The sequence below is a fragment of the Schistocerca cancellata genome, chromosome 1, assembly GCF_023864275.1.
Source record: "Schistocerca cancellata isolate TAMUIC-IGC-003103 chromosome 1, iqSchCanc2.1, whole genome shotgun sequence".
Classification (NCBI taxonomy): Eukaryota; Metazoa; Arthropoda; class Insecta; order Orthoptera; family Acrididae; genus Schistocerca; species Schistocerca cancellata.
This window is the reverse complement of record NC_064626.1, coordinates 459697174-459841352: the sequence shown is the minus strand read 5'-3', so window position 1 is coordinate 459841352 and position 144179 is coordinate 459697174. Positions and strand designations below refer to the sequence as shown.

General features: G+C 39.9%; 1 protein-coding gene and 1 pseudogene across 2 annotated transcripts; both read left to right on the top strand.

Moving 5' to 3' along the window:
• The first annotated feature begins 30915 nt into the window (after positions 1–30915).
• LOC126100285 (5S ribosomal RNA) lies at positions 30916–31034 on the top strand (annotated as a pseudogene).
• A 7261-nt stretch (positions 31035–38295) lies between these two features.
• Positions 38296–97995, top strand: LOC126176998 (uncharacterized). Of its 2 annotated transcripts, XM_049924214.1 has the most exons (5): positions 38296–38425; positions 61248–61329; positions 63541–63804; positions 83466–83509; positions 97809–97995. In XM_049924214.1, exons 1-5 carry the CDS (start codon positions 38323–38325, stop codon positions 97835–97837), a joined length of 522 nt encoding a protein of 173 aa, XP_049780171.1. In that variant the 5' UTR covers positions 38296–38322; the 3' UTR covers positions 97838–97995. The 2 variants fall into 2 exon arrangements, with proteins under 2 accessions (XP_049780171.1, XP_049780178.1); XM_049924221.1 differs by lacking the exon at positions 83466–83509 and having other exon boundaries at positions 38315–38425.
• The last annotated feature ends 46184 nt before the right edge of the window (positions 97996–144179 follow it).

Sequence of the window (144179 nt, the reverse complement as noted above, 5' to 3'; positions counted from 1 at the left end):
CGCTAACCCATGACTTTTGTCATCTCAGTGTAAATAATGTCCGCAGCCCGTGGTCTTGCGGTAGCGTTCTCGCTTCCTGCGCACGGGGTCCCGGGTTCGATTCCCGGCGGGGTCAGGGATTTTCTCTGCCTCGTGATGACTGGGTGTTGTGTGTTCATCATCATTTCATCTTCATTGACTAGCAAGTGGCCGAAGTGGCGTCAACTAAAAAGGACTTGCAATACGGCGGCCGAACTTCCCCGCATGGGGCCTCCCGGCCAACAATTTAGTGTAAATAATATGGTAACAACAAATGACTAGCAGCTTGCAATAACAGCAAGAAATAACATAACTTTGTGTCTCTAATGTGGATTAGTTGACGTAATAATCCATCGTTTCACTGGCAAAGGTTATGCAGGGTGAGTAAAAAAGGACCTTACAACGTTGGAATAGTGTAGAAATTTACTGAGATAACTTACAGAATCGATAGATGTGTCGTTTTTTCGCAAACACCCCAAGTTTCACATAAAAATATGAAGTGTCATTTTGGTTTGATGTAACTAACATTTGTGATACGGCAAACGTCCCACCGGTAATCAATTTCTTCCCACACTTCTTGCTGACTATCTGGTGTAACTTGTGCAACGATAATGTAGAATCGATTTTTCACGTTGGCTAAATTGTTTAGTAGTGGAGAAACAATGGGCGACCTGCTGTTTTGTCATGTCATAGTGGACAACCCGTATTAAAGGGGGATGTTATGAATTTCGGTCCAAAGAAATCTATTTTTCAAAAATATTATTTTCCTGATTTACATAGTTTAATCTATGTTGTGTGTGAATTTTATCGTGATAGCAGCTTTAGAAATGCCTTTGAATTGTTAAACTGATTAACTCTGCACTGGTGGTCACTCCCACCTTATCTGACATTTGGGGAATTACTTGCTTCAGCGGAATTTTTGTCTGTGTGAAGGCTATTTTCATTCGATATCTTTGGCTGACATCTATATCTCTGGCTGATATCTATATCTCTGCCAGAAAACTTTCTTGCATGTGGTTTATTTATGTTTTGACAATAGTAACACGTATTAGTAGGTGGAAGGTTGAATTTGAAAACCTTTACATGGAAGTCAAGATTAATGCATAATGGGTGGTGGAAAAACTGTGTTTCGGAAACGGAGGTTTCATGGAAATCGGTTTACCAACAAAAGAAAGGAAGCAGCTCGAAATGAAGAATATAAGCTCTCAGCATCAGCATCGAAACTTGGGACATGAGAATTGTACAGGTGCGTGAATGATGTTGATATGGATTCCACTGGATTCAGACTTATTGATTTAGAGCTTCTCTGCCAGGCTATGAGGTTTTCATGTTCATGTGTTAGCTGTAAAAATACGGAATGCATGATTATTGTTGAAGAAAGAAGAGTGGGAATAGCTTAAATTAGTTTGTAATTCGTGTGAAATAATTTATTGCATGGTCATATGAACTCCACCTTGTGCAAGATCTGAAAAAGTAAATAAAGGAATGTCTGGTGCTCTATGCGATACTGCCAAAATTTCTATGAAGAAAGCAGTGGAGGAACTGGTGGAAATAAACCAAAAAGAAATAGGTCCTGGGGTAGATATTCATGACAGTGGATCTCTTACAAATGCATCTGTTATTGGTATCGACTCGGGTAAAGTTTTAGATGCCGAAATTGTCTAAATACTGCCACCAGTGTGCAACAAGGAAAAAGTCAAACAATGAAGATAGTGAGAAGCAATGGTAGGAAAAGACGCAGTAGCATGCTCTAAAAGCTATAGTGGCTCAAGTGTTCGTATGGAGGCTGCTGCGGTTGTGAAGATGTTCTCCAGATCTGAGGACCAGTATGGTGTTAGATATACTAAATACCTTCTTGATGGGGACTCCTCTTCGTTAAAAGCTGTAATACATAAAATCCATACAATACAACAATAGGAAAGTTGGAATCTATTGGCCACATCCAAAAGAGTCTTGGTGGTAGGCTTCGACGCTTGCTGAAAGAGAAGAAAGGTGAAGTACTTGAGGATGGAAAACCTCTAGGAGGAAAAGGAAGGTGTACTCTGAAAGAAACTGATTCCCCTCAGTTATTTTATGGGAGAGCTATCAGGAAAACACACATAACTGAGAGGCAATGAGGCGTGCTGTGTGGGTAATTTTTTTCCACACACAATCCACTGGCCAAACACCAAGGCACGATCTGTGTCCGAAAGACGAATGGTGTAAGTTCAACAACAGAAATGAGACATATTCACATAAACACTCGTTTATTGAGGAAGTGTCTTCACGGAAAGACTTGAAGTACTTCAAATAGGTGTCTATGATGCAGTTTTATGTTACAATAATGGAAATAATGGCAGAATTGGAGTGCCGAAGACAGTTGGGATGGATCCTGGTGTGTTTAGAACAAAAGCATTTTACACCATCGACGAGAGCAGGGCCAAGAAAGCTAACAGATCAGTGTCTTACGTGCAAATACTGGCCAGGCAGATTCGAAGAGGAGAGAGAGAAACCTGGAGGATAAGGAGTATCAGTATGGAATTTTGGATGCACAAAATTAAAAACTATGTTAATGATACAGTTTGTACCATGAATTAATAACAATAGTTCAGTGTTCTTATAATCTTCTCAATACACTACAATAAAATTTTCAGATTCATTGCATGATTAGAATTTGAGTTAAGGCCTTTTATAAAAAAGACAATAAAAAATTGAAAATTCAAATTTGTGACAAAATATTAATCCAACATTTTTATTATATTTTTCCGTTAAAACACAGCTCGTTTGCTTTTCACATGCAAAATTTGAGATTTTTGGATTAATAAATATGGCTGTAATGATTTTTTAAATAAATGTTACATTTTCCGTTACACCTCCCCTTAACAAAGTTCTTGAGCCAAGAGTAAATTGTAAAGCTGCATGGAGATTGTTTAGCGTATTCGGTGCGAAATTTACTCTCAACAGTTACAGCAGAGTTCGTATCATGAAACCAAAACACACAGCGAGCGCGCTCCGTACCATGAAAAAAGCCATTTTAACTGTGCACTGTGCTGGCGCTCATGGTGGCGCAATGGGGTAATGACCCACTGCGTGAATCAAACTTGAGGTTTTTTGCTACAAAATGACACACCTACAGATTCTGTAAGCTGTCTCAATAAATTTATGTATCATTCCAAAGTTGTGAAGTCCTTTTGATTCGCCCTGTATAAAGTTATATAAACATGAATAAACGTTAAAATAGCCTTTCTCAGAAGAAACGATGCGAGAAACGTAACTGGAATGGAACTTCTTCTTTTAGAAGTGATTTGTTTTTCTGAATAAAATACTAGAGCTACTGTGTCACTTTATGGTAATTCTGTAAACTATGTTAATCTATGCGTGACTATGGTGATCTAGCACTAGTGCTGGACTCTGACTCAGGAGGTCCTGGGTTCCTAGGCGGTAGAGAAAGACTATACTGGCAGTCATGTGAAGATTCCAGTCACGGACTTGCGCCATAGACTTTCTTTTACTTTTGTGTTATCTATAAAAGAGGACTGGCTGGCATCAATACAGAGTTCTTCGGGAGCTCTCTTGTATTGCGTGCAGCACCGTGTTTGAATAATAAGCAACAAGGTATCTCAGTTCTAAATTTTCATATGCATACTCCTCTCATACATTAAGTATTACAGATTTTTAAAAAAATGATTTTGTGATGCCTTCGCAGACATTATCTTTGTTTGATGTACGCTTATATGATTTTCGGCCTTAGGACATCTGGAAGTATCTAAAATGGAAGCATTATACACTAAAGGAAAAAAATCACAATACCAAAGAATAATTAGTGCAGAGTAATGAATTTTCGGGAGTACATTTGTCTAGGTAACTACTTAAGTAACATTTCAAATAGTTCAAATGGCTCTAAGCACTATGGGAGTTGTCATCTGAGGTCATCAGTCCCCTAGAGTTAGAACTACTTAAACATAACTAACCTAAGGACATCACACGCATCCATGCCCGAGGCAGGATTCGAACCTGCGACCGTAGCAGCAGCGCGGTTCCGGACTGAAGCGCCTTGAACCGCTCGACCACAGCGGCCGGCTAACCTTGCAAGATCACAGGTTAATGTAAGCGCGAGATAAGCCACTGCCAATGTGAAATGCTTGTACATTAATAGCTGGCGTAACCACCAGAATGTTGAATTCAAGCATGCAAACAAATTTGGATTGTGTCCTACAGGTGGGATGGAGTTCCATAACTGTTGCACTTGGTCGGTCAATACAGAGACGGGTAATGCTGTTTGCGGCTGATGCTGGTGTTGTCTGATGATGTCGCAAGCATAGTCGATTGCAGACAGACCTGGTGGTCGAGCAGGCAAAGGCAACACATCGACAATCTGTAGAGCATGTTGGGATACAGCAATGGTGTGAGGGCGGGAGTTATCCAGTTGAAAATACGTCCTGGAAGCTGTTTGTGAATGGCGGCACAACAGATCGAATCATCAGATTAAAGTAAAAATTTGCAGTCAGGGTGCGTGGGATAACTGCAAGAATGCTCCTGCTATCACACGGCATCGTACTCGATAGCATAACGTCAGGTGTGCGGCCAGAGTGCCTCGCATGCAGACAGTTTGGTTGCAGGCCCTCAACTGGCCTCCTAACCAACACACGGCTATCACTGGCAGCCAGGCAGAATCAGCTTTCATCAGAAAACACAACGGACCGCTACCCTGTCTCCTAGTGAGATCTCGCTGAAACCAACGAAATCGCTAATCGTGGCGGTTTGGGGTCAGTGAAATGCAGGCTACAGGGCGTGTAGCTCGGAGCTGTCCTTGAAGCAACGATTTGTAACACTTAGTTGTGTCACTGTGGTGCCACCAGCTGCTCAAATCGCTGCTGCGGATGCCTTATCATGCCCCGGAGCGATACGCCGATGGGCTTCCCTCCCGGAATGACCACGTGGCCGTACGGAGCCTGGCCTTCTTCCGACTGTACATTCTCGTGACCATCACTGCCACCAATCGTGTCCAGTGGCTACATTCCTGCCAAGTCTTTCTGCCGCATGGCAGAAGGAACATCCAGTTTCTTGTAGCCCTGTTACACGACCACGCTCAAACTCAGTGAGGTGCTGATAACGGCGCCTTTGTCGCCTTAAAGGCGTTATTGACTAACTTCAACTTACCACGTACTGTCTCAAAAGTTACTAACGCTCACAGCCGTCACAGTGTGTACTCGTATTTAAAGCAAACCTGATTTGCATGCTCATAGTGGCACTACAAGCGCCACTCTTATGCGACACCAACCACAAAATGGCTAATATTGTACACTCGTACATCAAATAATGAGAATGTGAGCTGAAAGCATCACGAAGTCATTTAAAAATCATCACAGCTGCACATCCTATCGGAATGAAGATAATTACAGATGTACATTAAGTTTCTTTAACATGTTAATTCTGGAAAATCATCAAAATCATTCCCAATATTAAGGTCTTCATATATTTCGTAGCAGTCTGTATTGTAATTTAAATTTGAATATGTTAATTTACTATTCCTGGTTATTTTTATTCTTCATTTTCTTCATTATTTTGCTCTACTGACACTGCATCATTACGTAATTTAATTGGATTACGTTTCTATTTACTTATGCACGGAAGCTAAAAACCACCCTGTCGTGTGATATGAGGGCGTTGCTGCAGCGTGTACGCTATGAAGCGCTACTCCGATGCGGGTATATAAGCACCGACACGTAGGCAAGGGATTAGTGCTGCATATGTGTTTCCGACGTGTGTGCCGCAGATACGAAAACGTGACCTATGGCGACGTTATTAACAAATGCGTGCAAACAGGACCAACGTGCTTTTAATTCTTTTCTTTGCTGCTGAAGGATAAACACACCGGTAGACATCCGCGCTAGTCGCGATTCGTCACAAGACACCAGTCGATGTGAGAGGCGAGCTTCATTCACGGCTGTTTGACTGACGCACCCGAAGCGTTTCAGTGCTGAGGGCACCACGTTCCTTGAGCGCGTTGTTGCAGGCGGCGAAAGCTGGGGCGACAGGTAGCGCTGCTGCTTCATCATAATGTACGTCCCCATATCGCGAATGTAGTGACGTGGAAGTTAACGCCGGCTCAAGTGGGAGACACTCGAGCTTCCTCTCCATAGTCCTCAGCTCACCCCATGCGATTATCACGCCTTCCGTCCCTTAAAAAAGACCTTGAAGGATCGACGATTCCTACCGGACGAGGATGTGCAGCAGGCAGCTTCGAAATTCTTCACGCGGCACGACACAATAGGTATCTTTATCTTATTGCGTCGGTAGGATGATTACCTCAATGCCTACGGCGATTTTGCCTGATTGGAATACTGATTCTGCTCTGTACGGACTTCCAGCGCAAACTTTTTGATCGCCCCTAAACACAACTCAAAAATCAACTACTATAGACGGAGCCTCGCAACTATATACTGAATGTTTCTTCTTTCACTACATACTTGTGCTCAGCTGGTTCTCCAGTACTAGGCAAGATGAATTGTATTATTTTAAATTACTCCCTTAGTTCCTCATTGCCGCATTTCTTCTTTTCTTCCTTTATTTTTAAGCCTTTCGACGGGAACTTGGGATCTGTCCTTGGCAGGGCGGTATCAGAATAGGGAATTCGTGTTTAATATGGATAAATATAAAATTCTGTTCATCAACCACTATTAGCCACGATGTCTTATCGTGTATCAGTTACGTCTCTTTAAGTGTTTTAAGTTTCTGTTCCTACAATACGATAGTTTATTTATGTTGACCTACATTTCAAAAAGAAAAGGAAATACGACTTCCTAACGGAGTAGCTATCTACTGGGTCATTTAAGAGCAATAAGGAAAGAATCTTGTGTTCTTTCTTAATGGATATTACCCAACATAGTAACTGAAGTAGGTGTAATTACAGGTTTTCTTAGGGAAAAAACAAAACATTTTAGGTGAAATTGTCACTTGCTGCAATTCTGAGCCCTCTAGCGGCAGAGGATTGCAACTTGCGTCAGCGAAGCGGTAAAGTACCGACTAATACGCATCACATGTAATGCCTCAACCGATATTGAGAACAGATGGAAAAATTCGGGAGCGCTACTTTTCAGCATGCCCTCGCACATTTAAAAACTTTGAGTGTTTATTTCACACAACAAAATAAGAAAATAAAGTTCAGGTGTAATTACTATGACGGAAATGAAAAATGTTACACTATGAAAAAGCAGTCCTTTTTTGTAGAGACGTTCATCACATCGCATCACATTAAAAGAACAGACTTTTATTCCATTCGGAACTGATCCCCGTCATCATCTTTAGTACGACGTGTAGCTCCCATGGACACGAATACACTCTTGCATTCGTTGTGGCCTCCGAATGTCAGTTTGAGGAATTTACTGCTGTGCCTGAAACACATGCGGAGTCAGTTCATGAAGACAGCTGGCTGCAGATTGGTATGAAAGCATACGTCTTCACAGACATACTCTACATGCGTGAAATCAACGCACCAGGAAGGCCAGTGAAAGATCCGCACATTACGCAAGGCGATTGTGATGTGTACTGGAATGTCACCATATACAATAGCTCCCCACACCAGCAGCTGGAGAGGTACGGGTTTCGAGAATCCCTGCTTGCTGTGAGCTTCCACCAGCTCGTCTACGAACACATTCACGTCGATCTGACTGTTACAGACAGAAGCGAGACTCATCTCTGAACACCAATGATTGCCACTCAATGTTCTAGTCGACTCTCGCTCTGCACCATGCACGTCTACTGTCTGTGGTAACGTGCTAGCGGTAAACGACATATAGCAAGTCGAGGTCTCCACCCAGGTTCAAGATATCTTTTCGCGTCGGCGCTTGGTGACACTGGCTGTAATCTGTGCACAGGTATCATCCGTCTAGCCAGCGGAACAATCCTACAATCTTCTCTTGTTGTACTCCTTCCGGAAGGATTCGCAGCTGATCTTCTTGCCACACTGATGTCTTGTGTCCATCTCCTCACCAATCATTCTTCAGCGAGTGGACTTCAGTGAACCGTCTATGCGATCTGTCTCTATGATGTTCCCGTGTTGGTTCAAGAAATGATTCAAATGGCTCTGAGCACTATGGGACTTAACTGCTCAGGTCATCAGTCCCCTAGAACTTAGAACTAATTAAACCTAACTAAACTAAGGACATCACACACATCCATGCCCGAGGCAGGATTCGAACCTGCGACCGTAGTGGTCGCGTGGTTCCAGACTGTAGCGCCTAGAACCGCTCGGCCACCTCGGCCGGCGATGTTCCCGTGTTCCTCACACAAGTGATGCGGCCTTTCTCAACGTCCGAAGTACAACGATAAGGTGCACGTGCAAGTCATCTGTGATGCGATCTAAGCCAGAAAATTTCCAGTAATGTTAGACACACCCAATAGCCAGTATGTACTCACACCATTCATTATCTGTAGAGATTGTTTTTCTCTGTACTGAAAATAACCTCGCTTTAGGGTGACATTTTAATCAAAATATCCCATAGGCACGGAAATAATGAATTTTCAGTTTTTTGCGTTCGGTAACTTTTCCCATTTTCGTCAGTCTATCTCACACAAATTCAGTTAAATTATGCGAAGTAACCATAAAAACCAGTTTCTTATGATTGGATTAAAAATATTACGTTCACTGAAAATACAATAAAAGAACCAGTTATATTGAAGATCGTTTGGATTTTGTTGTTGTTACAGTCATTAGCCCGGAGACGCGTTGGATGCAGTTCTCCACATCACACTATTTTGTCTAAGGCTTATTAGATCAGCTCCTCATTAGTTATTCAATCTAACCACCTAATCTATAGCAATCTTCCGTTGCAACAGGTATCAGAAGATCCTGTTCTGATGGCCTGTACTGTTTATTGCCCACCTTTCATTTCCGTATGAGGTCAAGAAATACTTTCAGAAGATAATATCTAACACTTAAATTGATATTCACTCTTAAAAGATTCCTCTTTTTCGAGGAAGGTTTTCTTCCTATTGCCAGGCTACATGTTACATCCTCCCCTGCCGTCTTGAGCTATGGACTTCACAGGAAGTGGTATCCCACATCCGCAGTGCCGATTTAGGAAATTCCTTCCTGGACATCTTGATGACTGCATGCGTTACGTGACGTTTAAGAAAACGCTAATAAAAGATCAACGGTTTTCTATAAGGTTAAATGCTAAAACTGCTTATCTCAGTGCAAGTGAGTTCCGTGAAGCGACACAGTTCACCGCTAATGAAATACATTTACTGTGTCATTATTTAGTGTAGCGGTAAAAGTTTGTGCTTCGAATAATTTTCTATTCCTGTCTACTGGATTAAGTGCGAAGGGCAGGTTAATCAGGCAGAGCAGTAGGTTAGTTTTGGCAAGAGTCGATAAGCCATAACTTTCAGCCTTACTCAATAAAGACGTTTTTAAGATGGGTCTCCATAATGGTTCACTCTGTTACGCCAGCTTTACATCTTGCAAATCAACTATCTTTTGAGAAAACTTCTCTGAGTGAATCATTAATATGAACAAAGTATTTTTTGTTACGTCGCTTCAAGTTGCGCAACACTCGGTAACATAAGTGAGGTGTCAGGTTGGCAAGCGTTATAGTTTTGTTTAGACGGGTATGTGATGTAATCATTATGAGTGAGTGTAAGCCTAACGGAAAACTGAAACAACGCGTTGTCACGAAATTTGCAGTTTTTAATGGGTTATCATCATCAGAAATTTATCTTAAGTCGGTGAATATTTATAACGAGTAAGTGCTTTGTTTTCAAGAATCAAGAAATCTGTAGCTGGATTCATCGATTCTCTAGGGCTACTGTAGGCTACCAAACCTACTTTTGAAATTCGCTGTTTGCTGTCCATGCGTATGTCAAACAAGTGCGCAGACTTACTAACCAAGTTCGTCAACTTATGAAGCAGCTATCACGCTCTGCGTATCGTGTCGCGAAGTATGTTGACACTAGTGGCCAACGCACTAGGTGAAATGCACGGTACAAACTTCGATATCTACTCCAGTTGGTTAACGTCTCAACGTTATAGGTAATAGTCCGGCAAGCAACTGGCTGTTGTTTGACAAACTAATTCAATTCGTAAACGGTCAAACTTTCAGTGTCAAATCGAGAACTTTTACCTTGCACTGCAGTATAACTATGTTCTATAGAAATTAAACTATTTTTTTCTTTCTTCCTTTCTTCCTTTCTCTGTCGGTGGGACGTCTGTGGCAACAGTTTAAATGTCTATTGGCCGCGAAATTTTTATCCAGTCTTCTAAAGCATAGGCAGTTTACAGTCTACAGATGGCTTAAACGTATTTAAATAACTATTCTCACTTAATGTAGGGTCGCTAGATTGGTGAAATACAATTTATTTACGCCGCTAAGTGCTGTCCAGTCTGGGAGTAGTTATCTACAGTCAGGTTTAAAGTACAGTGGAACTTCGTTTATTTGACTTAGGTCATATGAATTGACGAGAATTCGGATAACAGACTGGTATGAGTTAAATGCTACAAACACACGCTTATATGTTCATTTACAGGTAAACATACGACTTATACACTATTTTCACGTAAATTTCGAACAGGTATTGAAAAACACAGTGAGATTTAGACACTCAACGTGTCTTTTGTACCAGATTATTACGTTGCTTATGTGCAGCACGATATTCAGGCTTTCAACAGCATTACTTAGGCCAAAGTTTGTCTGTCAGGCGTTCCTATAAATCATTGTTTTATCCAGCTCTGTAAACATAATACTGTCGAGACAGCCAAACTTCGTCAGCTAATCTGGCATCAATATCTTCATTGTATGTAGACCAACAGACGGCGATAATTTCGTCATCAGAAATCCTACTGTAGTCAGAGTCATTGTAATTTCGCAACCAGTCACTTATGTCATTCGCACCTATGTCTGACCATTCTGGAACAAACTACGATAGTTTCGACATTTGCCACCAGGGTCTTTATTGGGTGTGCAAACTGCGTCATAGACCATTCCGGACCAACAAATTAGGCAGCGTTTTCCAACTATTCTCCTTTATTCTTCGTATGAAGTGTATCTTTTTGTCCACGGCGTTCACCTTCTTATCCGATGACGCTTTACACGGCCCACAACAAACGGGTGCAACACAGCAGAACAGTACCAAAGAGACTCTACGTCCCTAGTTCGCAGCTCGTGGTCTTGCGGTAGCGTTCTCACTTCCCGCACACGGGGTCCCGTGTACGATACCCGGCGGGGTCAGGGATTTACTCTCCCTCTGCCTGTCTTTCACCATCATTGACTCGCAATTCGCCGAAGTGGCGTCAGCTAAAAAGGACTTTCAATTTCGGCGGCCGAACCCCCCGCATGGGATTTCCCGGCCAACAATGCCGTACGATCATTTCATTTTTTTCTACACCCCTGGCACAGTTGCCGAAGCTATCACCCCTCCCCACAAAATAAGTTTTCTACAAATTTAACAAATTTTATGATCTTAATAATTATTTCTTAATTTTATAACCTTAATAAAAATTAAACATAACCGATAATAAAACGCTTTTTATTTGTTTTTTATGGCGGTCCCAAACGTTGCCAAGGTTGTTTCGAGGACGCTGCAGAAGTTTCACTGGGAAGCCTTTACACATCCCCATACAGTTCCGATCTCTCCTGTGCGGTTTCCATACTTTTGGATCCCTGCACAAAGGGATTCGTGACCGTCGTTTTGCATGCCTGGGTACAGTCATAGTTCCGCAACCAACTGCAGACATTTTTCCATCATGTCACTGATCACGTTGTCTCACAGTGGTATAAATGTTAACAGTTATGGCGATTACGTTTGATATAATAAACATTTTATTTACGTATTTTTTGCCATCTGCCTCATTTTAATTTGAACTGCTTGCTAGAGCTGTTTCTCGCAACCCAGCCTCTTCCCACTTTTCAGCCAGAAAATTCCTCTCTCAAATAGCCCTTCCAACTGATTCTTCTCTGGTTGTTTATGGTTGTCCACTTCTCTTTCTTCTGTTAGTTGAAATCCATTCCATTATCTTCTTAGGCTACCTATCCAAACGGCATACATGGACATACCATCTCATACGTTTTGCTTCGATTGTATCCATTACAGTGGTGCCGAAGTTCATTCTCTTACGTGTCTTCATTTTTAATTCCACCCCGTAGTGTCAACCCACAGCAACCTCCAAAATTCAACGTCGCTGACGATAAGTTCCTCTTAATTCTTTTCATTTTTTCCACGTTTCTGGTCCAAACGTTGCTATATTTTCTGCAGTAGTATTGAATATTCTAATCTTCATTTCTGATTTAATATGTGTGCTCCATAAGACTACATTTAATTGTTTGGCCGGGTTTTCTGCCTTGGACATTGCTGTTCTTATTTTCGCTTTTCCTGGGTAATCTTTGTTAATAATAACTCCCAGGTATTTTTAAAAGTACACAGACTTCACTATCTCAAAATTTTACGTTACGTCTTAATCCACTCCTCCACACCATGTTCTCTAAATTAATGGTTAAGTCCCGTTTCTGATATTCTCTGCGCAACGTTCTAATTATATAGTTCATGTCATCCTCATCCTTTGCGAAATTGACTTGGTCATCAGAAAATACAAAGTGAATAGCGTGTTATCATTTATAGACACACTCATACTGCGACAGGAACGTTTCTATATATCATAATTCAAATGTATTTTAAAATTGTAGTTGCTATCTCTTATTGTAGTTTCTGTCCTTGTCATAGCCTTTTTATCACTGGAATATCTCCAGATATTTTCATACCTATTTGAATTCTGTAAGTTTTGTCACTATATGAAGCTCTAACAGCTTGAACATAGTAAACGACTCACACTGTTCTCCAACATCGTAGTCCACAAGTTACAGAGGGGAATGCTATCATAGGCTTTTTTAAGATCAATCAGAGCCATATGGGTCTTTAAATTCCTGGCCAGTCCTTTTTCACGAGCTGTTTCAGGCAAGATATATTGTCTGTGCATGATATTCCGGCACAGAACTCATTCTGTTCTTCTTCGCCGATAATATGTGCTTCGATTCATGGTTCTACGATTTGCCCATAAAATCCAAAGACTGAATTTGTTACACTTACTCTTCTACAGTTTGAGTATTTTTCCTGTCATCCTTTTTATGTGTGTTGGCTATGTGTGATATTTTACAATCCTCTGGTAAACGTTCCCTCCTTAAGAAGTAATTGAAAACATAGGCTATTGATTCCCGGACTTATAATGATAAAGAAATATTGCTCACAGAAAGTGACATGTCCCGTTTTAGGCGCTTCAATCAGGAACCGGGCTGCAGCTTCGCTTGCAGGTTCGAATCCTGCGTCGGGCATGGATGTGTGTATTGTCCTTAGGTTAGTTAGATTTAAGTAGTCCTAAGTCTAGGGGACTGATGACCTCGGATATTAAGTCCCATAGTGCTTAGAGCCATTTGAACCATTTTTGTCTCGTTTTAGTAAATAAATTACCATTTGTATAAACTTTCTCAGAATGAAAATAAAACAAAATTAGTATCTTAATGTTTATGTGAGCTACTGTACATTGGTTTTAGTTGAGTTTGAATACATATCATGTTTGACTTACTCCTCATAGATTATTAATTAGAAATAAAAGAGAAAGGGCTGCAATTGCTTTTTGCTGCAATACCTTCTCATTTACCTTTGAGATCCTACAGTCCGCGGAATTTTTTTCCAAAGCGGCCAAGATTCAAAACTTACCAGTTCTTTGATGTAACTGACGATGTGAGTTTGAAACGTGTCATGCACAAAAAACTAAAACTGACGATAACTTATCGAAGCTCAAAACATTGGTAGTTGTCTACTTCGTATTTTTAAGTTTCATTACTTTGGTAGGTACCTAAATGGTGAGCATATTTCAGAAGTATAGGCAAGGTACATTATTTTGTTTTATTAATTTGTATATGGATGCCACCTTTTTGATTCAGCGATCTGAAATTACATGTATCAGTAAATCTAGGACATCTAAAGAATCTATATCCATATAAAAGGCCTGTGTGTTTACGTACTGATAGAATTTTCTTCATGACCATCCACTGTCACCCACATGTGAAAATGTGTATATTGTTTCATTCGTTGGAGATAATACGATGCTTTCGTGGTTTCGTCATTCTCGCTTTAATAACGACATGTAATATCAAACAGATCAGTTTTTAACCTCTCAGCGCGTTTTCGCCAATCACACTACATTGACGATCAACAGAGATACAAAGAAAAAAATCCAGATAGACTCAAAGATATAAACGCTTGCAACTAACAAATGAATAATCGAACGATACACTACAATGATTTCGGAGAAATATTTCGATCATTCTTCGTGAATATAATTCTTTTCATAATTTAGCGTGTTTTCGTCAATCATTTAGCTTATTCATCTTTTGCATCTTTCTTCGTGAGTATAATCCTCATCATACACCTATTAGTTACTGTGAATGATTTAATGTTACTCATTACGTGGTTTCGTTTCCAGACAAGGTGCTGAAGGGTAGAACTGAGTTCACACTCTCTTATGTGAATTCGCGACGAAGGAAAACAGCGCGAGAGAACGAAACAGAACAAGAAAGAAAAGCGACCCTTACGAAAATGCGTGCATCAGTGCCAACCACAATTACCCGCTTCCACCCACCACAGTACGGATGAAACACGTTCAGGATTCTGTCACCACTCCATTACATCGTGAATGAAACAATAAAAACATTTTCACATATATGGTAAAGTTCGTAAGTCATGTATTACCTATCGTTACCTAAGAGTATTTCTTGCTCCATATTTCGCAGATTTTTGCCTCCACACTCACCCACTGCCACGCATCGCGACCAAACTACTCTACTAACAGGATAATAGCATTAATAATATCCTTAATGAGAACTACGGCTGTATGCGTCTCATACCTATAATGGTGCTCATGCCTTCTCCCACGCCGTATATTCTGACCCGAGCAACGCTGGGTTTCTCAGTTAATATGAAACAAAGTAAGGGGTTATTCACAAAAAGGTCATACTCCCATAAGATTAGGTTGAAACAAAAAACTGAACATCTGAAATAGGAAAAGAAGTCTGAATGACTGAGATAAACCTGTTGGACGTCAACAAACAGGGCACATTAATGCCCCTCGAAATGGAGAAACAGGGAGTAAACTTTCAAGTGGCTTATATAACACAAATATCATCTATAACACTTGCAACCGCCCCACTATAATTGTTTCTACATGAAATTTAGCCCAAATTTACCTCTCACTCTACAAAAATCTTCGTATTACCTAAACTATGTCCCCACAAACTATTATCCAACTTAAAACTCGTATGCTAACCTTTGACTAAACAGAATCTAATTTGAACTGAACTATAATTGATCTGAATGCACCTTGTCTTTATATTAAATGCTCAATTAAAGTAAAAAAATCATCTGGCCCTAATCAAAATTTCGCCTCTTGACGACATTGTTGCAGACTTCTCGAAAGCACAACAGTAAACAGCAAGCAGGCAGCGGCTAAGCTAGATTTCTGTTTCTAAATAAACATTCAAACTGTTGCATATACGAGTAGTAAGCGTAATGACAGGCAGTGGGATGGAGAGAGTAACTATTCCTAAGAAATTACTTCGGCACGTCTCTGTAACGGTTCTTATTCATCTTGACTACAGGCCAGTCCCTGAACTGCAGCCACACCAAGGAATCGGCGTGATTTCCCATCCGTGAACAAAATGACAAGTAAGAAAATCCAAAATATGTAGTAAAGTTCCAGTATTTCTCGTCGTGGTAGACAATGTTAAATCTGCAGTTTGATGGAGTCTCAGACAATAATTATTAGAAATTGGAGATAATTCTGTACAGAATTAAAATAATTAAAATGTTGTGCCCAGATCCCACGAGGGGGCAATTTCTCCCTCTTGCTGCCCCTCCCCCTCCTCCCTTCGCGCCTTGCGGAAGCGTAGCAAACGAAATGCGACACGCGTTCAACGCCAAGACAGGTATCTTGGTAGTCAACTGAAGTGATTTCAGTGAGTCCATTTTCAGGGTATGACGTGATAAGTTGAAGTTGTTGCCCGGACGGATAAAATTGCACCTCTTTAAAGAAACATTGACATATGCTAGCCATAATTTAACTTAAGAATACGTTTTAACATACTTAGAGACGCCATAGAGATCCATAGCGTAAGTGGCTTCCAGATTTTTTACGTGCTTTTTGTAGGAGATAGTGATTACAAGTCGTTCTTCTATGGCTGCCCAGAGTGGAGCGCCGGGACGGCTAAGTCCCGACATTATTTTTCGCAAAAACGACGCAACTTCGGACCTTAAGCTAATTTAAACCAAACTTTATACAGGTGAAAGCTATGTTTGAGTTTTAAATACTGACTCCTCAATGGAAGTAGCGCACATAGCAAGACTTACTTTATCTTGGCGAGCTCAGTGCCCAATCTGGTTGCGGAGCTGCTCAAGTGTAAAACTTTCAAACCGCGGAAAAAAAGTGAAAACTGACACGACTGCAAGGATACGATGGTACTCGTAGAAGTAAACACCTCCCAGTACATAAACGGCTTAAAAGGAGCCAATTGCGAGACGTTCAGGAATGTTGCCTTGAGTCCATTTTAGCCGAGCGGTCTAAGGCGCTGCACTCATGGACTGTGCAGCTGGTCCCGGAGGAGGTTCGAGTCCTCCCTCGGGCATGGGTGTGTGTGTTTGTCCTTAGGATACTTTAGGTTAAGTAGTGTGTAAGCTTAGGGACTGATGACCTTGGCAGTTAAGTCCCATAAGATCACACACATTTGAACATTTTTTGAGTCCATTTCGTCACAAAACATGCTTCAGCGACTGCACTACAGGCAGCTGCCTAAGCGATCTGTTGCTATGATGTTCCCATCTTTTCGTGCCAACGATTCGATCTTTCTCAACGTACAAAATATGGTGGTAAGCTGCACGTCCGAGGCACCAGCGCTGCAACCTCCAACCGAAACATTCCAGTAAATTTAGACATACCCAACAGCCATCATGTAGTCACACCAATCTTCATCTGTAATAACGGTTTTTCTTTCACGTTAGGCAAGGAAATACTGAAGTATCAGTTTTTTAGCATTTACTCAATGTGTTCACGACGTAACCCTTTTCAGCTTCGTCAGTATTCAGAGAAATTATGCTCATCAATCCTAACAAACAATTTCGTAGGTTTGGATCAAAAGTATTACGTTCAATGAAAATATCATAAGAGTACTAGTTTGTATGGGAAGTTGTCTGGAATTTGCTGTACTAGACATTAGCCTGAAGACTGGTTTGATGCAGCTCTCCACACCAGATTATTTCGTGTAAGTCTTTTCATATCTGCGTAACCACTGCAGTCTATAGCCCTTTGAGTCGGCTTACTGCATTCAAGCCTTGATCTCCTTCTCCTGTTTTATCACTCCCCTTCCCCCGCTCCTTTTACGCATTTTTCTCTATTGTTTGTTACCCTGTGATGTGTCCTATCAACGACTCCGATACTTTAGTCAAATTAGCGCTTCTTTAGTTACCCGATCTATGCACCTAATCTTCAGCAATTTCCTGTAGCACAGATGCGATAAGATTCTGTTCTAATAGTCTGTGGTGTTTGGCGTCCAAGTTTCATTTCCATAAAAGGATACATAAAAGGATACAAATAATTTCATAAAATATTTTCTGACACTTGAATTTATACCCAGGTGACAAAATTTATGGGAGAGCGATATGCACATGTAGAGATAATCGTTTCGTGTACAGAAGGTATAAACGGACAGCGCAATAGAGGAGCTATCATTTGTACTTAGGTGATTCATGTGGAAAGGTTTCCGACCTGATTATGTCCGCTTAGCGGGATGATAGTTGGATCTGAACGCATGGGACATTCTATTCCTGAATCATTAGGGAATTCAATATTGCGCAATCAACAGTGTCAAGAGCGTACCGAGAATACCCCATTTCATGCATCTCCTCTCACCATGGACAATACAGTGGCCGATGGCCTTCACTTAACGACCGAGAGCAACTGCTTTTGCGCAGAGTTTTGCTGGAACACAAGCAACACTGCCTAATATAACCGCCGAAATCAATGTGAGACGTACGACGAACGTATCCGCTTGGACAGTGCGACGAAATCTCCCGTTAATGGGCTATGGCAGCAGACGACCGACGCGAATGCTTTTGCTTAGCAGCACGACATTGCTGCGCATCCCCTGGGCTTCTCACCAAATCGGTTGGATCCTAGACGATTGGAAAACCGCAGTCTTGTCAGATGAATCTCGATTTGAGTTGGTAAGACTTGATGGCAGCGTTCGGGTAGGGCGCAAACCCCACGAAGCCATAGACCCAAGTTGTCAACAAGGCACTATGAAAACTGGTGGTGGTTCCATAATGGTGTGGACAGTGTTGACTTGGAATGTGCTGTGTCCGCCGGTCCAGCTGAACCGTTCATTTACTTGGAGACCATTGTCAGCCATTCATGGACTTCATGTTCCCAAACAACGATGGAATTTTTATAGATGACAAAGCGCCATGTTATGGAGCCACGATTGTTTGCTATTGTTTTGACGAACATTCTGGACATTTCGAGTGAATTATTTGGCCACCCAGATCGCCCGACATGAATCCCATCAAACATTTATGGGACACAATCGAGAGGTCAGTTCGTGCACAAAGCCCTGTGCCGTTAACACTTTCGTAATTATGGACGTCTACAAAGGCAATATGTGTCAACATTTAGTCAGTGGACTTCCAATGACTTGTTTAGTCCATGGCGCTACTCCGGACAAAACGTAGTGATACACGATGTTAAGAGATACCGCATGGTTTTTGTTATTCATGGTGTATTGAATGTTAAAAAATTCCTCTTTTCCAAGAACATCTTTCTTGCTATTACCGGCATACGTTTTATATCCTCTTCTGACCTCATGAGTTACGGAATTTACTGAGAATAAAGGAAAGGAAGTGGAAACCCACATCCGCAGAGGGAATGTGGGTGGTTGCTTTCTGGAGACCTTGATGGCTGCACGCGTTACGTGGCATTTAAGAATACGCTAAAAAATATACGTTTTTCTTTGAGGTTACATGCCCTACACTGCATACATCAGTGCAAATGAATTTCTTGAAGCGACACACTTCACTGTAATTGAAATACATCTACTGTGTGATTACGAGGACGTACTGAAAAGTAATGGCTCCAAAATTTTTTATTGTTTTCTCATTATCGGTTGAAGTATTGTATGTGATGAGTATCTGTCGGTCGCCTTTTCCGCTTTGCTGACGCAGGTTGCAACCCTCTACCCCTAGAGGGTTCCGAATTGTAGCGTCTAACATGACTGTGTGTAAAGCATACCGTTATCGAGTTTCTAATTGCAGAAGAGGTGCCTCCAACTGAAATCCGTAGTAGAATGAAAGCGGCGCACTGTGATCATTGTATCGACATCAGTAATGGTGCCACGTTGGGTTGTTCATAAAGGAAACGGTGTTGCTAACCTCAACGCGTCTGACAGAGGCTCACCGACGCCGACCAAGTTCAAGACCGTGCCATCAGCAGGCAGTCATGCTTAGTGTTGTGATATGTTCAAGGTGTGATCGATTTGGGATTCGCATCTAAAGACTCCGCCATAAGCTCTGCAAGGTAGTGTCAGTCACTAAGATAACTGAAAACACGAATTCGAGAATTTGTCTACACTTGGAGCACCCCCTCTTTGAGCACATCAATGCCAAATCTGCAACAATCCGACGGCCTGGATTCACCGTCATTGATCATCCTCCGTATAGTCACTGCTTGTCCTCATCCGATTTTCATCTGTTTCCAAAACTTAAAGCACAACTTCGAGGACTTCACTTTGGTTGTGATGAAGCGATGCAAGCAGAGGTGATGTTATGGCTCTGTCAGCGATGTCAAACATGCTACAGTGACGATATCAACAAGCTGGTCTCTCGTTGGGAGAATTGCTTTCGTGGCCAGGGTAACTATGTCTAGAAATCAAGACATTGTCTTGGTGAATAAAGATCGAGAATGTTAATAAAGTCTGTTTCGCTTAAAAAGCTTGAAGAGTTTTCACACAAAAATTCTGAATCCTTACTTTTCAGTGCTCCCTCGTATTTAGTCCAGTACAACGGCTTGTACCTCGAACAATTTTCTTTCCTTCTGTATTGGATTCAGAGGTAAGAGCAGATATTAGTCTGAGTAGTAGATTAGTTTTGATAAGAATACATAAGCCGTTAGTTCCCTCCCTCCTCAATACATACATTTTTTCTTTTGCGGAAAGTTCTCTGAGTGAGTCACTCATATCAATAAAATATTAGTTTGTATTGTCGGTGCAAGTCGCGCAATACCTGGTACGGTGAGGTGTCAGGGTGGTATGCTGAGTAGTTTTGTTTAGACGGATGTTTAAAGTAATTGTTCTGAACGTGTATAATCATGATGGAAAAACTTAGAATACCTTACTGTCTTGAAAATCCTGTTTTGAACAGGTTATCGCCAACATAAATTCGTCTAAATTTTGTGAGTATTTATAACGAATGGTTTCTTTTGTTTTCAACGATCAGGAAATCTGTAGCTGAATTCGACGATTCTATACAGCTGAACTACCTACCTTATTTGTGAAATTCGCTATTTGCTATCCACGGGCTCGTCAAACAAGCACGCAAACGTATCAACCATGTGTGTCAAATTTTACCTCAGTTTTGAAGCAGTTGTCACGCTGCGCGTATCGCGTTGCGGAGTATTGTGGGCAATCTACGAGGACTAATGCAGGATACAAAATTCGAAATCTGCTCCAGTTGCCAAATATCTCAGAGCTGTAAGTAACAGTCCGGTAAACAACTGGCAATTGTTTGACAATCGCTTCCCTAAACGGTCAAACTTAGTGTAAAATCAGATCTTTTCACCTTGCAGTGCAGCATAAATTACAGTATTTGATTCTTTCTTTCTCCCTTTAGCGCTCTTAGCACGGACGTCTTTTACAATTGTTTAAATGCTTATTGGCCACGCAGTTTCCTCCAATCTTCTCAAACATAGGGATTTTATAGTCTATAAACGGTTTAAACATACTGAAATTACGATTCTCGTTGAAAGTAGGGTACTACATTTGTGAAATGCTGTTCTGTTTACGTCATCAAGTTCTAGCCAGTGTGGCAGCAGTTTTTTGTCGCACTTGTTTATAGTCAGAATCAAAGTACAATAGACCCTATTTTATTCGGAATAGGTGGGGGTGTAGATGATTTCAACTACCGAAAATTCGGAAATTCAGATAACGCTTAGTGTGGTGTCACCACCAGACACCACACTTGCTAGGTGGTAGCTTTAAATCGGCCGCGGTCCATTAGTACATGTCGGACCCGCGTGTCGCCACTGTCAGTAATTGCAGACCGAGCGCCACCTCACGGCAGGTCTAGAGAGACGTACTAGCACTCGTCCCCAGTTGTACGACGACTTTGCTAGCGACTACACTGACGAAGCCTTTCTCTCATTTGCCGAGAGACAGTTAGAATAGCCTTCAGCTAAGTCCAAGGCTACGACCTAGCAAGGCGCCATTAGCCTTACAGTGCTTGTATTTAAAGACTCTCAATTGTATCGTCAAGAGCGATGTACCACAATGATGGAATAAAGTTAAGTATTCGAGGAGTTACGTACTTTTCTTTGTAGCATTCATTAAGTATCCTGTTTCAGACCTCACGCCAGCCGGCGTGTGTGTACGCGTGCCTTTCGGTTACCCGTCACTGTGGACTGGCTGTCTTGTCAGTCCACAATACTTAGACTGCCATGTGTTAAATGCTGCCGGCCGGTGTGGCCGTGCGGTTAAAGGCGCTTCAGTCTGGAACCGCGTGACCGCTACGGTCGCAGGTTCGAATCCTGCCTCGGGCATAAGTTCTAGGCGACTGATGACCTCAGAAGTTAAGTCGCATAGTGCTCAGAGCCATTTTGTTAAATGCTATAAACACACACACTATATATATATTTACGGGTAAAAACATTACTTCCAAGTAAATTACAGGTATGTGCAAATACTGAAAAGCACAGTGGGTTTAGTACACTGAAATAATCATGTTTCTTTTGAGCCAGATCATTTCGTATCTTATGAGCAGCATAATTATTGAGATGTTTCACAAGCATTAGTTCCTACGCCAGGCGTTCAGATAAACTATTTTTTCCTACCTCTGTATGTAGCATGAAGTCCAGATTGACTGCTAAACTCGACAGCTAATCAGGCATCCTCGTTGCCTGCAGACGAATAAGCGACGATAATTTCGTCATCAGAGATCGTACTGCAGCCAGAGTCGTTTCATCTCGCAACCAGTCATTTACGTCATTTACACCTATGTCTGAGCATTCTGGAATGTTTGCAACGAACTACGATGATTTGAAATTGCCATCAGTTTCTTTATTCAACGTGGAAATCGCGCCATAGATTATTCTTCTAACCTGTTGAAATTCCAGTACCAAGGTCAGCAGCGTTTTTCATCAGTTCTCTCTCCACACACCCAAAGGGCTGCATCTTGTTGTCCATGGACTCGAGTTCTTCATTTTTGGCGCTTTTTTATACCCTCAACAAATACAATACGTGCAGGCAATACATGCCCCTGACAGGACCGCCGAAGCTGCGCCACCCTCCTATCCCCCCTTCCCATCCCCCTGTCCATGAAAAAACAAGTTTAATGAAAATGAAGCATTACTGATGTATACTGATGTTTATAACTGCGATTTAATGCAATATTATAGATGCTTCTCGCATTCTAGCGTCCAAAGTCTCTTTCCAATTTTCCGCCTGCAAATTCCTCTCTAGCATAGCTCTTCTGACTTCTTCTTCCCATGGTGTTTTCAGGTGCTCTCTTCTTCTTATATAAGTTAGAATCCGTCATATCATCTCCTTAGGCCATCTATCCTCACCCAAACGGCATATATGCCAATACCATATAATATGTTTTACTTCGACTGTATGCATTATAGTGATGCCCAGGTTCGTTCTTTTACGTATGTCTTCATTTTTAATTCCACCCTGCGGTTCAACCTGTAGCAACACCTCCAAACTCTCACGCCGCTGACGATAGATTCTTCTTAATTCATTTAAATGTTTCCCCTGTTTCTGCTCCAAACGTTGCTACACTTGCTGTAATAGTACTCAATATCCCAATCTTCATTTCTGATCTAATATGCTGTTCCAAAAGGTACATATAATTTTTTGTCCGGTTGTCTACCTTGGCCTGTGTGGTCTCCAATTAAAATGCATAGACCCTAAATTAAATTACCCAAGCCAAGTAGAACACAGGGACAAATACCAGCAGAATGATGATAAAAACAAAGTAGAAGTAAATAAGCAAATTTAGGAGAAGTGTAAAGAAAAAAGACATACTGAATGCTTCAGTGGAATGCAGCACTTTCAAAATACTCCATAAAAACTTAAATGCTGCTTGCAGAGCAAGAACAGTGGCACAATCATCATCATGTACATATACAGGATGTCCCAGTCAAATCTCCCTGATTTCAAAGACCCAGGAAAAAAAACCACAGTAGATACAACAATGAAAAATGAACCACATTGTAGAGCATCTCAAAGAATTTATTTATTTATCATCAATACACCTCTACATGTGAGCCATTTGTAGCACGAAGAATATCGAGTCCATATTCAATTTCTTGCCAAGTTCTTTGTAACATTTCCTCTGTTATTGTTGCAATCGCATTAGTGATACAATTTCACAACGTAGGAATGTCGTCCATTTTGGTCGCATACTCGCGGTCCTTCATGAATCCACATATGAAGAAATCAAGCGGCGTAATGTCGGGGGGAACGTGGTGACCAGGCAATGGGTCCTCCGCGTCCGATCCAAAGATTGGGAAATTTCCTATCCAAGAACTTGCGAACAGCCGTTGGCCAATGCAGTGGAGCTCCATCTTGTTGAAAAATGATGTTGGGTTGCAAGTCTTGTATCTGAGGATACAAAAACTGCTCCAACATGTACAGATACGCTGACCCATTCACTGTTTGTTCTGCAAAGAAGAATGGTCAAACAGTCCTGTCGTGTATTAACCTGTACCAGACGTTTAGTTTAGGGCTGTCACGAACGTGTTCAATGACAACGTGCGGATTTTGCGAACTCCAAATCGGAACATTATGCCTGTTAACCCTTCCTGATAGATGAAAAGTTGCCTCATCTGAGAATAAACATCTTTCCAGGAAGCTGGCATCCATATCAAATACACTGCAGCATATCCGCAGCATGTTGTTGCCGGCGCGATTTGTCGTTCGGCGTCAGATGTTGCAGAATTTACACTTTGTAAGGACACATACATAGATGCTGGTGAACTACACGATGCAATGTTGATCGAGGTACATCAAGTTGCCTAGATGCTTGACGAATTGACTTACGTGGGTTTCTGAGAAATGTTTGTCTGATGTCCTCTACTGTCTCTTCTGAAACTCCATAACGTGCACCACCAGAATGTTTCAGAATACTTCCTGTTGCCAGGAACTTCCTGTATCATTCCTTGTTTTCACATCAGATGGATCACATTCAAACACACGATGATAATTTCTTTGCACAGTAATTGGTGATTTTATTTCTGCAAACCGTACTACTGCTCGGGCACACTGCTGTAGAGTCGCCATTTTCACTTCATGCGACCATGCCGCACTCCGGTGACGACAGTTGGCACTTCTGACGCTGGAAAATAAATTCTTTGAGATGCTCTACAATGTGGTGCATTTTTCACTGTCGTATCTACTGTGGATTTTCTCTCCTGGGTCCTTGAAATCAGGGAGGTTTGAGTGGGACACCCTGTATATTTCCCAACGGTGTTTTTTTGTCGGTACGCCATCTCTGCCTTTTTACTTAATTAAAGTTAATGACTGAGACATCATTTTAAAGATTTCGTTCAGCGCAAATGACTAAAAATACACAAATAGTTTAAAGTTATTGTTTTCATTAAGAAACATTGTTTTGAAAACATTTTTATAAAAAAAGTACAGACGTTGTCATGTATTGAGACTCTGGTTAGCTAACATACACGGCAGCCGTTGCAGCTGCCCAGATTCTTTATCCAAGAGTAATTTTCACGCGATTTCAGTTATAGATGTCGATGTAAAGAATTTAGAAGACGGCATCTACGGACAAAAATTCCGGGAGATCGGTGTGCTGACCATGCCCCTCCATATCTGCAACCAATGACACCTGTGGGCTGAGGATGACACGGCGGCCGGTCAGTGCCGTTGGCCCTTCATGGCCTGTTCGGGAGGAGTTTGGTTTAGATCTACTGATAATATACTCGTAACAAATCTCCTTCTTCTTCTTCTTCTAATATTTCGGCTGTGTAACGTTCAGCCATTTTCAGAGTGAGCCGCAAGACTGCCGCTCCAGTGCCCGCTTTGTCCCTTTATACTCTTGTACCGCGCGACTGCGCATGCAGCCACAGATGCAAATGCGCCAGAGACGTTGGGCGGCAGAGACGTGCATAATGCGCGAGTTGTATCTATGACTCCGCAGTTGATCTGTGTTGGCATATACATGTAACATTGTGAGCTGCACTGTGACGAGGTCTTTGCGAGTTTATTACAGCAAGTGCCGGATTCCAGGATTTATCAAGATTGAAACCACTATCTCTATTAATTAAATTCGTCGTCAAGCGAATTTCAGTTGCCTCCTTCACTATCGAGTCCCAAAGGGATGATGTAGTTGCCAAAATTTCGACGTTGTCATACACCATACTGTGACCATTATCAACACAGTGCTCTGCCACTGCCGACTTGTTAGGTTGTAAAACTCGTGTGTACCTCCGGTGTTCTGTACATCTTTCTTGGACAGTACGAGTTGTTTGTCCGATGTAAGAAAGGCCACATTCACATGGAATTTTGTAAACTCCAGATTTTCGGAGCAGCAAATCATGTTTGACGGAGCCCATGAGTGCAGCTATCTTGCGTGGAGGACGAAAAATCACTTTTACTTTGTATCTGCCGAGAATGCGTCCTATTTTTGATGAGAGGCTACCCACATATGGCAGGAACGCCATCGATTTAAAGGTTTCTTCATCTTCTTCTGCTTTCTTTGTGGCCTCTTTCGGTTTCATTTTCAGTGCCCTCTGTATTTGTTGTGGAGAGTACCCATTGTCTTCAAACACTCTTTTTAAGTGGGAAAGTTCATCTTGCAGACTGCTTTCGTCAGAAATAATATGCGCTCTGTGAGTCAAAGCTCGGAGAACACTCATTGTCTGGGCAGGATGGTGGCAGCAAATAGCTGCAGCTGCACTCATGGGCTCCGTCAAAGATGATTTGCTGCTCCGAAAATCTGGAGTTTACAAAATTCCATGTGAATGTGGCCTTTCTTACATCGGACAAACAACTCGTATTGTCCAAGAAAGAGGTACAGAACACCGGAGGTACACACGACTTTTACAACCTAACAAGTCGGTAGTGGGAGAGCACTGTATTGATAATGGTCACAGTATGTTGTATGACAACGTCGAAATTTTGGCAACTAAATCATCCCTTTGGGACTCGATAGTGAAGGAGGCAATTGAAATTCGCTTGACGACGAATTTAATTAATAGAGATAGTGGTTTCAATCTTGATAAATCCTGGAATCCGGCACATGCTGTAATAAACTCGCAAAGACCTCGTCACAGTGCAGCTCACAATGTTACATGTATATGCCAACACAGATCAACTGTGGAGTCATAGATACAACTCGCGCATTATGCACGTCTCTGCCGCCCAACGTCTCTGGCGCATTTGCATCTGTGGCCGCATGCGCAGTCGCGCAGTACAAGAGTATAAAGGGACGAAGCGAGCACTGGAGCGGGCACCTTCGTGAAGCTCCTGTCTCTTTCCTCTCCACCCTGGACAGGCTCTACAATGTAGTCCTGTCCACCGGTTACTACCCCGACCTGTGGAAAACCTCCCGTATCCTGATGTTCCTTAAACCTGGCAAACCGCCGTCCGCCGTCTCCTCCTACCGTCCCATCAGCCTTACCTCAGTCTTCAGCAAGGTCCTGGAATCTATCCTCACCCACCGCATCCACCAGTATCTCCGCCAGCACCGCCTCCTTCCCGTTACCCAGTGTGGCTTTCGGCCATTCTTCTCTTCCGACGACCTTCTCCTTCACCTCACTCATCTCCTTTCCGACCAGCTTAATTCCCATCGCCCCGCAATCTTCCTCTCCCTGGACCTCGAACGTGCTTATGACTGTGTATGGCATTCCGGTCTCCTCTTCAAGCTCCAAACCTTCGCCCTTCCCATTAACTACGTCCGTCTGATCGGCTCCTTTCTCTCCCACCGTCCCTCCTACGTCACCGTCCATAACAAAGATTCCTACACCTTTTTCCCCTCCGCCGGTGTGCCCCAAGGCCCCGTCCTCTCCCCCCTTCTGTACCTTTTGTATACGGCGGACATGCCGCCGCCGTCACCCCCCGTCCACCATCTCCAGTTTGCCGATGACACCGCCTTCCTTGCCCTTGCCCCTACCCTGCAGCGCTCCCAACACCTTCTCCAATCCCATCTTGACCGGTTCACCGCTTGGTGCAACCAGTGATTGCTCGAGGTCAATCCCTCCAAAACCCAGGCGATCATTGTAGGCGAAACCACCCCTTCCTTCCGCCTCCTTGATTTCTGTCTCACCATCTATGGTCGTCCTATCGCCCTCACTCCCACCCTTAAGTACCTTGGCGTCACCCTCGAGCGTCGCCTCTCCTGGACTCCCCATCTCCGGACAATCCAAGCCAAGGCACGCTCCCGACTCCGTCTCCTCAAGCTCCTTTCCGGCCGTACGTGGGGTCTGGACACCTCCACCATCCTCCACACCTATAAATCCCTCATTCGCCCTATCCTTTGTTACGCCCATCCGGCCTGGATCTCCGTCCCCCCTACCTTTTATAAATCCCTCCAAATCCTTGAACGCCATGCTCTCCGCCTTGCCTATCGCATCCGTCTCCCCTCCCCCACGCGGATCCTGTACCATCTCATCCTCTTCCCCCACCTCCTCCTTTTCCTTGAAAGGATACAGATCCTGTACACACCCGAAACTCAATGGAACAGTCTTTGCGGCGCCAAAACCTGAAGATTCACAATATACTCGTAATTTTACTATTATGATAAACAGCGTTTCATCCCAAAAGTCAGCAAAACCTTCCCTGCAGATGGCTGCGTCATCCAGAACGTCTTGTGTTTTGGTAGTGAGGAATGGAGCCATCCCTTGCCTGCTCTCTTTGTTTCAGTTTGGTGCTAGTGTATCCGGGTTTCGTCTCCTGTAACGATTCTCCCGAAGAAGCCATCATCTTCTGCTCCAAAGCGAAGACATTAATGCATCGCTCTTTCAGTTCAGGAGTGAGCTGCTGTGACACCCATTTATTAGACACTTTGCGAAACTTCAGCACTTCATGAATGGTGCCATGTATGGACTGATGACTAACCTTCAGATTCGTGCAGAGTCGCGGCTATTCCATCCACCGTCACACGACGATTTTCCATCACAGTGGCTTCAACTACTGCAGTTGACTCGGGTGTCACAGTGCGGTGTACCTGTAGGAGGGCGATGATCGACTGTCACAGCGGTAGCGCCATATCCGCATTTCTTACCCCACTCACACATTTCGTGCAGTGATAGACGTGCATGTCCTTTTTTTCTTTTTGGTCATCAGTCTTCTGATTGGTTTGATACGGCCCGCCACGAATTCCTCTCCTGTGCCAACCTCTTCATCTCAGAGTAGCATTTGCAACCTACGTCCTTAATTATTTGTTGTATGTATTCTAATCTCTGTCTTCCTCTACAGTTTTTGCCCTCTACAGTACCCTCTAGCACCATGAAAGTCATTCCATCTTGCCTTAACAGATGTCCTATCATTCTGTCCCTTATCCTTAGCCGGCCGCGGTGGCTGAGCGGTTCTAGGCGCTCCAGTCTGGAACCGCGCAACCGCTACGGTCGCAGGCTCGAATCCTGCCTCGGGCATGGATGTGTGTGATGTCCCTAGGTTAGTTAGGTTTAAGTAGTTCTAAGTTCTAGGGAACTGATGACCTCAGAAGTTGAGTCCCATAGTGCTCAGAGCCATTTGAACCTTATCCTTATCAGTGTTTTTCACATATTCCTATCCCTCCAATTCTGTGCAGAACTTCCTCATTCCTTACCTTATCAGCCCACCTAATTTTCAACATTCGTCTGTAGCACCATATCTCAAATTCTTCGACTGTCTTCTCATCCGGTTTTCCCGCAGTGCATGTTTCAGTACCATACAATACTGTACTCCAAGACGTACGTTCTCAGAAATTTCTTCCTCAAATTAAGGCCGATATTAGTAGACTTCTCTTGGCCAGGAATGCCCTTTTTACCACTGCTAGACTGCTTTTGATGTCCTCCTTGCTCCATTCTTCACTCGTTATTTTACTGCCTAGGTAACTTAACTTAATCTACTTCGTGACCTTCGATCCTGATATTAAGTTTCTCGCTGTTCTCATTTCTACTGCTACTTATTGCCTTCGACAATCCATACTCTGTACTCATTAGACTGTTCATTCCATTCAGCAGACCATGGATATTTCTGCACTTTCACTCAGATAGGAAACAATAAAATACAAATAGAGAAGTCTGAAGACAAGTGGGGGGAGATTGTGGGGCACAGAGAATTTGCGAGACTAAGCTGCGGGTTTGAGTATGGGATAGAATGCTTTTAGGATAGAATGTGGGCCATTAGCTGTCTTTTGAAGCTTGGGAGGGATTTGGTTTCCCTGATATTTTGTGAAAGATTTTCCAGAGTCGGGTTCCTGATACGCAGAATGATTTAGAGAATATGGCTGCTACTCAGAGGATTTTACTGTGTTGAGAGCAGGAATTTCTGCTGTAATGTTCAGATAGTAGTGTAAAAGTTGACGATAAATAAGAAGGAGCGCAGTGATTGAGAAGACGATAGAGCAAGCATAGGGTCTGATTGTCTCTGTGCTTATTGGCATGTAGGTAGGAGTGATCTGGTCCTAAAAGCGAATGCCACAAATGTATCGTGCACAATCATTCATCGCCAGTTCCAACCTGCATGAGCTTTCGTACGAAAGTCCTTGGAAAATAACATCACCGTAGTCCATAGTTATGTACATGGAGTACAAGTGACTCTAAGAGCTTCTTTTTAAGCTTGAAAGGAAACACTTCTTTATATTTCTGTAGTGAGAGAAGTGACGCTGGCACTTCTTACAGACTGCAGTTGAGTTTTAAGTCCAGTCTAGGTGATGGTCCAGAATTATTTCCAAGTTCTTTCCAGAAGAAGAAAAGGTGTAGGATTCTCTGAATTTATTGTAATGAGTCATTTATGAACATGTAAGACTGCTTCTGTTTTAGATGGGTTAAGTTTCAAACCTAATTCTTGCACCCAGTCTGACAAAGCAAGTAAATCAGCATTTACATGCTAGATGTCTGCCGGCCGAAGTGGGGCCATGCGGTTAAAGGCGCTGCAGCCTGGAACCGCAAGACCACTACGGTCGCAGGTTCGAATCCTGCCTCGGGCATGGATGTTTGTGATGTCCTTAGGTTAGTTAGGTTTAACTTGTTCTAAGTTCTAGGGGACTAATGTCCTCAGCAGTTGAGTCCCATAGTGCTCAGAGCCTTTTTTTGCTAGATGTCTGTTCACAAATTTGATGGGTTTGCACATAGATATAGCTGGCGATCATCCGTGTGTAAGTGATATTTATAGTGGAAGAGAACAGTTGAGATGTCATTAACTTATAATGAGAATAGTAGCAGGCCCAATACTGATCCTTGAGGGACTACTGATACTACATTCCTCCTATTATTAAACGCTTCTGGCCCGACGTAATGTATGAGTGGGACCATTCTACAGCACTTGAAGAAAAGTTAAGGCTTTTGAGCTTAGCAAGTAAAGTGTCAAAGCCCACAGTGTCGAAGGCTTTGCTGAAATTTAAAAAGCACATAATAGTCACCTGCTGTTTGTTCATGGCTTGTTTTAAGTCGCCAACGGCCTTGCCGCAGTGGTAACACCAGGTCCCCGTCAGATCACCCAAGTTAAGCACTGTCGGGCTGGGCTAGCACTAGGGTGGGTGACCATCCGGTCTACCGAGCGCTGTTGGTAAGTGGGGTACACTCAGCCCTTGTGAGGCAAACTGAGGAGCTATTTGACTGAGAAGTAGCGGCTCCGGTCTCGTAAACGGCCGGCAGACCGGTGTGCTGACCAAATGTCCCTCCATATCTGTATCTAATGACGCGTGTGGCCTGAGGATGACACGGCGGCCGGTCGGTGCCGTTGGGCCCTCAGGACCTGTTCGGACGAAGTTTGGTTTTAGTTAAGTTTTGTTTTAAATCATCAGTCACTTTTACGAGAGCAGTCATCGTGCTGCAAGTTTGCCAGAAACCAGACTGGTATTCATACAAAATGTTAAAACTTGGATAGTGCTGGTAGATTGCAAATGGGTCTGTAGTCGGAAGGTTCTTTAGCAGAGTCCTTCTTTGGTAATGGTTTTATGAATCCCTTCTTCCAGCCTGATAGGACGCAAGAGGTAAAAGAATTGTTAATAATATCAGTTATTATGGGTAGCAGTGGATCGACGAGAAAATCGATCGTTTGCACGGTAATATTATCGTGTCCTGCAGCTGCAGAACGAATTGAATTCCTGACCATGTTATGGCGTATATTCTATAGAGAAAATTTCTCGCGTCAACCACTCATGCATTAATGGAATCGATAGTTTGTGCCCTTTTGTGTTGGTCAAGTATAGATGTCGGCTTTGCGAAATACTCGTTTAGGGACAGTAGAGGAAGTAGAGGTTCGGCAGCAGATTTGGGTTTGCCTATTCCTAGACTTCGTGGATTTTTCCACGTTATGCCAGGTCTGGAAAGCCCTCAATTAGCGAGTGGGCGTACCCGAGTTTTGCATTCCTGACGGATTGACTTACTCGGTTGCGTAGCTGTTTGTATGTGGTGTAATTATCAGATGTCGGATGCCACTTATATTTCCTGTGTACTGCGTCTCTGACACTCATGAGGTGTTTGAGATGATCTGTGAACCATGGCGCAGGTTTCCTCCTTACTCTTAGTATTTATAGGGAAGCACGTTCATCGTATAGGTTATAGTGTCTCTCAACTAAATTAGAGAATTTGTTATTTATGTCGACGCTATTTCCTGTTGTTGTCGACTGGCATAACCGAAATTGAACAAAATTTGTTTTGAAAGCTACTCGTTTGGGTCGGCTGGGTCAAGTGAAGCGCAGAGGCAATATACGACTAGACGAATATGGAACTCCTTTCAAAACCATCCTCAAACTGGACGGTAGAATCAAAATTAGTCTAATCTCTCCAGTTCGCCGTATTATTCTGTAGTATACCAACTGGATATCAGAATTCGTAGTTTTTTATTGCCTGTGGCACTGTGTTGAACCCGTAGACTTTGAGAAGGTTCCAGTCATAGAAAGTAAATTTTTTCCACCTTGAAATTTCAAAATTTGTCCTGTGTTCAAGCACAGATAATGGCAGCTTCCTCAGCTAATGCTTTTACGATTGAGAATAGGCGTGCACACGTACAATATGGCACAGCTGTGTTCTTCCAAGTGTACTAGAATAGCTCCCTCGTGCAACGCTGAATACAGAATCAGGAATGCCGTCGTGGGTTTTTCTTTTCCTACAGTTTTGTGATTGAGTTGTGCATGGTCGTAGAACGAGTTCTTTCTGCAGCTCGGTAAGGTCTGATCAAGGAAGCGACAGAAAAGGGACTGTAAGCATTATTTCGGCACGGTTCTTACCTATCTTGACGGCAGATCAGTGCCTAAACTGCACCCGTACAAAGATTAATTTCCCATCTATGAACAGAACGGTAACTAATAAAATCTAAAATACACTGACGGAAAAAAAATCACATCATCAAAAAATAATTGATGTAGAATAACGAAATTTCGAGAATACGTTTTGCAGGGTAACATATGTGAGTGATTAGCATTGCAAGATCGCAGGTTAATGTAAGTGCAAGATAAGACATTGCAAATGTTGAATGATGGTACCTTAGTAACCGTTGTAACCGCCACGATCTTGAATGCAAGCATGTAAATGTGCATGTATTGTGTTGTATGGTGATGGATGTCAGTTTGTGGAATGGACTTCTATGCCTAGAAGACAAACCAGACCAGACTGATACTCGTGGGAGGTTAATATGCCTTTTTTCGGTTACGTAAGACTTCTCACTGGCCCAGTAAACGGTAATATGGCGGTTACTTGTTCCTTCAGGTTTGAAGATCGCTTCGTGCGACCAGAGAATTAGATCTTGGAAATGTCGCTCTTCTTCACATTTGTTAATGAACCACTCACAAAATTCACTTCGCCTATCGGGATCATCCTCGTTAAGAGCATGGAAAAATCTTGGAATGTAAGGCTTCGATTTCTGAGCTCACAAAATTCTATGAACTCTGCTTTTGCAGATCCCAGTCTCACGAGAGCATTGCCTCACAGATTTCTTCGGGGACTGTGTGTACGTCTGGATCACTGTATCACCACTTTAATTGTCTGTTGAATGTCTCTTTCTTCCGCAGAGTCCCTTCTTCATATACTGCACCGTTACTTCGACGTCAAACTTGTCGGATCCTTGTTATTGAATCTGGTATTCCAGATTCAATCCTCCAGCGTCGTCGTACCTCAGTCACAGTCTCTGTTTTCCAGTAACACTTTTGCACCCATTTCTGCTGGTCCAACGATAAAGCCGTTGTTTACAATTCTGAAACAAAAGAAAAGTTTGTTATGTTTTTCACCACCTTCTGCATTCAAAATGTTCAAATGTGTATGAAATCTTATGGGACTTAACTACTAAGGTCATCAGTCCCTAAGCTTACACACAACTTAACCTAAATTATCCCAAGGACAAACACACACACCCATGCCCGAGGGAGGACTCGAACCTCCGCTGGGACCAGCCGCACAGTCCATGACTGCAGCGCCCCAGACCGCTGGGTTACCCCCGCGCGGCCCTTCGCATTATTACCTGCAAAAACTGTGTTTCTATCTCCTTTACTTAAAGAGATAGTCAGTGTCAAAGAGTGTATGCATTATTTTGGGACGTCCGCCCCTGGTAGCTGAGTGGTTAGCGCGATGGAATGTCATACCTAACGCCCCGGTTCGATTCCCGGCTGGGTCGGAGATTTTCTCCGCTCAGGGACTGGGTGTTGTGTTGTCCGTATCATCATCATTTCATCCCCATCGACACGCATGTCGCCGAAGTGACGTCAACTCGAAAGACTTGCACCAGGCGAACGGTCTACCCGACGGGAGGCCCTGGCCACACGGCATTTATTTATTTATTTTGCGACACCCTGCTTTTGAAATGCAAACTTTTCGGTGAAGTTCCCTCTGATCGGTCTCAAATTTCACCCACGATATACAAAAGTACTTAAGATTGTTACATGTTACAACGCACCTGTTCAAGAACGCATTCCATGTGCGGTGCTCTCAAGTGGAAAAAATGCTACACTTGTCTCTGCAGTGACTTGTGATCTCTCTCAGACACCTTCCCAACCTCTCCCCCTCCCAGATCATCTTGCAAAGGGGGAGGAGGCTGTAAAATTCGCAGCTTCAGTTCGTTAACCGCGCCTACCGGAGTTATGTGTAAGTCACATTTTAGATAATCCCAGACAGAAAAATCCACAGGATTGAAGTCACTTCACCTTGGAGGCCAAGGTGCAGGCTGAGCTGGGCCCATTCGTTTTCGACCATATTGGCGTGTTAGATGTCGTCCCATATTAGCAGCAAAAGGTGCCTGTGCTCCATCATTCACGTACAACATTCCCCTGCGTTGCGCAAGCTAAGACAGGCCTCGGATGAAATTTCAGCAGAATTAAATGAGGATTTAACCGAAAAGTTAACATTTCAAATTTATCTCTACTAACCAGGACAATATTTCAGGGACGTCTCGTAACCAAACATCCGCAACAGTATCGCAAACAGCTCGTTTGCAAGCCCAAGTTTTCTGGGACATTTTTGTTCCTGTTATGGTATACTTTTACAGTGCCAGTTTTCACTGCTAATTATGATAGGGTAAGTCCGGGAGAATTGATCCACTTCTTCTTCGACATAAAATTTGTGTGTTTTTCAATTTTTTTTAACTTCTGGCAGCATGCTCGTATCGGATATCATACACACTTAAGTACAATATATTACTGAGGCACTAACACTTAAAGTACAAGAGATATGATAAAATGAAAATATACACAAGTGGTCCATCTCACCCATAGGTCTGTGTGTGTGATGGACCAGTGTACTGGGGGAGATGGGCCATGTAAAATGGCTGTACATGTAGAAAACAGTCAGTTAAATGCCATATTTTTGTACGGAAAATGTTGAAATGAATATACAATTATACCATTAAATATTTTAGGCCAGAACAATTTTATTAGTTTATTACACGATGAACAGTGTGAGCTATTTGTAGTATTTTTCTTTATTAGTTTCTTCAGTCTGTTTTTCTGTTTACTAGTGTTGCCCTTGGGTGATCTTTTTATACATTTTTTCTCTTTCCCTTCTTTTCTTATTCCTCTTTTTCTTTATGTTTTCAGAATTTTCAGCAGAGTTTAGCTATTTGGGTACAGTTGCTGCTTTCCTCTTAAAATTTGTGGTTTTATCAATGGAAGGAACAGGTGACATTTCTCCAGCAGTTTTGACTGTCTTGGCTTAGGAGTAGTCAGTTTCGAGATGGCAATGTTGGAAGCTTTAGGTGTAGTAGGAGTGGAGGTCGAAGCTGTGTCACTGAAGGAATTTGACTTGCGCAGATAAATTTGCTCTTCTTATTGCTTGTGTCTTCCGACAAATAAGCATAGTCTGAGACAGCATCCATCTTCAGTGGTATTATTCCACATGCCTTGAAGTTAAATTTAATTGCGCTCCTTCTTTCTCACATTAAAATAAGTGGTCGATCTCTCCCAAATAACTCTGGTCCATCTCTCCCGATTGTCTTGCAAAGATAGACCGCACCGAGGTCTGTCTGTGGGTAGCGAAATCGATGGTCATTTTAGGTAAGTTTCCTGCCTAGGCGTTTGTCAAGCTCGCAGTTAAAAACTTTATCAATATTGTGCAAAACAAGCGTTGATAATAAAGTTATGTAACTACACTACAAAACTTTTCAGCTTACTAGGACAGAGAATTTGATTTTTCTCCAGAACTAATTATAAAATGACAGCACCACTTATGTCCCACCTTCGCTCACAAAAGAGCGTCCTCGCAAGTAGCGGGAGCTGTTCTCCAGCGGCGCATTTGTGAAATACGTCACTGCCCCGTCTCATCCAGTGATCCAACTCTCCCGGACTTTCTGTAACAAAAACCTTTCGCTGAAAAGTTCGAGAAACTACGTTAGGCGAAATGGAATTTTTTCTTCTCTTAATGTTTAGCATCGGAATAAAATTTAAAAATTCATTTATGTTACAAAGGAATGTTTACGTCGTACTTACCTTAAAGGAAAAGACAACGAACTTTAAAGATCACTAGATTTAAAATATTTTCAAAGATATTTTCAGAAGACCAAGAATAGGCAACTTCTGTCTGAGGGCGGGGACTAGGGAAGGGGGCGACATATACTACTGACCATTAAAATTGTTACACCACGAAGATGACGTGCTGCAGACGCGAAATTTAACCGGCAGAAAGAAGATGCTGTGATATGTAAATGATTAGCTTTTCAGAGCATTAACACAAGGTTGGTGCCGGTGGCGACACCTACAACGTGCTGACATGAGGAAAGTTTCCAACCGATTTCACATACACAAACAGCAGTTGACCGGCGTTGCCTGGTGAAACGTTGTTGCGATGCCTCGTGTAAGGAGGAGAAAATGCGTACCATCACGTTTCCAACTTTGATAAAGGTCGCCTATCGCGATTGCGGTTTATCGTATCGCGACATTGCTGCTCGCGTTGGTCGAGATCCAATAACTTTAGCAGAATATGGAATCGGTGGTTCAGGAGGGTAATACGGAACGCCGTGCTGGATCCCAACGGTCTCGTATCACCAGCAGTCGAGATGACAGGCATCTTATCGGCATGGCTGTAACGGATCGTGCAGCCACGTCTCGATTCATGGGTCAACACATGGGGACGTTTGCAAGACAACAACCATCTGCACGAACAGTTCGATGACGTTTGCAGCAGCATGGACTATCTGCTCGGAGACCGTGGCTGCGGTTACCCTTGACGCTGCATCACAGACAGGAGTGCCTGCGATGGTGTACTCAACGACGAACCTGGGTGCACGAATGGCAAAACGTCATTTTTTCGGATGAATCCAGGTTCTGTTTACAGCATCATGATGGTCGCATCCGTGTTTGGCGTCATCACGGGGAACGCACATTGGAAACGTGTATTCGTCATCGCCATACTAGCGTATCACCGGGCGTGATGGTATGGGGTGCCATTGGTTACACGTCTCGGTCACCTTTTGTTCGCACTGACGGCACTTTGAACAGTGGACGTTACATTTCATATGTGTTACGACCCGTGGCTCTACCCTTCATTGCCGGCCGAAGTGGCCGTGCGGTTAAAGGCGCTGCAGCCTGGAACCGCGAGACCACTACGGTCGCAGGTTCGAATCCTGCCTCGGGCATGGATGTTTGTGATGTCCTTAGGTTAGTTAGGTTTAACTAGTTCTAAGTTCTAGGGGACTAATGACCTTAGCAGTTGAGTCCCATAGTGCTCAGAGCCATTTTTTTTCAACCCTTCATTCGATCCCTGCGAAACCCTACATTTCAGCAGGATAATGCACGACCGCATGTTGCAGATCCTGTGCGGGCCTTTCTGGATACAGAAAGTGTTCGACTGTTGCCATGGCCAGCACATTCTCCAGATCTCTCACCAACTGAAAACGTCTGGTCAATGGTGGCCGAGCAACTGGCTCATCACAATACGCCAGTCACTACTCCTGATGAACTGTGGTATCGTGTTGAAGCTGCATGGGGAGCTGTGCCTGTACAGGCCATCCAAGCTCTGTTTGACAAAGCCCAGGCGTATCAAGGCCGTTATTGCGGCCAGAGGTGGTTGTTCTGGGTCTCATTTCCTAGGATCTATGCACCCAAAGTGCGTGAAAATGTAATCACATGTCGGTTCTAGTATAATATATTTGTTCAATGAATACCCGTTTACCATCTGCATTTCTTCTTGGTGTAGCAATTTTAATGGCCAGTAGTGTATATTGCTTATGGGCTATAATGCACTCGAAGTGGCAGCGTATTTGACTTTCCTTAACAGAAGAAGCTCAACGCCACTGGATACACGCGTTTGCGGAATACCCCCGCCACTCTCTCTTCCCTTCCTCACCGCAGTTTGCGCAAGCCGGCCGGATGAGTAGGGGGTACATAAGCGTCGCACAGGCGATGATTCCTACGCTGGTGTGGCCGACCGTCACAATGGCAGCAAGGACGACATCGGTCCCGCGACTGGCGCTGCTGTTGCTGTTGTTCGTGGCCCTTGCAGCAGAGGCGTCCGCCGAACGCTTGCTGCGGGGATCAGGTTGAGTATAGCCGCGTTATATTATCTGTGGTTAACACGTTAAAAAACACTGTTTCTTATCATATGGCACACGCCCTTGTCCCGCGAGGTAGCATATTACGCTGTAAACTATTCGAGCATTTCCCGACTCCCTAAAAGCATTTAACTCGGTACCGTACCACAGCAACGTTTATTAAATAAAGTACGATCGCATGCGATGACAGAAAACGTGAGACCAGACTGAGGGTTTATTGGTAGGGAGGAAGCAGCATGTTCTCTCGGTTGGAGAGTCATATTCACATACTTCAGGAGTGCCCCAAGGGAATGTACTGGGGCCCATCTTTTTCATGTTGAGTAGTCTAAATGGCCTGGTAGACAGTATTAACAGCAACTTCAAACATTTTACACATGATGCACTGGTCTATAATTAAATTTAGCAAGGTTCCATATATCTGGGTTAATGCGGACCCGAGACTGCACAGATAACCCAAAACACAGATATCCAAAGCAACATTATTTTTAACGGAAACGGCTATTAACAGTATTTTGAAAAAGTACTGGTTGTCACGTTTGAAAGCTTACGCTTTACTCGCTGCAAAGTGACAACTTATATACAAAACTACAATAAATCTCGCTGCATTTCGTATCACTGTCTTCTAGTTATTTTATGTTTTCGTTTTTCATTTAATTTTTTTTCTGGCGACGGTTTTTATTTTCCCGATAGTAAAACCTCAGCACAGTGAAACGAATTTTGTCCTACATACCCGAACAACAGATCAAAGCATTAAGTGAATCAGTGTGAGTGATAATGGGTTCTGTGATCACACCATCTTCAGTCTCTTCCTACGCCGAACACGCTACGTTGACTACATCTCGTTCACCTGCTCGAATCCAGTTCACAGTCAGATCGATATTTAATTACTCGCGGATGTTTTCGTCATCTACGTTTTCACGACCAAAAACTTTTATTTTAACCGTAAATTTAATGTAAATATTCGTTCTAATTAGAACAGAATACGTCAGGTTATGTTTTTCATTTTTTTATGAATCGACGGACTACGCATGGATAATCCACAAGTCGGATAATCAGCAGCTTGCTGTCTTATGTGAAAAAAAACAAGCTGCACAAATATTTTGTCAGATACTGACAAGATTTCAAAGTGGTGCAAAGATTGGCAACTCGATTTACACGTTATGTAATGTAAAATTGTTCACTTCACAAAACCCAAAAATTTAATATCAGTGAATCATAACTGAAATCAGTCAACTCATATCAATTCCTGGGTGTAAAAATTTGCGAGCACATGACATGGAACGGTCACATAGACTCAACCGCACATAAATCTGATGGAGTCATTGGTTCATTGGTAGGTTACGGGGAAAATGAAGACAAAAACGTTCAACTTCTGTCTGAAGATCGTTTCTCTGTATGTACTGAAGAGAAGTAGTCTGTAGATTGAAACTGGACAGTTTCGTATACCCTAATGATCATGGGCACTCCCTAATGACGAATATATCTGCATTTGATAAACTGCGGATAGTCTACAAAGGAGATAGCTTACGAAAATCTCGTGGGATGCATCACAGAAAATTGGTCAAGTGCGTGGAACCCGTACTAAACTTTAACACTGAAATGGAATATTGAACATATAAAAGAAGGGCACAGCACGAATGGTCACAGGTTTGTCTGATTTACCGGAGAGTGCCATGGAAACGCTGAAGAAGCCGTGCTGCTTGAAGAGAGACGTCAGCTGCCCCGTGAAAGGCTGCTTACAAATTTTCTACAATCAGTGTCGAGTTAATAATTTGGGAATGTAGAGTACTACAGTCCTCCTACGTATCGCTCCGGTAGGGACCACGACAAGATTAAGCCGTATAACTGACAGTGTGCACAGGGGCATTGAGGCAATCATTCTTCCCGCATTTCATACGCTAATAGCGCCCCCAAGACATGCACTTCACATAGTTATGTCGCTTACGCATGTGGGTGTAGAGCAAGTGCATCATCACAGTCCAGAGAAGAAGCAACAATCAGAACACAGGCGAGACTGCATTGGAGAGAGCGAATACCGTCTTGTAAGCCGGAAAAGTTATGGCCACTTATTTACTTGTTCTGTGTCCGGCAGCAATATGACTGGAGACTGTATTTAGATAAGATGTGCTGGAAACATATAGATAATTAAACAATCTGTGAAGTTATTCGGCTATTCTTTGGTACCGTCTGTTTAGTTGTGCAGGTCCACAACGTCATCTTTTCTTAAAACAAGTTTCTACACGCATCAGAACTTGTCCACCGTCTTGCACCTCCTCACATTACGGTTTTGATCGTCGGTAAGTGCCTTCTTCACCATTTGCATCTTCCCACATAATATCTAATTAATTCTGTTGGTCCAAAGCTTTCAGGGTATTTGAAAGAAAGTACCGGTACTAGCTTAAAGGGGCCCTCACATGTTGAATAATATTGTCAAACTGTCAATATATTGACCATCTGAGGCCGCGTATTGATATACTGTCAGTATTACAAATATTAACGAGCAATATTGATGGCCCTCAAAATATTCTCATTGTTGCCAATACATTCCGAACGTGTGAGGTGAAGCATTGACGGTTTGACAATATTCTCCAGAGCTTCATGAACTAGCCACGTCGCCTGAGTGTGCTTTGTTTATATTTTCAGTTCGGCTTTGTACATATCATATCTCAGATTCAATTTTTCAAGTAGGCTTTATAACACAAAACAGTCTTAATAGGCTTATGCAAGGGTAATTGCTGTGTGTACCTCTTAAGGATGGTCAACGGAGGGTTCTCTAAAACACTACTTACTTTATTAATTTAAAAATATGATATAGGTTGGTGAATAACATAGCAGTTAGGAGAAACGCACTTCGAAAAATACGTCACGCATCTGCAATGACTGGTAAGAGGTCTGCGAAATGCATGTCATTGTCATAAAATTATCGCAAAACATGAGAAAAATGTCGTACATTAACTGCCTGGACCTAATCTTGCCAGGCAGATATAATTGCTTCCCAGGTTTCCATACAATTTTACTAATTTTGCTTGCTGATATTACTACAGAACTAAGCTTCAAGCACTTGAAAGAACTGCTTGCAGGAATGCTTGAAATTTGTTTCTGTAATATCACCAGACACAAGAGTTCCTCGAATGCAGAACCGATTTTTATCAATTCTGAGGGGACTGGAAGCTGCTTTGAACGCCGACAGGGACATGTTATTGTGTTGTGTAGCTGATGTTTCCGTATTTCTCTCCAACCTCTAAAAAGCTTCTTGTGGCTAACCTCTCCTCAATCATGAGACAAGTGCAAAACTTTTGCACTTGTCTCGCAATTGAGAGTGTTGATATAGTGCAATGTATCTAATGAATAGTTTTACGTAACTTACATAACATTTCCTTTGAAAATGACGGGAAGTCAAAACGCGTAAGGTTGTTGGAAGACAAGGCATAAGAAAAGTTATTAAAAGTGCATCCAAATGGCAGCGTCGTCTCACAGCATTTTCACGCAAACTGCTGTTGACACTTCAAAAAGTTCATTGCATTCTGGGCTCCTGCCTTCAGTCATTGATAACCAAGACAGTCTGGAGTCAAAACTGAGGTCCAAAAACCGCACAGTGTTTAAAATGGAGAATGGTGTTGCACATATGCTATTCAGGTAAATTAAAAATACGGCGGTAAAGATTAAAATGATCACTGTAATGATGGTCATCAATGACTTCCTGCTCAACAGTGTGCAATGGCTGGAGAGCAGAAAGAGAGGTCGTCAACTGAGGATGACCCGGTAGCAGCACTGAAAGGAGTGGAAGTGCCCATGTTGAGGGTGCACAGCCTATGATATGTCATGAGGTTCTCCAAAACCCAACCCTGAGTCCAAGTAGAGGTCGAACCCCACAATACCTGATGGGCATTGAGGTCTCCCAGTAGGAGAAATGGTCAGGGGAGTTGTTGTGTAAGATCTGTGAGAGCTTCAGTGTCTATCACGTCTTATTGAGGTAAGTACTCAGTAGCCAGAGGGAGAGCAGAGGAGTGGTGTGCGTTATTGACAAACACAGTGATCTCTCCCTGGGCCCTTTCCCTAGGCACGTCAACCTTGTGATGGAATGTGTAATCCCATAATACAGGGGTGTCAGACGCTTTAAAATGCCTTTCCTGCAAACAAGCACAGGTGGTGCTCATGTGCAAGGAGTTTCAGTTCCTTCACATGTGTCCTGAACCCATTAATGTTTCACTGTAATATGGGAGTCATTTATCATGGTGGTAGCACTTTCGCATTGTCTTTCCACTGGAGAGTCAAGGAGAGAGAGAGAGAGAGAGAGAGAGAGAGAGAGAGAGAGAGACATCGAACCCAAGAGACAGCTTGCTTCCTGCCTCCGTCAGCCGTTTATTCTCTACCTTTGTCTTGGTTTTTTATTTTTGATTGTGGAGGCTTTGGAGCCACTACGCTGCTAGTGGAAGTGCTGTGTGGTGCACCAGACTGAACCTCTGGAGAGACATTGAGCACCGCAATGTCGGCAACCACAGCCTTTTCTTATGTTCTGGGAGAAGGTATGGGTTTTGAAGTAACTGCAGCAGCATGAGTGCACCGACAAACGCTGGTGCTAGTGCTGATACTAACAAACTCAATTTGTGTAGTAGCATCTGTCTTCTGAACTGGCTGTTTAAGAACAGAAGCAAAAGAGGTAGCGAATATTGAGGGTAGAATGGCCTTATACATCTCTTCGGCCCTACCTTACGAAATGCACTTTGTAGTTTTACATTCTTGTATCTACGGCTCTTCAAGATATACACTGCAGTCCCTACTCATGACAGGGTAATCCCCAGAACAATTCATACACTTCAGAGGAGATGAATAAGTGACTCTTTTGTGGGCAGTCATAACACATTTGCCACTAATGGCTTCTGCCTTAAACCCCACAGAAGTATGCCCAAAAACACTGGGGTTTGAAACAATGCATTTGGTTGGGGTCTGCACCACACAGCATGCTTAGGTGAATGAAACCTGCCTTGATATTCTGTGGAAGTTTCGTGCTGTTAAAAGCATGTACAAACGAGTTTGACTTAACCAGATCGCTTTTCACCCTTGTCATTATATTTTGGACTTCAACAATGCCTTATTGGGCCCATTCACCTTTAGTTTCGTCTTTGAGAATGTCCACCAGATTCCTCCACGCCACATCTTTGTAGTAGTTCAAAGTGGTATGGAGCTCAGTCTCACTGGTACATTCCCCAGGGCTTTTGGCTTTCTGAAGGTTTTTCGCTCATTGGGAACTTGAGGTTTCGACCAACAGTGCCCATTTTGCAAATGCTTAACGGATTTTAATGTATCTGCAATCCCCTCTAATCCCTTTAGAATGTAAGAAGATGAGACTTTTTCAAAGCTGCCCTGTTTCCTTTTAACTAGTAAAAACACATTCTGACTAGCAGCATGTTACTACTTACACTAGAACTCCGAAACATTCCTGAGTATGGAGGACTGGCTACACGATCCCTCTTGTTAGACTTGGTATTACGCTGGGAGGAAGAGGAGGAACAGCAAATTTTGAGGGTTCCATCTCGGTCCCTTTAGCAACTAGGGATATAAGCTTGCGCTCAGAGCGAGCTCTACTTGCTTGAGTAAGCCTTATACAACTGAGGTGCAGCAGTTTCCCCAGAGGTTGCCCAATAACAACTATTCTACCCCAATAACAACTATTCTACCTCAATAGCCATGCACCTCATTGGCACGCAGAACAGCTTGAGATTAAGGTTTTTTAGCAGAGGTTTTTACCATCCTTGCGATCCTGGTGATCAAGCAAAGATCTCCAATCACTGTAACGTACAACATTCGACCATTGTGTCACATGATGGTTGCTGAAGCATGCCCAAAGCTTACAGTGACAGAAGACTGGCAGTGTTTGCCAGTCCCCAGCTCAGAAATCGTGGAGTCACCAAGCAAGAAAAAGTTTCATAAATACTAGCGTGTTCCATTTGTGTGTGTTTCCATTATTAATGTGATTATAAAGAGAAGCAGAAAATGAGCTGTAACATGAAAATAAAGTGTTTCTCGACCTATGTCCATATAATACATTTTATTCCTCTATAAGTGAATAACCTTTCCTGAAAGTTTGTCCAGACCCTTTTGTTACAACTTTTATTTATTGCCAATCTATCACCCAGTTTTTTTTTCTCCAGTGACTGGGAGAAAACCTCAGGTGACTCTTGTATACAAGAAGGGTAAAAGAACAGACCCACAAAATTTCAGGCCAAAATCATTAACATTGGTTTGCTGCAGATTTCTGGAACATTTTCCATGTTCAAACACAATAAATTTCCTTCAGACAGAAAAGCTTCTGTCCACAAATCAGCACTTATTTAGAAAGCATCACTGATGTGAAACTCAGCTTGCCTTTTCTTAGATGAAGTCCTGTAAACAAATGGATGAAGGGCAACATATTCTTCAATTTCCAGAAAGTACTTGACGAGACCTAATGCAGACTGTTAACGAAGGTCTGAGCATACAGCATAGGAATATTTGAGGGGTTTGAAGACTTCTTAAGTAATAGAATTTAGTACATTGTCCTGAATGTCAAATGTTCATCAGAGGCAAAGACGTCACACGGAATGCCCCAGGAAAGTGTGACATGATTACTCTTATTCTCTGTATAGAACAATGATCTGATGAAAAGGGGGAGCAACACACTGCAACTGTTTGCTGCTGACACCGCAGCGCATGGGAAAGTGCCCTCATTGAATGACTGTAGGAGGATACAGGATGACTTATACAGAATTACTGTCTGGTGTAATGAATGACAGCGTCTTCTAAATGTGGAAAAGTGTAAGTTAAAGCAGATGAGCAGGGGAAAATATCCTGTAACATTCAAGTACAGTATTAGTGGTGTGCTTCTTGATGCAGTCATGTCAATTAAATAACTAACTGTAACATTGCAAAGTGGTATGAAATGAATGTAGGAGATGTGAATAGTTGACTTTGGTTTACTGCAAGGATTCTAGGAAACTGTAACTCGTCTATAAAGGAGACTGTGTATGGAACACTTGTGCAATCAATTCTTGAATACTGCTTGGGAGTTGAACTGATGGAAGACATCGAAGCAATTCAGAGACATGCTACTAGGTCAGTTATTAGTGTGTTTGTTCAACACTCAAGTATTACAGAAATGCTCTGTGAATTCAAATGGGAACTCCTGCAGGGAAGACCATAGTTTTTTTGTGAAACACTATTGAGAAAATTTAGAGAAGCACTCTTTGTGGCTGACCGCAGAATGATTCTTCTGTTGCCAAAGTACAAATGTACACTACATTTAAGGACTGTGAAGACAAGATAAGAGAAATTAGGGCTCACACAGAGGCATATAGACCATCACGTATCCTTTGCCCCATTTGAGAGAGTAACAGGAACGAGAATGACTGCTACTAGTACATAGCACCCTCTGCTATGCTCCATGTTGTAGTTTGCAGAGTATGTTACAAGTTTATGATGCACTATTTGGGGCTCACCTTTGTACCTACATATTGGTATGAACTGTTGTAGAGTCAACAGTGAGCCATTGCAGTCTATCTGCCATTGAAATGTAAGTGATATAAACTGTGTTGTGCTGTGGTTGGACATAAGTGAATATACAAATGCACCCTGCATGTTTTATCTCATTATGTGCTATGTACAGGCATAGCAAATGCAGCAAAATATCATAATAAAAAGTACATATATACAAGATAGAATACAAGGAGAAGTCACACTGTATGTATTACTATTAGTATTATTAATATTATCATTGTTATTATTGTTGTTAGTTTTTGTTAATCACACAATGTAAGAAAAAATTACATAGTCCATATCCTTAAGGATCTCCTCAACATGGATCTTTGGAATGAAAAGTTCATGTGATATAATGTAATCATTAGAAAATTTCATACTTGAAATGTAGCAGTTTGCTGATTGTTAAATCAACATTGTGGGCAGCTGTGTTATGCTGATGAATGAGCTGTTTCTCTTTTACAATGGAATTTTTCATCCAGCTGCCCTGAAAGTCTGAACAGTATTTGCCAGTCATTGTGTTACAATAAGAAGTATGTTTGGTATCCAGGAAAAATATCTTTCCAAAATACAAAACTGACCTAACCATTTTTGGTGCGGCCTGGCTGGAAACCATTTCATTGGCTATTGGTTCATTTCTCGTGTCAGTTGGCCCCCCACATCTAATCAACAAAAGTCAATTAGACAAATAATTCCTTGTTGTATTTGTTAGTTCTGTTCAGCTTGGTTGGGTTATCCCAAACACTTGAGCAGTACTCACGAATGGATGATGCAGATGTTTCATACAAAGTCTCCTTTATAGATGAGCTACACTTCCCTAAAATTCTCCCAATGCACAAAAGTCAAGTATTCATCATCCCTGCTACCTACCTCTTGTGCTCATTACATTTCATACTGTCCATTGTTCCTTACTGTGTTGATAATGCAGTGTCAACAATGAAGAGAAATCAGTTCACTGCATTGAAGAACTGCAGTAGCTGCCTTGTGCAATGCTTTCTTTTATCAACTAATCTGTCTAATACTATACTGAGCAAAGTACTTAAGTCCATGGTAGAGGACACTTCCTACTGCTATTTTGGAACATTATTCATGCGTATCATTTATGAGCAAACTATGAGATTTGTTCTTGTTAAACATATTGCAAGAACTATTTGCTAGATGTTCTGATCTATTGCAGTGGACTTCCCTTGCAGCTTTGGTACAGAATTTGTGACTGAGTGCTCAATCGGGAAACTGTAAAATCTAATTCATGCTATTATCAAGAACTCAGTGATCACAAGATCTGGTTCACAATAATGATTTATGTCTGAAACAATCTTATTACTGGTTTGTGGAGCAGCTGAAGGAGGATTTCTTGAATGATGAGGCTTGGTGCATGATGTGTAGCCCATATGATGCCACAAACTAGATAGTGATTCACATCGAATAGCTAGAGATTGGTGAGAGTAAATCTGGTGGATGTCTAGTGAAACTGTTTACTATAAAGTGTTGTTGGCTAGTCAGATTGAATGGAGAAGATGGGAATGTTTGATTTTGTCTTTCCATTGTTTTTTTAATGGCAACATCAATACTGATAGTTATGAAGTACAATAAAGGATGACAGCCAAAAACAGTTGCAGGATAAAATTTATTAAAATTCTTGACCAAGGTTTCGGTACATATAAATATACCTTCATCAGAAGTAAAACTACCTGAACAGAGAGACACATTCATTAGAAAAGCCATATCAACGAAAGTGAGAAACAGAAGCTTAAGTAACAGTGAAATTACTACAGTAATGTAGGCACAAAATCATTAGTACTTACTAAAATTACATCATGTAATGGAGAATAATAAAAACAATTATTCCAAAGGCGTCGTCAGTAATTAAAACATCATCTCCATTTGTACAACATGTGTAATGAGCACAGGGTCAAAGCGAACAGTATTAGCAGCATTACTTCACTTATGAACTATTGAGACATGAGCGTGACAGCACTAGGGCAGATGGTTTCGCCGAGAGATGGCACTTGCATGTGCCAGACTCGCGCATATTAAAATTAATAAATACATACATAAGCGCATCAAAAAATTATTAAAGGGTGTGTTAATTCAAACTCTGTCTTAATAAGTAAAACATATCAGGCCAATTAAAGACATTTATGTAAAATAGAAATATAGAACCAATTTATCTGTATCCTAGTGTCAAACGGATAAAACTTGCGCTTGGAACATCTGACGAGAGAGGGCACTAGTGTAATGCGCGAGAGTCTCACGTAACGTAGGCAGCGAAATACATACTAGCGAAACAACCAAAAAAATGTTATAATAAAACGAAAACATCTGTCATTATGAATAAAACATAGTAGTCATTTAACCATACATACACATTGAAATTCATAACAAACAAACATCACAATACGTAGAATCCCAACAAGACAGGAAAAGTGCATTTCACCGGCATTAACAAGCAAGAAAATAACCACTAGTCAGCCAGACTATGTTACATTAAGGCAATGAGGGGTTTGAAACTGTCTAAAAATTTTTGTTTCGAAGCTGCACCTGTTCATTAAGAACAAAACCGTCTTTTAGAGACAGATGCTTGAAAATCTCTAATTCTTCGAGCAAGTCTAGTTTGTAACCTTTATTAGCTTCATGAAGCAGCTCTACGTCGTCCAGTTCACTTGGCGTGTGCCGTAAGAGCCATAGATGTTCAGCAAAGGTGGAATTATATACGTTTTCCCCGTTTTTACCTAACAAGTGTTCTTTATACCTAACTTTAATGGGTCTACCTGTCTGCACTATGTAATAGTTTGGGCAATCGTTACACGTAATTTTGTATACCCCGGACTTAGTGCTGAGTTCTTCTCGTGTTCCAATATTATGAATTACTCTACGTTTCAGGCTGTTATTTACGGAAAAAGCAACTCTATAACCGTACTGTTTCTGTAAAAGTCTTCTTATCTTATATGAAACGTTCCCTAAAAATGGAATAGAAATAAAGTTATTACTCTCACACTTTTTTTCCCTGTTATCTCCTAAAGTAGAAAATTTTACAGCTGTTTTTTTCTTAGCAATTTGGTCAATTAATTTAGGGTCGTATCCATTGTTAGTAGCTATTGATTTTAATAAAGATATTTCATTTTCAAAACAATTCTGTGCTAAAGGTGTGTTCACAGCGCGATGAACTGCGGAATGAAAAAAGGCGATCTTGTGAGTTTGAGGATGACAGGAATCTGCTGGAATAATATTATCAGAAAAACTTTCTTTACGAAAAAGGTCGAAGCTAATAGTGTTACCCGATAACTTGAGTTTCAAATCAAGAAAATGGAGTTCTCTCTCGTTATTTTGCATCTCTTTTGTGAATTTCATTTTCTCATGGAAACTGTTGAAAACATGAAACAGTTGTTGTAGATCTTGGTCACACCCTTGAAACAGTATGAGTATATCATCAACATAACGAGCATAAAAAGAAATCTTATTGCCTAACGTAGGATTGTTTTTGAAGAAATTTTCTTCTAGTGCATTCACAAAGATGTCAGCTAAGATGCCAGCTAACGGGCAACCCATGGCTAAGCCGAATGGTTGTTCATACATTTTACCATTAAACTGGAAGTAATTGTAATCTAGTACAACATGCAGTAGTGACATAAGTTCCGACAACTGTAGCTCACTTAGAGTTTTATGTTGTCGAATGTTATCTTCAATAATCTTAAGAGTGATATCCACTGGAACATTAGTGTATAAACTTACGACGTCAAAAGAAACCAAACGAGAGGAAGAAGTGATCTCTATCGATTTTATCTTGTTTATTACCTCAGCACTATTTTTAACAGAGTAGTTGTTTCCAAAAACAAAGGCTTCTTTAATTTTAGTGTGTAAAAATCTCGCTAGTTTATGATGTGGGCTCTTTATTCCGTTAACGATGGGACGAACTGGGTGTTGACTTTTGTGTACCTTAAACTGACTTCTAAGCATAGGTGCTCTAGGGTTCATATTAATTAAGGTTTTCTTTTGAAACTCTTTCATAAGATGTTTACTTCTTCTTAACGTATCCCTAATTTGCTTTTGTAACATGGGGGTATGATCCTGCTCAATTTCAAATATACCATTTTCTTCGAAAAAAGCCAAAGTTTTAGCAATATATTCACTTTTATAGGCAACAACAAGCGAATTACCTTTATCTGATTTAGTGATGAGAGCCTCATTATTTTTTAGTTTACGGTTAATACTAGTAGTAATGTTACCCCCTCGCTGTTTTAAATCACTGTTTTTTACCGACTTGACCTCTCTTTCTATAATTGCGCTACATTCATGAGCAATCCTATTTTGTTGGGATTTTTCAGTTTTTACGGAATCAAGACCAACTTTAAGGTCAACAATAAAATTATCTACCACTTTAGGATCGTTAATATTAGGCATGAAATTATATTTAAAACCTCTCGCTAGCATGGCGCTTTCTTGAGGGGTAAAGCTTATAGAAGTTTTGTTTATTACTCTGTCGAAAAATTGGTGTTCGCAATTGACAATTCTTTTTGCATGAACAACATTAGATTTTGGGGTAACATTTTCCAGTTTATGAAGTTTAAAATCATGCCTACACTGAATTTCAACCTTACGATTGTGTAACCACTCATTAACACTTTGCCAAATACTGTCTACATGAAAGTTAAAATAATCTTTAAAAGTTCTAGTAATATAGAGATACAAAGAGTAAGCTTCTTCATTTAGTTTATCTTTCTTCTTATAAAGGTCACTGATTCTGTCACTCATAATTTGTTTCACCAGTTTAGCTTTAGTAGATGGAAACTTCTTACACTGTTTCACATTGATAAAGGCCTTCACGTAATTCGGTGTCAAATGGCGTCTCTCACACTGTTTAGTGAAGTCAATAGCCATACCTGTTTTCAGGATTTTAAATGAGATGTCCATGTATTTAGAAACAGCCTTTGAAACCTGGGCAGGTACATATTTCATGATTTTAAACATGGCTGTGGCAGCAACTGTTAAAATTCTTCACAATAAAGGATGACAGCCAAAAACAGTTGCAGGATAAAATTTATTAAAATTCTTGACCAAGGTTTCGGTACATATAAATATACCTTCATCAGAAGTAAAACTACCTGAACAGAGAGACACATTCATTAGAAAAGCCATATCAACGAAAGTGAGAAACAGAAGCTTAAGTAACAGTGAAATTACTACAGTAATGTAGGCACAAAATCATTAGTACTTACTAAAATTACATCATGTAATGGAGAATAATAAAAACAATTATTCCAAAGGCGTCGTCAGTAATTAAAACATCATCTCCATTTGTACAACATGTGTAATGAGCACAGGGTCAAAGCGAACAGTATTAGCAGCATTACTTCACTTATGAACTCTTGAGACATGAGCGTGACAGCACTAGGGCAGATGGTTTCGCCGAGAGATGGCACTTGCATGTGCCAGACTCGCGCATATTAAAATTAATAAATACATACATAAGCGCATCAAAAAATTATTAAAGGGTGTGTTAATTCAAACTCTGTCTTAATAAGTAAAACATATCAGGCCAATTAAAGACATTTATGTAAAATAGAAATATAGAACCAATTTATCTGTATCCTAGTGTCAAACGGATAAAACTTGCGCTTGGAACATCTGACGAGAGAGAAGAATTTTAACAGTTGCTGCCACAGCCATGTTTAAAATCATGAGTTATGAAGTAATTTAGCTAGTAACATGCATCTCAAACTGAAACAACTGTTTGGAATCAGAATAGAAATGCTACCATCCATGAAGTGATCTCCATTTTATGAAAGCATGAAGAAAATAAATAGATTAGTAGAATTGCCTGTTCTCAGTCTTGATGAAACACACATCTGGTATGAACTAGAGCATAATTACAACCTGTATTGATTTACCCAAATAGTGTAAATTGCCATTCATTACATTTCTGGCAGTATTAACATAAATAACAATTTCAGTGAATCAGAAACCCACTGAAGCCATTCCTTAAGTATTAAATTAATTAAGTATTCCTTAAGTATTAAATTAATTTAATTAATTAAGTGGATGGCATCTTTGGAGCCAACAATAGTAGACATCAAGATATTTTTTGTCATATAACGCACTTTATGCAAAAATTAAGCTTCCATATAACAAAAATATATGTTAAAAAACCGTGAAATATTCTCCATGGTGTACACCACAAAGAAGAACTTCAGGATTTGGGTCAACACAATATGTACACAGTGAGCTTGAGTAGGGTAACAAGTTCAATATTTAATGTAATCTGATTGTTGCTTTTTCTGCAATATATGTTTTGAGATGTAACAATGTGGAATGGCTCTATTTCTACTTGTTGCAGTTCCAGTCTGCAAATGTTGTTCTTAATTTTTGTTTCCTATCCTACATGTAATGCATGTAATTTGAATGCATAAAACTGAATACTACAAAAAACTGTGTACTGATAAATTTTATTATTCAAAACTATATTTTACAGCCAGCTGGGAACAACAAAACAAATAGTTCATGTAGAAACAATTTATTTAAAGAACAATTCTGAATGTATAATTCACAAAAACTGTGTGCTCTCCAAATTTGAATCCCACTGATAACTGTTTGTTTCAAGAGTGGCATAACATATTTGAATGTACTTCTATTATGTCAAATAACTTATTACTGTTTACAAACACTATATAGCTTAAAAAGTATCATATCCAAGAATATTTGAATCCTACAATATAATTCTTTTAAAATTTCAATGTCAGAATTTTATAGTCCCACTTTATCTGTTTCCAAAATTGTATAGCTATACTAAAATAACGTTTTAGCTCCATGGAATATTCAGATCATAAAATTCTTTTTTAGCTTTTGTTGATCCAGGTATCTACACACAAACATCTCCTCTTACAAAATGGAAACATTATTCATATTAATTTAAGAACACTCAGACACCCACTAACCACAATAAAATCTGTGACTAATGTGAACCTATATTCTATACCTCTTATGATATTTATATTGTTATTAATAATGCAATGGCATTAAATTTTAAAATTTGGTAGTTTCCATAATATTATTTATATATAGGGTTCACATACAAGGCCATAATCAGTTGGGGGCAAGTATTCAATCAGCTAAAACAGTTTGCTTGTGTTTGTCAATAAAGTAATTGTGTTATTAGTCTGTCTCTGATGAGAATTAGGTCATTGAGAAACTATGTCATTCAGTGGCGTCTGAACAGCCAAGATGTTTGTTTGATACTTGAGAATTTTGTGAAACAACTCATTGTTTGTGCAGCTTACCAATCTGTGTCTGAAATCTATATTAATACTTTACTAGAAGCAGATCATCATAACATAGAAACAATAAATGTGTGGGTTTTTTTGGCTATAGTGATGGACCACGCACCGAAAACTCCAACTTATTATGGTAAGACACTTTTATTAAGGTTCGTATAATTACAGAAACACAAGAAAAACAATGCAGAATTTCATGACACGTGTATCCTCAGTCAAGTTGCAGACGGGACTCCCAAAGAATCTGGAGTCTCCAAAAACCGTTTACTCTGCGCTTCGCTGGTGAAGTTACTGGCGGTCGACTGTCGCCACAGAGCCCCCCCTCCCCCCAGGAGTGCGGAGCACTGGGGGAAGGACGTGGGTGTCTTGCTGTGTAGTGGCATTGTGGGATGCTTGCTGGTAGCAGCATGTGCTAAGAGTCCATACTGTCTGTGCAGGGTGGACTAGCGCTCATATAGTCCGCCATCCAGTGTGGGGGGGGGGGGGGGACTGGTCGACCTGCGCACGTGAACTGAACTGGCAGAGAGGGGGATGCGAATCTTGAGCATCCCGTCGGTGATGAATGTTGCAGCTATGGCAGCTGTATCCACCCCATTTCGGATAGGGACTGTGCACAGGATGGTGATGTGTGACGTGAGTGTGGGCCCACGTGAAGTGTCCCCTATGCGGAGGACGAACGTGGATCCCTTGTGGAGCTGCAAGGAGAGCTCGTTGCATGGGCACTCAGAGGTGTTGATTTCGATGCAAATTTCGTCGACAGTGGATGTAGGGGGCACTAGGGGGGGATCTGGGTGAAAAGTAACGTAGTTCAGGAGAAACACTGGAACACTCTGTGGAGGTATTGGGTGACAACACTTAGGACGGTGTAATGTCACACGCAACATGTGGTTGAGCCTGAGGTTGTGGATTGTCACACGCAGTGACTGTTTCAAACGAGGGTAGAGTATCATCGTACGCAACCACTGAGTTGCCCACAGGTGTAGGCTCAGTGCACATATGATCCTGGTGGGGCGCAGGGGAGTGGGTGGTCTGTGTGAGATCGGGGTCTTCACCTGATGGAAGAACACTTGACTCGGGGGTGTGTGTTACAGATTCCTCGATCGTCCAGGCTCGTTTCACACATTGGAGGGAAACTGTCTGACTGACGAGAATGTCCATAGTATTGTCGGTGCGAGCCACAACTCGATGCGGGCCAAAGTAAGGTGGCTGTAATGCCAGTTTGACTGTGTCATCCCGTAACATAATGAACTCACAAGAGTCCAGTGCCGAATGCAGGAACACCCAAGGACGGGTATGTGGTCGTGGAGGAGGCATGCGGATTGTGGCTATGTGTGTCCGGACACGCTCAACTAGCATGGGGAGGCCAGATAGGTCAGCGATTGCCTCGTCGTTGACGAACTCTGTAGGGAGAACTAGGGTCTCGCCATACAGGAGCTCTGCGAGTGAAGCCTGGAGGTCTGTCTTGTAAGCCGTGCGTATTCCTAGCATAACCCAGGGAAGGGCGTCGCACCACTTACCACCATGCCACATGAGTGCAGCTTTCAGAGTTCTGTGCCACCGCTCGACCAGTCCATTGCTCTGAGGGTGGTAAGCCATAGTGTGGAATCTATCCACCCCACAGAGGACACAGAGTTTGTTAAACAGCAGGGATTCAAACTGTCTTCCCTGGTCGGTGGTGATGGGTGTAGGACAGCCAAATTGAGTTATCCAGGAGGATACAAATGCGCGTGCTACGGAATCTGCTGTGATGTCCTGTGGGGGTAACGTGTAACGAGGTCAATGACGGACAGGATATACCTGAAACCATCAGACACGGGTAATGGTCCTATGACCTTTTGGGATGTTGAATTTACCTTGACTGGTTTGTGTGTGCCTGCCAACTTTGCTGCGCTGGCACTGTAAACAAGCACAAGCCCAAGTATGACAATCCCTCTTCACACTTGGCCATACAAAGCATTCTGCAACTAGGTACGTAGTAGCCTTAGCACCAGGATGTGCCAGGTTATGTAAAGTAGTAAACACTTGGCGACGCAGCGCAGGGGGAACAATAGGCCGAGTGGTGCCCATGGATGTATCACACCACAGTGGCTTGGCTGAGCCCAGTAGGTTGCACAAAATGATCTGAAGGGAAGTATCTGGGTCCTGTCGGAGGTTGTGCAATTCGGTGTCACTGTCCTGTAAGTGGGCCAATTCATCGAAATTAGTGGGGGATGAAATTGCAGTGATACGTGATAGGTAGTCAGCCACCACATTTTCTGAACCTTGAATGTAACGGATGTCTGTTGTTTATTGGCAAATTAAGTCAATTTTCCAGAACCTACGTGGGAGACGGTCAGTAGTGGGGTTACGGATAGCCTCCGCGAGGGGGTGATGGTCCGTGAAAATTGTTATACTCCTTTCTTCAATATCTGTGCAGAAATATTTTACAGCTTCATAAACTGCAAGCAATTCTCTGTCAAATGCTGACCATTTATGTTGAGCTGTAGATAATTTTTTGGAAAAAAACCGGAGTGGTTGAGTCGTGTCATTGACATGCTGTTGGAGGACTGCACCAATTGCGAAATCACTTGCATCTGCTGTAAGCGAGTCACACTATGTGCTAATGCTGATTTAAGGTCTTCAAAAGCTGTCACCATGTTGTCAGACCACAGTACTTGGCGACTGCCCAAGGTTTGTTTCCCGGCCAATGCATCAGTCAAAGGGGCTTGAATTGCTGCCGCCATCGGCAGGTTATGACGGTAGAAATTGACAGTTCCTGAAAACCGGCGTAATTTGTGAAACTACACTGGGAGGGGCAGATCATGAATGCAGTCAACCAACTCCTGCGGGGAGGCATATACCATCCGAGGAGACGGTGTACCCCAGAAAAGTGACAGCAGTGCAGCAGAGTTGTGACTTGTCATTATTGATCTCGACTCCGTTACGTGTCAATAAGTCCTGTATCGTGGCCAGGTGGAGTTCATGTTGCCTGTCTGAGGGGGAGAAAATTAGTATGTCATCGAGGTATGCGTAGCAATATGTGCAGTTAAAAAGAAGTGAGTCTATAAAATGCTGCCAAGTTTGGGCCGCAATTTTGAGACCATAAAGGCATGTAACAAAATTTGTACAGGCCAAAAGGTGTGATCACTGCTGTCTTTGGTATGTCACTCTGTTCCATTGGTATCTGTAAATATACCTGGTGGCAGTCCAAGACACTGAAGATGCGTGCTCCGCTAAGTACTTGCGCAAAGTCTTGTAAATGAGGTATCGGGTAATTGTCTAATACCGTCCACGCGTTGAGATGATGATAGTCGCCGCAGAGGCACACAGTGCTGTCCTTTTTGGGGACTAAACGTATGGGCAAGGACCAGTTACTGTCCAATGGGCGAACAATACCTGCCCGTAGAAGTTCCTCCACTGCGGCTTTAGCAAGGCGTAGTTTATGTGGTGGCAGTCGGCGCGCTTTATGACGCACTGGTGGCCCACCTGTCATGACAATTTTGTGTGTCGTGCCATTCGTGATAGTGTTCAGCTCGGCTGGCGAACTCACTCGGGGGAGGTCGTGAACGGGAATCGGTAGCACACAAGAGTCACTAACTTGATGTGCCGGGGAAGCTGTCTGCGTTGGTGGCGACAAAGTTCCACGAGGTGCATCTTCGGCGTCAGATGGTGGCGGCATTGACAGGCAATGTATGAGGCATCATGCCTCAGTGAGGGCTTGTGTAGCCGATGATATGGCATGGTTCAGTTCAGCATTGTAAGCACGGAGATTGTCAACTGCAGGGCGTTCGGGGCGGAGCTGGGCAATGGAAGTTGTGAGGCTGTCCGCCAATGATGGGAGCTGTGTCGAAGTCATTGGGCAGCTCAGGGGTAGGGGAGGGGGGGGGGCAAAGAGGCAACTGAACATGCAATATGAGTGGACGAAGTGTGGTGCAATAATGCGACTGACTGAAGATCTGGAGACAGTCCAAAGTGGAAGAGGAAGTCAATGCCTAATACTGGATCTTCAACATCAGCCACGTAGAAGGACCAAGTGAACTGTTTGCCAGGTATGAGTTCAGTAGGTAACTTGGCCAAACCCTCGACACAAAGTGTCGACCTATTTGCTGCACGAAGGGACAGGTTGGTTGGTGTCGTGTCCTTTACAGAAAATGTGGGAGGTATGACACTAACGTCTGCTCTGGTATTGGCGAGAAAATACCGGCGCGAATCTACATCCAAGGCGTACAGACTTCCTCGTGAGGTGGTGGATCTGACAAAATGCAACGTCTGTGGGCGCCCCTGCATGTATCCACGGGCCGTGACGCCTACTGCGGCCCGCGTGCGGCATTTGGGAACATGCAGGGTGGACGGCAGTTGCAAGCGGCATCCCTGAAATTGATGTGAAACCAGCATATGCGTGAGTCAGCTGTACTCGTCTGTGCCAGCTGAAGTGTCAGGCGAGGGGAAGGCGGGGCAGGCAGGCGCAAGGCCGGTTGGGGTGGGGAGAGGCTGTTGCCGACCTGCTGGCAGTTCCAAGTCTTGGCCGTTAGATGGTTGCTGTTCCATGTGCTGTCCGCGATACGCACACGCCCGACCTCTACCACCTGACTGTGGAAGTATACCCACAGGATTACCAACCTCAGCGGTATTAAGCACTGTGCTGCGTGGAGGGATGTGGCTGTGTCGAATAATGGCGTATGCCTGGTTCGCCATCCGTAGTTTAGCCTCAAGTGACACTGCGGTATGTGGAAGCAAATGTAACTGTAGTTCTTCCAGCAGCTTCACCAATCACAATGCCCAGAGAGCTAAGTTCAGCAAGATCTCGGTACAGACCTATGCACGCAAGCGTTGCCACAGCTGTGAGGATGTTCTGTTGCCTAAAGTCTCGTCGTAAATTACGTTGTGAATCTTATTGGCCGGCAGATGAGAGAGGCGTTCGATGAGTAATGCACGAGCAGAGGCATATTTGTTGCTCTTAGGTGGGTTCAGCAATAAGTCACTGATGAGATCAGGGTGGCTGTGCAGGTGGTTCACTAAACACACAAAATGAGTGCTGTCTTCCGCAATACTGTGTATGTCCAACATGTTGTCCACAAAGGTAAACCACGTCACTGGGTTGTCCGGTTGTAACGGCGGCAGCTTCAGAAAACGGCCGGGTGCCAGTGCTTATGGGGCGGGCTGTAGGAAAGGCACGAAATGTATGGGGATTCTGCACAGTGTTCACTAGTGCGAACTGTGCCTCAGTGGTGGGCGATGTGTTGTGTTGAACGTCCGTTAGCTGTGTAGGCGAGACGTGGTATCCAGTCCTTGTAGGCACGGAATCTGTAGGGCCACATGACAAGCACGGCGCGGCAGGTGCAGGTGGATCAACTGCCGATGCAGTCGAAATCTCGAGCAGAGGCGCAAGACCGCGATTGAGCGCCGAGTGATGGGGCAGAACCATGGCAGGTGCTTCACCCGAGGTGTGCGTGGGGCGGCAGGACAGATAGGTGTATAAATGGCTCGGCGGGGTTGGCGCGAGTGTCCCTTTGACTGGCGCGGAGGGGGACATGTTAAACGGCGGCCGTGCATGTGGACCCAGAAACTGGACAACTGCATGGTCCATGTTGTGCGGTAGAAACTCAGGGTTTCCGGGGTCCTGTGCTGGAGGAGCATTCTGTCGAGCGTAGAATGCCATAGAAGGTGTCCGCGATAATGTGTACAGCGCCCGGTGTGGTATGCCGGCAGAGGTTAGAGTCGTCTGGCCAGGCGAGGCAAACACGGGAGATATGGACATTCCCGGTGTATTAGTAGCACACAGCGTAAAGCGTTGCTCTTCACAGTCGAATGTCCATTCTGCGGTCGTGGCGACGTGCACTGCCAAAAAACTGGAGGCTGCGACATTGTCTATTGGCGCGAAACCGGTGATACACAGCGAGCGACTGCAACGTATTTTCGTGACTTGGGGTTACCAATATACGTTGTTTTTTTTACTATAGTGATGGACCACGCACCGAAAACTCCAACTTATTACAATAAGACATTTTTATTAAGGTTTGTATAATTACAGAAACACAAGAAAAACAATGCAGAATTTCACGACACATGTATCCTCAGTCAAGTCGCTGATGGGTCTCCCAAAGAATCTCGAGTCTCCAAAGACTGTTTACTCTGCGCTACGCCAGTGAAGTTACTGGCAGTCAACTGTCGCCACAAATGTAAATAAACTAAAATTGATATCGGCAGTATTTTATAGTGTTATTATAATTGATTGTTTAAATCACCTGATAATAAGAGGATGAAGGTTGGTGAAGAGTGAAGTCTTTGAGACTCAAGATGCATACAAAACAAGGTGACAACATTACAATTTCAGCTGTCAGCTCTCAGATGAATGCCATATTTAAATGTGTAAATCTAAGATAAGTTACAATAAGTGAAAGGTAAGATACTTTGTTCAGTCATTGTTGGGCATACATGTGTGATCTGGAAAGGGAATACATGGTCATAGCCAAAAGGCAGTATGACCTTATTTTATTCAGTGACTGGTTTTGATAGCAAAATCATTATCTGGTCAGTGCAACTGAGTCATGCTAGCTATATATGATGAGCCATTGTCAACTTGTGTCTTAGATAACAAAATATTGTAAGCAATTTTGTACACACTGTACTTTTATAGGTGGCATATATTATAAAGTGTTTACATTTTACAATGAAAAGTTTCGTTTTTGAACAAAAATTAAAATACGTTTATGTAAGCTGCAATGAATGTGTAATACATCATATGCTACGGTGTCACACAATAAACAGCTGTATTGTGTGTGATTTTGAACCATGCTGAAGTTTCTTGTGTGACACCAAACAATATATTCCTTACATATAAACAACACTGACTTTGTGTTATTTGTTTTTGTAAAATAACTTGCCACCTTACTTGTATTTGATTTTTAAATACTTATTTATTTTTAAAAAAATCATTTTACTATCAAAAAATCACTAAAGAACAAATGTTATTTCGTGTAAGCATTAAAACATTCTTTCACATAATTATTCAGACATTGACAAGGGAAACTCCCCATCGCACCACCCCCCTGCCCCCTCGGATTTAGTGTTAAAATGGCACAGTGGATAGCCTATCAAAAACTGAGAACACAGCTCAAGCATGAAAACAGGAAACATGAAAAAAGAGCAAAATAGGAACAATGAACACTCCAAGCATAAGATGTGCAACACTGAGTAAACTGCAAGAGTCATGTTGTTGTGGTTGTGTGGTCAGGGTGATAGAGTGCAAAGTGGGCAATCTGTGATGTGTATTCAAATCTCACTTGCATTCTACTATTATTTTTTTTCTCAAAATTATTAAGCTTCCATCTGGTCATTGATGTGTCTTTTCTCCTTGCGTAGTCTTGGTAGTTATGATACTATATGCTGGTTATAGAATATGAGCTGTGCAGTAAGAATATCTTACTGTCACAAATAAATGTGATGAACAGTGAGAGCAGGCCATACTAATAGAAAGTTCATACATGTGGATGTCCTTTCCTTACACCTTGTTGTTGCAAACAGATGTTAAACCATGACACAACACAAATCTGAATTCAGCGAGCAGACACACCTGTCACTGGACAACATATCATAATTTTATGAAAAAAAAATTAAATGGATATGAGGGAGTTATGAATAAGGATCTGTCCCTTTGCAGTCCAACACCATGATCACATAACCATGACATCATACATGTTTACTTCTTGAGTTTGGATTTTGCTTCTTTTATCACAGTTCAGTACACTTTATCTACTGTGCTAACCTGTGGGGGGCTGCAAAGGGGAGTTACCCTTGTGAGATCCCTGAAGTCTCTACTATTCAGTTATTAGTTTTTGAAAATATACTTTCTAAATCTTCCAGGGCATTGAGTGGTAGTACTTCAAGCTGAAAGCTTAGCATAGTTTACAGCTTTGATCATTATTGTGTAGGCATAAACACCAGCTAAATGTTACAAATAGCTAAAATTCTTTCTGTATATTCCTTTGTCTTATTACAGTATCATAGCTTATGAGTCAGTTTAGAGCATTTTTATTTTATGAATTTACAGATGAAAACACTGGCCCTGTTTTTCAACGAGCAAAAAGATTTGTTAAACTTGGAGCTGGTCTGAGTCATCAGTTTAACTTAGGGTAAGTTAATCTAACCTGATTTAACTGAAAATCTATTTTTGAATGTTGCAAATTTCAAAGATAACTCACAAATTAATTGGTTTCTTCTATAGTAGCTCATTTGACACATTTATATTATCAGTGAAATCAAAAGTAGACATGGGAAAAATTGTTCAGGAAGGCAAACAGACAAGATACAGTACCATATTTCCTTTACTGATATTATGGCAACTTGTCTAAAGATTACTATGATATATAACAATATAATTTATAGATTGTAAACTCCCAACAATTTTAAAACAAGGAAGACACTTCTCCTTCATAAAATTTGATGTGGATATGACCAAATAATGGTTCAAATGGCTCTGAACACTATGGGACTTAACGTCTGAGGTCATCAGTCCCCTAGAACTTAGAACTACTTAAATCTAACTAACCTAAGGACATCACCCACATCCATGCCCGAGGCAGGATTCGAACCTGCGACTGTAGCAGTCGCTCGGTTCCGGACTGAAGCCCATAGAACTGCTTGGCCACCATGGCCAGCAGATATCAGATATGACCCTGTACCTAAACCAGGTGTAGTAGACAGCTGAACTAGATAAACTGCAAGGATAGAGAAAAATAATAACCCATTGATCACAGCTAAAATGTAGCAGAAAATATGTAACTTTGACGTGGGAGATACAAGGGATAAAATTAGATAGTAGCAGGGGACAATGAGAATAGAACATGGAAGGAAAGTAGTAGGAGGAGGATATTAGTGTTTAACGTCCCGTCGACAACGAGGTCATTAGAGACGGAGCGCAAGCTCGGGTGAGGGAAGGATGGGGAAGGAAATCGGCCGTGCCCTTTCAAAGGAACCATCCCGGCATTTGCCTGAAGCGATTTAGGGAAATCACGGAAAACCTAAATCAGGATGGCCGGAGACGGGATTGAACCGTCGTCCTCCCGAATGTGAGTCCAGGGTGCTAACCACTGCGCCACCTCGCTCGGTAGGAAAGTAGTAAAATTTAGAAATAGTTAATACATATGTGACTTTACCATTTTATTTTTTTTGCCTTCTGGCTTGTTCATTCCATAATTACCACATTCCTTCCATAGTCATACCCTCCATACTCTTTTCTCTGGTTGAATCATATTGTCTACCCATTACTCCAACTTCTTCTTTATATGATCTACTCTCACATCACCTCACTTTTCCATTACTGGCATCCACAATTGATCGTTAACCTCCATGTGCTTTCTACTAATCACAGTGCACCTTGCCTTATGTTCCCTGCCATGATTTCAAGTTTTCTTTTTCCTCTCACTATCTTCATTGTTTCCAACACTTGTCCATTGCAGTAACTCAATTATTTGTCATTTATGATATACACAACACAGCTGTTGATAGATGTGTCATATGAAGGGCTTCTTTCAATAGTGGTACAAGTCGATTTTTGTTCATATTGAGATACAGAGCGCTAAGGTTAAATGATCGCTGAAAAATCTGCAGTTGAGATACCAGAAATATTCAAGCATATTGCTTCTTGCTAGAGATGAACCTTCCTTTCTGTTTGTTTGGCTCACTAATTTCAGAAGCATTATAGACAGAAAAGTGGAGGTAATGGACTTGTACCACTATTGAAATAAGCACTTCATATATTACTTAGCCTCATAATATTTTATGGACTAATTCCTATTATTGAATTTTATTTGGATTTAGTCTTCCCAAAGCTTTCAGTATAATTGATTTCAAATTCTGATGTTTATTTTTAATTTTATCCATGTTTCGCAGTTTAAAATGTGACTGTACTCAATACACTGGAAGTATGAATTTAAAAACCCATTCAGTCATAAATTTTTGTATTTTATTTTTATTAAGTACACAATGAATTTCAGACCCTGTGGGTCCATCATCAGGTGTAATTTGTCTTAATACATGCTTTATTTTATTAAAAAAGAAAGAAAAGAAACACCCACATGTATTAAGACAAATTACACCTGATGATGGACCCACAGGGCCCAAAATGCATTGTGTACTTAATAAAATGCAAAAAGTTATGACTGAAGGTGTTTTTTAATTCATTCTTCCAATTTAATGTTTATATTTCTTTGAATGCAACACTCCCTGTTTAACTATATTATTATTATTATTAGATATATTTTCTTTGGAGTTGGCTATTGTTTGTTCTTCTGAGTTGTGTGAACACTGACTGGAGGTATACCAGAGGTCTTGTTTCGTTCCAGTACTGGGCTTGAGATTGGCCGTCACCCAGGACATGGAAATGGAAATGGGTATGGGTATGGTTATCCACCACCTCCGCCACCTCGTCAATATTATGGCCACATCCCTCTACCTTATAGCTACAACAATCAACCATATGGCTACAACTATAATTATCCGATTTATCCAGCACCTTCACCTGTTAATACACACAGTCAGTCATATAGTGAGGCATCCAGTTCAGGCTTCGGAAAAAGTTATTCTGGTGCCCAGCCAGTAGCTCATGGGTAAGTAATTATTCATAACAGAAGGAATCTATTTAAATACATTAAGGTTAGACTATTCATTTATAACACCTTTGTGATTTAAGTTACACAGATTCTCTGTGATGACAAGAAACATCTAAATCTACGTCAAAATTATGCAAAACCACTGGAAGTGCTAGGTAGAGGGCAATTCACATCATACCATAGATTGGGTTTTCTTCTCTTCTTCCTGTCTGTGGACTGTGAGAAGAATTATGCCTCTGTCCACTCTGTAATTTGTCTAACCTTTCTTTGTGGTGTACAGGGAGAGAGGCAGTAGCATATGTGTAGATTTTCACTTGGCACTTGTCTTTGAAACTTTGTAAGTAAGTTATCATGCAGTAGCTAACATCTGTTTTCAAGCATCTGTCAGCTCACATTTCTCAGCACTTCTGTGATACTTGTCACAAAACATGTGATAATTTGTGCTGGCATTTTGTATACTTTCAACATCACCAGTTGCCTTATAGGAACTATCTTGTGTAGACCTCCTACACATTCCACCTCATAACAGAATAGCGAGAGTTGGGTTCCCATAACCAATGTTTCTGGAATGCTTGACGTGGAGGAGGTCATTCTATTCCAGATACCTTGTTACATTTGAGCTCAAGCTTTGTCCTAAGATTCTGCAGCAGACAATGTCAATGAGGCAGCTGTTTTATGGAGTTCCTGTACTACCCTTCTTGCAAAAGAGTATGACCTGTGCTTTCTCCAAACACTGGGCACAGATTTTTGTTCAAAGATGTATAGTGTTTTGTGGTTTAGAGAGGAGCTGAATGAGCTGCAAATTCTGTAAAGCATCTCACAGATTCCACATGGCACTGGGGAATGTTCTATTTTAGCAATTTCATCTGCTTCTCAATATCCCTGGTACTAATATCTGTACCACTCTCAATTATAGTGCAGTAAGAGCTAAAGTGGGACTGTAGTCCTGAATCACCTGTAAAGAAACATTTGAGAACAAAGTTTGACATTTATGAATTTACTTTACTATTTTCATTTTTGGTTTCTTCATTGCCCATGAGTTTCTGGACACAAACTTGGGTGCCAGTGACAACATTTAAATAGCACCAAAATATCTTCAGGTTTTTTGAGAAGCCTTTTTATAAAATTCAACTGTGGTAGTTGCTGAAGGCTTGTGTTGCCCTTTTGAACAGTCAAATGCATATCATTCAGCAGGTATTGATCAGTAGTTTATGCCTTTCTTTACATCTGTCATGCAGCAATTTAGTAATTATTTATATTTACATTTATTTATTTATTTATTCATGGTCCATAGATCCAGTATACAAGAGAATTGTATGGAATGGAATGAGTCATAATTATACATGAGAACATAGCCTACTTAAATATGCTAATAGCCACAAATTGCAATATGTGTAAAGGAACAAAATATGTTAACAATTACAAGCTTAGGCACTTCCTACAGTAAAAGACAGAAAACAATATGATAATAAAATACAATTATTCCATATTAAGTTATAACTCTTCTAGAAGTTAGGTACATTGTTATTCTGACATAGGTCATCATGTTCAGCTACAATGTGGCAACAGCAAATATTACAAGTCAATGTGCCATATCTGACTTACAGTATACAAGTGTTAATGCCAAAGGACTCATCAAGAGAGTAAAAAGAATGTTCCAGAAGATGTTCTTTTAATTCACTTTTAAATTGTGGTATTACACTATGATTTTTTATGTCTATAGGAATGGCATTAAATTCATTTTTGGCTGAGTTGTGTACACATTTTTGTACTAGGCTCAAGTTTTTCCATCCACATGCAAGTTGTGTTTTGATTTGTGTCGTAGTAATGATAGTCACTGTCAGTTTTGTGCATGGGTAGGTTCGTAATTAAGAGGACACAAGGGATAGGATATATTGTGAAGTCACTGTCAATATTTTGTGTGCTTTAATGAATGATTTCTAGTCACTCTCATTAGAATTCAGATAGCTCTTTTCTGAGTGACGAATACATTATTCCATATGACAACAATGAATGAAAATAGCCAAAATAACCACACTTAACAACATCATTATTTGCACTCACTGGTGTAATATGTAGAGCATAAGTTGCTGAACTAAGTTTTTTTTTCAAGTCCAGTATATGACACAACCAATTTAATTTATTATTGGTGTGGAGACGTAAAAATTTAGAAATTTAGAAGAATATACTTGATGTACATCTTGATCATTACAACTTATATCCTCCTGCATGTTTCTGAGACCCATGGAAATGAATGTACTGTTCCTTTCTTTCTTGTTCCTTTCTTTCTTTTTCTTTTTCTTTTTCTTTTTCTTTTTCAAAGTCAAGCCATTGCAAGTGAACTGTTTATAGAGACCATTGGACACAAGGTTGGCAGGTGTTGCAATGTCACTGTCACACGATTTTTCAACTAAAAGAGATGTATCATCTGAAAAAAGAGTAAATTTGGTAGTAGCTTTTGTACACTGTGGAAGGTCATCAATAAAAATAAGAAAGAGCAAGGAGCCCAGCACAGAACCTTGCAGCACTCCTGTACTTACTGTTCCTCAACCAGATGAGGCTGCTGTACCATCTCCATGATTAAGGATACTATGACTTTATTAAATTCTATGTCGTTCCTGATTACATTGATATATGCATTATAGGGTTTCAAATGTAAAATGGCCTATATATACCAAATTTTAAAGTTATGGTCATGTTTGCTTCCATGCCCCCTTTATTTCTGTTACAGAAACCAGTATTATTTCGAAAAGAACTGTGAACCTTCTGTTTCCAGCTATTATATGTATGATACATTGTATATGTTGGTAAGAGTGCAGGTTTCTAGTGTCTGTAAATGATAATCTATGCTAGTATTTACTATTGTTTTGCTGAAGCAATTTGTTCACATGTTACTGAATGATTGTTGCCCAGGAGCTACATATATTTGTGGAAGTACATATCCTTTAGTATGCAATAAATATGTACTACATTACACATCAGGAAATTCAATAAAAGCAAATTCAGTGCTAACCAGTTCACAAACAAAGTGAGCCACATTGTTGAAAGTAACCTATGTATCAGTTTTTCAGAGAAGAAACTCCCACATGGCATGCCTCCTGATAATTCAGATTTTTGTGTTAACAATAATGCTGTTTGTAGTGGATTTGCTGTTGTTGATGTGGGCATCTTATCTTCTTTGATAAAGGAAGTGGCGAGATGTAAACAATGTGATGGTGTAGGCTGTAACTGAACAACAAAGTAGCAGGAAGGCTCTGAGCACTATGGGACTTAACTTCTAACGTCATCAGTCCCCTAGAACTTAGAACTACGTAAACTTAACTAACCTAAGGACATCACACACATCCATGCCTGAGGCAGGATTCGAACCTGCGACCATAGCGGTCGCACGGTTCCAGACTGCAGCGCCTAGAACCGCTCAGCCAATCCGGCTGGCTCTCATGAAGGGTTTATCGTTAAAATTTGTTGTTATGTTTAGATCCTGCAATAAACCTACCTCAAAAATGACTTTGAACATTGTGCATAATTCATATGATGTGAATTTGAAGTGTGCACAATGCATGCAATAGGAAACGGAAGAAAGGCTGCTCAAATGTTTTGTAGTTTGATGGACCTTCCTCCTCCTCCTCCCAGTAGGTTCAGCAAGTACATGAAAATACTTTTAGGGGTCTTGATAGTTGTGTCTAAAGCATCCATGAAATGTGCAGTAGAAGAAACTGTAAATATTAGTGGAACCAGGGACATTGCTGTTACACTTGATGGGACATCGTTCCTTGAATGGTGTTGTAAGTGCTACTTCTCTAGAGAATGGAAAAGTTGTTGATGTTGAGTGCTTATTTAAGTACTGCCACACCTGCCCTGGTAACAACGAAGGACATATTGAACATCAGTGTGCTAAGAATTATGATGGTTACGGTGGAGGTATGGAACTGGATGGACCGCTAAAACTATTTCAGAGGTTGATGCCCTTAAATAACATTAGATATACAAAGTACCTAGGCGACAGGGACTCTAAAGCTTTTAATAAAATTAATGAGTTCAATGTTTATGGTGATACCTTGATAACAAAACTGGAGCATTGTGTACGTGTGCAAAAGAGGATGGGTGCTAGCTTGAAGAAGCTACGAAGAGAAATGAAAGGAAAGTTGCTATTTGGTGGAAAAATTCTGTCTGGCTGAGGCAGATTGACAGAAACTGAAACAGACCTTCTTCAGAGTTATTATGGACTAGCCATTAGACAAATGGCACTTCTGAATGACGTTACAGCAATGAGACAAGCTGTATGGGCCACCTACTTTCATAAGTTGTCCACAGATGATCACCCTGTTCATGGATTTTGCCCTAAAAGAGCAGATTCTTGGTGTGGTTAGCAAAAAGCAAAAGCAAGTAGTCAAATATACCATCATAAGCACTCTCTTCCTGAGCTTGTTATGAATAAAATAAAACCAATTTTTAGAGACCTAAGTGTCCCTGTTTTGCTTAGTAAATGTCTTCATGGGGACACTCAGAATACAAATGAAAGTTTCAACCATTGCATTTGGGAAAGGTTACCCAAGAATGTTTTTGTAGGACTAAATACATTAAAAGTTGGTGCACTAGATGCAGTGATATGTTTCAGTGATTGAGTGATAGGAAGGTTGGAAGTCCTAAGAAATTTAGGCATAAAATGTGGCTCTAATATGGAAGATCAATTGCTTGTGTGTGACAGACAACAGGTGTGTGAAGCTGAAAGATTTGCTCTTCAAGTTACCAAAGAAGCAAGAAGTGCTAAAAGTAATGCTAAGAAGAAGCATGAAGATGAAGAAATGCTGCAGGATGAAGACTATGCTCCAGGAATGTCCTGAGGCACAGTTTAATTGGACTCATATCTTCATTTGCAATTTCCCACAAGTTGTATTTTTCAGAATTAAGGTACAAATATTTTCTAAAGTTTATAAATCATTGCTCTAATTTTTTTCTGTAACTTAAAATAGTCCATACTTACATAATAGACCTAAGCTTTATTGCACAATCAACTAAATTATAGAAAAATAACATTTTTATTAAGAAATAATTTATAAAAATTAAAATGTAAGATGTGTTTTTTTATCCATGTAATATACATAATAGGTGGAAATAAATAGGTCTAGTACCTCAGCCACCGTGTCATGCATATCTGGTAAAAATTTTATCTTCTCCATATGTACAACATTGGATTAAATGGTACCTCAATTTAAGGAAGCAATTTGGAAAAAATTAATCAATTTCTTTGTAATTTTTTAATAACCCTCAACAGGTTCAAAAATATTCAAAATATTTTTAATTTGTTTAGAAAGTGTGCTGCATTACCTGATATTTACAAAAAATCTGTAAAACATACACATTATAAACAGTGCCTGAAAAAATAGGTGTTGATTTTTACATAATATTGAGCCAGAAAAGTAGCCTGTACCCTTAAGCAATACCCCCTGCTTTCTATCAGTTAGGTATGATCAAAGCCACATTCCCACTGTGTCACTTAAAACATAATATACAGTTTTGAAAGGAGGATTTCATGGTTCACACAACACAACTGAATACCTCAGTATAAATCACAGAATATACTAACTGAAGCTACTCTATTGTTCGGTGCTTCTAAAACATTATTGGTATCAGTTGACAGGCCTGCTTGGAATCTGAACTAACAATGGCTAAGAGCCTTGTAGATATTTGGGTGCTCCATAATTCTCTTATGTATAGATCAGTTTCATCACCTTTCTTGAATAGTTGTTTCACATCTGTATACTTTATTCTGTCTGAGATGATATCTTGTTGAAGGGCTTCATTAAATATATGGCAAAGTATTACACAAATGGCATTATGAGAATGTTTGAGTACCTCAAAGGAAATGTTATCAAAGCCAGATGAATTTTTGTTTGCATTTTAATAGTGATCCTTTTCATCTCACTCAGGGGATATATACATTTGACTTATTTTGCACAATCCATACTCATTGACAGAGAGAGACATTACAACCAGTTTTCTCAGAATCTGTTAGAAACTGCTTATTAACCCCTTCAGGCCTGAATTATTTTAAAAATAGAAAAAAAAAATTTTTGCACTTTATTGTGTCTATATGGACCTATTTATTGTATATTCGAGCAAAATTTCAATATGTCATACTTGGTTTAAAAAATGAAATGTTGTCCAATAAATTGGGCATTGGATCTCAGAGATGTTGGTTATGTGAAATAAGAAGTCAGTAGTTACAAATTATACAGCAATATTTATTGTGCAAAATCTTTTCAACAGTGGAATTTTTTTTACTAAATACAGGAATCTATACATTATATTAATAATTTTAACTATTGGTGTTATGATTTACAGAACAGTTAATAAGTTGAACACTTACAGAAGACAGTTTGCTTGATATTAATTTTGTTTGAAAGGCCACAAAGCAATTTGCATCTTTTTTTAGGCAAAGGTGAACATTACAGTTTGAACAGATTATTTTTGATTTCCTTGACATGGTGTGTTTTTGCATCTACCTCCATCTTTGCGTTGATCTACTACTGGGAGATGGTTAATACCATCGTATTGTACATTTGTTTGAGGTCGTCTCTCTGCTCTGAATCTTTTCTGCTGAGTCTCTTTTCCAGCTCCTTCACAGCTTGGCCTACCTCTTCTTCTCTTTGTGTTTGTCCCTGCTCTCACAAGACTTTCAGCTACACTCATTCAAAATGCAGTAAGTCGAGTACTTTGTTGTCTTGAATTTTTTTCACTGAACAGTGTTTTCGATATTCTTGACCAAAGCAAAATCAACAGCATGCATCAGCATTCTTAGAGTCCATTTTCTGGCTCTAATAAAGATTCTGTACAGTCCAATCAGCTGATCAAACAAGTCTACTTCACCCATCGATTCGTTGTACAATTTAACAACTTCAGGGCGCCTGATTTTTACGTATGATCTTGAGGTTTTGTCCCTTCATTCAACAGTGTCTTCTTTACCTATTCCAACAAAATTTGAACCCAATGCCACAGTTCTGTTAACAAGCCACTTTGGCAGGACTACATTATTGTCTCTACTAACAACCTGGTCAGAAAATCCTCTCTCCTTCTTTCTGATATCTTTGTCATTTATCAACATGAACTGTTCCTGCAGCAAAAATTTTTCTGTGTTTTAGTACTTGAAGAAGATGATAAGAAGAGAAGTAATTGTCAAAATATAGCTTGTGTCTTTCACTTTTTGTTCTGTCACACAAATGGAGAACTACAGATGCACCTAAACCAAATAGTTTCTTGTTCTGTTCATCAAGCTCAGTTGCACTACCCTGATCTATTAGGAAGTCATAAGCAACACCAGATCTTCCAGCCAAAACAAATATTTTAATTCCCCAAGGACACTGCTTGCCTTTCACATACTGCTTGATTGAAAGCTGACCTTTGAATGGAACCATCTGTTCATCAATACATAAAGATTCTTCAAGCGAGAATTCTAAACATCTTCTTCTGATGACATTGTACAAAGGTCGAACTTTATACAATTTGTCACTTAAGTTTGCAGTGCGTTCCAAATTGTTGACAATATGCAGAGCATTTCGCAACTGGTAAAAACCTATCTCTAGTCATAGAATCTAAGAATAAAGCTATTCCAACAAACTTGTCCCAGTAAAGTCTCACTCGAGGAAATTTCAAGTTTCCTATCGCTAGGCCTATATGCAGCTCAATGAGTGCTTTTATTTCATCTGGGTTAGTTGGTTTGAAATTTCTATAACAAGACTGTAATGCATATATATTTGTGTTTCTCAAAAACATTTCACAATGGGTCTGCCATCTTGATTGTTTTTCGATGTAGTACACAGTTCCAGCAACAGAGGGCAGAAGGATGCATGGAACTTAATGCGAGAGATGTTCAGTAAACAGGCAACTGGGTATCAATGGTGAATGAAATCGTTTACTGTTATAAAATGTGTATAAAAGTCAGTGTCCAATATATTGGACACCAGGTCTGAAAGGGTTAAGGACATTTGCAGTTTTATTAATCATACTACCAAAATAACGTATTTCTATGTTAGAAACACTATCATTTTTTCCCCAGCTCCCTTTTGATAGTGCTTCAGATGGTTTTCATTTTATTGTTTGAGTCATGCATTTCAGATTTAATGCATAATGTTTTAGAGCGCTTTCTAACTCTTTTCAGTATTTTACAATATGATCTATAATGTTCTTTTACAGTAGGATCATCAGAACGTCTTTGTGATGTATATAACTCTCTTTTTGTCTTACATGAATTTTTTTTAAAATATTGCTTCAAAAAGGGACACGAATTCATCTGTGAATAGGATGAATTTGATATTAACATTTCTCTTTTTATATACTGGGCTCCAGTCAATCTGCTGCAAGAGGTTATTGAAATTTTCTAATGTCTCCACATTCATTGTTCTGAAAGACCTAAAAACTGGTTTACATTTAATGCTCAAATGTATGTTATTAAAAGTAAGCAACTGCCCATCCTGGTCAATCAGACTGTAGCGATCGCCTTCTTTGTTTCTTCCTTACATATCCTCACAATAATAGGTACTGAAACTACAAATAGTTCAAAGCTAACCTTACAGAACTTACAATTAAAATTTAACTCATTAAATTAACTGAATACATTGAAAAAATCGTTCCTTTTAACAATTTCTTCTACTACAAGAGTTTGGTCAAATTATTTGTTTAAATCATGAAATTAACAAACAATACTTTGGACAAAACTGTTAATTACTTTGGAGTTAATGAAGAGCTGTCTTTGGTAACATGTTTTAGAATAGAGCCAAATAGATCCTTTAAGAATACTATTAGTTTTTCCTTCAAGTGTTTATAACTAGTACATAATTTATGTTTGTTTATACGTCTACAGTAGAATTTAAGTTATGAAACAATTACTGATTTTGCTGTATAATGAAAGATACTAACTAGTAATAGTCAAAATAAATTATAAAATCAATTACACACATAAAACTAAGCACAAAATTAGATCTGGTGTTACAATCTTTAAAACTGAGAGCTAACCTTTCACTTTTGTGAAAATGCAGATTATACTCACATATGTTAATGGTAATTAGTCAAAACTGACAAAACTAATTTTAAGGAAGAAGATGGCAAAACAAGAGGGGAAGTAAAAATATCCCACCTTGTTTCATCACAAAACCATTGAGAATTTGACTTACAGTACTTTGGCTACTACTAACCTTATGAATAAAGAAGTTGTAAATTACTGGAGTTAGATTAAAGGTTTGTAACAAATGTTCTAGTTCTCTTCTATTGGTGTTGTCTGTAGGGGAGTTTACATTAAAGTCACCCAGAATGACTAATGGCTTAGCCTTTGAATATATTTCTTACAAAACTGATTCAAGCTGTTTTAAGAAAACAAAAATTTTCTCTGTAGGACCCCTATATATTGTCACCTCTATAAATGACCTATTATCAGCAAAAATTTTGAGATCCACAGGCTTCAAAATGAAAATCTTCACAATACAGACTCAAGTTAAGTGATCTGTGAGGTATATCCATTTTGACATATAGTGCAGCACCACCTTTCCCTCTATTTGCTCTAGAGTAACTATCACCTAGGACATAAGCCTCCAATTGAGGTATCAGCATGTGAAATACAATAAATGGTCTTGGGCTATGGAGTAATTTTCATTTATGTTGAGAGCCAAAAGCTCCATTTCATCTCTAAGGCTCCTGGTAGTTTGCTGGTGTGTATATAATTTATCATTCATAACAGATTTCAAGTTACAGTGTTTGGAGGTTAAATTTATTTAGAAGTTTCTTTACAAGGACTGTAGACCAATCTTGGGTTCCTCCTACCATGACCTCAACTAATAGGTAAATATCTGTTCAGTGATAAGTCAAACATTCTTCTGAATGTATTATTCCTCTAAATGCTCCTGTCCTGAGCTAAATGTTTGAGTTATACTTAGAGTCATGACACTACTGCCTCTTTGTGCAGTAGTAGCAGTAGTAGTAGTGGTAGTAGTAGTAGTAATGGAAGTAGTTTTATTAGTCCATGGACATATTTTACAAGGATACTGGACATATCTTGGTACTAAAATTTAAGAAAAACAAAAGTAAAATCATTCGAATGTACCAACACTCAGGTACATGCAGGGCTGGTGTGACAAGGATGGGACAGGTAGTCAGTTGTGGCCTTATAGTAGGAACCATCCTGGCATTTGCCTTAAGTAATTTAGTGAAACAATGAGAAACCTAAATTGGGATGGCTGGATGAAGATTAGTACCTCCACCTTCTCGAATACAAGGCCAGTCTGTCTAAAATAGTTGTGGCTCATTTGGTTTATCGCTATTGTTATTTGATAACATAAAGCCTGATGCTATACTGTTAATTCATTTCTCATTCTCAGTCATTGCATACACTCTGTTTGATAACACTACACACACTGTTTGTGTATTGCAAATTCCCATTTGCTACCCTGAAAAACTGAGCCAGTAACTCTCTATAATGTATGAGATGTTGAACTCAGAAAAAGGATGAGGTTTTAATATTATCCATTGCACAGTTATTGAAGTATTTTTTCCAGAAAAGAAAAAAAGAAGGAAAAGACAGTGTGATAGTGTAAAGTGGAATGATGTATTATTATTTATTTGTGTTACATTTTTACCAAACTCCTACTCTGTGTTATCTAAGTAATCCTTCAGTGTATAGCATATATTCTTAACAGGTAATTTTTATTGCATTTTTAAATAAATTTGTTTCAGTAATTTCTTTAATCTCTTTCAGCAATTTATTGTACAGTTTTATTCCTTGGAAGAAAATGTCATATTTAGTTCTATGTTTACTTTCTTGTTAAATATAAGTTCAGTCTAGATATTGTACAAAGATCATTAACAGAGCTGTTTGCACAGTACTTATCAATGTTATTTTTGATGTATGCAATTGATCAGTAAATATACTCACATGACACAATTAAAATCCCTAGTGTTTTGTACAGCTCTTTACAGTGCACTCAATTATTATTTTTCATTATTATTCTTATGGCACTTTCCTGCTGTGTAAAAACTGCAGTAATATGTTGACCATTTGTTCCCAAAAAAGAATATCATTACTAATGGCTGAGTGTATATATGAATAGGATGTAACTGGAAGACACTCACAGTTACGAACTGGATACACTATCTAAGGGCATAATATGCTTGTGACAGTATGAGGCACACCCTCCACTAACATATAACAACATAGTTCAGGAAATGGTCAGTGATATATTTTACGTCGTATTTGGGGAGTGAATGCACCCTCATGTAGATAGCAGATGTGACATCTGGCAAGGGGTACAGGTAGAGGCTCCGAGACCAACGCACTGGTCACTTGATTTGGCAGCCATGGGCAATTTTTGTTGTATAAGACCATACTGATGAGTTCAATAGACATGTTCAGTATACATTGTACTTTAATTTCTACCAGTCACAATAATTCTAGAAGCATTTAATAGTTACACATTTTGAAAAATGTGTGAGAACATCGTAAGGTAATGACATTTTATTTGCAAGTATCCTTGCGTGTTCATACCACTTCAACTGAGAATCAATATTCATGTCTATAAATTTTACATTTCTTACACAGTCAGTAGAAGTACCACCTATATTTAATTTAACAATGTCATTTCCCCTCTTTGAATTGAAATGATTGGCATCAGTTTTCTTTACGTTAAATGCTCATTGCGTATTGAACAATTGTAAACTTCTCTTATAGTTTCATTTGTTTTCTCTGCAAGGAGTTCTCTTGTTTTTGCAGTGACTACAATATTGCTCTCTCCAGCAAGGAGAATTTTTTCCCTGTAACTAACACTGCTTGTAAAGTCATTGATGTATATCAGAAACAGTATAGGTCCTAATATGACACCCTGAGGAACTTCTATATCAATGTTTTGGTTGTGATAAATGCTTTACTACAAATTTAGGCATGTTTGATGTATGTGTTATCTCCAGTGCTTTTTTTCTAAAAAAAGTTTGAGGGAACTCCGACATTGGATACAATGCAGCGAAAATTACTTATAACTGAAGCATGGGATACCACCCATCTGATTTTAGCCATGACGCCATCAACATGTAAACTTTTTTTTTTCCCCGATACCGAGAAACACCAAAACATACAAGAGAATGTGGTATTGAACACTTCATTTACATTACCCCAAATGAATTATGCGATTTCCATCAATCACTGAACAATGAAAGAAAATGGTATCGTACACTTCAATTGACAGGAAACACTGTAAAACAACAAGAATGGAACAGCAAACACAAACGAATAAAGAACAACAAAACAAAGATGGCAATGAATCGTGAAGGACCATGGTAGTGGGACTGTAGAGACATTTATTGGTAGCTCAGCATTTCTACATCTACATCCATACTCCGCAAGCCACTTGACGGTGTGTGGCGGAGGGTACCTTAAGTACCTCTATTGGTTCTCCCTTCTATTCCAGTCTCGTATTGTTCGTGGAAAGAAGGATTATTGGTATGCATCTGTGTGGGCTCTGATCTCTCTGATTTTACCCTCATGGTCTCTTTGCAAGATATACATAGGAGGGAGCAATATACTACTTGACTCCTCGGTGAAGGTATGTTCTCGAAACTTTAACAAAAGCCCATACCGAGCTACTGAGCGTCACTCTTGCAGTCTTCCACTGGAGTTTATCAATCACCTCCATAACACTTTCGCGAATACTAAATGATCCTGTAACGAAGCGTGCTGCTCTCCGTTGGATTTTCTCTATCTCTTCTATCAACCATATCTGTTATGGATCCCACACTGGTGAGCAGTATTCAAGCAGTGGGCAAACAAGTGTACTGTAAAAAATGGTTCAAATGGCTCTGAGCACTATGGGACTTAACATCTGAGGTCATTAGTCCCCTAGAACTTAGAACTACTTAAACCTAACTAACCTAAGGACATCACAAACATCCATGCTCGAGGCAGGATTCAAACCTGCAACCGTAGTGGTCGCGCGGTTCCAGACTGAAGTGCCTAGAACCGCTTTGCCGCACCAGCCAGCAAGTGTACTGTAACCTACTTCCTTTGTTTATAGACTGCATTTCCTTAGATTCTTCCAATGAATCTCAGTCTGGCATCTGCTTTACTGATGATTAATTTTGTATGATCATTCCATTTTAAATCACTCCTAATGCTTACTCCCAGATAATTTATGGAATTAACTGCTTCCAGTTGCTGACCTGCTATATTGTAGCTAAATGATAAAGGATCTTTCTTTCAATGTATTTGCAGCACGTTACACTTGTCTGCATTGAGATTCAATTGCCTTTCCCTGCACCATGCGTCAATTCGTTGCAGATCCTCCTGCATTTCAATACAATTTTCCATTGTTACAACTTCTCGATATACTACAGCATCATCCACAAAAAGTCTCAGTGAACTTCTGATGTTATCCAAAAAGTCATTTATATATATTGTGAATATGAACGGTCCAACGACACTCCCCTGCGCACCCCTGAAATCACTCTTACTTCGGAAGACTTCCCTCCATTGAGGATAACATGTTGCGTTCTGTTGTCCAGGAACTCTTCAATCAAATCACACAATTGGTCTGATAGTCCATATTCTCTTACTTTATTCATTAAACGACTGTGGGGAACTGTGTCAAATGCCTTGCGGAAGTCAAGAAACACGGCATCTACCTGGGAACCCGTGTCTATGGCCCTCTGAGTCTCGTGGACGAATAGTGCGAGCTGGGTTTCACACAATTGTCTTTTTGAAAACCATGCTGATTCCTACAGAGCAGATTTCTAGTCTCCAGAAAAGTCATTATACTCGAACATAATACGTGTTCCAAAATTCTACAACTGATCGACGTTAGAGATATAGGTCTATAGTTCTGCACATCTGTTCGACGTCCCTTCTTGAAAACGAGGGTGACATGTGCCCTTTTCCAATCTTTTGGAATGCTAAGCTGTTCTAGACACCTACGGTACACCACTGCAAGAAAGGGGGGGGGGGGGGGGGCAAATTCCTTCACGTACTCCATGTAAAATCAAACTGGTATCCCATCAGGTCCAGCAGCCTTTCCTCTTTTGAGTGATTTTAATTGTTTTTTTATCCCTCTGTCATCTATTTCGATATCTACCATTTTGTCATCTGTGCAACAATCTAGAGAAGGAACTACAGTGCAGTCTTCCTCTGTGAAACAGCTTTGGAAAAAGACATTTATTTTTTTGGCCTATAGTCTGTCATCCTCTGTTTCAGTACCATTTCGGTCACAGAGTGTTTGGACATTTTGTTTTGATCCACCTACCGTTTTGACATAAGACCAAAATTTCTTAGGATTTTCTGCCAAGTCAGTACATAGAACTTTACTTTCAAATTCGTTCAACGCCTCTCACATAGCCCTCCTCACACTGCATTTCGCTTCGTGTAATTTTTGTTTTGTCTGGAAGCCTTTGACTACCTTTATGTTTGCTGTGAAGTTCCCTTTGCTTCTGTAGCAGTTTTCTAACTCAGTTGTTGCACCACGGCGGCTCTTTTCCATCTCTCACAATCTTTCTTGGCACATACTCATCTAATGCATATTGTATGATGGTTTTGAACTTTGTTCACTGATCCTCAACACTATCTGTACTTGAAATAATACTTTTGTGCTGAGCCGTCAAGTACTCTGAAATCTGATTTTCGTCACTTTTGCTAAACAGAAAAATCTTTCTATCTTTTTTAATATATTTACGGCTGAAATCACCAATGCTGTAACCGCTTAATGATCATTGATTCCCTGTTCTGCGTTAACTGTTTCAAATAGCTCGGGTCTGTTTGTCACCAGAAGGTCTAATACACATATCTGTTTAACACTACCATCGCCCACTATTAGCGGGCGAAGGCATTACATGCTTGGTGAACTGGCTGCCAGTGGTTCAGTTGTTGAGAATGGTTGCTGCAGCTTCGAAATGCTTGAAACAGTCAATGACATCGCTTTTCCCACCAAAAAATGCACTGTTATCGATTGTATTGATATTATCAACACAAAAAAATGAAATAAAAAAATTTGTGTCCGTGAAGTAAATCTTTGGCACTCTTCCAAGTTCTTAACATCGTAAAAAAAATTACTTTGTCAACGAAAAAGTTAAGGGGTACACATCCCCCAGCATTCCCCCAGAAAAACAGCACTGGTTATCTCTACTCTTTGTACCCTATCTGCTAGGTGTGATCAGAACCAGTCATCAGCTACCCCTCTTATTGCGTACATTTCTAGTTACTTAGTAAAATCTTATGGTCAGCAACATCAGAAGCCTTAGAAACATCTAAAAATTTTTGTTTCAGTACAAATGTTGGTAGTTCATCTAAGTCAACTGGCTTTTTGTTTTTTAGTATTTGTACAGTTTTACTGACTTCATGCTAACTGGTTGGTAGTAACAAAAAAAATGGTTCAAATGGCTCTGAGCACTATGGGACTCAACTGCTGTGGTCATAAGTCCCCTAGAACTTAGAACTACTTAAACCTAACTAACCTAAGGACATCACACACATCCATGCCCGAGGCAGGATTCGAACCAGTGACCGTAGTGGTCGTGCGGTTCCAGACTGTTGCGCCTTTAACCGCTTGGCCACTCCAGCCGGCCTGGTAGTAACATCATTGTACTTAGTTAGTAATTATTTAATGATGTTAAATTTGTTTTGGGAAACTTTTGTTGTAACTTCTCTGCAATACTTGAAAAGTTAGGGGTCACATGGAGGCATACTGATAATCATTTTTCCCTCACTCTGTTTGTGAGAGGAACAGTAAAGGAAAGGACAAGTTGTGGTACAAAGTAACCTCTGCCTCACAACATACGATGACTTGCAGTGTAGTATATATGTAGATGTAGATATAGATGTTATTAAAACTTTTTCTGTTGCTCCCTCTTTATTTTTTTATGACCTAGCAGACTACTTTGCTTTTAGTCTCTGTATTGTATTTTTTGCAGCAATCAGCACCTTCCTGTAAATCTTTTTGTACTATGATAGTAATTTAAGAACTTTGTCTCATTACGACTCTTTTTCATGAAACTGAGTTGTTTAAGGGTTTGGGAGGACTTCTTAATTCTTTCTGTTACCCAATGGCTTTTGCGAGACATTAACACTAATGTGGTACCTTCAGAAATGTCTTTCCAAAGTTCGGTATAAATGATGTTGAGAATTTAATGAAAGTGACATTTACATTGGTTTTTCTATAAAATTCGCCCCATCTTTTGTTTATTAATTCTGTAGAGAAATTTTATGTTTTGATTTGTGATAAATGTCTTTTGTAGGCTTGCAGTTTAGAGACTTTTTTCATAACTGATTTTACTGTTGTTATTTTGTAGAAAAGGTCTCATAGTCCAAGGTCTTTTACAGATGCATCACACTTCTCCCTGTCCATATCTGTGGTCACGTGGTTAATTACTGGTGTAGTTATTGTAGAAATTCTTGTTGCAATATTGACCAATAGGGGCATGCCAAAGCTCTGAACAATGTTTATGACAGTGCTACTAGTTTCATTTATGATATCTGTTTTTATTTTAATGATATCACACAAAATTATGTTGACATTTGCACTTGAGACTTTATTTGGGATGTATGTCAATTTATTGAAAAAGTGTCCACACAACCACTGATAGAATGATACATAATAAAAATTATTAATTTCATGATAATATCAAGCCCTGTTAATTCAGAAGCAGATATTTCGAGTTATTGTCTTCACTTACTGTACTAACGCCATGTTGTGATTTGAACTGTGTTCCTTTTATGATCTAAAGGCATGATCCTCCACCCTTTGAAGTATTCCTACAGTAAGAGCCTGTCTTTTCATACAATGAGAATATTACTTGCTGGATTTTTGTGTCTAAAAATGGTGCTCAGTGACACAAACTACCATGCACTCCATAGACTGGAGCTCAACTTCAAACTATTACATTTTAATTTTCATTGATTGCATGTTTTGATGAGGGACTGTTAAGTTTGTGAAATGTCCCACATTACTTTTACCAATGGTCATTTCATGTGTGAGAATCTATCTTGTGAATGATTGTTTCAGAGTTTTTTAAACTGCTGGACATATGCTTTAGTTAGAAGAACCTGTTGCTTGGATTTATACTAAAGAAGACCAACTTATCCTACCAGTGACAATAGGTATTTGACTATGCATGGCTTGAGATTTATCCCCTATACTTTCATGAATAAGCTGTACCAATATGTCGTTATCTGTAAGCCATGCCTAGTTGAACTCCATCTATTGATAGTTCCAATAGGCACCAGAGCAGCATGTGCAAAGTCAGTTGTTATCAGTGCCATCTCTAAAACCACATTAATCTGCCTCAAAGTTCCATTAAGATGTGGTTGATCATGACCCCACAACAACTCAACAAAGTGTGTGTCAGTGTCATGTCAAGGAAACTATCTTGTTTAGGGCGTCACCTATCTCATAAGCGACATTTCTGCCCCAGTCACTCTTACTACCTGATCCTCTTATGAAAAATCTTTCCGTAAAGACCCTAATTCCTCTACCAATTGACTTAGCCCTGCATTTGGTTTGAATATGTTGGTGACTGGAACACTGCCTCCAAGCTTTCCTGTAACTGAGGGCCTGCACCTCACCCATGGCTACTACCTGAAGCAGTACTTCTTCCTAACACTTTGCCTGTGGTTTATTGAACATGTATATATTTATATACTTGCTTTAACTGTCCTTTGTTCTTTGGTAATCACTGCTGCTACAGCTGCATCATTCTCACTTTGATGGTTCTTAGCTAAAGGCAGTTTTCTGAAAGGAGAAATTTTCCTGCTCTCACCTCCTAATCATATCTCAATAACAATTGTGATAATAATAATAATAATAATAATAATAATAAAGCAGTCTGTGCCATACCACTCACTTGGACAACTGATAGGTGACCCCAAAGGTTTTCAAGTTCGAACAAAGGATGTGCAAAGGATAATTACTTTCAGGAATACATCACTCTTCTCCACACACTCCATTTTCTCTTTTATTCTAAGAGAAATTGGTGTGGACATATTAAGGCCACTCCAAAACTTGTTTAAAAACACTATGAATCAAATTTCCCAAACATATTTTCAAAAATCCCTGAAAATGTGAAAAATTAGGATTTTGTTAATAAATCTTCTATACAATGAAAATATGTTGTGAATGAACAGACATTAAACATTAATTTATTGTAGAGCAGGAGTTGGTAGGAGTTGGGTAATTTTTATGCTTAGCAGCAACAATCTGTAAAGCAAACTGTTTTTCAGATTTGTCTTGTGTGAGAATGTTGCTGCAATCTTGAACAGATTTGGTACATCTTTCCTCAGTCATTCACTACAATTGATGGAAATTTTCACTTCCACTTCTGTAACAAGTATCATCATTCAACAGTGAAAGGTCTTACTTCCGGAAGTCAATGGCAGTAGAAAATCTCCTGAGGAACTGTTTCATATTAGAAGTTAGATAAAAGGAGAAATCATTCTTTGTAAAGGAAGAAAAATTACTTTGTTACCAGTACCTAATGTAACTCTTTAGCTGATTTTTTTTTCTTGTTACTCTTCTTCACATTTGTTTGTTTGCACCATACCCTGAAACATATTTGCTCAAACATGATCATCAGATAAGCATGAAGTTAATTTCAAGAGCTTAGAACCAGGGATGTCTTTCTGCTTATTTCATGTCCAGTCTACTGATTTTCAGGTTTCTTTGATGAAGTGTTTGAATCACAGTTGTCATTGTAATGTTAAAATGAGAAAACAGCTGCAAATCCTCAAACATGAAACATGTAAAACAACATTCTGATATGTATTACTTGACATATGAATAGGAAATCATGAGAATATCCCTGAATTGCTTCTGATAACAAAAACCAGCTTGTTACATACAGTCAGTGGGATAACTAGGTTATGGTGGGGGGGGGGGGGGGGGGGGGGGGAGGAAGAGGAGGAGGAGGAGGAGGAGGAGGAAGAAAGAAAAAGGAAAGAGAGAGTGCAAAGAAGGTGAAGTAGAAAAAGAAAAACATGAATTGGAGAGCACTAAAATTTCAGTGTGGTGGTAATGTATGAAAGGAAATTATTAGCAAATTAGGACTCAACTATGTTGAGTAAGAGTCTATAACAACTTCCACTCCCAGCACGGAATTGCTTGCTTCTTGTTGTCAGCTACTAGATAGAATCATTATTGTTATACTAAATGAACCATAAAAACAAAAATGTGAAGGATTTATTTTGATCTTAGTATTTTGTTTTTTGTAGCTTTCCATTAATCAGCAATGAAAAAATGAAAATGGAACTGCAATATTGTTGCAAGTATTGTTGTTCTGGGCTATTTGTTGATACAAGTTTTGAATTGTATCATACAAAAAATAATTATTAAAAAATTGAACCTTTTACTTAATTGTAAACCAATGTTCACCTCAATAAATGAATAAACAATTAAAGCATCAACATTGGGTGATGCCAGCAGGGGCGAGAGTTCGGAAGTGGTGGGGAAGGAGGGTGTGGGGGTCAAAGAGGGAGGACAGGTTTGAAGTCTGCCCTGGGCACTAGTTGCCATAGATGTGCCACTGTGTACATCCAAACAAGAAAAAAAATTATTTTTAAATTGTACTCTTTATGAGGCAACAGGAACTGATCTTTAAAGTTTAGACTGCCTTTGTCACCTAACTGACTGCTGTTTCTGTATGGACAGGTGGTGGTCAAGAAATCATCAGGTACTTTATTACCACCAGTTATGTAAGTCTCTTATAAAGTTTTATCTCAGTATCTCTATATCTTTTGCATAATGCAATTTCTGGACAAAAAGATGGAGCCATCAGTGTGCTAAAATAGCTTTTCAAAACTAACCCAAAAACATTATTATGGCAAAGGAGGTAAAACAAATCATAACTGAACATTTTTAACTGTGCTATGTTTTTTCTATCATACTACAGCAAAGTGCCTGAATTTAGTCAGTTATAACCCACTTCCCAACTGTTAGAGAAATTATTCTGAAGTTTTTGAGAATTTAGAGACTCCCAGAAACTGCTACACTATGTGATCAAAAGTATCTGGACACCCCTAAAAACATACGTTTTTCATATTAGGTGCATTCTGCTGCCACCTACTGCCCGGTGCTTCATCTCAGTAGTCATTAGACATCATCAGAGAGCAGAATGGGGCACTCTGTGGAACTCACAGACTTCAAATGTGGTCAGGTGGTTGGGTGTCACTTGTGTCTACATATGTACATGAGATTTCCACACTCCTAAATATCCCCATGTCCATTGTTTCCAATGTGACAGTGAAGTGGAAACATGAAGGGACATGTACAGCACAAAAGCATACAGGCCGACCTCATATGTTGACTGACAGAGACCGGCCAGCAGTTGAAGAGGGTCGTAATGTGTAATAGGCATACATCTATCCAGACAGTCGGACAGGAATTCCAAATGGAATCAGGATCCACTGCAAGTACTATGACAGTTAGGCACGAGGTGGAAAAACTTGGATTTCATTGTCAAGCGGCTGCTCATAAGCCACATATCATGCTGGTAAATCCCAAATGACACCTCACTTGGTGTAAGGAGCATAAATTGGATGATTAAACAGTGGAAAAGCATTGTGCGGAGTGACAAATCACGGTACACAATGTGGCGATCCGATGGCAGGGTGTGGGTATGGCGAATGCCTGGTAAAAGTCATCTGCCAACGTATGTAATGCCAACAGTAAAATTCGGAGGTGGTGGTGTTATGTTGGGGTCGTGGTTTTCATGGAGGGGTCTTGCACCGCTTGTTGTTTTGCATGGAACTATCACAGCACAGGCCTACACTGATGTTTTAAGCACCTTCTTGCTTCCCACTGTTGAACAGCAATTAGGGGATGGTGATTGCATCTTTCATGATCAAGCACCTGTTCATAATACACAGTCTGTGGTGGAGTGGTTACACAACAATAACATCCCTGTAATGGACTAGTCTGCACAGAGTCCTGACTTGAATCCTATAGAACACCTTTGGGATGTTTTGGAATGCCGACGATGTGCCAGGCCTCACCAACCAACATTGATACCTCTCCTCAGTGCAGTACTCCATGAAGAATGGGCTGCCATTCCCCAAGTATCCTTCCAGCACCTCATTGAACATATACCTGTGAGCGTGGAAGCTGATGGAGGGTGCCATGAACTTGTAAGTCATTTTCAGACAGGTGTCCGGATACTTTTGATCACATAGTGTACTTGCCCTGACAAATTACTGTTATTGCTAGTCTATCAACTCTTACAGCATATGTGAGTCCTGGGAACAGCTTTCCATCCCAGTGTAATATTAATACTTGTCAGTAATTAATGTTGAAATTGTGCCTTATTTCTGTGTGTCTCACTTCACAAACTTGTTTCCTGACATAGTGAAAATAAAAACAGTTCATTACTAGGTTTTCAGTACCATGGCCAAAAACTTCTACAACAGTAATTAATATGTCAATACTATTTCAATAACTGGTTTTGCTCTTATCAAAAACATAAGAGAGATAGAGACTAAAGAAAAGCACAGTCTTTGAACTTCTGTTGCTGGTTCTGTTATTGCTGCTGCTAACAGACAATTTTTTAATGTCATTGTGAATGTTACTGTTTTTGCTGACTGATGTTGAAAGGTGTGTTTTTGATGCAGCAAGCTTATAGTGGCAAAACAATGTTTCCTTTCATCATAGATCCTTTCCTTCCCAGAAGTTTTCATTGTAGTGCAGTTTTCTGCTGCTCATTTCCTTTATTCTTTTTAATTTTTGTTTCTCCCAAAGCATCTTCCACAAGGACATAACCCACTCGAAAGGGACATCGTTATGCCATACCAAATTCCATCCCCTTGACGTGAGTCAGATCTCTGTGGAAGACCCAAGTGCAAGACCCAACCAGTTCACCCACCCACCACATACTACTTTAGTTCCATCACAGGCTTATCCTATGTCATCAGAGGCAGGGCCACATATGAAAGTAGGCATGCCATGTACAAATTGTTCAGCAACTTTTATACATCTTGAGGGCTTGACCACCAACCAGATGTCCACCCTATTAATGTTCACTACTAAACTATGGTCAAGAGTGTAGTAACACTGTTCACGTTACGTCGCACTTCACTTAGCGTAGACCGGGACTGTGTCCTAGGCATGCCCGATGTTGACTGACTGCGCTCAGCCTGTCCTGCCGGAGTTGTTGTTGTTGTTGTTGTTCTTGTTGTTACGCTGGCAGAGGGCGCGTCCGAATTCTTGCGTGCCCTCTGGTGGACGGGACTCTACTTGCGGCAACTACCGTCCATGACGCGCCGTGCCAATGTGCGCCTTCCGCGATCTTTCTGGTGGCTACTACAAAGAGCACCTGGGATGACTTTCCTGCAAAATCTTCTTCAGCTCTGAGTTTCACTGGATAAATTTTTAAAGGAACACCCTGCCATGTGAGTTTTATTGTTTATTGAAGTACAACCTAGGTTTTGGCCTTTTATGCCATTTTCAAGTACTTGCCAATACCAAAAATTGCATATAGACCATGTAAAATTTTGAAAGATATATAATGCCTTAAACAGTGAATGTAAATTGGTGTATAATTACTAAATGTGTACTTAAATTTTATGTCTTAACACTTAACATGTTGTCAAGCTCAAAGTTAGCCATAAATTAAGAAAAATTTTGGCTCCCCACAAAATGCCAGATGTAAAATCACCATCTTGTAACAGATCAGTAAATAATCATAGGAGCATGTCATATTTAGTAAAAACATGCTTATGTTGGTAAATAAAAGATAGCACATGTCCTTAAAACTTTATGATAGTAAAATCAAAGAGTATGAGTAATAGAATAACCAAATACTACAATGACAAAGTGTCACAGATATATGACTATTAATGTTAATATACTCATACTATACATAACTATCTTTGGGGTGGCACTGTGCACCATCATTTTTGCAATATATACATCAGATCATCAGCAACTGTAAGTGAACATACATGAAGTTGGATAAGATACCACATTCTAAACGGAACAAAACAAAATAAAATTCAAAGACAGTGAATCACATATAAGAACAGAGTAAGTGCCATTGATAATACAAAATACAGGAGTTACAATAGGAGTTAAAAAGTTGGTAGAGGTTGGGGGAGTTAATGATGTTGGCTGCAGAGGGATGGGACAGACACAGGAATATACACTGTTAAGCCAAGACTTATAAAATTCAGAAAATTAAGACAATTGACAGTGTAATTAAGTGAGAGAGATGGGTCTGGAATCAAATACAAGGGAAGCAGGAGGGGGGGGGGGGTGGAGGGGGGGTGGGCATGGCAATGTCAAGGAACAATAGCGAGATGGAGAAGTGGAAAAGCAGTGTTGGAGGTTGATATATGTAGGGGATGGGCACGAGGGGCTGGATAAAATGACAATAGGGATAAAAGTGCATATTTTATTAAATTCTGAAGCAGGAAAAATCAAAATGGGAGTGAAAAGGCAGGTGAAAGTTGGGTTGGTGGTTGGGGGAGGGGCGTGGAGGAAGTGAGGGCAAGGGACTACAATGGCCTTAACCATAGGCGAGCGGTTGAAGTCTCACAGTGGGGGTAGACCGTGACAAGAGACTGTGATATATATCGACAGACAAAGCATTAAGGAATTGAGGGGGGGGGGGGGGTTGGTTGGGAAGGATAGTGATCCATTAGATTAGGTTAGTATAGTAGTGTTGGCAAGGCAAAGAGCAGGATATGAGAGAATGGGAGGGAGACCAGAAGACACAGGGGATAAGCCCCCTCCCCCCCCCCCCCCCCCCATGTTTTCTGGTCTTTCTCCCAGTATTGTAGATAGTATGAAGATGTTTAATATTAACATTCATATATCTATGACACTTTGTCACTGTAGTATTTGGTTATTCTATTACTCATACTCTTTGATTTTTACTATCATAAAGTTTTAAGGACTTGTGCTATCTTTTATTTACCAACGTAAGCCTGTTTTTACTAAATTGACATGCTCCTATGATTATTTACTGATGTGTTACAAGCTAATGCTTTTACATCTGGAATTTTGTGGGGAGCCAATATTTTTCTTCATTTATGGTAAATTTTGAGCTTGCCAGCTTGTCTAAGTGTCTTGCAATATATGTTAAAGATATAAAATGTAAGTACATATTTCATAATTATACACTAATTTACATTCATTGTTTAAGACATTTTACAGCTTTTGAAATTTTACATGGTCTCGCTGTATGCAATTTTTGTTTTCAGCAATTACCTGAAAATGGTATAAAAGGCCAAAACCTGGGTTGTGTGTAACTAAACAATAAAACAGTCAGATGGTAGTGTGTTTCTTTAAAAAATGTTGTATGAGTGTTGCTCATCAACATCAAAAAAATCATGAGATAAAGTTTGTCAGACTGCTGTATAGATATTATGGGAAATACTGCAATAAGGTGCACTAGGCAATTCTTCAAATAATGTGCTCCAGTACTCACAAAATTTAACGTCTACCTGTTGGCATCTTGACTGTACTAATTAGCCATCTGGTAGTTTAAGACACTTCACATTACCTGGTACCAGTCTAATTTGACAAAGAGTAACTATGGCAGTAGTGACTTTTTTCAGATAATCAATAAATACACCTCATTTCTTAATAAGTGACACAAATAGGCAAATGTTTCCTACAACACAGTACATAATCAGAATTCCAAAGTATATGTACATTTGCCTGAAGTAAAAATCAGAACACTTAACACTGTTTAAAAGTTGAAGACAGTAACTCATAGAGTCACATGGGTGCACTGGATGCATTTTTGCTGATGATAGATTACTGTGGATGGCAACTGGACACATTGTTGTTGAGACCATCCAAAATGTTGCTAATATATTAGGTGCAGACTTTTTCATAGCACTAACTGGGCCTGAGTTCCTGCTCTTTTGCCTAGATGTTTCCTGTGATTTCCAAGCCTTGACCGACTGTTTTGGGGTGGGAGTTATTTTTATAAAGACTGATGTCAGAACATGTTGTGATTTTTGAAAGTAAACAATGTTTTGAAAAGTGGCTAGTTCAGATTCCCCTAATTCAGATGAGTTGTATGTTATGAGTCACTTGGTTTAAAAAACATGTAGTAATTTGGAAAAATGCTACATATTCTTGAAAACATTTTATTCATCTGCATTGGGAATATCCCATTTAAAAGTACAGGTGCCATTTTTAGATTTATAATCATCGAAAATTTATGCAAATTCTTTTGAATGACTTAATTAATTAATGAAAATCATCATCTGATTCAGAAGAAATAGAGCAAAAAAATTATATTGGTAAAAAGTGGAATCTGGCAGGCATAATGGTACAAGTACCAAAAGTAATTTTGGGTATATTCAGACTTTGATTACAGTTATCTGGATGCCAATCTTTCTCATGATTGGCGTCAACATACCTAAACTGACTGATTAACTCAGTCAAAGATCCCTATCTTGTACTGTAGTAAAGTTTACAGTTGTCAATAACTTTTAATTAACATAGTTTTTAAGAAAATTAATTATACTAATGAAATAAATACAAGGAGCAGCAAAATCAGAATAATGATTTTAAGTGAGGCAAAGTGTAATTAAAGTTTTGATAAATTTGAGTACATATTATAGAAGTATTTTGTAGATAATTGAATAAAAAAATGAAAAATAAGTAAAAAGCTTAGTAACAGGGGTTTAATAAGAGCAGACAGTAGGTTCCAGCTTGTTCTGTTTTACAGAATTTTCAACACAGTGATAAAACTCATTCCTGAGCAAAGCATACTTGATTTGAATGGCTGCTTCATGACCCTCACAGCCCTTTGGGTCATTCTCCCCACACCATCTTCTCTGAGTATTGCAGAGTTAACTACCCTTGCAAAACATCCCTCAGTTCTGTAATTCCCCTGCCCCACACTCACCTCCATCCTTACCCCCAGGACCCTAACTTCATTCTTCCTGCAACCAAACTTTCTACCCAACAGTTTCCACTTTGTCTGTTCTGTCACCTCTTTCTCAATACACTTCTCATTGACATTGTGTACTGCTCAAACTCACCAGTGTAGTGCCTACGCCAGTCTGTCACATTCCTAACCCATTCAGCTGTGGTCTCATCCTCCCAAATTCCTGTGTCGCAGGTGTTTGGATGGCTTTTGCGTCAATGAGCTCACCACAATGATAACGCAGGATGTTTGGTGGGCCAACAGATATGAAGAGCCAGATAGATGGCTGTCATAAAGTCATCTATTTACTATATAAAGTAAAGCAGTCAAAACCTTTTGTTGCTGCACTCGCCACCTCATGATGGAGGCTGGTCCTGGACAGTGGTGTGTTCTTATGCTTTGGGAGACAGCCAGCACACCAGAATCACCATGTTAGGCAGGTGGCACCAGTGTCAAAGTTACATTGTTACGAGGGTCAGTCAAAAAGTAATGCCTCCTATTTTTTTTTCTACGTTTAATTGTCAGGAAATTTAAATGCAATTACATAGGTTGAAAACCACAACATTGAGGATCATTTTGTCATTTTTCAATGTAATCTCCGCCCATCTCTACAGTTTTGGTCCATCTTTGAACAAGGGCATGTATCCCAGCACGGTAAAAATCACAGTTCTGCTTCCTAAGCCATTGACGCATGGATGTTTTGACGGCCTCCTCATCTTCAAAATGAATCCCACGATGAGCTTCTTTTAGTGGTCCGAACAGATGGAAGTCTGATGGTGCCAGGTCAGGGCTGTATGGGGGATGAGGCAAAACTTCCCATCCAATTTTGACAATCTCGTCAGAGGTGTGACGACTGGTGTGTGGTCTTGCATTGTCATGCAAAAGAAGAACATCTGCCATTGATTTTGTTGGGCGAACTCGCTGAAGACGTGCTTTAAGTTTGTTGAGGGTTGTGACGTATTGAACAGAATTTATTGTGCATCCCTGCTCCAAAAAATCAACCAGAATCACACCCTCTGTATCCCAGAAAACTGTTGCCATAACTTTCCCTGCCAATCGCACAGTTTTGAATTTTTTCTTCCTCAGCGAGCTTGTGTGACGCCACTCCATTGACTGCCTCTTTGATTCGGGTTCAAAAAAATGCACCCATGTTTCGTCCCCGGTCACAATTTTTTTCAGAAACTCATCTCCCTCCAAACGGAAGTGCTGCAAGTATTGTTTTCCTTGCCTCTTTATTCTGATCGGTTAACATTCTTGGAACCCACCGTGCACAAACTTTTGAGTACCCCAATTGTTTAATAATCGTGATCACACTGCCTTTACTAAGAGAAATAATGCGACACACTTCATCTGCAGTCACCCGACGGTCACCACGAATGATGTCATCAACTTGCTGAATGTTGTGTGGAGTCACTGCACTCACCGGCCTGCCGCTCCGCTTTTTGTCAGTCAACGGTGTTTGCCCTTCAGCTTCCTTACAACGACGAACCCATCGTCTAACAGTGCTGACATCCACTGTCACAACACCATACACCTTCTTCAGTCTTTCATGAATGCGTATGGGCGTTTCACCTTCTGCATTCAAGAATTCAATCACACAACGCTGTCTCAAACGAACATCGATGTCGGCCATCTTACAAACTTCTGCTGTGCTGCCACCTGTTGACACAGAAAGTTACTACTGCAGTGGATTGCAGAAGAAGGTTCGAGGAATGGCGCCAAATTCAAATTTTTCACTTAACTTAATTTCTTTAAGTAGAAAAAAAATGGGAGGCATTACTTTTTGACCGACCCTCGTAGCATCTTGATGAGCGCAGTGCCATGCCAGGCTCATGCAGGAGGCCAACACACAGCTGCAGTGAGCTCTGTAGCAATTCAGTCCCACAGTATGGTGTAGACTTGTGACTCAATGCAGGAAGCATAAGAGCAAGGAGGTGAACCAAGGAGCCAAGCACAGGGCACAGCAACAATGGCACACAGATGCAAGGCTGCAGTAGCAGAGTGCACACACGTAATATGGGCGAAGACCTATCAGAAAGTCAGTCGCAAGTATGAGCCATGGACTTGAGGGTAGGTGCCCTGAAGTCAGTAGATAGCAGCCAGCAATGGATCCTCAGCTGGAAGGTACCAGTGCAGCTCCCAGTGACATCAGAACTAGGCATAACTTTACTCCTGCAGCTAGTAGGGGTGGTGTCCATTAGCAGTGTGCTGGGCACCCACATCAGGTCGATGACTATTGTGGAGTACCTCTGGGAGTTGCCTGCAGATGGTGACAGATATTGCATAGCTGCAACAGGTGGCATTTATGTTTTCTTGTCCCATACCTGTTATGAGAGAATATCGTTCTTCCTCACATAGGCCAATTGAATGGTGTGGTGCCAGGCTCAGATGTGTGGTAATCCAGGTCACCACTGTAACAGTCTGGCCCCCAGCATCCAGGTAGGACATGCGGTAATTAGCACTGCACTAATGCCAGGATGTAGCAACCAATGTTCACAAAACAGTGGCAGAGTTCATAACAAAGAAGGACCATGGTGTGAGCCACATGATCTTTGCTTTAACAGAGGTATTATCAGGAAAAGATATTTATTTGGCTAAACACTTAACATGTCCTTGTAATACACATTGACAACAGCCTCCTATTGTTATTGTTATTAAATATTTTCTGATACTCCATACTCAGAGTGTAAGTATACTCATTTTAGATGCTAAATAAAATTTTGATCTCACAATGATCGGGTGGCTGAAGTATTATAAAATAGTAATTCACTGATTCACGGAGACTTACAAAAAGATGTCATTCCTATGGGGAAAAAAAGAAAAATGTCTATGTACTATGTGGCCCCTGTGAAGGAAAGATTATTAGCTATCTGTTTGCTTGACTCCGGGTTACATTTTCCATGTTAAAAGGCAGTGCTGCAACAATATGTATTTGTGAATGTGTATTTTATCCTCGTTCTTCTTCTGCTTCTTCTTCATTTTTAATTTTTTTTTTAAAAAGGAGGATTAATTTGAAAAATAGCAAAGTTTAAGAAAATGTGAGTCTCCATTCATATTTTGATAAAACATGCTAGATAAGGAGACATCTTTGTATTACCTTAGTGATGTCCATTGTGTGTTGCTTTTTGTTTCTTGAGGTAAATGAGAATTTTTTGGTGGGGAAAGGGTACACTGTACTGGAAATTGGCAGAGTATACACATCTGAAAATAGAATTGAGGTTTAAGAAAGGAGTGCATGCTTCTCAAGACTTTCTTTTGATCCGATTGTTGCAATATGTCACAGACACTGAACAATTTATTTTTAACCAATTTCCATCTGTTATTTTCCCTTGAGGTGAATTCCTTATCAGTCTCTATGCTAATATTCAATATCCATGCCTTCCAATGAAAAAGTGAGCATTCTGAAGTACCAAACTTTCCTGTCTTACATAATGTACAACCAAGATTTAATTAAAACCAATTTTCTTATCGCTGCCAGCTGCATTGAATTACCACATATTTTGAAAGTATAGTGAGCTTAGGCCTTCTATTGGTCATATTGCAATCAGCTTGGTCATTTCATTGCTCCCACATCTTAGCTGCAAACATGTCAGGGCTCAGTCAGCACTTGTGTCTGAAGGCAGATATCCTAATGCAAATTTGTGTTACCATTGCAGACTATCTGTTAGATGACTCTGAAGTAAAAATGAAACTTATTGATTGGTTAGTTTGGAATTTACAGCTATTTCAGTAAATTGTGTCATATGGTTTTCACTGAGGTGGAAGAAGTGCAGTATCAGTCAGTGACTAGGGTTGTGCTTTTCAATGGGATAATATGAATCACTTATATGTGAAATTAGATGTGTTAAAGGTGGTGTTATATCATAAATGGCAACAGACAGATTTTGTTTCAGTGAATTTAAGCATTAATAAAATTGTTTCAATAAAAGGAGTCCTGATTGCATGTAAGTTATTTATTTCAGTCAGAGACCAATTTTGATCTCTTATAGGAAATCATCAGCCCATTTTCTTCTGTGAAAAAGAGTAATCCACTTTCTTAGGGGTCAAAGGACTTGAATACAATCATAAGAATGATGTAATATAAAAATATAGCTGATCTACCCTTGGTGACAGGCAGACAGAGCATGGAGTAGCTGCTCAGGAGAGGCATGAAGAACACTGCTGAATAAGAATCAGTTGCTTGTAGTTTAACAGTGAAAGTTCCATGTACCACCTCTGACGTAACATCACTAATAGCCAATGGTTGTGAGAAATGGCTACATTCCACAGAATCTATTTATAAAAATTTATATTGATTAGAGGTTTGCTCATAGAATAAACAACTATGGGTGTTTTAAATATTATGTACAAGTTGTACAATTTAAAAAGGTGCAAAAGAAAACTTTATCCAGTGATACTGACTCATTTAAATGTAAGCTGCCCTCTACAGGGACTTATGGTAGATGTGAACATAGCAAAGATGGTTGGTAGAATGACAACTGGTAACCAAGGAAATGAAATATGCTTCAATTTGTTCTTTTGTCTATCAAAGACATTGCAGAACCCAGTTGGAAGGAAGGACACCAACCAGTAACAAAGGAAACAATATTGAAATCAATGAGTACTGTCATCACTCACAAATGCTTTGGAGTTATCTGTAGCTATATTTTGACATGTACCTATTATGTGTATGTACACACACAATTAGCTGCTTGTTATATCATTAGTGTTGAGTAAATGTAATGTTATCATCGAAAAGCCAAGCCATTGTGTGCAGTAAAACAGAAGCATAAAATGTTACAGTCTTGCATACAAAGTTTGCTGTACTTTTGTAATTTGTATGCAGGATTGTAACATTTTACAGGTATGCTTCTACCTTACATGATACAGTGGCTTGGCTTTTAAATAATAACATTACATCTACTCAACCTTAAGGATACAATAGGCAGTTAGTTGTATGTGTACATATGTATAATAGGTACACATCAAAATGTAGCTACAGGTAACTCCACAACATCTATGACTGATGACAAAACTAATTGATTCCTATATTGTTTCCTTGATTACCAGTTGACGTCCTTCCTTCCAATTGAGCTCTGCAAGATCTTTGACTGATGTTAGAACATACTGAGTCATATTTCATTTCCTTGGTTACCAGTTGGCATACAACAAACAATCTTTGCTATGCTTTTGTCTACCATAAGTCCCTGTAGAGGGGAGCTTATATTTATATGAGCCAGTGCCATTGGGTAATAATGTCTTTTGAATTTTTATAATCTACATCTTTTACATAATATTTCAAACATCCATAGCTGTTGATCATATGACAAAACTCCTAATAATTATGTTTTTAATAACTTTCAGATGTCTTGACCACATTTTTTTATTATTTCCAAAATTGTCTTATGTCATTCAACATTCCATCATTTTCAAAGGCTAATGTTGTTTTGTGTTGTACTTTATATGCTTTGAAAAGGACAGAATCCAAAACATGTAAGACATTTTTGAAAATAATGGAAAGTGTTGTCAAGAAATTTGAACACTAGTAAAGTGTATCCAAATGGCCACTTTGCCTCAAAGCATTTTCATACAAATTGCAGCAATTATATTTTTGTTAATGGGTTCTGCAGAATATAGTCATGTCTCACAACCAATGGCTGTTAGTGACATTATGCCAGAAGTGGTGGGTGGAGCTTTCACTATTGTATTACTAGCAAGTGAGTCTTATTCAGCAGTGTTTTTCATGTCTCTCCAGAGCAGCCTGTTCCATGCCACCATCTCCTACTATCACCCAGGGTATATCAACCATACTTTCATATAATGTCATCCGTATTTAAGTCCTTTGACCTCTTAGAAAGTGGATTACTCTGTTTAACAGAGCAAAATTGTCTGATAATGATCTATAAGAGATTGAAATGGATTTCTTAACAAAATAGATAACTTACATGTGATTAGTACTGCTTTTATTGAAATAATTTTATTATAGTTTTATGGTTTGCTATTTATCCATGGAGGATGTTCAAAAAAATTTAAGCATTGTTGAATATGTGTTTCTGGTGAGGACTGTGCAGGATGGTCAGCAGTTGTCATTAGAGGAACAAATCGTGGAAACAGTCCACAACATGATCCTCGCTGATCATCAAGTGAAAGTGCAAAAGGTAGCAAACACAATGGGGGTTGTGTGTAATAGCATACATCAAAATGTGATGATGAATAAAATGGTCAGCTCAATGGCTGCTCTGACAGCTGATGGTGAAACACAGACTGGTGTCATTTTCATCTGCAAAGCTGTATTTTGAATGGTTAAAGAGAGATCTGAAGGACTTTTTGCCTTAATGTATCACCACTGATGAGAGCTGGATTCATCATTGTACTCTGGAAACCAGGAAAAAATTTGACAATGAGGTGGTTATGGTGTCTCTGCTTCAAAGAAAAACTGAGATCATTCTGTTGGTAGGAAAAGTTATAGTGACCATTTTTCTGGAATGAGAAAGACATCATATTTATTGACATAGAAAAAGAAAAGTGATCAGTTGACAATACTACACCATTATGACAAGAAACTGAACTAAACTTGATTTGTTTTTGACAAAGAAGAAAAGTCAGAGTTAAACAATGGGCCAATGGATTTATATAGAATTGTATTATGAATTACTGTCACATTCTAACATCATTTCAGCCACCTGTCCTAATATCTTTGGGGTATGATACAATTCTAGTACTTGTCTTCTATACTAAAGTACCTAAATTTAGACAAAGTGAAGAAGGCTTAGCTGAATTAAGTGTACTTAGCTTTCTGATGATGAAGTTTTGATGGTAGTCTCCCAAGCTGCTTCTTCTTCTTGTGTAAGCTTGTAATTATAGGTTCTGGTAGTAGGTTAAAGTTGACATTTGCCTTTAAATAAATAGTCTTGGACATTATGTCACTTTCCACCAGACAGTTTAATTGTATATTCCGACACAGTTTCACAACTGATTACGGTATTCACACATATTGGTGATGACAACCATTTATAGAGTGAATGTTAACACACATCCACTTTTGTGCATCCCTGACAACCAATGTGTTGTCTGCACTGATATCTCAAAAACTACTAAAACCTCCAGGATCAGGTTGGAGTTGTTGTTCTGGTTTTAGTTTGTACACTTTTGAGGCAGGTTAATGTTATGTTGGATCAAAATAAATAAATAAATTAATTAATTTTAAAAACTAGAAAAATGTGAAACACACAGGTTGAGAATAACACTTACAGTAACCATTGAAGATTATTTATGGGAATATGATGTTTATATTGCACTGAAATTGGTATACTTAATTCGATTTGGGCGTGTTTTCTACTCTTTTGGCCAAACAGATGTTTTGCAGTTTTGTGTTTTCTACAAATAGGTTACATCTGTTTTATGTTCCCTTGCAGAATTTGCAAATCACAAAAGTAATTTTGGTGTGAGCAGTTTTGAGAATGAGAATGTTGCAATTTTTATATTTCAAATGTGGCTATTTTCTCTTTGGGATAGAACTGACAAAAACTGACAAAAACTAGGAAGCACTTCAGTTTCTCTGTTTCCTAAGTTTCTGGATGAGACATAAAGTTCCAGAAAAAGATAATTTAATTAATAATTTAACAAAATTGAACATTCATAATTTTCGTTGTTTGGTTTGTAATTAAAATAAACATGACTATTTCTATGATGGTGGCACTCAGAGGATTTTTACATGTAATACGAATTTTGTCTGTTTCAAAAATTTATGTTATCTTGATAATAGTATGGTTGCAAATTTGGTTGTAGGCCTACGTTGAAGATAATTTTCGATAAGCTGTAATATGTGTATTAGATTTCTTGTCTATGTGTATTAGATTTCTTGTCTATGAAATTTATAGGGTGTCTGCAGATGTTATCTGTCGAAATATTGTGTGAACAGTTTGTAAAGATGAACTAGAAAGTTTTAGTGAATCTACTGATACCATATCCATAATGTTATACCATACAACCTATGCTTCCTGTAATTACTTTTGATTGTCATGCTTGAAGAGATCACTTGCTGGTAAAAAATTCTGCACAAATGCAGAGGTAGCTGCTTTTTTGATAATGCATCTAAGTATTAACCATATGAAATTTATTGTTATTGTTCACAGGTTTGGAAAGTAAGGGGCAGAGATGCTGAATCTTTGAAGATTTGTGAAATACTTAATTCCAAGTGCTAATATTACTACTTACATAATTCATCTTCCAGTTAAATTACATTGTTGTAAGAGTAATAATTATATGTGTAATTTATTTTCTATATTAACAATTCAAAATAAAGAAAATTATGCTGTGGCACTATCCAATATCATGTAATACTCAGATTGCCTGTTCTTAAATCAAAATTGGCAACATCATAAATAGCTTTGGCAGCAGACATCAGATGTCACAGACAGTGCTACAATATTCATTGACCTACACATGTTGCAGAATTGACAAAGCTTTTGTTTTCTTCAGTGAAACGTTACCCAGATTTGTTGCCAATTAGCAGAAGCCAGCTCACATGGGCTGAGCAAGCCACTTGTGACAGTTAACCACTGTTTGCCTATAATTTGTCAAATTTTTGTTTAGAAAGTGTCAATAATGATTAAATTCAAAAAATCTGAGAAGAGTTCAAAAACTTTCTAGTGTTATAACTGCAATGAAACCAATCCTGAACATGAAGATAGGTTAATGAAGATTTTTTTACCCCCAAAATCTATATGAAATGAGCTGCAGAACAAAGTTAGACACATGGTAAGGAGGGAAAAAAGTGTGTAAACTACGCAACTGCACAAATCAAGCAGTTTATCACAAGCTTTTTATTGAAACATAGTCAGCATTCAAACATTAACTTGTGAGAAATGTTTATAACCATTACTTTTCATCAGTTTCATTTATTTAATCTGCATGTAATTGTGTGAAATATCCCCACAGCAGAAATAAACTGTAGTGGAACTAGGATTTGGAGTGGTGATGCTGGGTTGAGATGCATGCACAAATTAAAAAAAAAAAGAAAAGCATTTATTTACACACAAAAATCCAATTGACAAGACCATCCCCAAGGGATGTACCCAGTTCCCATTCACAATACAATGCATTTACTTTAAAAGGAATTATCAATCTTGAAACTACCATAAAAACAAACTCAAATCATTTACTTAAAACAATCAGGTATCATGGACTCATGCATACCCTCTAGTACCTCCAGCACAAAGTTCCACAAAACCTAAAAAACAGTTTCATGCCACAATTATTAATCACCAAAGGGAAGTTTGCTGGAATACATGATAACTAACATTAGCCTTATTCCTGGTGTCCAACAGTGCCATAAACAATTTATGAAAATCTGCTGTCTGCTGCCCAACAGTGAATATCACACATTTGAATAAATCTTATGCCAACTGACAAGAAGCAAATTAAACACAGTTACTTAAATTGTATGGGTTCCAGCTTATGGTAAACTAAACTAAATCTATAGAAATTCCAGGTCACTGATTGGCAACAAAATAACTGTCTTCACAGACAGATCAACCACCAAATAAGAACATGGGGCCCTAAGACACACAGGAGCTCTCTTGTTATACATACAATGTCTTCCTTTGCACAAACTGAATCTGACTGGTACCAGCCCAAAACAGACCATTGATGACAACCAGTTGGTTGGCCTAACTTGGCAGTGGCTTAGCACTTGATGGAGCTATCATTTGGCACCACTATTACTTCAGTTGATCTTTACTGCTTGCCTGCTAATCCAAGAACAGACTCCGACCTGCTGCATTGATGGCTGACAGCCAGCCCCATAGCTCCCTCCAGTCTTTGTGGCACACCAGGGTGTTACTCACACAGCATACACAACCCATTCTGAGAACAGCAACAGAAGTTTCAATCCAGTGTACATCATGATTGAATAATACCATCACATAAACTTTGTAGAATATGGCTACAGAGGACATAATGAAATGAGACAGAGGACAACCTGCAAGAGAACAAGATAATGTGAATACTGAGTCAAATGGAAGGGCTATAAATGATGAGTCGTAGGTAGAAAATATGTGTAATAATCATTTCTTAAGTATTATAGGAAATGTAGATACAAACAGTTCACGAGAAAAAAGTAGCAGTGTGTTGAAAAAGCAACTGTCATAAAATTCAGTCATATGAATATCGCATGAACTTCTCCTTCTGAAATTAAGAAAATTACCTACTTTCTCAAAAATAAAAACTCATCTGGATTTGACGATGTTTCCAAAAGAGCACTTAAGACTTATTTCCCTGTCTTATCTTAAGAATGGAATGCATCACTAACGCAAGGCATTTTTCCAGAGAGATTGAAATTTGCCACAGTTAAAGACCACAGTTAAAGAGCTCTACAAAAAAGGTGATGGAAGAGATGTCAATAACTACCAAACTGTTTCACTGCTCACATCATTTTTCAAAATTTTTGAGAGTTTGATATATTCTAGAATAGTTCCCTCCTGAGCAACAATAATATCCTCAGTAGATCAAAGGATTCTGGAAGGGTTACTCAACTGAGAATGCCATTTACACATTCATTCACCAAATTTTACAAGTATTGAATAGCAAAATAGCACAGACTGATATTTTTTGCAATCTGTCTAAGGCATTTGACTGTGTGAATCATGACATTCTCCTAGATACACTGAGATTTTATGGAATTGATGGTATCACCAATGAGAATTCTCCTAGTTAAACTGAGGTTTTATAGAATTGATGATAAAGCCAACCAAAAAAATGCATAAAGTTGTATTTAGTAATTCAACCAATGTAATCAGGGGAGATTCTTCTGACTGGGGAAAAATCACATATGAGGTTCCCCAAGCCTTAGTATTAGGTCCATCATTGTTCCTCATATATGTATATGATTTTCTGTCTAATATAGAAAAAGCAGAATAAGTTCTTTTTGCAAATGACACTAGTATTGTAATCAATTCAAGCATACATAGCGCAACAGAGGACAATTTTCATAAAAGTGGCAAGCTCTTATTTCTTTCCACGTTGTGCTTGGGCAGGGTTGCCACAGATTTCACCAAATGGAGCACTGCCTAGTCGTAGTTGCACAAGTAAGTGCATAGCACTGTTGATGTACGGCGGCAGTTTCCTGATGACAGTTGCTTGCCATAGCCATCTGGTTCATATGTGATATCTGGGGTACTATTATTTTTCCCATGTGTAGAATTCAGAAAGATGTATTCACAATCTTTGCATGAATTAGGAAAAAATGAAAGTGAGAAATGGCCAGTCCTACAAAAATATGAAAGAATTACTTAATCAATTGCTCCAGGTGGTTTGTTGTATAACATAGCTAATTTTTTGCTTCTAAGGAAAATTAATTTCATATGGTGATGTAATAAAAATGTTTCTGATTTTATTTGTATTTTAAGAAATATGTATGTGAAGCTAACCCTATTTCATGAGGGAATTTTGAAGTATGTCAATAGTGTTATATAACAATACCTGAATAAGTAATGGATTACAGGATGTCATATGTACTTTATGACATACATTTGCCTGAAATTTTCACACAAATATGGTTAATGATCTGTACGATGGGGATTTTAAGGGCATTGAAAACTACTGGCGTGTGTGTGTGTGTGTGTGTGTGTGTGTGTGTGTGTGACATAAAGAGAAGCATGACTGATGTTGATGGAATGCTAAAAGTCTGTATGTATTGAAGAAAATGGAAAGTCTGAATGAGGTAAGATGTGTTGGTCATAGCAAGATGGGATTAGTGAGGGAAAGTGGACCGATCATAAATTCTACTGGTGAGGATTAAAGAATAACTGCTAGTACCAACATCAGTGAAAATGTAGGCCATAGAGTTAATTGCCATCAACATTTGTGATTTAATTTAGGATATTTAAAAGTAGTAAACGGGAAAGGTGACTGCTAAAACATGGAAAACTATAATGTAAATGCAGGGGAGAAATGACAAAACTGCAGTTTAAAGGACAACTGATTTACATGTGTTCCATGCCCACACATGGAATAGGATCAGTCACCTGCCATGTCTTTCCATTTAATTGTTTTTACATAACTGGTAATTTGTTAAGTTGTTGTCATTGCGGTCTTCAGTCAGAAGTCTGGTGTGATGCAGCTCTCTGTGTTACTTTATCCTGTGCAAGCCTCTTCATCTCTGCATAATTATTGCAAACTACATCAGTTAGAAGCCTCCTTACTATAATGAAGCCTTGGCCTCCCTCTAAAATTTATCCCCCTCCCTGACAAACACACACACACACACACACACACACACACACACACACACACACACAGTCACACACACACTCACCCCCTCCCTCCCTCTTCCTTCCATTACCAAATTAACAATTCCTGAGCCCTCAAGATCTTATCTATCACTCACATTTGGTCATTTTTTTCCCCAGTCCCATCATTAGTTTTTCAAACTCCCTATGTGGTCTTCAGCATTATCCTGTAGAATCACATTTCAAAGGCTTCTATTTTCTTTCTGCATGAACTGCTTACTGTCCATATTTCAAATACCTTCAGAGAAGACTTCCTAGCACTTAAATTTATATTATGTGACAGCAAATTCCTCTCTCTTAAAAATTATTTTGTTGCTATATGTGGCCTTCATTTTATATCCCCTCTACTTCAGCTATCATCAGTTAGTTTGTTGCTCAAACAGCAAAACTCATCCCCCTTCCAAGTCTTTTATTATCTCTGACAGAATCAGAATGTCATCAGCAAACCTCAAAGTTATTAGTTCTTCTCACTGTACTTTAATTCCCTTTCCAAATTTCTCTTTTGTGTTCTTTGCTACTTTCTCAGTGTATAAATTGAATAAAATGAGGGATACACTACAACACTTCTCAACTACTAGTTCCTTTCATGACCTATGATTCTTGTAACTGCAGTCTGGTTTACATATGAGTTGTAATTAACCTTTGCTCCCAGTATTTTATCCCTGATACTCTCAGAATTTTGGAGCGTGTATTCCAATCAATATTGTCAAAAGCTTTCTCTAAATCTACAACTGCTATAAATACAGATTTGCCTTTCTTAAAACTATCTTCTAAGATAAGTTATAGTGACACTTTTGCCTTGTGTGTGTTCCCACATTTTTCTGGGTCCCAAACCGATCTTGCATGAGATCAGTTTCTACCAGTTTTTCCATTCTTCTGAAAATAATTGGAGCCAGTCCTTTGCTATGACTTATTATTCACAACTGTCACCATCTGACTTTTATGGAATTGGAATTATTACATTCTTCTTAAAGTCTGAGACTATTTTATGTGACTCATGTCAGATATCTTGTACATGAGAAGGAATAGTTTTATCGGGGCTGGCTCTGCACATTTTCAGTGCTCTGTCAAATTCCACTCACAATATCATATCTCCCATTTCATCTTCATTACTTCCTTTTCTCTAATGACAGTGTTGCCTGAAAGTTAATTTCCCTTGCATAGCCCTTGTATACACAGTTTCAATTTTTCAGCCTTAGTTTCTTTGCTTAGTACTGGTTTGCTATCTGAGCTTTCAATATTAATACATGTACTCCTTTTTTCTCCAAATGTCGGTTCAAGTATCCTATAGGTGGAATCTATCTTTCCTATAGTTATGCATGCTTCCACAGCCTTATATTTGCCCTCTGGCCCTATTTACTTAACGTTTTTGCACTTTTATCAATCTCATGTTTTAGACATCAGTATTCCCTTCTGCCTGCTTTACTCTCTGTATTTTTATATTTTCTCCTTTCACCAATTAAAGGCAATACATCTTCTGTTATCCAAGTATTTCTGCTATACCTTGCCTTTTACCTGTTGCCGTCTCTATGTTATCTTTCAGAGCTACTCTTTCATCTTCTATCCTATTCGTTTCCCCTGTTTCATTTCATTGTTGCCATATCTCCCAGAAACTCCCACAAACCTCTAGGTCTTTAAATTTATCCAGCTTGCATCTTCTTAATGTCCTACCTCCCTGTAATTTCTTAAGTCTGTTGTGTATGGATGCAGAGGGAACTGGCCATCATCTGTAAACAGATGGAAGCTGTGTTGGCCGTGGTCGACAGGCTTCAGGCTGTTGCCCTGGGCCGCAGTGACGTTGGGATACCTGAGGTGAACGCTTTGGTGCCTCTGAAACCTGTAAAGTTGCCTGGGATCTCTGATGCCACTGCGCCCTTGGATTTGGATGTCCCTGCTGGACGACACTTCCCTGACGGTGATTGGCGAACTGTGGTGAATCTGTGGGCGGAAGGTGAAAGTTGGTGCTGGCTGCAAGGCTGTACCCTTATGCGCCCATAACAGGTTTGAGGTACTGCCTGCTGCTGAAAGTACTTCTGAGCAAGCAAAGGCGGCTTCATCTGTTGCAGCAGTGGCCGGTCTTCCTGAGAGGCCGGACAAGTGCAAGGTGGGATTGCTTGTCATAGGGAGCTCCAATGTTAGGTGAGTGATGGAGTCCCTTAAGGATATGGCAACTAAGGACAGGAATAAAGCCATGGGCACTCCATGTGCATACCGTGGTCAGTCATCCAAGATGTGGAAAGGGCCCTTCCAGATGCTATGAAGCGTACAGGGCCCAACCAACTGCAGGTGGTGGCTCAAGTCGGCACTAATGACATGTGTCACTATGGATCAGAAGAGATTCTCTCTGGTTTCCAGCGGGTATCTGAGTTGGCGAAGACTGCCAGTCTTGCTAGTGAGACGAGGGCAGAACTCACCATCTGCAGCATTGTTGACAGGACTGATTGCAGACCTTCCGTACAGAGCCAAGTGGAGGGTTTGAATCAGAGGCTCAGATGGTTCTGCAACCGTGCAGGCTGAAGATTTCTTGACTTGCGCCATAGGGTGGTGGGGTTTCGGGTTCTGCTAAATAGGTCAGGTGTCCACTACACACAGGAGGCAGCTACATGGGTAGCAGGGGCTGTGTGGCTTGGACTGGGTGTGATTTTTTAGGTTAGACAGTCTCAGGAAAGATCAGAAAGGGCTCCAGTCTCAAAGGGTACAGGGCAAAGAAATGATGAGAATCAACGCTTCAAGTGCTGATAAAAAGTACTGAAGTTGGAATCAATATAGGAACAGAAACCTGGCTAAAGCTGGAGATAAATTCTGCCAAAATTTTTACAGAGGTGCAAACCGTGTTCAGAAAGGATACAATAAATAAAGCAGGTGGTGGTGTGTTTGCGTCTGTTGGTAGTAGTTTATCTTGTAGTGAAGTTGAACCAGATAGTTCCTGTGAATTACTATGAGTAGAGGTTATATTCAACAGCCATACCAAAATAATAATTGGCTCCTTCTACTGACCCCCCCGACTCAGATTATATAATAGCTGAACTGTTCAAAGAAAACTTGATTCTCATTACAAATAAGTACCCCACTCATACAGTTATAATTGGCGGAGACTTCAATCTACCCTCAATTTATTGGCAAAAACGCATGTTCAAAGCCTTTGGTAGACAGGAAACATCTTTCAAAATTGTATTAAATGCTTTCTCTGAGAATTACTTTGAGCAATTAGTTCATTCAAATTGTAAATGGTTGTGAAAACACACTTGACCTCTTAGCAACAAATAATCCTGATCTAATAGAGAAGCATTATGATGGATACTGTGATTAGTGAACATAAGGTCATTGTAGCGAGGCTCAAAACCATATCAACCAAAACCACTAAAAATAAATGCAAAATATATTTATTTACAACAGCAGACAAAAATTTTGCTTGATGCCTTCCTAAGAGAGAGTCTCCATTCCTTCCAAGCTAATTATGTTAAGTGTAGACCAGATAAGGCTCAAATTCAAAGATACAGCGCCTCATCTGAACCTGGAAGAAATATCAGCTACGAGTGATGTAATCAAAGGAAGAACTACTGTGGAAACCAGTACAAAACTTGGAAATAATAAAGTAGGTGCACCAAATAGTTATAATGACAAACATGAATCCAGAAACAATGTCAATCAGGAACATATGAGTCCAGATAATAATTACAAACAACAACAGCTGTGCACTGTAAATTTTTCAACCATGTCGCATCCTAAACAAAGAAATGTGATTAAAAAGTCAGTCAACTGGCCTCAAGTGTGCAAAAAAGAACAAAAAGTGTTGATTTTTGCCAATAATCATGGACGTCAGACAGCAGAAAAGGTAGCAGATACACAAACTAACGCAAGTGTCCAAGCCTTTGTCAAACCAGGAGCAGGCATTACAGAAGTGACAAAAAAGTGGTAAATTCATGTGAAAACCTTAACCCAAAAGACTGTGTCGTAATTTGTGCAGGTGCAAATGATGTAGCCAGAGATAAAGGTAGTGAACTCATCACTGTTCTTGAAAGTGTGCTACCCAAATTAGGCAACACAAATGTAGCTGTTGTAAATCAACCACACAGATACAACCTTCCTCCTTGGTCATGTGTAAATAAATTAATAGAAAGAGTAAACAAAGAGATAGATGCTGTATGCAAAAAGTTTCTGTATGTGAACTTAATAAATGTAAGCATGTTAGACAGGTCCATACACACCAGCCATGGCCTTCATTTAAATCACAGAGGGAAACAATTTTTAGTTGAAGAAATCTGTTGTCTAGCAATTTGGAGTCACAATAGGACTAATATAGAAGCAGTCCAAAGTACTTTGGACAAATGGGTCATAAAGAAAGATGTGATGTCTTATAAAAAGGGTGAAAGACATTTTTTAGGGAAGTAGACTGTATCAAAAAAATGTGATGCAGAATTAAATTGCAAATATAGATTGAAGATTGTACACCAGAATGTACAGTCATTAACAAACAAAGTTTATGAAATAAATATACTCCTCAATAGTGAATGGAAAGATGTTTCGGTGTTATGTTTTTGTGAACATTGGTTACAAAATGAGTATTTTCAGTACTTAAAAATATTACATTTTAACCTTGCAAACAGCTTTTGTAGAATGGAATCAAAACATGGGGGAACTTGCATGTATGTAAAAGAAAATGTAGATTATAAAAGTATAGCATTTGTTTGCAAACTTGGTTGTGAAAGAGACTTTTAAATCTCAGCTGTTGAGTTAATGTCTGAAAACACTATTATTTTATGTGTGTATAGATCTCCTATTAGCAACATAAGTGTTTTTTTTTTAAATTAGACCTTGCTTTAGGCAAACTTAAGACAACTGGGAAAACAGTGGTACTATGTGGTGATTTTAATACTGACTTTCTGAGCAATAGCCCTCACAGGGAAACGTTTTTAAATATTATAAAAGCCTACAATCTTTGTCTTACAGTTAGCTCTCCAACACATGAAACTAAAACTAGTGTCACTCTCCTTGATCAGGTATGTGTAAACATGGACAAGAGTACATCAGAAAACTTTGATACCGGCTATAGTGACCACCTTTCGCAATTACTGGCCATACCTGCAAATCACATTTCGACCAGTATAGAAAATGTTATCCATAAAAGGATTTATAGTGGGAAAAATATTGAATACTTCCAGTACCTAATCAGTGAACAATCTTGGAGAGGAGTATATGATACCCCTAATACTAACAAAAAGATGGAACATTTTTTGAACATTTTCAAGCATAATTTTGACATAGCTTTTCCACAAAGGAAAGTGATTTTCAAAAGCACAGATAGGTTCAAAAACTGGATTACACCAGGCACCAGAGTATCTTGTAAAAGGAAGCGGGAACTTTTTCTGCAGTCAAAAACTCACAGCAGTGCAGAATTTATTAATTATTTAAAAAAATACAAGCTAGTTTTGAAACGTGTCATAAAGGAGGCAAAAATTAAGGAAAATGACAAATATATTGTGAAGTCATCCAATAAAACTAAGTCCATGTGGAAAGCTGTGCAGGATCTTACGGGGAAGAAGACAACTCACAAAAATGTTGTGGTATCACATGATGGCAAGAATGTCACTGACCCTAGGGCAGTTGCAAACAGTTTCAATTCTTACTATGCAACTGTTGCTGGAAAATTAGTGAAGGAAAAATTTGGAAATCCACCTAATACAACATGGAAAGAACTTTCATCTATTGAAATAAATAATACATCAATGTTCCTCAGTCCAGTAAGCCCAACAGAGCTCCTAAATACCATTAATTCACTGAAGAGTAAGTATTCAATTGGTATTGATGATATTCCAGATTATATTATAAAAATAACAGCAAGACAAATACTTTCACCTTTATTGGATATATGCAATTCATCCTTATCATGTGGTGTCTTCCCTCAGCAACTGAAAATGGCAAAAGTAATACCCCTATATAAAAATGGTGATCATGAATGTATGGGTAACTTTAGGCCTGTGTCTCTATGGTCATGGTTTTCGAAAATTATTGAAAAAGTGCTCCTTTCAAAACTAACTACATTCTTCGACAAGAATAATATTATTTCTGGATGTCAACATGGTTTCAGACCACAGAGATCAATTGAAACTGCCACTTTCAATCTGATAAACCATGTCTTAAATGCAGTGGACAACCACAGAAATATCTCAGGTTTATTCTTGGACCTAAGCTTTTGATGTGATCATTCTATACTCCTGAGGAAGCTCGAATGGTATAGTGTAAGAGGTGTGCCAAATCAGTGGATTAAATCATATTTGGAAAATTGCTCTCAGGTAACTGAAATTAAGTATATGGAAGGAAATGAACTCCAGATACACCTTTCAGAACCATGTGGACTAAGTCATGGTGTTCCACAGGGCTCCATTTTAGGTCCCTTTCTTTTTTTGGTCTACATTAATGATTTCCCATCACACGTTAGGGATTCTGAACCAGTACTGTTTGCAGATGACACCAGTCTATTGATTGAAGGGGATAATGAAGAAAATCTTACTGCATCTTCAAAAGATATTACAAAAGGAGTGTCTGAATGGTTTACCAGAAACAGGCTAATAGTTAATCCCCAAAAAACAGTACTCATGAATTTCCACACTGATCAAAATAAAAATCCGACACAACCTGTAATATGTATAGATAACCAAAACATTAGTGCTGTCAATGACATTAAATTTCTTGGGATTCATATCCAGCAAAATCTTAAATGGAACACTCATATCACAGCCCTAAATTCAAAACTAGCAAAAATGAGCTATGTGGTAAGAATTCTCTGCAACAGTACTAGTGCAGAAACAGTTAGGGCTGTATACTTTGCTTGTGTACATTCAATACTGAAGTACGGTATCATTTTCTGGGGAAATGTACATCAGGCCATAACAGTTTTCAGGAAACAAAAGGCAATTATAAGAATAATGAAACAAGTGAGCAGCAGAAAATCATGCAAACCTTTCTTTAAAGATCTAAAGATCCTACTCCTTCCCTACATTTATATACTGGAAGTAGTCACACATGTCAAAAAAAGCATACTGAGAAAAGAAAACTTTTTTCCTCAAAAGATAAGTGTCCATGATTACAGTACCAGGTCAGACAGTGACATAATGTTAATCATTGTAACACCACATTATGCCAAAAAGGTGTATATCATGCAGGAACAAAACTTTACAACAGATTACCAAGACATATAAAATCTCTTACTGAACTACAAAGCTTTAAAAAGTCTGTGACATCCCACCTTCTGAAAAACTGCTACTATTCAATCTCACGCAAGAAAAAATGTAATTTGTATCTTTAATTGTAGAAATAAGTTATAATTATACAGTATTTCAAAAATGTGTAATTATTAACTGTATAGATCCAATTTGTCATAAAAATTTATAAAATGTATGTTTGACATTTGAAAAACCAATATCTAAAAAAGATTTTCTGTCCAATATCCTGTGTACAATATATGTACTGAAAAAGAGATTTATATGGGCAAATAAATAAATAAATAAAACAGAAAGAGATAGATTCATACTGCATAAGTTAATAAGAGATGGGACTGATTCACCAAGGTACACAAAACACGTCAGAACACTGTTGCAGAAGCAATGAAACAAGCATGCCAAATTCAGAAGAACGCAAAATCCCCAAGACTGGCTAAGTTCTATGGAAGCTCGAAATTTAGTGCATACATCAATGTGAGATGTTTATAATAGTTTCTACAATGAAATATTGTCTCAAAATATGGTAGAAAACCAAAAGAGATTCTGGTCATATGTAAAGTACACCAGTGCCAAAAAACAGTCAATTCCATCACTGCACGACAGCAATGGAAATGTTACCGATGATTGTGCCACTAAAGCGGAGTTACTAAATACAGTTTTCTGTAATTCCTTCACGAAAGAAGATGAAGTAAATATTACAGAATTTGAAACCAGAACAGCTGTTAGCTTGAGTGATATAAAAATAGATATCTTAGGGGTTGTGAAACAACTAAAATTACATAAGAAAGACAAGTCTTCTGGTCCAGATGGTATACCAGTCAGGTTCCTTTCAGAGTATGCAGACACAATAGTGCCTTTCTTAGCAATCATATACAACCACTCAGTTGACGAAACATCTGTTCCTAAAGACTGGAAAGTAGCACAGGTCGTACCAATATTTAAGAAAGGAAATAGGAGTAACCCATTGAATTACAGACCCATATCACTGACCTCAATTTGCAGTAGGATTTTGGAGCATATACTGTACTCGAACATTATGAATCACCTTGAACAAAATGACTTATTGATACATAACTAACACAGATTCAGAAAATATATTTCTTTTGCAACACTACTAGCTCTTTATTCCCGTGAAGTAACAAGGCAACAAGGGATCTCAGATCAGTTCCATATTCCTATATTTCCAGAAGGCTTTTGATACCATTCCTCACAAGTAACTCTTAATCAAATTGTGTGCATATGGAGTATCGTCTCAGTTGAGTGTCTGGATTCGTGATTTCTTCTCAGAGAGGTCACAGTTCATAGTGATATATGGTAAATCATGAGTAGAACAGAAGTGATATCTGGCATTTCACAAGGTAGTGTCATAGGCTCTCTGCTGTTCCTGATTTACATAAATGATCTAGGTGATAATCTGAGATTGTTTGCAGATGATGCTGTAATTTACCATCTAGTAAAATCATTAGATGATCAATTCCAATTACAGAATGATCTAAAGAGAATTTCTATGTGGCGTGAAAAGTGGAAATTGGAACTAAACAAAGAAAAGTGTGAGGTTATCCACACGGGTACTAAAAGAAATCCGATAAATTTTGGGTATGCGATAAATCGCACAAACCTAAGGGCTGTCAATCTGACTAAATACCTAGGAATTACAACTATGAGCAAATTAAATAGGAAAGATCACATAGATAATATTGTGGGGAAGGTGAAACAAAGACTGTGCTTTGTTGGCAGAACACTTAGAAGGAGCGACAAATCCACTAAAGAGCCAGCCTTCATTACACTTGTCCGTCCCCTGCTGGAATATTGCTGTGTGGTGTGGGATCCTGACCAGGTAGGATTGACGGAGGACATCAGAAAAGTGCTCATTTTGTATTATCCCGCAATAGGGGTGAGAGTGTCACTGACATGATAAGAGAGTTGGGATGGCAATCACTGAAACAAAGGCGGTTTTCTTTGCGATGAGATCTATTTATGAAATTTCAATCACCAACTTTCTCTTCCAAATGTAAAAATATTTTGCTGACATCCACCTACAAAGGGAGTAATGATCATCATAATAAAATAAGAGAAATCAGAGCTTGAACAGAAAGATTTAGGTGTTCCTTTTTCCCATGCACCATTCGAGAATGGAATGGTAGAGAAGTAGTATGAAAGTGGTTCGATGAACCCTCTGCCGGGCACTTGCATGTGAATTGCAAAGTAAGCATGTAGATGTAGATGTATATTCAAGTTATCATTTGCAATGAGATAGCTGCTGCGCAATGAAAGCAGAGGTGCGTGGCTCAACCCCATGATTACATCAAACTTTTCTTTTTAAAAAGGGCCATGTGTAGCCCAGTTACCTAAGGTGCAAACATCGTCAGGTTATGACACAACTGATTTGCTCCCGTGGGATGCTGTTTAAAGAGCAGCTACTCACCAGAAAAAACCATTCGGTAACATTGCATTCTTAAGTTATCCTTCTAATCAATCAGTGAGTCAAGGCATATATCCTAACAGAATTAAATAAGCTGTACTAACATCTCCCTACAAAACTGGAGACTGGCAAACCACCTATAATTATAGATTGCTTCAGTACTTTCTGTCTTTTCAAGTGTTTGAGAATGTAGCCCATGATATGAACATGATTCATTTCACTAAATGGACCTTGTTAATTGGCTCTCAGTTTCACTGTTGTTGCGGATGTTCCACATCTAAAGGATTGCCAAAGCCTTTAATTGTATTACTACAAAATTTCACTTGGAATGCTTAAGTGTTATGGCATTATTGACATCTCTCTTGTAGGGATCTAGTCTTATCTCTATGAGAGAAAACAGACCTTGTCACTATTGTGAAACTAACCTAAGAAAAGTTGAAAATAACATTTGTGCTTCCTAAAACATTAGTATTGGGACCCTTCTTGTACTTAACCTAGGTAAATGATCTTCCAGTGAATTTAGAGGTCAGTTACAAACTGTCAGGTTTGCTGATTATACAAGAGCAATAATGGTGGATCCAGACTCTGTCTTACCAGACATAGTTCAGGTGATAACTGAACTTGCCTTCAAGTGGTTTACCACTAACAGTTTAAGTCTTAATCTCACAAAACCTCATGTTAAACAATTACAACCTAGAAAAAAATACCTTTTAGTGCCAGAAGCAGAGATTAATGTTTATACACTAAATGAAACATTCTGCGTATGGATAACAAGTTGAAACAGAGTCAACACACAGGGTGACCCAGCAGTTTTGATCAATGTTCAGGGATATAAAATGAACACCCATTTGAAGCAAGAACATTCTTATGGACATATGTCCTGTTACAAATGGTTTCTGAAGTAGAACGCATCTGATGTACATTTGCTTTTTGGGGTAGTGGTGCACACTTATGGGTCTCACTCAAATAACCTCTCTGATGTTTCATTCTAAGACAACATACCATGCTCTTTTCAGTCACTTTGCTTGGAATTTCTGCCATTAAACTAGCCTGATGAAGGTGGAGTTGCTGATGGGCTGTTCTGAGAGCAAGGGACTGAGAGTGTATCAGAGAAAAGCATTGGTTAACTGTGTTTGTACGTGTGCTGTCTAAAGTCTCACAAATCTATTCTAATGAAAAATATACAGATTTGGTGCATTTGAAATGCATGTTGTAATGTTTACTAACTGTTGTAGCTGTGTAAATCTGAAAATGAATGAAATAATACAGAAAATAAATAATAGTGTACTGTAGACTGTAGTTCTTTTGGCCAGTTTCAGCCTGTCTTTTTATATATCGAAGGAAACAATGGATAGTGGCAGAGAGAAAATTTCAAATACATTTTAACAGTATTGTTAGAGATTTGTACCATAAATTAAGTAAGTTATTAAACAAAAAACATCACATCAGTTGTACCACAAAAAAGTGGGCCAATGTTTTACCTGCACCTGTGGGTACTTTCAGTCAACCATTTCTTCATGAGAAAATGTCAGAATGAAGTAAAGTCCATGAATATCTCTAGAGTAGACATTAAGTAACATGAGGAACAAAAAACACTGAGTTTTAAAGATATGGACAGGGAATGCTGAACTTTATTCTGAGAATGATATAGTAAATATACAAATGTAGTATATTTCATCAATGACAAATTAATTTTCAAGTTTCTTTATTTGCAGAGAGACCATATAATATGTTAAAGGTACTGTAGAGTATGGATATGAGCACTATTACACAAATTGCTGAAGCTCTGGTACCTGAAAATAGCCACATTTTATTAGTTATGTTGGGCTGATAATCCTTATCAAATCCTCCCACAGCTAAAATAGTTTATCTTTCTGTTCTGGCCATTTGCAGTAGTATTTTATCTTTCACTTACAGTTCACTTTAGTACCCTCATCACTCACTTCAATCCCAGTTCCAGAATATGATTCTTTCTTGTATGAAAATGTAGCATACTGCGAAACTGGTCATTTATTTTTCACATTTGGTGGTGCTCAGTTCAATTCAATTCAGTCTCTTTATTCATCCATTAACAGCATACATTGTATGGATGCAGTCAATTACAATATAATTTTTTTATATTTAATATTGTTACAAAAACTTGGATAATAAAAATAAATATTTCATATCAATATATATGAATAATATTACTTTTCCATATTCAGATATTGTTCAATGTTATAAAAACTATGTATTAGTATAAATTGTTTAAGATGTATCTCGAATTTATGAAATTCTTTAATTTTCTGTATTGTAGAAGGCAATGCACTAAAAAGTATTTTGGGCTGGTAATTTACACTTTTTTGGTAGAGCGCTCGTTTGTGGGTGTCTTTGCGAAAATACTCTCTGTTCCTTGTTTCATGGTTATGAAACTGATTATTTAATGTTGAAAATTCCTGGTGAGTTTTCAGAAAGCAGACACATTCGTAGATGTATAAGCTAGGAAGATTCATTATTATAAATTCTTTAAATATTTCCCTGCATGACAGTCTACAGGGAACCCCTTTCATTATTCTAATAGCCCTTTTTTGAAATTTGAAAGCTTGTTTTGGCATACCTTATTTCCCCAGAACATTACACGATATCTAAGTAAACTGTTCATATAAGGATAATAGGTACACAGCAATGATCCAGTGTTGCAACATTCCCGAACCATTCTTAGCACATAGCAATGTTTACTTAGTTTTTTACTCAAAACCTCTAGACACTTTTCCCATTTCAAGTGCTCATCCATCCACATACCTAGGAATTTTGTGTATGGAACTTGTGCAATAACATAGTTTCCTAACTCGGCTTTTACTCTTCTTCTAGCTTTACTTTTAAAATTAAGAAATTCAACAATACCATTTTATCCTTATTTATGATCAAAGCATTATCGCTAAACCATTTTCCTGTCTCATTTATTGTCCTAGATACACTCTGCTGTAGATTACCCTTGGTGTATCCTTTTATAAAAATGCTAGTGTCATCAGCGAACATCACCATTTCTGCAACTGTCAGATGCAAATCGTTTATATACACCGAGAACAACAGAGGGCCTAACACGGAACCCTGGGGCAATCCACAGTTAGTTTTTTTTCTTCCTTTCTTTCTTTTCTTTTTTTTTAAATCTGAAAGATACTCTTTGCCTTCATGACCTATTTGTACATATTTGTACTTTCTGTTGTCTGTCAGAGAGATAAGACTTCAACCATTTGAAGGCAAGTTCCCGGACCCCATGAAATTCTAATTTCATAAGCAGTAAGTCATCGCTGGTTAGATCAAATGCTTTAGATAAATCTAAGAATATCTCACAGCTTAATTCATTATTGTCCAAGGCATTTAGGACCATTTTCATGAATTGGAAGACCGCTGTTTCTTTGGATCTATTCTTTCTAAACCCATTTTGAGCATTAGTCAGTATTTTATTCAGGAAATCAGCTAGCCTTTCATACATTACTCTTTCAATTACTTTAGAGAAACCTAACAATAATGCCTCTGACTTATAATTATTTATGTCAGCTGTACTATCCTTTTTGTGAAGTGGCTTTCTTATGGAGAGTTTTAGTTTTGATGGGAACACCCCTGTCCTGAAAGAAGTATTAATAATGTCAGTTAGGTGAGTATGTATACTGGGAGAACTATGTTCGATTACCTTGTCTGGAATTCTGTCAATATTGCAAGACATTTTATTTTTTAGTTTATTAATAGCGTTTCTAACTTATACATTCTGTTAATGGGTACAGAAACACTGTCTTTTCACAAGTTGGTACTTTTATGTTTTTGTTGTTCGAATTTCACAGACTTTTAATTAGGTTTGGTGCTATGTTCACATGATGTTCACTGAATATATTGGCTACCTGTTGAGCATCTTCTATCACTTTACCCTCACTTTTAATTTTGAAATTTTGGGTCTTGGTTTTACATTTTCCTATGCTGTTGTTTATAACCTTCCAAATCAATTTTGACTTATTGCTTCCCTTTTTGATGCATGAATCATTGCTTAGCCTTTTTGCTGCCTGTAAAACTTTCCTATAGACCCTTCTATATTTCCTATAGTATGACTTTATTGTTGTATCTATTTTAGCATGTTTGCTTAGGTTTCTAAGGGTGATTGCTGGTTTTTTAATCCCTTGTGTTACTGTACCCATGTATTTGTCTTGTCACTGACTTTAATTCTTTTGAATGGGAACACTACATCATAGCAATATTTATAATCAGTGAGAAAACTGTCATACTTTTTGTCTACATCATCCATTTTTTTCTGTGCCCCACTGCACCCTTTTTAGCATACTATTAAATACCCTTGCTTGCATTAATAAGTCTTCTTTGTGCATATTTTTTAGTAACTGTGCATTTCTTATTGTTCTCATTCCTTATCATAATTTTTAAAACCATATGGTCAGAAAAGCTTGTGTCTGTTACTTCAATATTGTACAGCTTTGTTTGTTGGTAAATACCTGATCAAGTGTTGTTTCAGACCCATCCCCATATCTGGTAATTTCCTGCACAGTAGACTGCATGTTGTATGTGTTAAACAGATTTAGTAATTGTACCTTGTTATTATTGCTTTTGTTAAAATTAATGTTAAACTCACCAAGAACTATTGTACATTTTGACCTGTCTCTAAATTCATTTAAAATATCATCTATATAACACAAGAATTGGGTAAAGTCACCTGATGGGGACCTATAGATGCAAGCAATGATAGTTTGGCAGTCTGTAAGTTCACAAATACAACATTCAAAATCTTTTTCTGTACACTTCACCTTGATAAGTTTTACCTCTTTAGATTTAACATTACTTCTAACATAGATGCATACACCTCCACATTTATAAGTTTCCCTGCAAAAGCTACTTATGAAGTCAAAGTCTGGTATATTTTCTGCACAAATCTGATTGTCCCAAAGTCAGTGCTCATTGAGACACATCATTGATAGACATCATCTTGCTCATCAGAGGAACTTTCAGAACTACCATAAGATTCTAACGCCACTTTATCTACGTTTTAGGGTTACATTAGCCTGTGGCCAAAAATGTGCACAATTTCACAGAAGTGGTAAATATATTACCTAAACTGAAATTCAAACAAATGAAAGTTTCTCACCTTGTTACCTAATACCTACAGAATGCAAAATTACACTCACCATATTTTTAGCTTCACTGATGTGAACCCTCTAGATAGAAGTTATTGGGGTGTAGATTTGTTAAAAAAAATTATGATCAATGTTCAGTCCAGTGCTCCTAATAAAATGCTATTTCTTATTACTTACAACATTCTAGATAATTGTTCACACACTGTAAACACATATTATTTTGTTTACTCCATGCTAATGATGTAATTATAGCAGGAAAAATTTTAATCTTTTCCCAACCAGTGGGGGCACAGTTACTCGTAAAGGGGTAAAGTAACCCCAGCTTACAGTACATTACATGTGTTCTATCTCAGTAATCATTCACGATAGAGCATATGTTCATGTGAAGTTTTCTGCTTCAATGTATCATTCCTGTCATAGCCCTGAATATTGACCAGTCCTCCCAGAACACCCAGTCCTCCTGGGACACCTTGTATTCGTGACACATACCACCAAACTTCAAGCCATCAATTAGAGCTGTTTTCAGGGGCAACAAAAGTAGTCTCAGGGAGAAGTTTCAATACTCTACAGACTGGAGTTCTACTTTTCTCTGCTAAATCATATCTTCCTATATGGCAAGGCTCCTTGCAGGACAAGCCAAAGAAGCTGGATGAAGGCATTCCAATCAGTCCTGATTCATGTGAAGGTATAAAATGAATGTTTGTCTCTCACAAGGAGTCAAAAGTCATATAATTTAGCTCATATAGATTATATTGAAGCTATAAAACAAATGTCACATATGTCAATACACATTCTGAATGCTACATACAATTTACATGCACAATATACATCAAATTTAATAAACATATACAAGCATTAAGTGCTTTAGAGAAAAATGTGGATGATATTGGGAACATGGTGGTATCCAAAATTCTGCATTCATTTTTTGAAGATATTATTCAACACTGGATTATTTAATCTAGAAGAGAAGAGATCACTGAAAATGCACCATGAAACTAATGGAATTTTTTAAATCTGAAGTAGTAGAAGCCATGATCAGCCACAACATTAGAGGTAATAACACTTCAGACATTTCATATCCACAGCTGCCATACTACACATGACCGCAAAAAGAGAGAAGCACAGCAGAATGTAAAAAAGGGGAACAATCAATATATTGCATGTTTTGTGACTCACATCTCCATTAGGCACAAGGCTGTTAGAAGGTATTGAGCATTGAAGACAGAGCTGACAAGCTGAAAGACTCACATCAATGTTTTTGGTGTCTAGATGGGGTATAACATTAAGGCCAGTAGCAATAAAAATGAGGAAGCATTTCTGGATGCAAGAGATTCTATCACAGATCTATCTGCAATGGAAAACAGTGAGTCCTAGGGGACAAGCATGAAGTTCATCTGATTCTTTTCCATGTCTTCAAACTGCCACCCTTTGGATCAGAGCACTGGCAGGGCCATTTACTCAATACTGGAAGTCAATGCAGCTTCATAAGCATGGAACTAGTTAACAGTTTGCAATTATGAAACATCACCCACCAACCATTAGCTGTTACAATATATGAGTAACCATGTCCACAAATCATAGATTTTCTCACTTAAGCTCACAGGAGTTTGGACAAATAACTGAACATGTACAGGTACTGACCAACTCCAACCATCCCACAAGAATTGACAACCAAAAGCTACATCATTCTGCTTCCAAGAGCGATGCCTTGTAGAGATTCCTTGTAGAGATTCTTATAGATGGAGACCAATACTGGAAAATAATAAAAAGACCACTAATACATCTTGCTGATACTGTAATTCCAGATTTGAATGTATTTTGAATTGGCACATTACTGTGAACCATGTACACCTGTGGCAATACAAGGACATGCATCGCTTCTGGGACTTAGAAATAATGGTAATAAAACATCAACCAGAGCAACTGCCCTTGTCAAAACATGCCACTATTTAGCAAGAATTCCATGATGCATTCCAAATGGAAGGTGGAGCAAGAGTAGTTTCAGTACAAAGAAAGAGAGATGTGATGACTTCCTCAAATCATTGCACTGCAGGAAAATAGTTCATACAATGACAAAGAAAATTTATTAACTTTCAATTTCATGAGATGTATCAATCTCAAATTTTGCTTTACATTCAGAATGAACAATTTAAAAATAATCAGTATGTAGGAAGCTACAATTGCTACTTTCTACCTTCCTAACAAGCAGCAGCAAGCAAAGAATGGGGGTTATTCCAAATGTAAGGTGGAGCAAGAGTAGTTTCAGTACAAAGAAAGAGAGATGTGATGATTTCCTCAAATCATTGCACTGCAGGAAAATAGTTCATACAATGACAAAGAAAATTTATTAACTTTCAATTTCATGAGATGTATCAATCTCAAATTTTGCTTTACATTCAGAATGAACAATTTAAAAATAATCAGTATGTAGGAAGCTACAATTGATACTTTCTACCTTCCTAACAAGCAGCAGCAAGCAAAGAATGGGGGTTATGAAATGGGTAACTTTATTTGATGTTTCATCATATTAAAATGATTCACTGCCACATAATGACCCTGGACACAGGTCCTAAACTATTGCCTGAAATATTGTCAATTTTATTTCACTTCAGGATGTTCCTGAAACAATGTCAGAGATGGCACTCGAGCTTTCTTACAACTGTCTTTCAACATAAGGGATAGAAACTTAATGATGTTCTTCTGGTTTTGCATTGAGAAGAAAGAAATGAACTTTGGCAAACAATGAATTCTAATATAGTAAAAGCGCATGGAAAAAGGGAAGGGCAGTCAGTCACAGAACATACTATCATCTGAGGGCATCAATTGGGACATGGAATCATATTCAATCTTCTTCAATCCCCATCTCATCACTATGTGATGAACTTACTACAAAATGCCAGTTAATGCACATGACAGCAAGTTTATACAACTCTCATGGGATCTTTTCATCAGTATCTATCACAGGAATGAGTCTTCCGCAGCATACATGGTGTAAAGGCATACAATGGGTTGAGATTCTGTCTCCAGATGGAAAATTTTTACTTTCTGACTCACTCATTTGCTGACAGATGGTTAAAACTGTGCAGTTAAACACCAGAAGCTTCATATGTTCAGGTATTTTGTGATGCATCAGAACGAGCTTATGGAGCTGTACTGTACAGCAGAAGCTCTGAGACTATAAACATATTAGTTTGTCTGGTCAGTACTCATAAACAGAGTATTCCCTATCACAAAGTTGACACTTCTGCCATTGCCTTACTGGGTTCATGACTTCTGAGATATTTCAACAAATTAACTGGATTTTACGTCAAAATGTACTAATGTGAAGTGATTCAATGGTTGCACTGGGCTGGATATGAAGCAATCCAAATTGCTGGGATATCTTTGTTTTTAACAGAATAAATGAAATTTTATTTGTTCTGATAATGAAAAAACATTTCATGCTGATATGGAACTAGCTTTGAGGGATGAAGTAGTGAAGGCAGCAGAGGATCAAGTAGGTAAAAAGATGAGGGCTAGTAGAAATCCTTGGGTAACAGAAGAAATATTGAATTTAATTGATGAAAGGAGAAAATATAAAAATGCAGTAAATGAAGCAGGCAAAAAGGAATACAAACGTCTCAAACATGAGATTGACAGGAAGTGCAAAATGACACACACACACACACACACACACACACATATATATATATATATATATATATATATATATATATATATATATATATATATATATATATATATACAACGTTTGGAAAAAGAAGATAAGAAGAAAAAAAACGAAAAACAAGGGAAAATGTATATAAATGTACACCATATGAGTGAAAAAGTTAAAAAGCATTAAAAATATATTTTTGTTCATTAAAACAACCATAAACAGAAAAAACATACTTGCATATTTATTTATTCATACATAATGTATGTGTACCCTGTAAATATATATCTACGCACCATATGCGTCTTGTAAATAGAATGCTTCTCATCCTGTACGGTAAGTCTTCCCCGACCTGGAGTTCTGGGAGACTTTCCCAAAATCTATCCCTTTTCCTAGGCCTCTCCAGTCCTTTTTCTTCACGCTTCTTTCTTCCCCTTCAACTCTTCTGTCTGAAGAAGGAGCCACTAGCTCCGAAAGCTTACCAATCACAACAGTCTTTTATGTGTGTGTACTGCCGCCACTTGGTGAATAGATTTATTATCTATCCAATTAAATAATTCTTTTAATAATAGAATGGTTTTTAAGCTTTTTCACCTGCTGCTAGCCATCCAAGTCAGATAAGTTTTTAATTGTACTTGTATATCTATATAGCTCACAATCCATCAGAATTTTATTATTGTAAAAGCAGCTGCTATTGGGGCTGTGGAAATTAGATTCTAAGTGTGCACAGTACATCAGAATTACTATAAAAGCTGCCTGGACTGTGGAATTTAGTTGTAGTAAAAAAGTATCTCCACATTAGTTTTTAGCGTAGATTTATAAATCGGGAAAAACCTGCTTCACATCCTGAAAGTAGCCAATAAGCATTTTTAGAGGTATGCAACTGTTCTATCCGCTGAATCGTCTATGAACCATCCCACATTTTCTAAACATTCAAATACGTGGGCGATGCAGAGGCGTATGTTTTAAGGGTTGATGCTTCGACCATAGATATTGGTATCTATGGTCGAAGGGTTGATGTTATGCCGAGATTTCGTGTACGATCGATCTCACACCCACTGAGTTCATAGCGTATCTCTTGAAACAGGAATGCTAAATCGTTACGCGTAAGCCTGGATCCCACTGTAGCGCTGTCATCGGTTTTCTTCAACGATACCTCCAAATATAAGAAACTCTTGCATGGAAGCGTCTTTGTGCTGGATGGCAATCCTAATTTCATCACTTTTGTTAAATGTGATTGAAGCGCAAGGTTTATGCGATAAGTATTCTTGACATGTAATTCTCTCATCATAGTCTTTTGGATGGTTAAATTGAGTGAGGACATCATTGCAGGATTTCAAGCTAACTGAGTTAAGAAACTCGTAGTTCGCACATGTTATCACTTTGCGGTTCGGTAGCGAAGTGACCTGCTGTGGACTATGTACATTGGTTTTATACCGTGCGCCCATCCCACCTTAGATGTAATCGTACAATGATTTCCTCACCACGAAGGTCAAAAAGTTGATTATTTTGGTCCACAATACGCAAATCCAAATAGTCCGAAGTCTGAACTGCCACTGGAAGGTATATTGCATTGGTGGGAGTCTCAACAATCTTATATCCTGTAGCAACTGAGGAGAAGAACCCATAAATAGTTTTAATCAGACTGTCGTTGAGATAGGAGTTCGTTGCAAAGTTACATTCGACTCGGGTTGTGCTGACAGGCAGTATGTTCACAGTCTGATGTGACTTGTAAAATTTACTAGGATCCTTCTTCAAAAGCTGTCCTTTTGTGCAAACCAGAAAGCGTCCTACTGAACCTTTCTTGTTAAAGTCAATCGTTGCATACACAGTCCTTATTTCAGATTTAAGTGTATTGATGTTTGAACGTAGCTCAATACCTTCCGTTGACTGTTTTAAGACTTCGTTTAAATCATCAATATCGTATGCACCAGGTTCTATCTTTTCCACTACTAATATCCAGATGCAGTTTGTTGTTAGCCTCAGTGATATTTAGGATGCTGTTGTACGTCTCCAGCCCAATCAATACAATACTATATTCATCAATGCTCAAATCAATTGGTAGGAAGTTATTTGCTTGTAATACAGATGATGGTTCTTTCAAAGTCAAAGTGTACGACATTGCATCTGAACCTCAACTTATGAAGGAATGTTTAAAGCTCTATCTTATATATTCTTCTTCTTCTTCTTCTTTGTAAATGTCAAGAAGAACATGATGCATAGATGTCCGCAGAGGTGTGTATTAAAGTCCTGATAGCTCCGAAAATTGTAGAACACACGTCTTTTGCGAGTGTAATTCTTCTGACGGTGGGATGTCATCAAATGAGTCCAAATAGTAGACGTTATTTGCATTTTTCATAACATATGACACCTAGTGGGTGCTGGGGCCTCCAGCAACATATAAATTCACAATACAACATTCACCAGTTTTCCGTTTAGTCTTCGGTAATGTATTCCACATAAACACACCACAGAATCTTGAAATGTTGAATTTTTTTCTAACAAGCTTAAGAAGATCCGTGTTTGTGAGCAGTCGGTCTGGTAGGACTGTTAATGGGCTTTTTATTTATTTATGAATAGACCACGCCCTTCCCTCTTTGCTTTCAGGTATCGTCCTTTTCCGTGGCTGCTGCTTCCATCATGCGGTTATGCCTTCTTGCTTCTTCTAGTTGTTCCTGGGAGTTTTGCGCGTTCTTGACTGTTCCAGTAATAGTCGCAGTACCACCAGGCACTGAGAGAGCTGAGCTGGCTGGGATGAGGAATGGAAGAAAACCACCTGATGTCTTGGGTACTAGTAGAACTCGAGGTGCTTTAACGGATCCTCTTCTTCTCCCCACACACATCTGCTTCAGGGCACTTTTAGCTGCATACCTCGCTGTCAGGATACAGTTCTTCAAACACCCGTTCTTCTTCATCTTCGTCTTGTTCTTCTTCTTCTTCTTCTTCTTCTTCTTCTTCAGTGCACGGCGTCTAGCATTCATAGTTCGCTTGAAATTCAACACCCCTAAGCCCAACTTAATTTTATCACGCATGGTCTTATCAACTACAAATGCTGCAACGCGTTGACTTGTACCAATATCCTTTCTTCTGCGTATCGCCTTAGTCTTATCAGCTAAAATCCTATCTGCAATGTGACAACTTGGGAGATCTTTATTTGCAGCGTATGCAATACCGTGTTCCATACACTCTTTGTCGAACTGATTAATCCCCTTATCACCTAGTGCCAAGCGTTTTTGAAGCTTTGTTCCAGGTCCACAGTAGTTACGTCACGGAATGAGTAATTCCACTGCCGGTTTGTCTGTAATACCACCACGTCCCCTAATGCGTCTCCTATCATGCATCTTACACTACTGTGGCGGTTGTGCTCTATGCACCCTATTATATAACAAATCATCAGCGTCAATCCCGCTGGTTTGTGCTGCAGGACTTATGACACGCTCTATGAGAGCGTGTAGAACAAGCGCGCAATTTCTTAACCTTTACTACGTTCTGGGATCTGTTCTCTGCACTTTGGAAACTGTAACGATCTCTTTTGACCAGTTTGATAGACATGCTTTGTCAATTGCCGTCTTGTGTTTTGAGATACGTACCAAATCACCTACATTCAATTTCTGTTTATGTAGATCCAGCATTTTAATGCGACAGTACACCGTACCCATGAGCCCATTATCACGAGCGTCGATTAGTCTCACTTTTATTGTGCTATGTTTGGCTCGATTATACTGAGCAATTATTTCTGGGACGATATTTATCCGTTTGTAAGAGATGCGAAGATTGAAACGCATCCACATTTGACTTTTTATTGTTCTGTTTAGACATTCCACGATACTCGCCTTCTGGTGGGTGAATGTTGAGTAGTGATGTATTTCATACCGCTGCATCACGGTCTTGGAATACCTATTGTCAAACTCTCCATCGTGATCGGTTTGGAGGTTGTCCGGGCATCGATCCGTCCCTGTCTGCAGCAAACGCTCAAACACATCCGTGACATTTCTCCCCATTTTTATTTTAACAGGTAATGTCCAGGCAAATTTAGAGTATGTATCAATAACCATTAAAATATTTTTGAATCCATTATTCTCATGTGAATATTCCCTCATAGCTACAAGGTCAGCCTACCATAAGTCATCCAAACCTTTAATCATAACATGTCTATGAGGGTATGTTTTGCATGCTGTTTCGTACAGTTCTCGAACTACTGACTTTCTTTATGATACCTCTCTCTCTAGCGTCAAATATTACTGAAACAACCTCATTCGAATGAGCTGTATTATCTGCAGCAGCTAATGCCATGAGCAGATGTAGTCGATCTATTATCTCGTCAGGTCGTCATAATATGCATACTGCGGTATCCGATTGTTCACTGTTTTATGCTCATGTCAATACCATCGCAGCTGCTGCACCTTGTTGGTGTTGTTTCCACCATCAAGTATTAGTTTTATAATGGTTTTATGTTTCTTGTTGCTCTGACTTTTTGCGATCTTATGTCAGTGAAATGCAGCATTTCACAGTACATTTCCCCATCATTAACTGAATAATTTATGGTTTTTTTCGTGGATCTTAGGAAAATAAGATTCAGTAAGGCAGGTATGCTCTCAAGCCGCCTGTCACCAATCTGTATTGTGTCATCAGTTAAATTTATAGGCTATGTACCCAGCATGTACGGTCTTCCTCTGCTGACGCCGAATGTCCTATCTATCTGTCCAGGGGCATGACGGATAATGAATTCGTTAATGGCACACCATCGTTATCGTGTGCATTTGTTTTGCTGAGTGCTGCCTGAGAGATTCAATAACCAGCTTAAAGGTCTCTCTCAGTGTTTGCTGTCGATCCATATGCCCTAACCTTAGCAACCGTAATTTCTCTCGAACGGCTTTCTCCGCCTCAATGGCTTTTTTTGTTTCTTTTTTGTTTTTTGTTTATTTGGCCTTTGAGTGTGTACTCAATTTAGTCATCGGCAACACATAGTGACAATGTACACATAATTGAATAAACAAACACAGAAATGCATGTTTACAAGAATAAAAAGCTTAATTGTTACAGTTTTGTACATAATGTTTTAAAAATTGAATTGAATTGAATTGGAAAATAATTAAAAGTGTCTTGGCTTACAATTCACACCAATTCTGAAATATCTTCATCAGCAAGACATATTTATAATTTACGTACACCATTAAAACCTACAGATTGTAACCAGTACTCTTGATGAAGTTAACTATCACTTTATATAGACGAACGTCTTTAGTACACAAAAGAGAAGAAGCTGATTGAGGAAGATGGTAGCCCATACTCAGCAATGTCTTCAGAAAGACCAACCGTTCACGGTCAAATTTGGGGCACATAAATAAGATGTGGTTGACATCAGCTTCCGACTCAGGATCACACTCACATGCTGGTGAACTGTGGACGTTGATCCGATGTAGACGTTGTGGGAAAGAGGCATGATTGAAGCGGAGTCTTATGATGGTAGAAATCGTGGATCGGTCCAGATGTGTCCTCATGAGCCACGGCTATGAAGGAATCCGAGGTTGTAGCACTGCGTAATAACCACTTTTTGTCTGTTGAGAAACGTTCCACATTTCCTGCCATTGTTGTCTTGCGTGATCCTTGACTCCACGTAGGTAGTCTGTATAAGGAAGGTGCAGATCCAGGACGGTGCCTAAGGTTGCCGCTTGTTTGGCTAATGCATCAACTTCATCATTATAGAGGATACCAGAGTGGGAAGGTACCCACAAAAAATGGATCGTCCGGCCCGTGCGTGTGCTGCGAATATATTCAGATATCACATCCAAGATGTAACTGTTGGTTGTTTTGTTCCATCGACTGTACTGAATGTTTTTAAGAACGCTTTGCGAGTCAGATACTATCAATATCTTGAGGAAGGAAGTGCTAGAGACAAACTTAAGTGCTTCCAAAACTGCTCTGTCTCCGCCGTAAAAATAGAAGTGCTCGTAGGCAGTTTGAAGGTTTTGCGGATCTGGATATGAGGGCAGAAAAAAGTGCATCCTGTACACTCTTCTTGCGGAATTTTGGAGCCATCGGCATATACACAGAGAAAACCCGGCCATTGTGCTTGAACGAGACGATTGAAGCCAACGTTGACATTAGTATTGTCCAGCCAGGTCGTACTTAAATAATGGACTGGGATCTGGGAGCAGAGCGTTTGAAGATCATATTCAAAAACAGGTAGATGCGCTGAACGCCGTATAGAATGTATGACAGGTGACCAAGTGTCAAAGCTGGCACAAACGGCTGGAACTTTATTCCTTCTGTGGGATGCAATCCACAGTCGATAAATGCAGTCTCTACTTTGATAGACGGAACTGTCCATAATGGCCATGCCTTGAATGTGGAATTTGTCCGATAACATTTGGCACCTAATGCTCAAGGGAATCTCCCCTGTTTCTATTAAAAGGGCGTTGGTGGGCGTCGATCGCATGGCTCTAAGACAGGTACGAATGGCTCTATATTGAAGAGTATCTAATTTGGAGAGATGAATCTTTGACGCAGTGTGGTAGAATTGACAGCCATAGTCTAATCGAGATCGAATTATCCCTCGGTACATGGTGAGTAAAACACTCTGGTGCACTCCCCACCAGACACGAGTGAGTGATCTGATTACATTTAAACCTTCTTTACACTTGGTAACGGTGGACCGGATGTGGGGCGCCCAGCTTAACCGAGAGTCAAAAATCATCCCCAGAAATCGAACGTGAGATTTTATTTGGAAGGTGTACTTGCCACAGGTAATGTGATCTTCAGTGCGAGCTGTCGTCGACTTGGAGAAGGGAACGACTGCTGATTTCTAGCCGAGATCTCCAGCCCATTGATTGAGAGCCACTCATCGACGTGTGCGATGGTTGTGTTTAACGCCGTTTTGGCCTGAAGATATGAAGCAGCAGTAGAATAAACACATATATCATCAGCATACTGTACGATTTTTTTTGGGGGGGGGGGGGGAGTAAGTATGCGTTCTAGGTCGTGCGTATATAGAGTATAAAGGAGAGAAAATTGCACCTTGCGGCAAGCTCTGGGAGACATAAAAAGGTCCGCTCATGGTACCTTTGAAACGGACGTAGATCGTTCTTTGAGTAATCAAGGTACTGATACCGTAGATCATCCGTGAAGGAATTCCGAATCCTGCCAGCTTGTCCAAGAGTATCGGTATTTGTACGTGATCATATGCACCCATAACGTCAAGAAAAGCTGCCATTACTGTCTCTTTCGTTTGAAAGGCTGACGTGATATCGTTATTAAGCAAAAACAGGTTATCTGTTGCCTTTTCTGAAGCCGTATTGACTCCGAGGCAACAAATTACTTTTTTCAAGCCACCATTCTAGTCTCCTTTTTACCATTCGATCCAGTGTTTTTGCAACACACGACGACAAAGCAATAGGTCTATAATTAGTACCGACATTTGGATCTTTACCACTTTTGAGAATTGGAATTATTACTTGCGTCTTCCATGTTGAGAAGAGGTCTTTCTTCATCCCGTACTGATTAAAAATGTTCAAGAGAAAGTCTTTCGCTTCTATAGGCAGGTGTGCAAGCATAGAGTAGTGTATATGATCAATGCCAGGGCAACTGTCGCTCGATACTTTAATAGCTTCGTTGAGTTCTTCTTTAGAGAAAGGACGAAGGAGAACATGACAGCGGTCGTCTTCAGCAGGGAACCGATGGTTTAAGAATGGCACCGTGGGAGGCGCGATTGAATCTATGAATTCCTCTAACCAGGCCGTGGTAGCAGGAGGGGAGGAAGACAGTCGTCTTGTTCTAAAAGCTTTTATTTTATGCCAGATGCTTGCCATACTGGTTTCATTATTTAGGGACAGGCAAAATTGTTTACAACTGTCCTTCTTGGCTTTCTTCGGGAATTTGTTAACTCGCGCATTCACTTTTTGCACAGCCAAGAAGTTGTCCAATGAAGGATTCTGACGATAGGTTTTCAAGGCGAGTCGCCGCTTCGCAACTTCCCGAGAGCATTCAGAATTCCACCAAGGAGGAGAACGGTGCTTCATTACTGTAAACTCTTTTTTTCTTAGCGATGATGTTGCCAGACGCGACGTTCATAGCATTGAGTAAAACTGGGTATGCATCTTCGTCCCGTAAGTCACGTCTCGTATTTGCGAGTGCCCGCAGAACCGTTTCCTTATAAGAGGCCCAATTGGCTTCCTTGATTTTCCACGTACTATTAGAGTAACAGATGTGCGTAGTATCGACGTTGATGTTAATGTGAAAGTCAATTGGGAGATGATCGGATCCCATTGAATCCTTTTTAACGCACCAATTAGATATTTCAGTAAAGCAGGGGGTGCAAAGAGTTAACATCAACTGCGGAGGGTCTACGGAGAGGTGAAGTTATCATAGTAGGAGAGCCACCGTTGAGTATCACTAGCTTATTATCTACGATAACGCTTATCAAGGTCCTGCCGTTCCTGTCTGTCACGTCTCCTCCCCACGCTACATGGTGGGCATTCACGTCTCCAGCTACGATAAAGGGAGGACGAAGCTGACTTATTAATTGTCTCCAGTCATCTTCCACGATACTGTGGTGGGGAGCGTTATACAACGAGACAACTGTAAAGGTTTTGTGGGCAGTTCGTATCTCCACAGCAACTAATTCAAGTTTGGTGACAGGTACGTGTAACGGGTGTGGTCGATGCGGCAGCGAAGTTTTTACCAGTATAGATAGCTACGCCGCCCCACCCATCGAGACAGTCTTCCCTTACTATAGAATAATTTTGAAAGCGAACAGTTCGTTCGAATTTGAACCAAGTTGCACATAACAGAACGATATCAGGCTGACTTACGAACAGTTCTCTATTAGAATTAGCCGTTCTCGCATTCCACTGCAATACTTTTAAAGCCGCCATAATTTAGGGAGAGAGAGATTGAAATATGCCAGTAACGAGGTGCCGGATATCGGAATTGTTCATAGCACTATTTTGTCTCATGTTTTGCATGACAATATCAATCACATTTATTATCTTATCTATAAGTTCAGCATGACATTGAGGCTGTCGTTGATTCGGCGCTTGTGGGGTTGCTAATCTGTGAGCAGCAGGCTGGTATGGATTTTGGCTGATAGGAGTGAATGAATGTTGCATGGGATATAACAGGCTGCGGTACTGAGACCACTCACGAATGTTACTTTGGTTGTTTACTTGCGCCTGTCGCCGGGGACGCCGGTAAGCGACGTGTGTCTGCTGGGGCACAGTTGCACACTGAGTTGCGTCCCCACTTCCGCGTTGTTGACTCTGCATGCTTGCGGCGGGAAGAGTTGTGGGTTTTGAAAGTCCGGAGAGCTCAAATTTGTTGCAGCAGGAATGATCGGAGCCGGCAAGTGATGTTGTTGAACCCCGGTGACGGATGCATAGGTTGGCATACGAGCAATAGACAGCGCATCCCTGAAGTCAATGTTGTTGAACGTAGCTAATTCTTGAGCTCGTCGCCGTATATGGTATTCCGGGCAGGAACGGTCCGTGGATGCGTGTTGTCCCCCGCGCGCAAATAGTGATAGATGAGACACAGGATTCAACATTATGTGGACCACTACATTTAATGCATCTCATCTGAGATCGACATTGTTTGCTGATGTGCCCGTAACGAAGACAATTAAAGCACTACCTGACAGTTGGTACATAAAGGTCTACGGGACATCTTGTTCCGTGAATAGACACGGCTTCCGGTAAAGTTTGAGAGTCGAAGGTTAACAAACAGGTCTGCAATTTAACGATTTGGTCTTTACCATATCTCTTCGTAAACCTCCGAACGCCTACAACAGGGAAGGGAGATTGTACGACTTCCAAAATCTCCGCTTCTTCAAGGCTGGTGTCTACTTTCCTGATTACTCCCAGCTTATGGACAACAAAGGAAGGAATGTAAGCTTCTATATTTTTTGACTTTAATACCTCACTGGTAACTAGGAAATTAGCCTTGTCTGGGGGTTTCAGTTCCACCTTAACTTTTGTTTTTCCTGCTGAAGAGATGTTAAGTATAGAATTCTTCACTTATGGCAAGGAAATATGCAATAATTTCCCTAGTGCCATAGGGTGCAAGCGGCCTAAGTTTTTGTCCAAACATTCCATGTAAACTTCGAATGGTCCCCTATCTGTATGTTTGTGAAAGTTGAGAGACCTCGGAGTAGGTGCAGGTCCCACAGGAGGGGTGTTAGTTGCAGCAGTTGCTACAGGGGGGGTCAGCTACGTTTGAAACGTCAGTTACAGGTAAGAGTTGATTAGCGTCTGCTATGAAGGTTTTGGAATTTCTTAATTCCAGACTGACCTCACTTTGTCGCTTGTTGCTCGTAGCGGAGAAGCTGGAGGAATCTTGTTCCGATAAACCCATATGCTCTTCTGCCGGCTGTATTCCAGATTCTCCCCAAACAACTGCTAACGAGTGGCTGATCACAGCCGTCGTGTTGTCCAATGTAGTTCCTGGAGGAGCTGGTAATGGTGCTGCATCTGGATGTAGCCGCTGGGCAGGTGGTTGTTGTTGATGTTGTCCCATAGGGGCGTCGAAGTCACCACCCCCTTCTCCATACACACCACCATACATGGCGGGGCTTGCCGTCACCGATAGCAATGTCAGGTGTTAATGTGCCTAACAGAAACCGTACCAAACGAAAGCTGTTACGCGCGTGCACTAGCAGGTAAACACAAGCGTGACACGGAAGAGCGACCGCGTAGCACGTCTTAACACTTTCGCGTCTGCAAGCGAACTGCTCAATGGCTTTCTGCTTCGTTGACATCTCGGTGTATACTAATCAGACACCTCTGCAGCGTAAGGCTTTATACATCCATTCTTATTCCTCTTATTATGTGACTGCTCCACCTTCTCAACAACAAGGGCCTCTACATCTATTTTTCCCTCAATAGCTTCGACGTTTTCAGGTAAGTCAGTTACTTTCTTATCGATTTCATTAACTAACTCATTTAATGCGTTGATCATTCTCAGAAGAGTCTGGTAATACGTTTCTAGCTACCTGAGCATACTTTCAGCTCTGTGCACGATAGCTGAATTTTCGCATCCATGTACAAACGAATGTTCTGTCTAGGTACACCCATTCTCTCGGGTTGAAAGCTAGACATGCGCTCGAATTTGTCAATGGTGCAGCGTATGCTGTTCTGTTGTACTCACCTCTCTTACCGGGCTATATACACAGAAACTCTTCGAAGTTCCGTCTGTACCCACCGCCATTCAGTTTTCTAGTTTTATCAACAATGAGAAAGGCTGGCCGCTGTGGCCGAGCGGTTCTAGGCGCTTCAGTCCGGAACGGCGCTGCTGCTACGGTCGCAGGTCCGAATCCTGCCTCAGGCGTGGATGTGTGTGATGTCCTTAGGTTAGTTAGGTTAGCGTAGTTCTAAGTCTAGGGGACTGATGACCTCAGATGTTAAATCCCATAGTGCTCAGAGCCATTTGAATTTTGAACAATGAGAAACCCATACTGTGAATGTTTTCAGCTATCGGCACATGTCTTAACAAAATCATTGAACGACATGTCAGTTCCTACATGTGCTTACTAACTGTGTTTTAAATTCAGCTTGTCTTGTTTGAAGGCTATAATGAGGTTTGCATTATCCCTAACCAACTCTTTCGGGATTCTGGAATATGTTTGACTTAGATAAAATACATCAGCACCCATATGACAACCGACAGAGATATATTTTCGAATTTCGTCATGGTTTTCCAAAACAACATCGTCAAGTATGAACACAGTGTTGGCTTTATATTTTCACTTGGAGGGATATCGCTGATTTCACTGAATATCATGTATGTAACGCCTTTTACACCATGCAGTATCCCCTGTAATAACTGATACATGGAATGAAACAGTGTTTTTGAGAATACACAAACAGTTCGGACTCCGTCTACGTTTGTTAGCAGCGTCATGAGGACATTAGTCGTGCCACAATTGGACCGACTTACAATTATTATTTGTACATTATCAGGAAGGAGTATTCCATTCTGCTTCTTCTTCAGGTCTTCTTTTGCATCTTCAGAGGACCAGTCACCAACAACAAAGTCTTGATGCATCACCCACCTGGCCATGATATCGATATGTCAGGTTTTGGTGTGCAATGGGATTTTATATAAAAATGAAGCTTGTAATAATAATAATAATAATAATAATTGATAATAATATATGTAGCCACTATAGCTTACTGAATGAGCTACAATGGCTACATCTTGCATAATATAATGATGGGGTAGTTAAATAAGAAAAACAACAAAGATATGCGGTTACATCTATTTTATTTACATTTCAGCAATGATACATAGGCTGACCTTACATCATCAACAACAAAAGCTACTTATTGATTTTTTTCTGTATTTCTCGAATAACTGTTTTTTGTATGCAGTGAATTCAGCATGTATTTCTCTTAAACTGCTGGGTGGTTATTTAGCTTCTTCTTTTGATGCTGCAGTTATGCAGTGTTCTATATCATCTGCATGCACACACTATGTACAGTGACAGCTGACTATGTCTTTGTACACAGTTTGAATACATGGCAGCCCACAGTCCAGTTTTTCTGGCACAAGGGATAGCACCATCCGTAGATCGAACAAGTTTGTAACGGTGGAGCATTGTAGATAAATAGATCGGTCTCCAATTGTCACCATGAGTGTCATGCCATCATACAATGATGTTACTGAAAGCGTCGGACCTGCACAGTAAATGTCCAGAGATCGAATACTCAGAGGTCGTCTGTTGGTAGATGTAATGTTCTGCACGATACAGTTCATTCCATTCCAGATCCGTAAACTGAACATGAGAACTTCTCAATGCATTTTCGATCTCTAACACAACAGTCACTGTCCACTGATGCTTCTATGCCAATACTTAAGCGGTTTGAACCACTAGCTGTCAAATTGTAAGTTGAAGTGAAAAACATTAGAGCACTGGGAGGAATCAGCAGCTTCACATCCACCACATCAACACTCTGTCCTTGCAGTAACATAAGATGTTCTGGGGTGGTGCATATGTTCAGATGGTTCAAATGGCTCTGAGCACTATGGGACTTAACATCTGAGGTCATCAGTTGCCTAGAACTTAGAACTACTTAAACCTAACTAACCTAAGGACATCACACACATCCATGACCGAGGCAGGATTCGAACCTGCGACTGTAGCGGTCGCGCGGTTATAGACTGAAGCGCCTAGAACTGCTCGGCCACAGCGGCCGGCGGTGCATATGTTGGACACCAATACTGACCCACACTGTGTGGTGGGTCCCCAGCACAGTTTTTCTGAGAGTCAGGGACTTGCTGGGTGACCAGATCAATGAGCAGGATGCTTAATAGCAGCTTGTTGACCTGCTTCAGCATGCTGATCAGGTGTGCTACAGGATACCAAGGTGCTACTACCGCTGCTGATCCTGACAGGCCAAAGTACGCTGCAAGTCCCAGTGAGACGATTGTGACTGCTGCTGGTCCAGACAGGTCACTGAACAAAGAAGAAGGAGAAACAATAATAATCCACAAACAATGACATAGAGTTGAGCAAAGAAAGGGAACTTGACACATAAGAGGAGGAGGAACCGCTACATGCAGTAAGCGTGGCAACAACACGTAATGAGTACTTAATTTCATGTTTCTTCTGTGATGGAGAGGCAGATGAGGATCTTATCTTCTGGTGATGCCTCATGGTTCTTCTTCTTCCACAGACCGACTGAGACTGGGAGTGGTGAGCTATCTCATTCGCCTTGTATCCCCTGCATCACCATGATGTGACCAGAAATTAAGTATTTATTGACTTCAGCTGTATTTCTGGAACCATTCTCAGACAGGCATTTGGCCTGGAGGGAGTTCTTGTGTGTGTCGGTATCCCACAGGGTTTTACTGGATAAATGCTGCTTTGTTTGTGGGTCAGTCTGACTGTGACTGACGGCACGTGTAGGTCCAGCAGTGGAACGCAACAGGATGAGAAAGAGAGAGAAAGCATTGTTTCGACAGCAATTTCTGAATTGCTTTTGTTCAGGGATTAGTGTGACATCTTGTCTATCAGTTGTGGGGCCCAAACGGACACCCCTTGGACACCTGCGCGTGGTGCGGCCACTGGCGGACACGTCACTTCGCGGGGCCCCCTGTGCACCTCGACTACAGGCAGTCTTTATGGGTGGTGCGAGCCGGCACTGGGCATGGGATAATGGATGGTGCGTGCTTTGCGATCAAAAGGTTTTTAACAGTGTAATTTTATGTGATGATTGGTTCATGACGGTATTCCTTGCACAGTCGGCATAATAAAAAACGATCGATTCAGTTACTTCTTTTTGATGTAATTTACAAGTCTTGCATCTTCCCAAACAGCAGAGAATGATGGGCAAGAGAGATCCAACCCATGCAAACTGATTTTTTTTATAAGTGTACACTATACCTCCTGCTATGTAACTGAATTTCCTGTCGTGAGATCCTTCCTCTCCAGCACGGACTGAGTCCTTTTCCTGCCAATTTACAGATATAGGAGGGGAGGATTGGGTGTTATGAGAGGTGAAGGGGTTAATTAATTGATCAGTTTAATTAAGTAGTCAATTAAATTGATAGAGTGAGAGGGGGCTATTCAAATAAGTCAGTCCGGAAGGTGTACCCATATCAGTGAAGGTAGGGGGGAAGGTTTCCTGAGGGATTGGGAGGAGCAGGTGGAGGGTTGGGGGAACAATGGGTTAAGGACCTGTCAATGAAAAGGAAGCACTATTACCAGGGGGTCATAATCATCTTAGCATAACAATAGGTTAAGGACATGCCAATCAAAAGAGAACAACAGGTTCTTTCCTGAATGCATACTTCCCCTGAATGTAGGTAACCTTCACTACCAAACTGTGCTCATGCCCGTTTGGTCCCACTACTCAGGTGCTGCTGGCTACAGAGTCTTGGTTATGCGAATGGCCACCACAGGCAATAGACTTGTCAACTCTAGAGAGCCTAATCAGCTCTCATGTATTCATTACCAGAATAGCAAACAGAAAACGAAAAAGAGAGAGAAAATATCTGTGTGTGTAACCTTAGTGGTAATATACTCTATAAGCTAATGTTTTGAATTTAATAACAGATAATTTACTTGAAGTTGGAAAAATATAATTAACCTTTATCCTGGATTTCTGTGACTGCTTGTTCTGGTGCAAAAGCTCGAAGCATGTCTCTCATGATGTTCTGAAGATTTAGCAATATTTTGATTTATTCGGCACCATCACTGAAAATGACAATTCATGCAAGTACGTGATTGTGGCAGAAGAACCATCATTGCTTAACATATCATTTTTCATTCTGTGAATAAAGTCGCCTAGATCGCTTAACACATATCATTATAGCACCTGACAAATGCCCAGGCACTCATTTTGCCACTTTTGTAGCAGAAATGAAACCTTATACGTACTCCTGCAGTAGATTCTGTGTAAGAAAATCCTGGACAAATTCTGCACGCTGGGGCAGCTGTTTCGCATTGGTAGCACTCATTTCACAACACTTCCCACAAAAGTAACGTAATTTGACGTCACGTGAAATATTGACGACAGCATGAACTGCTATCGACTTCGGTTAGTGTTCGATATGGGACTCTCACAAGACTTCATGCACGTGTATTGGAGACTTTTATAAAAACACTTCATTCTAGGAATGATTTATTATAATCATCGTTATAATTAAATGGCACAGTATGCTGTCCTAAGGAAACGGAGCGCTGAAAATTCATCAGAAACACCTCATCATTATCATTAAATGTGAATTAATAACGCATCAACAATATAAACTTCCATGAGGTAAGGGGGTGTTTTCCAACAGGATAATCTTCGCTCACTTACCTCTGTTATGACACAACATGTTCTTAGAGTGTCGATATATTGCCTTCGCCTGTTCGATTACCATATCTGTCTCCAGCCAAGCACGTATGTGACATCATAGGACGACAACTCAGCGTCATACACAACTGGCATCAACAGTCCATGTATTGACCGACCAAGTGGAACAGGCATGGATGTCCATCCCACAAACTGACATCCATCACCGTACAACACAATGCATGCACGTTTACATGTTTGCATTCAAGATTACGGCGTTTACACCGGTTACTAATGTACCATCATTTGGCATTTGCAGTGTCTTATCTTGCGCTTACATTAACCTGCGATCTTGCAGTGCTAATCACTCAAAGATGTTAACCAGCCAGATGTATTCTCGTAATTTCATTATTCTACATTAATTATTTTTTGATGATGAGATTTTTTTCCTGTCAGTGTATAATGGATTTTCTTAGTTATCATTCTGCTCATGGATGGAAAATTTAGCCGATTATTTGTGTGGGTGCAGTTTAGTCACTGATCGGCCGTCAAGATAGATGAGAACCGTGGCGAAATAATGCTTACAATCTCTTTTCTGTTGCTTCCTTGATCAGACCATACCGAGCTACAGAAAGAAGCCTGTCTACGACCATGATTTCGTAGTCAATTCTCAAAACATAAACATGACTGTAGTGTATGTGCCAGTCATCCGTCTTCAATTACCATAAGGCTACCCCCTCTCTCTGATGCAAAACTCACTCACAAATCTATGGGAAAAGAGAAAACCTCGACGGCTTGCTGATTCTGCATTCAGCGTTGCACGATGGAGCAATTCTACTACACTTGGAAGAACACAGCCGTGCTATATTGTACGTATGGACGCCTATGTTTAATCGTAGAAACATAAGTTTAGAAGGCTGCCATTTTCTGTGCTTGAACACAGGACAAATTTTGAAATTTCAAGGTGGGAAAAATTCACTTTCTAGGACTGGAACCTTCTCAAAGTCTACGGGATCAACACAATGCCACAGGCAATCAAAAAGCTACGAATTCTGATATCCAGTTGGTATACCACAGAACAATACAGCAAACTGGAGAGATGAGGCTTATTTTGTTGCAGTCCTAGACTGCTAAAGGTTGATTCTACCGTCCAGTTCGAGGATGGTTTTGAGAGGAGTCCCACAGTCGTCTAGTCGTACATTGCCTCTGGGCTTCACTTGACCCAACCAACCCAAACAAGCAGCTTTCAAAACAAATTTTGTTCAATTTCGGTTATGCCAGTCGACAACAGCAGGAAATAGCGCCGGCATAAATAACAAAGTCTCTAATTTCGTTGAGAGACTCTGTAACCTATACGATGAACGAGCGCTCCTTAAAACAGTAGAAGTAAGGAGAAAACCTTCGCCATGGCCCACAGATCATCTCAAACACATCGTGAGTGTCGGAGACGCAGCATACAGGAAATATAAGCGGCATCCGACATCTGATAACTACACCACATACAAACAGTTACGCAACCGTGTAAGTCAATCCGAAGTAAATGCAAAACTCAGGTATACCCACTCGCTAACTGAGGACTTTCAAGACCTGGCGTAATGTAGTAAAATCTGCGAGGCCTAGGAATAGGCAAACCTAAAACTGCTGCTGAACTTCTACATCCTGTACTGTCCTAAATGAGTATTTCGCAAAGCCGGCATCTATACTTGACCAATACAAAAGGGCACCAACTATTGATTCCCTTAATGCATCGGTGTTTGGTGGATGCTAGAAATTTCTCTGCAGACTGTACGCCATAACACGGTCAGGAAGTCAACTGCGCGAATTCATTCTGCAGCTGCAGGACACGATAATATTACTGTGGAAATGATAGATTTTCTCGTCGATCCACTGCTGCCCATAATAACGGACATTTTTAACAATTCTTTTACCTCTTACGTCTTGCTATCAGATTGGAAGCAGGGATTCATAAAACCATTACCAAAGAAGGAATTTGTCAAAGGACCATTACCAAAGAAGGAATTTGCCAAAGGACCTTCCGACTACAGACCCATTTGCATTCTACCAGCACTATCCAAGGTTTAACCTTTGACATGAATACCAATCTGGTTTCTGGCAAACTTGCAGCACAATGACTGCTCTTATAAAAGTGACTGAGGATTTAAAACAAAACTATACTAAACTCTGTCCGAACAGGCCCTGGGGGCACAACGGTTACCGACCGGCCGCCGTGTCATCCTCAGACGACAGGCGCCATTAGATGCGGATGTGGGGGGGGGGGGGGGGGGGCATGTGGTCAGCACACCGCTCTGCCGGCCGTTTGCGAGACCGCAACCGCTACTTCTCAATCAAGTAGCTCCTCAGTTTGCCTCACAAGGGCTGAGTGCACCCCGCTTGTCAACAGCGCTCGGCAGACTGGTTGTCAGATTGGCTAGAAGTTGATGACGTAAACAGAATGGCATTCCACAAATGTAGTACTCTACTTTCAATGAGAACAGCAATGTCAGTGTATTTAAACCGTTTGCAGACTACAAAATCTCGATGTTTGAGAAGATTGGATAAAACTGTTTGGCCAGTAAGCATTTAAACAATCATAAAAGACATCCGTGCTAAGACCACTAAAGGAAGAAACAAAGAATCAAATACAGTAATTTCTACAGATCGTAGTTATACTGCACTGCAAGGTGAAAAGTTTTCGATTTTACACTGAGTTTGACAATTTAGGAAAGCGTTTGTCAAACAATTGCCAGTTGTTTGCCGGACCATTACCTAGAGCTTTGAGATATTTGGCAACTAGAGCAAACTTAAAATTTTGTATCCTGCATTGCACCTCTTAGATTGCCCACAATACTTCGCAACGTGATACGCGCAGCGTGACATTTGCTTCAAAAATGAGGTTAAATTAGACAAACAAGGTTGGTACGTTTGCGCGCTTGTTTGACGAGCCAGTGGATAGCTAATAGCGAATTTCACAAATAAGGTAGGTAGTTCAGCTGTGTAGAGTCGTCGAATTCAGCTGCAAATTTCCTGATTGTTGAAAACAAAAGAACCTATTCGTTATAAATATTCACAAAATTTAGATGAATATATGTTGCCATAAGCCGGCCGGGGTGGCTGAGAGGTTCTAGGCGCTACAGTCTGGAACCGCGCGACCGCTGCGGTCGCAGGTTCAAATCCTGCCTCGGGCATGGGTGTGTGTGATGTCCTTAGGTTAGTTAGGTTTAAGTGGTTCTAAGTTCTAGATCTCTGATGATCTCAGATGTTAAGTTCCATAGTGCTCAGAGCCATTTGAACCATTTGAACCATTCTACATCTTTATTTACCAGGTCTCTACGTAGTCACCCTGCCCACGAACGCACTTCTCCCGACGAGAGATCAGTTTGTTCATATCGTCACTAAAACATGTTTGACATTGCTGACAGAACCACAACTTCACCTCTGCGTGTACCGCTTCATCACAACCAAAGTGAAGTCCTCAAAGGTGTGCTTTAAGTTTTGGAAACGGATGAAAATCGGATGAGGCCAAGCAGTGACTGTACGGAGGATGATCAGTGACAGTGAATTCAGGCCGTCGGATTGTTGCAGATTTTGTAGCTGTTGTGTATGGTTTGGCATTGTCGTGCTCAAAGAGGGGGTGCTCCATGTGTAGACAAATTCTCGAATTCGTGCTTTCAGTTATTTTAGTGACTAACAGTACCTTGCAGAATTTATGGCACTGCCTTTATGTGTGAATTCTAAATCCACCATCAACATCCAGAACACCAAGCATGACTGCTGTTAGAGCTTTGTATAATGACAAAACTTTCAGAATTCAAATAGGTACAAAAATATAAGATATTCCAGTGATCAAAAGGCTATGACAAGGACAGCAACTACAATACGAGATAGCAACTACAATATTTAAAATAAATTTGAATTATGCCATATGGAAATGTTCCCGTCATAGTATGGGTATGTCTATAAACGATGATATGCTATTCACTTTGTATTTTCTGATGACCAAGTGAATTCTGCAGAGGTGAGGATGACATGAACTACGTGATTAGACGGTTTCACAGAGAATATCAGAAACGCGGCTTAACCATTAATTTAGAGAAAACGGTGTAGAGGAGTGGATCAAGACATAACGTAAGATTTTTAGTTAGTAAAGTCTGTGCACTCTTATAAATACCTGGGAGTTGTTATTAACAAAGATGACCCAGGAAAAGCGAAAATAAGAACGGCAATGTTCAAGGTAAACAAGCAGCTCTGAGCACTATGGGACTTAACATCCATGATCATCAGTCCCCTAAAACTTAGAACTACTTAAACCTAACTAACGTAAGGACACCACACAACACCCAGTCATCACGAGGCAGAGGAAATCCCTGACCCCGCCGGGAATCGAACCCGGGAACCCGGGCGTGGGAAGCGAGAACGCTACCGCACGACCACGAGCTGCGGACGTAAACAAGCAGCGAAACAATTAAATGTAGTGTTATGGAGCACACATATTAAACCAGAAATGAAAATTAGGATATTAAATACTACTGTAGAGAATATAGCAACGTTTGGACCAGAAATGTGGAAAATAATGGAAAGAATTAAGAGGAACTTATCGTCAGCGGCGTGAAATTTTGGAGATTGCTGTGGGCTGACACTACGGGATGGAATTAAAACTGAAGACATATGTAAGAGAATGAACTTCTGCACCACTATAATGGATGCAGTCGAAGCAAAACGTATGAGACGATATGGCCGTGTATGCCGTTTGGATGACAACAGATAGCCTAAGATGATGATCGAATATATTTCAACAAGAAAAATAAGACAACATCAAGGGAAGAAACAGTCGGAAGAGCTATTTCAGAGAGGAGTTTTCTGGCTGAAAAGTGGAAGATGTAGGTTGCTATACAGGAAGCAGTCAAATGAAAATTAGGCAGATGAAAAAAAAATACGTAAGTAAAATGTTCATTATATCAGAAGTAATCACCGTAATTGTTAACTCATTTCTACCACTGTGAGACGAGACAGTCAATGAGATCATGGAAAAACGTTTGCAGTTGGCTACGGAACCATGACTGTACTCAGGCGTTCATCCCTTTGAAGCAAATCGACGGCCACGAATCCCTTTGTTCAGGGCTCCAAAAGTATGGAAACCGCGTAGGAGAGATCGGGACTGTATGGGGATGCGTAAGGGCATCCTAGAGAAACTCCTGGAGCGTCGTCGAAACAAGCTTGATAACGTGCGCGCCCGCCATAAAAAACAAATAAAAAGCATGTTATTATCAGTTTCGCTTAATTTTTATTAAGATTATAAAATTAAGAAATAATTATTAAGATTATAAAGTTTTATTAAGATTATAAAATATGTTACATTTGTAGAAAACTTTCGGCCGGGGTGGCCGAGCGGCTCTAGGCGCTACAGTCTGGAACCGCGCGATCGCTACGGCGCAGGTTCGAATCCTGCCTTGGGCATGGATGTGTGTGACGTCCTTAGGTTAGTTAGGTTTAAGTAGTTCTAAGTTCTAGGGGACCGATGACCTCAGAAGTTAAGTCCCATAGTGCTCAGAGCCATTTGAACCATTTTGTAGAAAACTAATTTTGTGGGGAGGGGGGATAGCTTCGGCAGCTGTGCCAGGGACGTAGGATCTCTTTGGTACCGGTACTGTTCTGCTGTGTTGGTCCCGTTTGTTATGGGCGGTGTAAAACGTCATCAGATAAGAAGGTGGACACCATGAACAAAACGATAACCCTCATAGGATGAATAAAGGAGAATTGTTGAAAAACGCTGCCGAATTTGTTGGTCCGGAATGATTTATGACGCAGTTTGCACACTGAATAAAGAAACTGGTGGCAAATGTCGAACCATCGTAGTTCATTGCAGAAATTCCAGAACTATCAGACATAGGTGTGAATGACGTAAATGACTGGCTGCGAAATGACAATGACTCTTGACTACAGTAGGATTTCTGATGGCGAAATTATCGCCGTCTGATGGTCTACATACAATGATGATATTGATGCCAGATTAGCTGACGAAGTATGGCTCATTCTCGACATTATGATTCTTACACAGCTGGATAAAATATTGGTTTATAGGAACGCCTGGCAGACAAACTTCGGCAGAACTAATGTTGGTGAAAGCCTGAATGTTCCTACTGCACACAAGCCACGTAATAATTTGGTTCAAAAGAGACGTATTAAGTGTTCGAGTGTCTAAAACTCACTATGTTTTTTCAATAGCTGCTCAAACTTTACGTGAAAATAATGTATATGTTTATCTGTAAATAAATACATAGCGTGTGTTTGTAGCATTTAACTCACGCCAGTCTGTTATCCAAACTTTCGTCAGTTCGCATGACCCAATTCGATTAAACGAGGTTCCACTGTACTTTAAAACTGATTATAGATAACTGCTCCCAGAATGGGCAGCACTTGGTAGCGTAAATAGATTGCAATTTCACTCACGTAGTGAGCCTACATTTAGTGAGAATAGCCATTTAAATACATTTAAGTCATCTGTAAACTATAAATTGCCTATGTTTTAGAAGATACGATAAAAACTTCGCGGCCAGTAGTCATTTCAACAGTTGCAACAGACGTCCCACCGACAGAGGAAGGAAGAAGGAAAAAATAGTTAATTTCTATAGAACGTTGTTATACTGCAGTGCGAGGTAAAAGTTTTCGATTTGACACTGAAAGTTTGTCCGTGTACCAATACGTTTGTCAAACAATAGCCAATTGTTTGCCGGACTATTACTTACGTCTTTGACATGTTAAACAACTGGAGTAGATATCGAGATATGTATTCTACATTTCACGTAGTACATTGGTCACTAGTGTCAAAATACTTCGCCGCACGATACGCAGAGCGGGACAGCTGCTTCAAAAGTTGACAAACTTGGCTGGTAAGTCTGCGCACTTGTTTGACATATCCATGGAAGGCAACCAGCGAATTTGACAAGTAAGTCTGATAGCCTACAGTAGCCCTAGAGAATCGATGAATTCATTTACAGATTTCTTGATTCTTGAAAACAAAGAAAGTTACTCGTTATAAACATCAACTTCAGATGAATTTCTATTGGTGATAACCTGATCAAAAAGGCAAATTTCATGACAACGCGTTGTTGCAGTTTTCCATTAGGATGACACACACCCATAACGATTTCATCTCATACCCATATAAACGAAACTATTCCTCATACCAAGCTGACACCTCACTTATGGTACCGAATGTTGTGCAACTTGCAGCGACGTAACAAAAATAATATTCTTTTTATATTAATTATTCACTCAGAGAACTTTTCTCGAATGAAAGTTCATTTGCCAAATGTAAAGCTGACGTAACGAAGTGAACTATTATATGGAGACCCATCTTAAAAATGTATTTATTTAGTAAGGCTGAAACTCGTGGCTTATCGATTCGTGCCAAAGCTGACCTATTGCTTTGTCTGATTAATATGCCCTTCGCGCTGAATCCAATAGACAAGATCAAAAAATTACTCGAAGCACAAACTTTTTCCGCTACAATAAATAATAAGACAGTAAAAGTATTTCATTTGTGGTGAACTGTGTCGCTTTACGGTACTCACTTCCATTGAGATATGCAGTTTTAGGTATTTAACCTTATAGAAAACATTTCAAGTTTGATCAACTTTTTCTTAAACGTCACGTAAGGCATGCAATCTCCAAGGTACCCAGGAAGGGACCTCTTACACCGGCGCTGCGGATGTGGGTTCCCACTTCCTGTAAAGTCCATAGCTCAAGAGGTCAGAAGAGGGTATAAAATGTAGTCTGGCAATAGGAAGAAAAGCTTCCTTGAAAAAGAGGAATTCTTTAAGAGTGAATATAAATTTAAATGTGTGTGAATTCCTTAGAACCAAGGTACTGAGGTCATCGGTCCCTAGATTTACAAACTACTTAAACTAACTAATACTAAGAACAACTCACACACCCATTCCCGAGGGAGGACGCGAATCTCCGGCGGGTTGGGCAGCACAATCCGTGACATTGCGCCTCTAACCGCGCGGCCACTTTGCGACGCAATAAAAGT

Excerpts from the sequence above, each read along its gene's own strand:
- LOC126176998 (XM_049924214.1), top strand. The coding sequence starts at position 38,323 with ATGGCAGCAAGGACGACATCGGTCCCGCGACTGGCGCTGCTGTTGCTG. Across the intron at positions 61,330-63,540 it reads AGTCATCAGTTTAACTTAGG|TACTGGGCTTGAGATTGGCC; the intron begins GTAAGTTAATCT and ends GTTTCGTTCCAG. Across the intron at positions 63,805-83,465 it reads GCCCAGCCAGTAGCTCATGG|GTGGTGGTCAAGAAATCATC; the intron begins GTAAGTAATTAT and ends CTGTATGGACAG.